Source organism: Electrophorus electricus, chromosome 2 (genome assembly GCF_041902795.1).
Source record: "Electrophorus electricus isolate QZ-2024a chromosome 2, ASM4190279v1, whole genome shotgun sequence".
Taxonomy (NCBI): domain Eukaryota; kingdom Metazoa; phylum Chordata; class Actinopteri; order Gymnotiformes; family Gymnotidae; genus Electrophorus; species Electrophorus electricus.
The window spans coordinates 5287197-5403999 of record NC_137498.1 but is presented as its reverse complement, the minus strand read 5'-3'; the positions used below and the strand labels follow the sequence as shown (position 1 = coordinate 5403999).

The 116803-nt window shown below is 40.1% G+C and overlaps 34 non-coding genes across 34 annotated transcripts; all 34 read left to right on the top strand.

Moving 5' to 3' along the window:
- Positions 1-3743: 3743 nt before the first annotated feature.
- Positions 3744-3816, top strand: trnav-cac (transfer RNA valine (anticodon CAC)). Its single transcript has one exon. It is a non-coding gene; the product is annotated as a tRNA-Val (tRNA).
- A 10213-nt stretch (positions 3817-14029) lies between these two features.
- On the top strand, positions 14030-14102 carry trnav-cac (transfer RNA valine (anticodon CAC)). The gene has a single exon. It is a non-coding gene; the product is annotated as a tRNA-Val (tRNA).
- A 7640-nt stretch (positions 14103-21742) lies between these two features.
- trnav-cac (transfer RNA valine (anticodon CAC)) lies at positions 21743-21815 on the top strand. Its single transcript has one exon. It is a non-coding gene; the product is annotated as a tRNA-Val (tRNA).
- Positions 21816-24313: 2498 nt separating this feature from the next.
- Positions 24314-24386, top strand: trnav-cac (transfer RNA valine (anticodon CAC)). The gene has a single exon. It is a non-coding gene; the product is annotated as a tRNA-Val (tRNA).
- A 2498-nt stretch (positions 24387-26884) lies between these two features.
- On the top strand, positions 26885-26957 carry trnav-cac (transfer RNA valine (anticodon CAC)). The gene has a single exon. It is a non-coding gene; the product is annotated as a tRNA-Val (tRNA).
- A 2498-nt stretch (positions 26958-29455) lies between these two features.
- On the top strand, positions 29456-29528 carry trnav-cac (transfer RNA valine (anticodon CAC)). Its single transcript has one exon. It is a non-coding gene; the product is annotated as a tRNA-Val (tRNA).
- A 5069-nt stretch (positions 29529-34597) lies between these two features.
- Positions 34598-34670, top strand: trnav-cac (transfer RNA valine (anticodon CAC)). Its single transcript has one exon. It is a non-coding gene; the product is annotated as a tRNA-Val (tRNA).
- A 2498-nt stretch (positions 34671-37168) lies between these two features.
- trnav-cac (transfer RNA valine (anticodon CAC)) lies at positions 37169-37241 on the top strand. The gene has a single exon. It is a non-coding gene; the product is annotated as a tRNA-Val (tRNA).
- A 2498-nt stretch (positions 37242-39739) lies between these two features.
- Positions 39740-39812, top strand: trnav-cac (transfer RNA valine (anticodon CAC)). The gene has a single exon. It is a non-coding gene; the product is annotated as a tRNA-Val (tRNA).
- Positions 39813-44870: 5058 nt separating this feature from the next.
- trnav-cac (transfer RNA valine (anticodon CAC)) lies at positions 44871-44943 on the top strand. Its single transcript has one exon. It is a non-coding gene; the product is annotated as a tRNA-Val (tRNA).
- Positions 44944-47441: 2498 nt separating this feature from the next.
- On the top strand, positions 47442-47514 carry trnav-cac (transfer RNA valine (anticodon CAC)). Its single transcript has one exon. It is a non-coding gene; the product is annotated as a tRNA-Val (tRNA).
- A 2498-nt stretch (positions 47515-50012) lies between these two features.
- Positions 50013-50085, top strand: trnav-cac (transfer RNA valine (anticodon CAC)). Its single transcript has one exon. It is a non-coding gene; the product is annotated as a tRNA-Val (tRNA).
- A 2498-nt stretch (positions 50086-52583) lies between these two features.
- On the top strand, positions 52584-52656 carry trnav-cac (transfer RNA valine (anticodon CAC)). Its single transcript has one exon. It is a non-coding gene; the product is annotated as a tRNA-Val (tRNA).
- Positions 52657-55154: 2498 nt separating this feature from the next.
- trnav-cac (transfer RNA valine (anticodon CAC)) lies at positions 55155-55227 on the top strand. Its single transcript has one exon. It is a non-coding gene; the product is annotated as a tRNA-Val (tRNA).
- A 2498-nt stretch (positions 55228-57725) lies between these two features.
- trnav-cac (transfer RNA valine (anticodon CAC)) lies at positions 57726-57798 on the top strand. The gene has a single exon. It is a non-coding gene; the product is annotated as a tRNA-Val (tRNA).
- A 3539-nt stretch (positions 57799-61337) lies between these two features.
- trnav-cac (transfer RNA valine (anticodon CAC)) lies at positions 61338-61410 on the top strand. Its single transcript has one exon. It is a non-coding gene; the product is annotated as a tRNA-Val (tRNA).
- A 2498-nt stretch (positions 61411-63908) lies between these two features.
- trnav-cac (transfer RNA valine (anticodon CAC)) lies at positions 63909-63981 on the top strand. Its single transcript has one exon. It is a non-coding gene; the product is annotated as a tRNA-Val (tRNA).
- A 2498-nt stretch (positions 63982-66479) lies between these two features.
- Positions 66480-66552, top strand: trnav-cac (transfer RNA valine (anticodon CAC)). Its single transcript has one exon. It is a non-coding gene; the product is annotated as a tRNA-Val (tRNA).
- Positions 66553-69050: 2498 nt separating this feature from the next.
- trnav-cac (transfer RNA valine (anticodon CAC)) lies at positions 69051-69123 on the top strand. Its single transcript has one exon. It is a non-coding gene; the product is annotated as a tRNA-Val (tRNA).
- Positions 69124-71621: 2498 nt separating this feature from the next.
- trnav-cac (transfer RNA valine (anticodon CAC)) lies at positions 71622-71694 on the top strand. The gene has a single exon. It is a non-coding gene; the product is annotated as a tRNA-Val (tRNA).
- A 2498-nt stretch (positions 71695-74192) lies between these two features.
- trnav-cac (transfer RNA valine (anticodon CAC)) lies at positions 74193-74265 on the top strand. Its single transcript has one exon. It is a non-coding gene; the product is annotated as a tRNA-Val (tRNA).
- Positions 74266-76763: 2498 nt separating this feature from the next.
- trnav-cac (transfer RNA valine (anticodon CAC)) lies at positions 76764-76836 on the top strand. Its single transcript has one exon. It is a non-coding gene; the product is annotated as a tRNA-Val (tRNA).
- Positions 76837-79334: 2498 nt separating this feature from the next.
- On the top strand, positions 79335-79407 carry trnav-cac (transfer RNA valine (anticodon CAC)). The gene has a single exon. It is a non-coding gene; the product is annotated as a tRNA-Val (tRNA).
- Positions 79408-81905: 2498 nt separating this feature from the next.
- Positions 81906-81978, top strand: trnav-cac (transfer RNA valine (anticodon CAC)). The gene has a single exon. It is a non-coding gene; the product is annotated as a tRNA-Val (tRNA).
- A 2498-nt stretch (positions 81979-84476) lies between these two features.
- On the top strand, positions 84477-84549 carry trnav-cac (transfer RNA valine (anticodon CAC)). Its single transcript has one exon. It is a non-coding gene; the product is annotated as a tRNA-Val (tRNA).
- A 2498-nt stretch (positions 84550-87047) lies between these two features.
- trnav-cac (transfer RNA valine (anticodon CAC)) lies at positions 87048-87120 on the top strand. Its single transcript has one exon. It is a non-coding gene; the product is annotated as a tRNA-Val (tRNA).
- Positions 87121-89618: 2498 nt separating this feature from the next.
- trnav-cac (transfer RNA valine (anticodon CAC)) lies at positions 89619-89691 on the top strand. The gene has a single exon. It is a non-coding gene; the product is annotated as a tRNA-Val (tRNA).
- A 2498-nt stretch (positions 89692-92189) lies between these two features.
- trnav-cac (transfer RNA valine (anticodon CAC)) lies at positions 92190-92262 on the top strand. Its single transcript has one exon. It is a non-coding gene; the product is annotated as a tRNA-Val (tRNA).
- A 2498-nt stretch (positions 92263-94760) lies between these two features.
- Positions 94761-94833, top strand: trnav-cac (transfer RNA valine (anticodon CAC)). The gene has a single exon. It is a non-coding gene; the product is annotated as a tRNA-Val (tRNA).
- Positions 94834-97331: 2498 nt separating this feature from the next.
- trnav-cac (transfer RNA valine (anticodon CAC)) lies at positions 97332-97404 on the top strand. Its single transcript has one exon. It is a non-coding gene; the product is annotated as a tRNA-Val (tRNA).
- A 2498-nt stretch (positions 97405-99902) lies between these two features.
- On the top strand, positions 99903-99975 carry trnav-cac (transfer RNA valine (anticodon CAC)). The gene has a single exon. It is a non-coding gene; the product is annotated as a tRNA-Val (tRNA).
- A 2498-nt stretch (positions 99976-102473) lies between these two features.
- trnav-cac (transfer RNA valine (anticodon CAC)) lies at positions 102474-102546 on the top strand. The gene has a single exon. It is a non-coding gene; the product is annotated as a tRNA-Val (tRNA).
- Positions 102547-105044: 2498 nt separating this feature from the next.
- Positions 105045-105117, top strand: trnav-cac (transfer RNA valine (anticodon CAC)). Its single transcript has one exon. It is a non-coding gene; the product is annotated as a tRNA-Val (tRNA).
- Positions 105118-107933: 2816 nt separating this feature from the next.
- Positions 107934-108006, top strand: trnav-aac (transfer RNA valine (anticodon AAC)). The gene has a single exon. It is a non-coding gene; the product is annotated as a tRNA-Val (tRNA).
- Positions 108007-116803: the final 8797 nt, after the last annotated feature.

Sequence of the window (116803 nt, the reverse complement as noted above, 5' to 3'; positions counted from 1 at the left end):
AACCATTTGAATTTTAGTTACGTCTGCTCATGAAACGCATTTTAGGCCATCCAACATACCCACGAAATTTGCATAAAATGGCAGCTATTTGTGAACTTCCAAATATGAAAGGTTTTGGCATAAATGATGTTCATTCTTTCTCCTAAATAATTTGCACACATTTTCAGTTTTGGGGATGAGCTGGTGAAAAAATTGTTCTGAAATTGCAGTGATACCATACTGCATCAAGGCATTTTTGCATGGTGTCTGTAGTGAATTGGTCATCACGTTTGCATTATGTGTGAAAGGACCTTGAATTGAAGCTGAGCAGAAACATTAGCTGGTTCTTTGGTTTCTGTGTCTTCTATTTGAAGTAGACACCAGGGAATCGAATGGCCTTCTTGCAGCAGAGGGAAATGATTTTCTGAACTCCCTAGTTACTCCAATTGAGTTCTCCAAGTCCTGTACTCCAAACTCCGGCACTATAACGCATGTGAAATCCCTAACCTCTTCGTCTGCAACTTGGTTCTACATTGTGCAAAATGGAAATTTCAAGATCAGAAGATTACTAGCATCTTAGTATGGACATAAAGAGTAGCTTCTCTGTTGGAAAAAAATATCCCATCACTGTCTCCATTTGCAAACCGAGAAAGTCAATATATGCAGCAGGCTTGTCCTCCGGTGATGCAAGGACTGTGCTTTAGGAGCTGTGTTTAAGGCTGATTTCAATTGTCACAGGGATGATGTAAAACTCATTGTAGCATGATGGGTGTGCTAATCCATGTATTTCAAACAAAATTAAACAAAACAGAAACTCCACGAGTGCATCTGCATTTGATCTCCTAACAGAGATAAGTTATGCTACTTAGCAAATTCTTAAAAGTAACATCCTTATAGTCTCCTGACAATTAAAATCTATGCAAAGCAATGTTAATGATGCAGAATTTGTGCACTAGGGACTGCTTTCCATGCCAATGAATAAGCCTACAGTGATCCGGTAAAGCTCTTCATATTATTCCTAGGGAGTAACATTCTGTCTCTCAAAGGCAATGAAACAAGAAAACATTGCTTGGTGGGATTGAATTTTGCGTCCTAACGGGGAGAAGACAATTCAAGCCAGTTTTTAAACTATGCCTTGCAGGCACCAAAAAGGAGGAAATGCTGGGCTGATCCTGAACGGCCGGTGCTGTAGGGTTTCTGTAGTGTAGTGGTTATCACGTTTGCCTCACATGCGAAAGGTCCCTGGCTCGATACCAGGCAGGCACACAGCTCTTGGTAGATGTGTAACTGCTGTCCTTTCACTTGAATGGAGAGCAGTTCTTCACAGAGAAATGTCAGGCTCCTTAATTAATGGGCAAGCTGATTAATTAAAATTCTTAGCATAATGGCTGTGCTAATTCAAGTCTTTCAAGCATAAACTTCAGTGAGTGTGTTCTCATTTTGTTTCCTAACAGAGGTTATGCTAATTAGCTGAAATTTAAAAGTTACTTTCATCAAGTCTATGGCAAAGAACAAATCCTTGCAAGGCAATATCAAGCATACACAATTTGTGCAATAGGTTATGCTCTAAATGCCAATGAGAGAACTACAGAGATAAAGTAAAACTCTTCATATTATGCCTAGTTAGCAACAGTCTGTTTCTCGAAGGGTAGGAAACAAGAGAACTTTGGTGGGGTTGTCTGAATTTTCATCCTAATGCTTGAGAAGTCATACTGCTTAGCCAGATTTAAAGCTATGATTTTCAAGCCCCAAAAATGAGCAAAAGCTGGAGAGGCAAAGAAGCATTTTAAAGTGGTTTCTGTAGTGTAGTGCTCAGCATGTTCGCCTAACACGAGAAAGGTCCTCTGTTCCATACCTGGCAGAAACATCCCTCTTGATAGCACAGTAGTTGGGCACGTGCTTTTTGTAAGCAGTGTATCAACTGGGAGACTCTTTGTGCGGTTTGCCCTTTAGGTCCTCAGACTGAGGCACCAAGCTCCTTGTCTAATCGCAACATCATTTTGTCATAAATCCTGTTGACTAAAAGACCTTTTTGGGGGATCATTATTGATTGATATAGATCTTGAACTCTCTTGATTTGTCTAGAGAAGTGGTCATTGCATTTGCTTTCCAGGTCACATGTCCCAGCTTCCATACTGTGCAGAAGCATTTCTCTTTCATCCATTTTTGGTGTTTACTGTATAAAATGGTTGGAACAAAGGGAAGCATGGGCAGGCGAGGCTAAAGAACTGCACAGGGAAATCAACTTAAACTCAGCATCATGGAACTGCAGCTGAGCTGCTATTTAACTGCACTCAAAATGGTAAAAAAAGGAAATACTGTTCATGACTTCAAGGTAGAATTGAGAGGAGTGAGGTTCTGAGGACAACTATTGGGACTGCAATGAAAGAGATCTTCGGTTTTTATGGCCTTAAGCAGTGAAGAGCTCACACGGCCCTGCTACATAGGTTTAGAAAGCAAGAACAGAACCTACAATTTTCCAGGACCACCAGTTTGGACTGATGTGTAGGTCGGACTAGAGGGTTCCCTTTCAGCTAAACAGCATTTTTTTCTGACAGTTTGAATCAGATATTTCTGAAAATTACAATTGTGAACCATTTGAATTTTAGTTACGTCTGCTCATGAAACGCATTTTAGGCCATCCAACATACCCATGAAATTTGCATAAAATGGCAGCTATTTGTGAACTTCCAAATATGAAAGGTTTTGGCATAAATGATGTTCATTCTTTCTCCTAAATAATTTGCACACATTTTCAGTTTTGGGGATGAGCTGGTGAAAAAATTGTTCTGAAATTGCAGTGATACCATACTGCATCAAGGCATTTTTGCATGGTGTCTGTAGTGAATTGGTCATCACGTTTGCATTATGTGTGAAAGGACCTTGAATTGAAGCTGAGCAGAAACATTAGCTGGTTCTTTGGTTTCTGTGTCTTCTATTTGAAGTAGACACCAGGGAATCGAATGGCCTTCTTGCAGCAGAGGGAAATGATTTTCTGAACTCCCTAGTTACTCCAATTGAGTTCTCCAAGTCCTGTACTCCAAACTCCGGCACTATAACGCATGTGAAATCCCTAACCTCTTCGTCTGCAACTTGGTTCTACATTGTGCAAAATGGAAATTTCAAGATCAGAAGATTACTAGCATCTTAGTATGGACATAAAGTGTAGCTTCTCTGTTGGAAAAAAATATCCCATCACTGTCTCCATTTGCAAACCGAGAAAGTCAATATATGCAGCAGGCTTGTCCTCCGGTGATGCAAGGACTGTGCTTTAGGAGCTGTGTTTAAGGCTGATTTCAATTGTCACAGGGATGATGTAAAACTCATTGTAGCATGATGGGTGTGCTAATCCATGTATTTCAAACAAAATTAAACAAAACAGAAACTCCACGAGTGCATCTGTATTTGATCTCCTAACAGAGATAAGTTATGCTACTTAGCTAATTCTTAAAAGTAACATCCTTATAGTCTCCTGACAATTAAAATCTATGCAAAGCAATGTTAATGATGCAGAATTTGTGCACTAGGGACTGCTTTCCATGCCAATGAATAAGCCTACAGTGATCCGGTAGAGCTCTTCATATTATTCCTAGGGAGTAACATTCTGTCTCTCAAAGGCAATGAAACAAGAAAACATTGCTTGGTGGGATTGAATTTTGCGTCCTAACGGGGAGAAGACAATTCAAGCCAGTTTTTAAACTATGCCTTGCAGGCACCAAAAAGGAGGAAATGCTGGGCTGATCCTGAACGGCCGGTGCTGTAGGGTTTCTGTAGTGTAGTGGTTATCACGTTCGCCTCACACGCGAAAGGTCCCTGGCTCGATACCAGGCAGAAACACAACTCTTGGTAGATGTGTAACTGCTGTCCTTTCAATTGAATGGAGAGCTGTTCTTCACAGAAAAAAGTCAGGCTCCTTAATTAATGGCCAAGCTGATTAATTAAAACTCATAGCATAATGGCTATGCTAATTCAAGTCTTTCAAGCATAAACTTCAGTGAGTGTGTTCTCATTTTGTTTCCTAACAGAGGTTATGCTAATTAGCTGAAATTTAAAAGTTTCTTTCATCAAGTCTATGGCAAAGAACAAATCCTTGCAAGGCAATATCAAGCATACACAATTTGTGCAATAGGTTATGCTCTATATGCCAATGAGAGAACTACAGAGATAAAGTAAAACTCTTCATATTATGCCTAGTTAGCAACAGTCTGTTTCTAAAAGGGTAGGAAACAAGAGAACTTTGGTGGGGTTGTCTGAATTTTCATCCTAATGCTTGAGAAGTCATACTGCTTAGCCAGATTTAAAGCTATGATTTTCAAGCCCCAAAAATGAGCAAAAGCTGGAGAGGCAAAGAAGCATTTTAAAGTGGTTTCTGTAGTGTAGTGCTCAGCATGTTCGCCTAACACGAGAAAGGTCCTCTGTTCCATACCTAGCAGAAACATCCCTCTTGATAGCACAGTAGTTGGGCACGTGCTTTTTCTAAGCAGTGTATCAAGTGGGAGACTCTTTGTGCGGTTCGCCCTTTAGGTCCTCAGACTGAGGCACCAAGCTCCTTGTCTAATCGCAACATCATTTTGTCATATATCCTGTTGACTAAAAGACCTTTTTGGGGGATCATTATTGATTGATATAGATCTTGAACTCTCTTGATTTGTCTAGAGTAGTGGTCATTGCATTTGCTTTCCAGGTCACATGTCCCAGCTTCCATACTGTGCAGAAGCATTTCTCTTTCATCCATTTTTGGTGTTTACTGTATAAAATGGTTGGAACAAAGGGAAGCATGGGCAGGCGAGGCTAAAGAACTGCACAGGGAAATCAACTTAAACTCAGCATCATGGAACTGCAGCTGAGCTGCTTTTTAACTGCACTCAAAATGGTAAAAGAAGGAAATACTGTTCATGACTTCAAGGTAGAATTGAGAGGAGTGAGGTTCTGAGGACAACTATTGGGACTGCAATGAAAGAGATCTTCGGTTTTTATGGCCTTAAGCAGTGAAGAGCTCACACGGCCCTGCTACATAGGTTTAGAAAGCAAGAACAGAACCTACAATTTTCCAGGACCACCAGTTTCGACTGATGTGTAGGTCGGACTAGAGGGTTCCCTTTCAGCTAAACAGCATTTTTTTTCTGACAGTTTGAATCAGATATTTCTGAAAATTACAATTGTGAACCATTTGAATTTTAGTTACGTCTGCTCATGAAACGCATTTTAGGCCATCCAACATACCCACGAAATTTGCATAAAATGGCAGCTATTTGTGAACTTCCAAATATGAAAGGTTTTGGCATAAATGATGTTCATTCTTTCTCCTAAATAATTTGCACACATTTTCAGTTTTGGGGATGAGCTGGTGAAAAAATTGTTCTGAAATTGCAGTGATACCATACCGCATCAAGGCATTTTTGCATGGTGTCTGTAGTGAATTGGTCATCACGTTTGCATTATGTGTGAAAGGACCTTGAATTGAAGCTGAGCAGAAACATTAGCTGGTTCTTTGGTTTCTGTGTCTTCTATTTGAAGTAGACACCAGGGAATCGAATGGCCTTCTTGCAGCAGAGGGAAATGATTTTCTGAACTCCCTAGTTACTCCAATTGAGTTCTCCAAGTCCTGTACTCCAAACTCCGGCACTATAACGCATGTGAAATCCCTAACCTCTTCGTCTGCAACTTGGTTCTACATTGTGCAAAATGGAAATTTCAAGATCAGAAGATTACTAGCATCTTAGTATGGACATAAAGAGTAGCTTCTCTGTTGGAAAAAAATATCCCATCACTGTCTCCATTTGCAAACCGAGAAAGTCAATATATGCAGCAGGCTTGTCCTCCGGTGATGCAAGGACTGTGCTTTAGGAGCTGTGTTTAAGGCTGATTTCAATTGTCACAGGGATGATGTAAAACTCATTGTAGCATGATGGGTGTGCTAATCCATGTATTTCAAACAAAATTAAACAAAACAGAAACTCCACGAGTGCATCTGTATTTGATCTCCTAACAGAGATAAGTTATGCTACTTAGCAAATTCTTAAAAGTAACATCCTTATAGTCTCCTGACAATTAAAATCTATGCAAAGCAATGTTAATGATGCAGAATTTGTGCACTAGGGACTGCTTTCCATGCCAATGAATAAGCCTACAGTGATCCGGTAAAGCTCTTCATATTATTCCTAGGGAGTAACATTCTGTCTCTCAAAGGCAATGAAACAAGAAAACATTGCTTGGTGGGATTGAATTTTGCGTCCTAACGGGGAGAAGACAATTCAAGCCAGTTTTTAAACTATGCCTTGCAGGCACCAAAAAGGAGGAAATGCTGGGCTGATCCTGAACGGCCAGTGCTGTAGGGTTTCTGTAGTGTAGTGGTTATCACGTTAGCCTCACACGCGAAAGGTCCCTGGCTCGATACCAGGCAGGAACACAACTCTTGGAAAATGTGTAACTGCTGTCCTTTCAATTGAATGGAGAGCAGTTCTTCACAGAGAAAAGTCAGGCTCCTTAATTAATGGGCAAGCTGATTAATTAAAATTCTTAGCATAATGGCTGTGCTAATTCAAGTCTTTCAAGCATAAACTTCAGTGAGTGTGTTCTCATTTTGTTTCCTAACAGAGGTTATGCTAATTAGCTGAAATTTAAAAGTTACTTTCATCAAGTCTATGGCAAAGAACAAATCCTTGCAAGGCAATATCAAGCATACACAATTTGTGCAATAGGTTATGCTCTAAATGCCAATGATAGAACTACAGAGATAAAGTAAAACTCTTCATATTATGCCTAGTTAGCAACAGTCTGTTTCTCGAAGGGTAGGAAACAAGAGAACTTTGGTGGGATTGTCTGAATTTTCATCCTAATGCTTGAGAAGTCATACTGCTTAGCCAGATTTAAAGCTATGATTTTCAAGCCCCAAAAATGAGCAAAAGCTGGAGAGGCAAAGAAGCATTTTAAAGTGGTTTCTGTAGTGTAGTGCTCAGCATGTTCGCCTAACACGAGAAAGGTCCTCTGTTCCATACCTGGCAGAAACATCCCTCTTGATAGCACAGTAGTTGGGCACGTGCTTTTTCTAAGCAGTGTATCAACTGGGAGACTCTTTGTGCGGTTTGCCCTTTAGGTCCTCAGACTGAGGCACCAAGCTCCTTGTCTAATCGCAACATCATTTTGTCATAAATCCTGTTGACTAAAAGACCTTTTTGGGGGATCATTATTGATTGATATAGATCTTGAACTCTCTTGATTTGTCTAGAGTAGTGGTCATTGCATTTGCTTTCCAGGTCACATGTCCCAGCTTCCATACTGTGCAGAAGCATTTCTCTTTCATCCATTTTTGGTGTTTACTGTATAAAATGGTTGGAACAAAGGGAAGCATGGGCAGGCGAGGCTAAAGAACTGCACAGGGAAATCAACTTAAACTCAGCATCATGGAACTGCAGCTGAGCTGCTATTTAACTGCACTCAAAATGGTAAAAAAAGGAAATACTGTTCATAACTTCAAGGTAGAATTGAGAGGAGTGAGGTTCTGAGGACAACTATTGGGACTGCAATGAAAGAGATCTTCGGTTTTTATGGCCTTAAGCAGTGAAGAGCTCACACGGCCCTGCTACATAGGTTTAGAAAGCAAGAACAGAACCTACAATTTTCCAGGACCACCAGTTTGGACTGATGTGTAGGTCGGACTAGAGGGTTCCCTTTCAGCTAAACAGCATTTTTTTCTGACAGTTTGAATCAGATATTTCTGAAAATTACAATTGTGAACCATTTGAATTTTAGTTACGTCTGCTCATGAAACGCATTTTAGGCCATCCAACATACCCACGAAATTTGCATAAAATGGCAGCTATTTGTGAACTTCCAAATATGAAAGGTTTTGGCATAAATGATGTTCATTCTTTCTCCTAAATAATTTGCACACATTTTCAGTTTTGGGGATGAGCTGGTGAAAAAATTGTTCTGAAATTGCAGTGATACCATACCGCATCAAGGCATTTTTGCATGGTGTCTGTAGTGAATTGGTCATCACGTTTGCATTATGTGTGAAAGGACCTTGAATTGAAGCTGAGCAGAAACATTAGCTGGTTCTTTGGTTTCTGTGTCTTCTATTTGAAGTAGACACCAGGGAATCGAATGGCCTTCTTGCAGCAGAGGGAAATGATTTTCTGAACTCCCTAGTTACTCCAATTGAGTTCTCCAAGTCCTGTACTCCAAACTCCGGCACTATAACGCATGTGAAATCCCTAACCTCTTCGTCTGCAACTTGGTTCTACATTGTGCAAAATGGAAATTTCAAGATCAGAAGATTACTAGCATCTTAGTATGGACATAAAGTGTAGCTTCTCTGTTGGAAAAAAATATCCCATCACTGTCTCCATTTGCAAACCGAGAAAGTCAATATATGCAGCAGGCTTGTCCTCCGGTGATGCAAGGACTGTGCTTTAGGAGCTGTGTTTAAGGCTGATTTCAATTGTCACAGGGATGATGTAAAACTCATTGTAGCATGATGGGTGTGCTAATCCATGTATTTCAAACAAAATTAAACAAAACAGAAACTCCACGAGTGCATCTGTATTTGATCTCCTAACAGAGATAAGTTATGCTACTTAGCTAATTCTTAAAAGTAACATCCTTATAGTCTCCTGACAATTAAAATCTATGCAAAGCAATGTTAATGATGCAGAATTTGTGCACTAGGGACTGCTTTCCATGCCAATGAATAAGCCTACAGTGATCCGGTAGAGCTCTTCATATTATTCCTAGGGAGTAACATTCTGTCTCTCAAAGGCAATGAAACAAGAAAACATTGCTTGGTGGGATTGAATTTTGCGTCCTAACGGGGAGAAGACAATTCAAGCCAGTTTTTAAACTATGCCTTGCAGGCACCAAAAAGGAGGAAATGCTGGGCTGATCCTGAACGGCCGGTGCTGTAGGGTTTCTGTAGTGTAGTGGTTATCACGTTTGGCTCACACGCGAAAGGTCCCTGGCTCGATTCCAGGCAGAAACACAACTCTTGGTAGATGTGTAACTGCTGTCCTTTCAATTGAATGGAGAGCTGTTCTTCACAGAAAAAAGTCAGGCTCCTTAATTAATGGCCAAGCTGATTAATTAAAACTCATAGCATAATGGCTATGCTAATTCAAGTCTTTCAAGCATAAACTTCAGTGAGTGTGTTCTCATTTTGTTTCCTAACAGAGGTTATGCTAATTAGCTGAAATTTAAAAGTTACTTTCATCAAGTCTATGGCAAAGAACAAATCCTTGCAAGGCAATATCAAGCATACACAATTTGTGCAATAGGTTATGCTCTAAATGCCAATGAGAGAACTACAGAGATAAAGTAAAACTCTTCATATTATGCCTAGTTAGCAACAGTCTGTTTCTCGAAGGGTAGGAAACAAGAGAACTTTGGTGGGATTGTCTGAATTTTCATCCTAATGCTTGAGAAGTCATACTGCTTAGCCAGATTTAAAGCTATGATTTTCAAGCCCCAAAAATGAGCAAAAGCTGGAGAGGCAAAGAAGCATTTTAAAGTGGTTTCTGTAGTGTAGTGCTCAGCATGTTCGCCTAACACGAGAAAGGTCCTCTGTTCCATACCTGGCAGAAACATCCCTCTTGATAGCACAGTAGTTGGGCACGTGCTTTTTCTAAGCAGTGTATCAACTGGGAGACTCTTTGTGCGGTTTGCCCTTTAGGTCCTCAGACTGAGGCACCAAGCTCCTTGTCTAATCGCAACATCATTTTGTCATAAATCCTGTTGACTAAAAGACCTTTTTGGGGGATCATTATTGATTGATATAGATCTTGAACTCTCTTGATTTGTCTAGAGTAGTGGTCATTGCATTTGCTTTCCAGGTCACATGTCCCAGCTTCCATACTGTGCAGAAGCATTTCTCTTTCATCCATTTTTGGTGTTTACTGTATAAAATGGTTGGAACAAAGGGAAGCATGGGCAGGCGAGGCTAAAGAACTGCACAGGGAAATCAACTTAAACTCAGCATCATGGAACTGCAGCTGAGCTGCTATTTAACTGCACTCAAAATGGTAAAAAAAGGAAATACTGTTCATAACTTCAAGGTAGAATTGAGAGGAGTGAGGTTCTGAGGACAACTATTGGGACTGCAATGAAAGAGATCTTCGGTTTTTATGGCCTTAAGCAGTGAAGAGCTCACACGGCCCTGCTACATAGGTTTAGAAAGCAAGAACAGAACCTACAATTTTCCAGGACCACCAGTTTGGACTGATGTGTAGGTCGGACTAGAGGGTTCCCTTTCAGCTAAACAGCATTTTTTTCTGACAGTTTGAATCAGATATTTCTGAAAATTACAATTGTGAACCATTTGAATTTTAGTTACGTCTGCTCATGAAACGCATTTTAGGCCATCCAACATACCCACGAAATTTGCATAAAATGGCAGCTATTTGTGAACTTCCAAATATGAAAGGTTTTGGCATAAATGATGTTCATTCTTTCTCCTAAATAATTTGCACACATTTTCAGTTTTGGGGATGAGCTGGTGAAAAAATTGTTCTGAAATTGCAGTGATACCATACCGCATCAAGGCATTTTTGCATGGTGTCTGTAGTGAATTGGTCATCACGTTTGCATTATGTGTGAAAGGACCTTGAATTGAAGCTGAGCAGAAACATTAGCTGGTTCTTTGGTTTCTGTGTCTTCTATTTGAAGTAGACACCAGGGAATCGAATGGCCTTCTTGCAGCAGAGGGAAATGATTTTCTGAACTCCCTAGTTACTCCAATTGAGTTCTCCAAGTCCTGTACTCCAAACTCCGGCACTATAACGCATGTGAAATCCCTAACCTCTTCGTCTGCAACTTGGTTCTACATTGTGCAAAATGGAAATTTCAAGATCAGAAGATTACTAGCATCTTAGTATGGACATAAAGTGTAGCTTCTCTGTTGGAAAAAAATATCCCATCACTGTCTCCATTTGCAAACCGAGAAAGTCAATATATGCAGCAGGCTTGTCCTCCGGTGATGCAAGGACTGTGCTTTAGGAGCTGTGTTTAAGGCTGATTTCAATTGTCACAGGGATGATGTAAAACTCATTGTAGCATGATGGGTGTGCTAATCCATGTATTTCAAACAAAATTAAACAAAACAGAAACTCCACGAGTGCATCTGTATTTGATCTCCTAACAGAGATAAGTTATGCTACTTAGCTAATTCTTAAAAGTAACATCCTTATAGTCTCCTGACAATTAAAATCTATGCAAAGCAATGTTAATGATGCAGAATTTGTGCACTAGGGACTGCTTTCCATGCCAATGAATAAGCCTACAGTGATCCGGTAGAGCTCTTCATATTATTCCTAGGGAGTAACATTCTGTCTCTCAAAGGCAATGAAACAAGAAAACATTGCTTGGTGGGATTGAATTTTGCGTCCTAACGGGGAGAAGACAATTCAAGCCAGTTTTTAAACTATGCCTTGCAGGCACCAAAAAGGAGGAAATGCTGGGCTGATCCTGAACGGCCGGTGCTGTAGGGTTTCTGTAGTGTAGTGGTTATCACGTTTGGCTCACACGCGAAAGGTCCCTGGCTCGATACCAGGCAGAAACACAACTCTTGGTAGATGTGTAACTGCTGTCCTTTCAATTGAATGGAGAGCTGTTCTTCACAGAAAAAAGTCAGGCTCCTTAATTAATGGCCAAGCTGATTAATTAAAACTCATAGCATAATGGCTATGCTAATTCAAGTCTTTCAAGCATAAACTTCAGTGAGTGTGTTCTCGCTTTGTTTCCTAACAGAGGTTATGCTAATTAGCTGAAATTTAAAAGTTTCTTTCATCAAGTCTATGGCAAAGAACAAATCCTTGCAAGGCAATATCAAGCATACACAATTTGTGCAATAGGTTATGCTCTATATGCCAATGAGAGAACTACAGAGATAAAGTAAAACTCTTCATATTATGCCTAGTTAGCAACAGTCTGTTTCTAAAAGGGTAGGAAACAAGAGAACTTTGGTGGGGTTGTCTGAATTTTCATCCTAATGCTTGAGAAGTCATACTGCTTAGCCAGATTTAAAGCTATGATTTTCAAGCCCCAAAAATGAGCAAAAGCTGGAGAGGCAAAGAAGCATTTTAAAGTGGTTTCTGTAGTGTAGTGCTCAGCATGTTCGCCTAACACGAGAAAGGTCCTCTGTTCCATACCTGGCAGAAACATCCCTCTTGATAGCACAGTAGTTGGGCACGTGCTTTTTCTAAGCAGTGTATCAAGTGGGAGACTCTTTGTGCGGTTCGCCCTTTAGGTCCTCAGACTGAGGCACCAAGCTCCTTGTCTAATCACAACATCATTTTGTCATATATCCTGTTGACTAAAAGACCTTTTTGGGGGATCATTATTGATTGATATAGATCTTGAACTCTCTTGATTTGTCTAGAGTAGTGGTCATTGCATTTGCTTTCCAGGTCACATGTCCCAGCTTCCATACTGTGCAGAAGCATTTCTCTTTCATCCATTTTTGGTGTTTACTGTATAAAATGGTTGGAACAAAGGGAAGCATGGGCAGGCGAGGCTAAAGAACTGCACAGGGAAATCAACTTAAACTCAGCATCATGGAACTGCAGCTGAGCTGCTTTTTAACTGCACTCAAAATGGTAAAAGAAGGAAATACTGTTCATGACTTCAAGGTAGAATTGAGAGGAGTGAGGTTCTGAGGACAACTATTGGGACTGCAATGAAAGAGATCTTCGGTTTTTATGGCCTTAAGCAGTGAAGAGCTCACACGGCCCTGCTACATAGGTTTAGAAAGCAAGAACAGAACCTACAATTTTCCAGGACCACCAGTTTCGACTGATGTGTAGGTCGGACTAGAGGGTTCCCTTTCAGCTAAACAGCATTTTTTTTCTGACAGTTTGAATCAGATATTTCTGAAAATTACAATTGTGAACCATTTGAATTTTAGTTACGTCTGCTCATGAAACGCATTTTAGGCCATCCAACATACCCACGAAATTTGCATAAAATGGCAGCTATTTGTGAACTTCCAAATATGAAAGGTTTTGGCATAAATGATGTTCATTCTTTCTCCTAAATAATTTGCACACATTTTCAGTTTTGGGGATGAGCTGGTGAAAAAATTGTTCTGAAATTGCAGTGATACCATACCGCATCAAGGCATTTTTGCATGGTGTCTGTAGTGAATTGGTCATCACGTTTGCATTATGTGTGAAAGGACCTTGAATTGAAGCTGAGCAGAAACATTAGCTGGTTCTTTGGTTTCTGTGTCTTCTATTTGAAGTAGACACCAGGGAATCGAATGGCCTTCTTGCAGCAGAGGGAAATGATTTTCTGAACTCCCTAGTTACTCCAATTGAGTTCTCCAAGTCCTGTACTCCAAACTCCGGCACTATAACGCATGTGAAATCCCTAACCTCTTCGTCTGCAACTTGGTTCTACATTGTGCAAAATGGAAATTTCAAGATCAGAAGATTACTAGCATCTTAGTATGGACATAAAGTGTAGCTTCTCTGTTGGAAAAAAATATCCCATCACTGTCTCCATTTGCAAACCGAGAAAGTCAATATATGCAGCAGGCTTGTCCTCCGGTGATGCAAGGACTGTGCTTTAGGAGCTGTGTTTAAGGCTGATTTCAATTGTCACAGGGATGATGTAAAACTCATTGTAGCATGATGGGTGTGCTAATCCATGTATTTCAAACAAAATTAAACAAAACAGAAACTCCACGAGTGCATCTGTATTTGATCTCCTAACAGAGATAAGTTATGCTACTTAGCTAATTCTTAAAAGTAACATCCTTATAGTCTCCTGACAATTAAAATCTATGCAAAGCAATGTTAATGATGCAGAATTTGTGCACTAGGGACTGCTTTCCATGCCAATGAATAAGCCTACAGTGATCCGGTAGAGCTCTTCATATTATTCCTAGGGAGTAACATTCTGTCTCTCAAAGGCAATGAAACAAGAAAACATTGCTTGGTGGGATTGAATTTTGCGTCCTAACGGGGAGAAGACAATTCAAGCCAGTTTTTAAACTATGCCTTGCAGGCACCAAAAAGGAGGAAATGCTGGGCTGATCCTGAACGGCCGGTGCTGTAGGGTTTCTGTAGTGTAGTGGTTATCACGTTCGCCTCACACGCGAAAGGTCCCTGGCTCGATACCAGGCAGAAACACAACTCTTGGTAGATGTGTAACTGCTGTCCTTTCAATTGAATGGAGAGCTGTTCTTCACAGAAAAAAGTCAGGCTCCTTAATTAATGGCCAAGCTGATTAATTAAAACTCATAGCATAATGGCTATGCTAATTCAATTCTTTCAAGCATAAACTTCAGTGAGTGTGTTCTCGTTTTGTTTCCTAACAGAGGTTATGCTAATTAGCTGAAATTTAAAAGTTTCTTTCATCAAGTCTATGGCAAAGAACAAATCCTTGCAAGGCAATATCAAGCATACACAATTTGTGCAATAGGTTATGCTCTATATGCCAATGAGAGAACTACAGAGATAAAGTAAAACTCTTCATATTATGCCTAGTTAGCAACAGTCTGTTTCTAAAAGGGTAGGAAACAAGAGAACTTTGGTGGGGTTGTCTGAATTTTCATCCTAATGCTTGAGAAGTCATACTGCTTAGCCAGATTTAAAGCTATGATTTTCAAGCCCCAAAAATGAGCAAAAGCTGGAGAGGCAAAGAAGCATTTTAAAGTGGTTTCTGTAGTGTAGTGCTCAGCATGTTCGCCTAACACGAGAAAGGTCCTCTGTTCCATACCTGGCAGAAACATCCCTCTTGATAGCACAGTAGTTGGGCACATGCTTTTTCTAAGCAGTGTATCAAGTGGGAGACTCTTTGTGCGGTTCGCCCTTTAGGTCCTCAGACTGAGGCACCAAGCTCCTTGTCTAATCGCAACATCATTTTGTCATATATCCTGTTGACTAAAAGACCTTTTTGGGGGATCATTATTGATTGATATAGATCTTGAACTCTCTTGATTTGTCTAGAGTAGTGGTCATTGCATTTGCTTTCCAGGTCACATGTCCCAGCTTCCATACTGTGCAGAAGCATTTCTCTTTCATCCATTTTTGGTGTTTACTGTATAAAATGGTTGGAACAAAGGGAAGCATGGGCAGGCGAGGCTAAAGAACTGCACAGGGAAATCAACTTAAACTCAGCATCATGGAACTGCAGCTGAGCTGCTTTTTAACTGCACTCAAAATGGTAAAAGAAGGAAATACTGTTCATGACTTCAAGGTAGAATTGAGAGGAGTGAGGTTCTGAGGACAACTATTGGGACTGCAATGAAAGAGATCTTCGGTTTTTATGGCCTTAAGCAGTGAAGAGCTCACACGGCCCTGCTACATAGGTTTAGAAAGCAAGAACAGAACCTACAATTTTCCAGGACCACCAGTTTGGACTGATGTGTAGGTCGGACTAGAGGGTTCCCTTTCAGCTAAACAGCATTTTTTTCTGACAGTTTGAATCAGATATTTCTGAAAATTACAATTGTGAACCATTTGAATTTTAGTTACGTCTGCTCATGAAACGCATTTTAGGCCATCCAACATACCCACGAAATTTGCATAAAATGGCAGCTATTTGTGAACTTCCAAATATGAAAGGTTTTGGCATAAATGATGTTCATTCTTTCTCCTAAATAATTTGCACACATTTTCAGTTTTGGGGATGAGCTGGTGAAAAAATTGTTCTGAAATTGCAGTGATACCATACCGCATCAAGGCATTTTTGCATGGTGTCTGTAGTGAATTGGTCATCACGTTTGCATTATGTGTGAAAGGACCTTGAATTGAAGCTGAGCAGAAACATTAGCTGGTTCTTTGGTTTCTGTGTCTTCTATTTGAAGTAGACACCAGGGAATCGAATAGCCTTCTTGCAGCAGAGGGAAATGATTTTCTGAACTCCCTAGTTACTCCAATTGAGTTCTCCAAGTCCTGTACTCCAAACTCCGGCACTATAACGCATGTGAAATCCCTAACCTCTTCGTCTGCAACTTGGTTCTACATTGTGCAAAATGGAAATTTCAAGATCAGAAGATTACTAGCATCTTAGTATGGACATAAAGTGTAGCTTCTCTGTTGGAAAAAAATATCCCATCACTGTCTCCATTTGCAAACCGAGAAAGTCAATATATGCAGCAGGCTTGTCCTCCGGTGATGCAAGGACTGTGCTTTAGGAGCTGTGTTTAAGGCTGATTTCAATTGTCACAGGGATGATGTAAAACTCATTGTAGCATGATGGGTGTGCTAATCCATGTATTTCAAACAAAATTAAACAAAACAGAAACTCCACGAGTGCATCTGTATTTGATCTCCTAACAGAGATAAGTTATGCTACTTAGCTAATTCTTAAAAGTAACATCCTTATAGTCTCCTGACAATTAAAATCTATGCAAAGCAATGTTAATGATGCAGAATTTGTGCACTAGGGACTGCTTTCCATGCCAATGAATAAGCCTACAGTGATCCGGTAGAGCTCTTCATATTATTCCTAGGGAGTAACATTCTGTCTCTCAAAGGCAATGAAACAAGAAAACATTGCTTGGTGGGATTGAATTTTGCGTCCTAACGGGGAGAAGACAATTCAAGCCAGTTTTTAAACTATGCCTTGCAGGCACCAAAAAGGAGGAAATGCTGGGCTGATCCTGAACGGCTGGTGCTGTAGGGTTTCTGTAGTGTAGTGGTTATCACGTTCGCCTCACACGCGAAAGGTACCTGACTCGATACCAGGCAGAAACACAACTCTTGGTAGATGTGTAACTGCTGTCCTTTCAATTGAATGGAGAGCTGTTCTTCACAGAAAAAAGTCAGGCTCCTTAATTAATGGCCAAGCTGATTAATTAAAACTCATAGCATAATGGCTATGCTAATTCAAGTCTTTCAAGCATAAACTTCAATGAGTGTGTTCTCGTTTTGTTTCCTAACAGAGGTTATGCTAATTAGCTGAAATTTAAAAGTTTCTTTCATCAAGTCTATGGCAAAGAACAAATCCTTGCAAGGCAATATCAAGCATACACAATTTGTGCAATAGGTTATGCTCTATATGCCAATGAGAGAACTACAGAGAGAAAGTAAAACTCTTCATATTATGCCTAGTTAGCAACAGTCTGTTTCTAAAAGGGTAGGAAACAAGAGAACTTTGGTGGGGTTGTCTGAATTTTCATCCTAATGCTTGAGAAGTCATACTGCTTAGCCAGATTTAAAGCTATGATTTTCAAGCCCCAAAAATGAGCAAAAGCTGGAGAGGCAAAGAAGCATTTTAAAGTGGTTTCTGTAGTGTAGTGCTCAGCATGTTCGCCTAACACGAGAAAGGTCCTCTGTTCCATACCTGGCAGAAACATCCCTCTTGATAGCACAGTAGTTGGGCACGTGCTTTTTCTAAGCAGTGTATCAAGTGGGAGACTCTTTGTGCGGTTTGCCCTTTAGGTCCTCAGACTGAGGCACCAAGCTCCTTGTCTAATCGCAACATCATTTTGTCATAAATCCTGTTGACTAAAAGACCTTTTTGGGGGATCATTATTGATTGATATAGATCTTTAACTCTCTTGATTTGTCTAGAGTAGTGGTCATTGCATTTGCTTTCCAGGTCACATGTCCCAGCTTCCATACTGTGCAGAAGCATTTCTCTTTCATCCATTTTTGGTGTTTACTGTATAAAATGGTTGGAACAAAGGGAAGCATGGGCAGGCGAGGCTAAAGAACTGCACAGGGAAATCAACTTAAACTCAGCATCATGGAACTGCAGCTGAGCTGCTATTTAACTGCACTCAAAATGGTAAAAAAAGGAAATACTGTTCATGACTTCAAGGTAGAATTGAGAGGAGTGAGGTTCTGAGGACAACTATTGGGACTGCAATGAAAGAGATCTTCGGTTTTTATGGCCTTAAGCAGTGAAGAGCTCACACGGCCCTGCTACATAGGTTTAGAAAGCAAGAACAGAACCTACAATTTTCCAGGACCACCAGTTTGGACTGATGTGTAGGTCGGACTAGAGGGTTCCCTTTCAGCTAAACAGCATTTTTTTCTGACAGTTTGAATCAGATATTTCTGAAAATTACAATTGTGAACCATTTGAATTTTAGTTACGTCTGCTCATGAAACGCATTTTAGGCCATCCAACATACCCACGAAATTTGCATAAAATGGCAGCTATTTGTGAACTTCCAAATATGAAAGGTTTTGGCATAAATGATGTTCATTCTTTCTCCTAAATAATTTGCACACATTTTCAGTTTTGGGGATGAGCTGGTGAAAAAATTGTTCTGAAATTGCAGTGATACCATACCGCATCAAGGCATTTTTGCATGGTGTCTGTAGTGAATTGGTCATCACGTTTGCATTATGTGTGAAAGGACCTTGAATTGAAGCTGAGCAGAAACATTAGCTGGTTCTTTGGTTTCTGTGTCTTCTATTTGAAGTAGACACCAGGGAATCGAATGGCCTTCTTGCAGCAGAGGGAAATGATTTTCTGAACTCCCTAGTTACTCCAATTGAGTTCTCCAAGTCCTGTACTCCAAACTCCGGCACTATAACGCATGTGAAATCCCTAACCTCTTCGTCTGCAACTTGGTTCTACATTGTGCAAAATGGAAATTTCAAGATCAGAAGATTACTAGCATCTTAGTATGGACATAAAGTGTAGCTTCTCTGTTCGAAAAAAATATCCCATCACTGTCTCCATTTGCAAACCGAGAAAGTCAATATATGCAGCAGGCTTGTCCTCCGGTGATGCAAGGACTGTGCTTTAGGAGCTGTGTTTAAGGCTGATTTCAATTGTCACAGGGATGATGTAAAACTCATTGTAGCATGATGGGTGTGCTAATCCATGTATTTCAAACAAAATTAAACAAAACAGAAACTCCACGAGTGCATCTGTATTTGATCTCCTAACAGAGATAAGTTATGCTACTTAGCTAATTCTTAAAAGTAACATCCTTATAGTCTCCTGACAATTAAAATCTATGCAAAGCAATGTTAATGATGCAGAATTTGTGCACTAGGGACTGCTTTCCATGCCAATGAATAAGCCTACAGTGATCCGGTAGAGCTCTTCATATTATTCCTAGGGAGTAACATTCTGTCTCTCAAAGGCAATGAAACAAGAAAACATTGCTTGGTGGGATTGAATTTTGCGTCCTAACGGGGAGAAGACAATTCAAGCCAGTTTTTAAACTATGCCTTGCAGGCACCAAAAAGGAGGAAATGCTGGGCTGATCCTGAACGGCCGGTGCTGTAGGGTTTCTGTAGTGTAGTGGTTATCACGTTTGGCTCACACGCGAAAGGTCCCTGGCTCGATACCAGGCAGAAACACAACTCTTGGTAGATGTGTAACTGCTGTCCTTTCAATTGAATGGAGAGCTGTTCTTCACAGAAAAAAGTCAGGCTCCTTAATTAATGGCCAAGCTGATTAATTAAAACTCATAGCATAATGGCTATGCTAATTCAAGTCTTTCAAGCATAAACTTCAGTGAGTGTGTTCTCGCTTTGTTTCCTAACAGAGGTTATGCTAATTAGCTGAAATTTAAAAGTTTCTTTCATCAAGTCTATGGCAAAGAACAAATCCTTGCAAGGCAATATCAAGCATACACAATTTGTGCAATAGGTTATGCTCTATATGCCAATGAGAGAACTACAGAGAGAAAGTAAAACTCTTCATATTATGCCTAGTTAGCAACAGTCTGTTTCTAAAAGGGTAGGAAACAAGAGAACTTTGGTGGGGTTGTCTGAATTTTCATCCTAATGCTTGAGAAGTCATACTGCTTAGCCAGATTTAAAGCTATGATTTTCAAGCCCCAAAAATGAGCAAAAGCTGGAGAGGCAAAGAAGCATTTTAAAGTGGTTTCTGTAGTGTAGTGCTCAGCATGTTCGCCTAACACGAGAAAGGTCCTCTGTTCCATACCTGGCAGAAACATCCCTCTTGATAGCACAGTAGTTGGGCACGTGCTTTTTCTAAGCAGTGTATCAAGTGGGAGACTCTTTGTGCGGTTCGCCCTTTAGGTCCTCAGACTGAGGCACCAAGCTCCTTGTCTAATCACAACATCATTTTGTCATATATCCTGTTGACTAAAAGACCTTTTTGGGGGATCATTATTGATTGATATAGATCTTGAACTCTCTTGATTTGTCTAGAGTAGTGGTCATTGCATTTGCTTTCCAGGTCACATGTCCCAGCTTCCATACTGTGCAGAAGCATTTCTCTTTCATCCATTTTTGGTGTTTACTGTATAAAATGGTTGGAACAAAGGGAAGCATGGGCAGGCGAGGCTAAAGAACTGCACAGGGAAATCAACTTAAACTCAGCATCATGGAACTGCAGCTGAGCTGCTTTTTAACTGCACTCAAAATGGTAAAAGAAGGAAATACTGTTCATGACTTCAAGGTAGAATTGAGAGGAGTGAGGTTCTGAGGACAACTATTGGGACTGCAATGAAAGAGATCTTCGGTTTTTATGGCCTTAAGCAGTGAAGAGCTCACACGGCCCTGCTACATAGGTTTAGAAAGCAAGAACAGAACCTACAATTTTCCAGGACCACCAGTTTCGACTGATGTGTAGGTCGGACTAGAGGGTTCCCTTTCAGCTAAACAGCATTTTTTTCTGACAGTTTGAATCAGATATTTCTGAAAATTACAATTGTGAACCATTTGAATTTTAGTTACGTCTGCTCATGAAACGCATTTTAGGCCATCCAACATACCCACGAAATTTGCATAAAATGGCAGCTATTTGTGAACTTCCAAATATGAAAGGTTTTGGCATAAATGATGTTCATTCTTTCTCCTAAATAATTTGCACACATTTTCAGTTTTGGGGATGAGCTGGTGAAAAAATTGTTCTGAAATTGCAGTGATACCATACCGCATCAAGGCATTTTTGCATGGTGTCTGTAGTGAATTGGTCATCACGTTTGCATTATGTGTGAAAGGACCTTGAATTGAAGCTGAGCAGAAACATTAGCTGGTTCTTTGGTTTCTGTGTCTTCTATTTGAAGTAGACACCAGGGAATCGAATGGCCTTCTTGCAGCAGAGGGAAATGATTTTCTGAACTCCCTAGTTACTCCAATTGAGTTCTCCAAGTCCTGTACTCCAAACTCCGGCACTATAACGCATGTGAAATCCCTAACCTCTTCGTCTGCAACTTGGTTCTACATTGTGCAAAATGGAAATTTCAAGATCAGAAGATTACTAGCATCTTAGTATGGACATAAAGTGTAGCTTCTCTGTTGGAAAAAAATATCCCATCACTGTCTCCATTTGCAAACCGAGAAAGTCAATATATGCAGCAGGCTTGTCCTCCGGTGATGCAAGGACTGTGCTTTAGGAGCTGTGTTTAAGGCTGATTTCAATTGTCACAGGGATGATGTAAAACTCATTGTAGCATGATGGGTGTGCTAATCCATGTATTTCAAACAAAATTAAACAAAACAGAAACTCCACGAGTGCATCTGTATTTGATCTCCTAACAGAGATAAGTTATGCTACTTAGCTAATTCTTAAAAGTAACATCCTTATAGTCTCCTGACAATTAAAATCTATGCAAAGCAATGTTAATGATGCAGAATTTGTGCACTAGGGACTGCTTTCCATGCCAATGAATAAGCCTACAGTGATCCGGTAGAGCTCTTCATATTATTCCTAGGGAGTAACATTCTGTCTCTCAAAGGCAATGAAACAAGAAAACATTGCTTGGTGGGATTGAATTTTGCGTCCTAACGGGGAGAAGACAATTCAAGCCAGTTTTTAAACTATGCCTTGCAGGCACCAAAAAGGAGGAAATGCTGGGCTGATCCTGAACGGCCGGTGCTGTAGGGTTTCTGTAGTGTAGTGGTTATCACGTTCGCCTCACACGCGAAAGGTCCCTGGCTCGATACCAGGCAGAAACACAACTCTTGGTAGATGTGTAACTGCTGTCCTTTCAATTGAATGGAGAGCTGTTCTTCACAGAAAAAAGTCAGGCTCCTTAATTAATGGCCAAGCTGATTAATTAAAACTCATAGCATAATGGCTATGCTAATTCAATTCTTTCAAGCATAAACTTCAGTGAGTGTGTTCTCGTTTTGTTTCCTAACAGAGGTTATGCTAATTAGCTGAAATTTAAAAGTTTCTTTCATCAAGTCTATGGCAAAGAACAAATCCTTGCAAGGCAATATCAAGCATACACAATTTGTGCAATAGGTTATGCTCTATATGCCAATGAGAGAACTACAGAGATAAAGTAAAACTCTTCATATTATGCCTAGTTAGCAACAGTCTGTTTCTAAAAGGGTAGGAAACAAGAGAACTTTGGTGGGGTTGTCTGAATTTTCATCCTAATGCTTGAGAAGTCATACTGCTTAGCCAGATTTAAAGCTATGATTTTCAAGCCCCAAAAATGAGCAAAAGCTGGAGAGGCAAAGAAGCATTTTAAAGTGGTTTCTGTAGTGTAGTGCTCAGCATGTTCGCCTAACACGAGAAAGGTCCTCTGTTCCATACCTGGCAGAAACATCCCTCTTGATAGCACAGTAGTTGGGCACATGCTTTTTCTAAGCAGTGTATCAAGTGGGAGACTCTTTGTGCGGTTCGCCCTTTAGGTCCTCAGACTGAGGCACCAAGCTCCTTGTCTAATCGCAACATCATTTTGTCATATATCCTGTTGACTAAAAGACCTTTTTGGGGGATCATTATTGATTGATATAGATCTTGAACTCTCTTGATTTGTCTAGAGTAGTGGTCATTGCATTTGCTTTCCAGGTCACATGTCCCAGCTTCCATACTGTGCAGAAGCATTTCTCTTTCATCCATTTTTGGTGTTTACTGTATAAAATGGTTGGAACAAAGGGAAGCATGGGCAGGCGAGGCTAAAGAACTGCACAGGGAAATCAACTTAAACTCAGCATCATGGAACTGCAGCTGAGCTGCTTTTTAACTGCACTCAAAATGGTAAAAGAAGGAAATACTGTTCATGACTTCAAGGTAGAATTGAGAGGAGTGAGGTTCTGAGGACAACTATTGGGACTGCAATGAAAGAGATCTTCGGTTTTTATGGCCTTAAGCAGTGAAGAGCTCACACGGCCCTGCTACATAGGTTTAGAAAGCAAGAACAGAACCTACAATTTTCCAGGACCACCAGTTTGGACTGATGTGTAGGTCGGACTAGAGGGTTCCCTTTCAGCTAAACAGCATTTTTTTCTGACAGTTTGAATCAGATATTTCTGAAAATTACAATTGTGAACCATTTGAATTTTAGTTACGTCTGCTCATGAAACGCATTTTAGGCCATCCAACATACCCACGAAATTTGCATAAAATGGCAGCTATTTGTGAACTTCCAAATATGAAAGGTTTTGGCATAAATGATGTTCATTCTTTCTCCTAAATAATTTGCACACATTTTCAGTTTTGGGGATGAGCTGGTGAAAAAATTGTTCTGAAATTGCAGTGATACCATACCGCATCAAGGCATTTTTGCATGGTGTCTGTAGTGAATTGGTCATCACGTTTGCATTATGTGTGAAAGGACCTTGAATTGAAGCTGAGCAGAAACATTAGCTGGTTCTTTGGTTTCTGTGTCTTCTATTTGAAGTAGACACCAGGGAATCGAATAGCCTTCTTGCAGCAGAGGGAAATGATTTTCTGAACTCCCTAGTTACTCCAATTGAGTTCTCCAAGTCCTGTACTCCAAACTCCGGCACTATAACGCATGTGAAATCCCTAACCTCTTCGTCTGCAACTTGGTTCTACATTGTGCAAAATGGAAATTTCAAGATCAGAAGATTACTAGCATCTTAGTATGGACATAAAGTGTAGCTTCTCTGTTGGAAAAAAATATCCCATCACTGTCTCCATTTGCAAACCGAGAAAGTCAATATATGCAGCAGGCTTGTCCTCCGGTGATGCAAGGACTGTGCTTTAGGAGCTGTGTTTAAGGCTGATTTCAATTGTCACAGGGATGATGTAAAACTCATTGTAGCATGATGGGTGTGCTAATCCATGTATTTCAAACAAAATTAAACAAAACAGAAACTCCACGAGTGCATCTGTATTTGATCTCCTAACAGAGATAAGTTATGCTACTTAGCTAATTCTTAAAAGTAACATCCTTATAGTCTCCTGACAATTAAAATCTATGCAAAGCAATGTTAATGATGCAGAATTTGTGCACTAGGGACTGCTTTCCATGCCAATGAATAAGCCTACAGTGATCCGGTAGAGCTCTTCATATTATTCCTAGGGAGTAACATTCTGTCTCTCAAAGGCAATGAAACAAGAAAACATTGCTTGGTGGGATTGAATTTTGCGTCCTAACGGGGAGAAGACAATTCAAGCCAGTTTTTAAACTATGCCTTGCAGGCACCAAAAAGGAGGAAATGCTGGGCTGATCCTGAACGTCCGGTGCTGTAGGGTTTCTGTAGTGTAGTGGTTATCACGTTCGCCTCACACGCGAAAGGTCCCTGGCTCGATACCAGGCAGAAACACAACTCTTGGTAGATGTGTAACTGCTGTCCTTTCAATTGAATGGAGAGCTGTTCTTCACAGAAAAAAGTCAGGCTCCTTAATTAATGGCAAAGCTGATTAATTAAAACTCATAGCATAATGGCTATGCTAATTCAAGTCTTTCAAGCATAAACTTCAGTGAGCGTGTTCTTGTTTTGTTTCCTAACAGAGGTTATGCTAATTAGCTGAAATTTAAAAGTTACTTTCATCAAGTCTATGTCAAAGAACAAATCCTTGCAAGGCAATATCAAGCATACACAATTTGTGCAATAGGTTATGCTCTATATGCCAATGAGAGAACTACAGAGATAAAGTAAAACTCTTCATATTATGCCTAGTTAGCAACAGTCTGTTTCTAAAAGGGTAGGAAACAAGAGAACTTTGGTGGGGTTGTCTGAATTTTCATCCTAATGCTTGAGAAGTCATACTGCTTAGCCAGATTTAAAGCTATGATTTTCAAGCCCCAAAAATGAGCAAAAGCTGGAGAGGCAAAGAAGCATTTTAAAGTGGTTTCTGTAGTGTAGTGCTCAGCATGTTCGCCTAACACGAGAAAGGTCCTCTGTTCCATACCTGGCAGAAACATCCCTCTTGATAGCACAGTAGTTGGGCACGTGCTTTTTCTAAGCAGTGTATCAAGTGGGAGACTCTTTGTGTGGTTTGCCCTTTAGGTCCTCAGACTGAGGCACCAAGCTCCTTGTTTAATCGCAACATCATTTTGTCATATATCCTGTTGACTAAAAGACCTTTTTGGGGGATCATTATTGATTGATATAGATCTTGAACTCTCTTGATTTGTCTAGAGTAGTGGTCATTGCATTTGCTTTCCAGGTCACATGTCCCAGCTTCCATACTGTGCAGAAGCATTTCTCTTTCATCCATTTTTGGTGTTTACTGTATAAAATGGTTGGAACAAAGGGAAGCATGGGCAGGCGAGGCTAAAGAACTGCACAGGGAAATCAACTTAAACTCAGCATCATGGAACTGCAGCTGAGCTGCTTTTTAACTGCACTCAAAATGGTAAAAGAAGGAAATACTGTTCATGACTTCAAGGTAGAATTGAGAGGAGTGAGGTTCTGAGGACAACTATTGGGACTGCAATGAAAGAGATCTTCGGTTTTTATGGCCTTAAGCAGTGAAGAGCTCACACGGCCCTGCTACATAGGTTTAGAAAGCAAGAACAGAACCTACAATTTTCCAGGACCACCAGTTTGGACTGATGTGTAGGTCGGACTAGAGGGTTCCCTTTCAGCTAAACAGCATTTTTTTCTGACAGTTTGAATCAGATATTTCTGAAAATTACAATTGTGAACCATTTGAATTTTAGTTACGTCTGCTCATGAAACGCATTTTAGGCCATCCAACATACCCACGAAATTTGCATAAAATGGCAGCTATTTGTGAACTTCCAAATATGAAAGGTTTTGGCATAAATGATGTTCATTCTTTCTCCTAAATAATTTGCACACATTTTCAGTTTTGGGGATGAGCTGGTGAAAAAATTGTTCTGAAATTGCAGTGATACCATACTGCATCAAGGCATTTTTGCATGGTGTCTGTAGTGAATTGGTCATCACGTTTGCATTATGTGTGAAAGGACCTTGAATTGAAGCTGAGCAGAAACATTAGCTGGTTCTTTGGTTTCTGTGTCTTCTATTTGAAGTAGACACCAGGGAATCGAATGGCCTTCTTGCAGCAGAGGGAAATGATTTTCTGAACTCCCTAGTTACTCCAATTGAGTTCTCCAAGTCCTGTACTCCAAACTCCGGCACTATAACGCATGTGAAATCCCTAACCTCTTCGTCTGCAACTTGGTTCTACATTGTGCAAAATGGAAATTTCAAGATCAGAAGATTACTAGCATCTTAGTATGGACATAAAGTGTAGCTTCTCTGTTGGAAAAAAATATCCCATCACTGTCTCCATTTGCAAACCGAGAAAGTCAATATATGCAGCAGGCTTGTCCTCCGGTGATGCAAGGACTGTGCTTTAGGAGCTGTGTTTAAGGCTGATTTCAATTGTCACAGGGATGATGTAAAACTCATTGTAGCATGATGGGTGTGCTAATCCATGTATTTCAAACAAAATTAAACAAAACAGAAACTCCACGAGTGCATCTGTATTTGATCTCCTAACAGAGATAAGTTATGCTACTTAGCTAATTCTTAAAAGTAACATCCTTATAGTCTCCTGACAATTAAAATCTATGCAAAGCAATGTTAATGATGCAGAATTTGTGCACTAGGGACTGCTTTCCATGCCAATGAATAAGCCTACAGTGATCCGGTAGAGCTCTTCATATTATTCCTAGGGAGTAACATTCTGTCTCTCAAAGGCAATGAAACAAGAAAACATTGCTTGGTGGGATTGAATTTTGCGTCCTAACGGGGAGAAGACAATTCAAGCCAGTTTTTAAACTATGCCTTGCAGGCACCAAAAAGGAGGAAATGCTGGGCTGATCCTGAACGGCCGGTGCTGTAGGGTTTCTGTAGTGTAGTGGTTATCACGTTCGCCTCACACGCGAAAGGTCCCTGGCTCGATACCAGGCAGAAACACAACTCTTGTTAGATGTGTAACTGCTGTCCTTTCAATTAAATGGAGAGCTGTTCTTCACAGAAAAAAGTCAGGCTCCTTAATTAATGGCCAAGCTGATTAATTAAAACTCATAGCATAATGGCTATGCTAATTCAAGTCTTTCAAGCATAAACTTCAGTGAGTGTGTTCTCGTTTTGTTTCCTAACAGAGGTTATGCTAATTAGCTGAAATTTAAAAGTTTCTTTCATCAAGTCTATGGCAAAGAACAAATCCTTGCAAGGCAATATCAAGCATACACAATTTGTGCAATAGGTTATGCTCTATATGCCAATGAGAGAACTACAGCGATAAAGTAAAACTCTTCATATTATGCCTAGTTAGCAACAGTCTGTTTCTAAAAGGGTAGGAAACAAGAGAACTTTGGTGGGGTTGTCTGAATTTTCATCCTAATGCTTGAGAAGTCATACTGCTTAGCCAGATTTAAAGCTATGATTTTCAAGCCCCAAAAATGAGCAAAAGCTGGAGAGGCAAAGAAGCATTTTAAAGTGGTTTCTGTAGTGTAGTGCTCAGCATGTTCGCCTAACACGAGAAAGGTCCTCTGTTCCATACCTGGCAGAAACATCCCTCTTGATAGCACAGTAGTTGGGCACGTGCTTTTTCTAAGCAGTGTATCAAGTGGGAGACTCTTTGTGCGGTTCGCCCTTTAGGTCCTCAGACTGAGGCACCAAGCTCCTTGTCTAATCGCAACATCATTTTGTCATATATCCTGTTGACTAAAAGACCTTTTTGGGGGATCATTATTGATTGATATAGATCTTGAACTCTCTTGATTTGTCTAGAGTAGTGGTCATTGCATTTGCTTTCCAAGTCACATGTCCCAGCTTCCATACTGTGCAGAAGCATTTCTCTTTCATCCATTTTTGGTGTTTACTGTATAAAATGGTTGGAACAAAGGGAAGCATGGGCAGGCGAGGCTAAAGAACTGCACAGGGAAATCAACTTAAACTCAGCATCATGGAACTGCAGCTGAGCTGCTTTTTAACTGCACTCAAAATGGTAAAAGAAGGAAATACTGTTCATGACTTCAAGGTAGAATTGAGAGGAGTGAGGTTCTGAGGACAACTATTGGGACTGCAATGAAAGAGATCTTCGGTTTTTATGGCCTTAAGCAGTGAAGAGCTCACACGGCCCTGCTACATAGGTTTAGAAAGCAAGAACAGAACCTACAATTTTCCAGGACCACCAGTTTCGACTGATGTGTAGGTCGGACTAGAGGGTTCCCTTTCAGCTAAACAGCATTTTTTTCTGACAGTTTGAATCAGATATTTCTGAAAATTACAATTGTGAACCATTTGAATTTTAGTTACGTCTGCTCATGAAACGCATTTTAGGCCATCCAACATACCCACGAAATTTGCATAAAATGGCAGCTATTTGTGAACTTCCAAATATGAAAGGTTTTGGCATAAATGATGTTCATTCTTTCTCCTAAATAATTTGCACACATTTTCAGTTTTGGGGATGAGCTGGTGAAAAAATTGTTCTGAAATTGCAGTGATACCATACCGCATCAAGGCATTTTTGCATGGTGTCTGTAGTGAATTGGTCATCACGTTTGCATTATGTGTGAAAGGACCTTGAATTGAAGCTGAGCAGAAACATTAGCTGGTTCTTTGGTTTCTGTGTCTTCTATTTGAAGTAGACACCAGGGAATCGAATGGCCTTCTTGCAGCAGAGGGAAATGATTTTCTGAACTCCCTAGTTACTCCAATTGAGTTCTCCAAGTCCTGTACTCCAAACTCCGGCACTATAACGCATGTGAAATCCCTAACCTCTTCGTCTGCAACTTGGTTCTACATTGTGCAAAATGGAAATTTCAAGATCAGAAGATTACTAGCATCTTAGTATGGACATAAAGTGTAGCTTCTCTGTTGGAAAAAAATATCCCATCACTGTCTCCATTTGCAAACCGAGAAAGTCAATATATGCAGCAGGCTTGTCCTCCGGTGATGCAAGGACTGTGCTTTAGGAGCTGTGTTTAAGGCTGATTTCAATTGTCACAGGGATGATGTAAAACTCATTGTAGCATGATGGGTGTGCTAATCCATGTATTTCAAACAAAATTAAACAAAACAGAAACTCCACGAGTGCATCTGTATTTGATCTCCTAACAGAGATAAGTTATGCTACTTAGCTAATTCTTAAAAGTAACATCCTTATAGTCTCCTGACAATTAAAATCTATGCAAAGCAATGTTAATGATGCAGAATTTGTGCACTAGGGACTGCTTTCCATGCCAATGAATAAGCCTACAGTGATCCGCTAGAGCTCTTCATATTATTCCTAGGGAGTAACATTCTGTCTCTCAAAGGCAATGAAACAAGAAAACATTGCTTGGTGGGATTGAATTTTGCGTCCTAACGGGGAGAAGACAATTCAAGCCAGTTTTTAAACTATGCCTTGCAGGCACCAAAAAGGAGGAAATGCTGGGCTGATCCTGAACGGCCGGTGCTGTAGGGTTTCTGTAGTGTAGTGGTTATCACGTTTGCCTCACACGCGAAAGGTCCCTGGCTCGATACCAGGCAGAAACACAACTCTTGGTAGATGTGTAACTGCTGTCCTTTCAATTGAATGGAGAGCTGTTCTTCACAGAAAAAAGTCAGGCTCCTTAATTAATGGCCAAGCTGATTAATTAAAACTCATAGCATAATGGCTATGCTAATTCAAGTCTTTCAAGCATAAACTTCAGTGAGTGTGTTCTCATTTTGTTTCCTAACAGAGGTTATGCTAATTAGCTGAAATTTAAAAGTTTCTTTCATCAAGTCTATGGCAAAGAACAAATCCTTGCAAGGCAATATCAAGCATACACAATTTGTGCAATAGGTTATGCTCTATATGCCAATGAGAGAACTACAGAGATAAAGTAAAACTCTTCATATTATGCCTAGTTAGCAACAGTCTGTTTCTAAAAGGGTAGGAAACAAGAGAACTTTGGTGGGGTTGTCTGAATTTTCATCCTAATGCTTGAGAAGTCATACTGCTTAGCCAGATTTAAAGCTATGATTTTCAAGCCCCAAAAATGAGCAAAAGCTGGAGAGGCAAAGAAGCATTTTAAAGTGGTTTCTGTAGTGTAGTGCTCAGCATGTTCGCCTAACACGAGAAAGGTCCTCTGTTCCATACCTGGCAGAAACATCCCTCTTGATAGCACAGTAGTTGGGCACGTGCTTTTTCTAAGCAGTGTATCAAGTGGGAGACTCTTTGTGCGGTTCGCCCTTTAGGTCCTCAGACTGAGGCACCAAGCTCCTTGTCTAATCGCAACATCATTTTGTCATATATCCTGTTGACTAAAAGACCTTTTTGGGGGATCATTATTGATTGATATAGATCTTGAACTCTCTTGATTTGTCTAGAGTAGTGGTCATTGCATTTGCTTTCCAAGTCACATGTCCCAGCTTCCATACTGTGCAGAAGCATTTCTCTTTCATCCATTTTTGGTGTTTACTGTATAAAATGGTTGGAACAAAGGGAAGCATGGGCAGGCGAGGCTAAAGAACTGCACAGGGAAATCAACTTAAACTCAGCATCATGGAACTGCAGCTGAGCTGCTTTTTAACTGCACTCAAAATGGTAAAAGAAGGAAATACTGTTCATGACTTCAAGGTAGAATTGAGAGGAGTGAGGTTCTGAGGACAACTATTGGGACTGCAATGAAAGAGATCTTCGGTTTTTATGGCCTTAAGCAGTGAAGAGCTCACACGGCCCTGCTACATAGGTTTAGAAAGCAAGAACAGAACCTACAATTTTCCAGGACCACCAGTTTGGACTGATGTGTAGGTTGGACTAGAGGGTTCCCTTTCAGCTAAACAGCATTTTTTTCTGACAGTTTGAATCAGATATTTCTGAAAATTACAATTGTGAACCATTTGAATTTTAGTTACGTCTGCTCATGAAACGCATTTTAGGCCATCCAACATACCCACGAAATTTGCATAAAATGGCAGCTATTTGTGAACTTCCAAATATGAAAGGTTTTGGCATAAATGATGTTCATTCTTTCTCCTAAATAATTTGCACACATTTTCAGTTTTGGGGATGAGCTGGTGAAAAAATTGTTCTGAAATTGCAGTGATACCATACTGCATCAAGGCATTTTTGCATGGTGTCTGTAGTGAATTGGTCATCACGTTTGCATTATGTGTGAAAGGACCTTGAATTGAAGCTGAGCAGAAACATTAGCTGGTTCTTTGGTTTCTGTGTCTTCTATTTGAAGTAGACACCAGGGAATCGAATGGCCTTCTTGCAGCAGAGGGAAATGATTTTCTGAACTCCCTAGTTACTCCAATTGAGTTCTCCAAGTCCTGTACTCCAAACTCCGGCACTATAACGCATGTGAAATCCCTAACCTCTTCGTCTGCAACTTGGTTCTACATTGTGCAAAATGGAAATTTCAAGATCAGAAGATTACTAGCATCTTAGTATGGACATAAAGTGTAGCTTCTCTGTTGGAAAAAAATATCCCATCACTGTCTCCATTTGCAAACCGAGAAAGTCAATATATGCAGCAGGCTTGTCCTCCGGTGATGCAAGGACTGTGCTTTAGGAGCTGTGTTTAAGGCTGATTTCAATTGTCACAGGGATGATGTAAAACTCATTGTAGCATGATGGGTGTGCTAATCCATGTATTTCAAACAAAATTAAACAAAACAGAAACTCCACGAGTGCATCTGTATTTGATCTCCTAACAGAGATAAGTTATGCTACTTAGCTAATTCTTAAAAGTAACATCCTTATAGTCTCCTGACAATTAAAATCTATGCAAAGCAATGTTAATGATGCAGAATTTGTGCACTAGGGACTGCTTTCCATGCCAATGAATAAGCCTACAGTGATCCGGTAGAGCTCTTCATATTATTCCTAGGGAGTAACATTCTGTCTCTCAAAGGCAATGAAACAAGAAAACATTGCTTGGTGGGATTGAATTTTGCGTCCTAACGGGGAGAAGACAATTCAAGCCAGTTTTTAAACTATGCCTTGCAGGCACCAAAAAGGAGGAAATGCTGGGCTGATCCTGAACGGCCGGTGCTGTAGGGTTTCTGTAGTGTAGTGGTTATCAAGTTAGCCTCACACGCGAAAGGTCCCTGGCTCGATACCAGGCAGAAACACAACTCTTGGTAGATGTGTAACTGCTGTCCTTTCAATTGAATGGAGAGCTGTTCTTCACACAAAAAAGTCAGGCTCCTTAATTAATGGCCAAGCTGATTAATTAAAACTCATAGCATAATGGCTATGCTAATTCAAGTCTTTCAAGCATAAACTTCAGTGAGTGTGTTCTCGTTTTGTTTCCTAACAGAGGTTATGCTAATTAGCTGAAATTTAAAAGTTTCTTTCATCAAGTCTATGGCAAAGAACAAATCCTTGCAAGGCAATATCAAGCATACACAATTTGTGCAATAGGTTATGCTCTATATGCCAATGAGAGAACTACAGAGATAAAGTAAAACTCTTCATATTATGCCTAGTTAGCAACAGTCTGTTTCTAAAAGGGTAGGAAACAAGAGAACTTTGGTGGGGTTGTCTGAATTTTCATCCTAATGCTTGAGAAGTCATACTGCTTAGCCAGATTTAAAGCTATGATTTTCAAGCCCCAAAAATGAGCAAAAGCTGGAGAGGCAAAGAAGCATTTTAAAGTGGTTTCTGTAGTGTAGTGCTCAGCATGTTCGCCTAACACGAGAAAGGTCCTCTGTTCCATACCTGGCAGAAACATCCCTCTTGATAGCACAGTAGTTGGGCACGTGCTTTTTCTAAGCAGTGTATCAAGTGGGAGACTCTTTGTGCGGTTTGCCCTTTAGGTCCTCAGACTGAGGCACCAAGCTCCTTGTCTAATCGCAACATCATTTTGTCATATATCCTGTTGACTAAAAGACCTTTTTGGGGGATCATTATTGATTGATATAGATCTTGAACTCTCTTGATTTGTCTAGAGTAGTGGTCATTGCATTTGCTTTCCAAGTCACATGTCCCAGCTTCCATACTGTGCAGAAGCATTTCTCTTTCATCCATTTTTGGTGTTTACTGTATAAAATGGTTGGAACAAAGGGAAGCATGGGCAGGCGAGGCTAAAGAACTGCACAGGGAAATCAACTTAAACTCAGCATCATGGAACTGCAGCTGAGCTGCTTTTTAACTGCACTCAAAATGGTAAAAGAAGGAAATACTGTTCATGACTTCAAGGTAGAATTGAGAGGAGTGAGGTTCTGAGGACAACTATTGGGACTGCAATGAAAGAGATCTTCGGTTTTTATGGCCTTAAGCAGTGAAGAGCTCACACGGCCCTGCTACATAGGTTTAGAAAGCAAGAACAGAACCTACAATTTTCCAGGACCACCAGTTTGGACTGATGTGTAGGTCGGACTAGAGGGTTCCCTTTCAGCTAAACAGCATTTTTTTCTGACAGTTTGAATCAGATATTTCTGAAAATTACAATTGTGAACCATTTGAATTTTAGTTACGTCTGCTCATGAAACGCATTTTAGGCCATCCAACATACCCACGAAATTTGCATAAAATGGCAGCTATTTGTGAACTTCCAAATATGAAAGGTTTTGGCATAAATGATGTTCATTCTTTCTCCTAAATAATTTGCACACATTTTCAGTTTTGGGGATGAGCTGGTGAAAAAATTGTTCTGAAATTGCAGTGATACCATACTGCATCAAGGCATTTTTGCATGGTGTCTGTAGTGAATTGGTCATCACGTTTGCATTATGTGTGAAAGGACCTTGAATTGAAGCTGAGCAGAAACATTAGCTGGTTCTTTGGTTTCTGTGTCTTCTATTTGAAGTAGACACCAGGGAATCGAATGGCCTTCTTGCAGCAGAGGGAAATGATTTTCTGAACTCCCTAGTTACTCCAATTGAGTTCTCCAAGTCCTGTACTCCAAACTCCGGCACTATAACGCATGTGAAATCCCTAACCTCTTCGTCTGCAACTTGGTTCTACATTGTGCAAAATGGAAATTTCAAGATCAGAAGATTACTAACATCTTAGTATGGACATAAAGTGTAGCTTCTCTGTTGGAAAAAAATATCCCATCACTGTCTCCATTTGCAAACCGAGAAAGTCAATATATGCAGCAGGCTTGTCCTCCGGTGATGCAAGGACTGTGCTTTAGGAGCTGTGTTTAAGGCTGATTTCAATTGTCACAGGGATGATGTAAAACTCATTGTAGCATGATGGGTGTGCTAATCCATGTATTTCAAACAAAATTAAACAAAACAGAAACTCCACGAGTGCATCTGTATTTGATCTCCTAACAGAGATAAGTTATGCTACTTAGCTAATTCTTAAAAGTAACATCCTTATAGTCTCCTGACAATTAAAATCTATGCAAAGCAATGTTAATGATGCAGAATTTGTGCACTAGGGACTGCTTTCCATGCCAATGAATAAGCCTACAGTGATCCGCTAGAGCTCTTCATATTATTCCTAGGGAGTAACATTCTGTCTCTCAAAGGCAATGAAACAAGAAAACATTGCTTGGTGGGATTGAATTTTGCGTCCTAACGGGGAGAAGACAATTCAAGCCAGTTTTTAAACTATGCCTTGCAGGCACCAAAAAGGAGGAAATGCTGGGCTGATCCTGAACGGCCGGTGCTGTAGGGTTTCTGTAGTGTAGTGGTTATCATGTTCGCCTCACACGCGAAAGGTCCCTGGCTCGATACCAGGCAGAAACACAACTCTTGGTAGATGTGTAACTGCTGTCCTTTCAATTGAATGGAGAGCTGTTCTTCACAGAAAAAAGTCAGGCTCCTTAATTAATGGCCAAGCTGATTAATTAAAACTCATAGCATAATGGCTATGCTAATTCAAGTCTTTCAAGCATAAACTTCAGTGAGTGTGTTCTCGTTTTGTTTCCTAACAGAGGTTATGCTAATTAGCTGAAATTTAAAAGTTTCTTTCATCAAGTCTATGGCAAAGAACAAATCCTTGCAAGGCAATATCAAGCATACACAATTTGTGCAATAGGTTATGCTCTATATGCCAATGAGAGAACTACAGAGATAAAGTAAAACTCTTCATATTATGCCTAGTTAGCAACAGTCTGTTTCTAAAAGGGTAGGAAACAAGAGAACTTTGGTGGGGTTGTCTGAATTTTCATCCTAATGCTTGAGAAGTCATACTGCTTAGCCAGATTTAAAGCTATGATTTTCAAGCCCCAAAAATGAGCAAAAGCTGGAGAGGCAAAGAAGCATTTTAAAGTGGTTTCTGTAGTGTAGTGCTCAGCATGTTCGCCTAACACGAGAAAGGTCCTCTGTTCCATACCTGGCAGAAACATCCCTCTTGATAGCACAGTAGTTGGGCACGTGCTTTTTCTAAGCAGTGTATCAAGTGGGAGACTCTTTGTGCGGTTCGCCCTTTAGGTCCTCAGACTGAGGCACCAAGCTCCTTGTCTAATCGCAACATCATTTTGTCATATATCCTGTTGACTAAAAGACCTTTTTGGGGGATCATTATTGATTGATATAGATCTTGAACTCTCTTGATTTGTCTAGAGTAGTGGTCATTGCATTTGCTTTCCAAGTCACATGTCCCAGCTTCCATACTGTGCAGAAGCATTTCTCTTTCATCCATTTTTGGTGTTTACTGTATAAAATGGTTGGAACAAAGGGAAGCATGGGCAGGCGAGGCTAAAGAACTGCACAGGGAAATCAACTTAAACTCAGCATCATGGAACTGCAGCTGAGCTGCTTTTTAACTGCACTCAAAATGGTAAAAGAAGGAAATACTGTTCATGACTTCAAGGTAGAATTGAGAGGAGTGAGGTTCTGAGGACAACTATTGGGACTGCAATGAAAGAGATCTTCGGTTTTTATGGCCTTAAGCAGTGAAGAGCTCACACGGCCCTGCTACATAGGTTTAGAAAGCAAGAACAGAACCTACAATTTTCCAGGACCACCAGTTTGGACTGATGTGTAGGTCGGACTAGAGGGTTCCCTTTCAGCTAAACAGCATTTTTTTCTGACAGTTTGAATCAGATATTTCTGAAAATTACAATTGTGAACCATTTGAATTTTAGTTACGTCTGCTCATGAAACGCATTTTAGGCCATCCAACATACCCACGAAATTTGCATAAAATGGCAGCTATTTGTGAACTTCCAAATATGAAAGGTTTTGGCATAAATGATGTTCATTCTTTCTCCTAAATAATTTGCACACATTTTCAGTTTTGGGGATGAGCTGGTGAAAAAATTGTTCTGAAATTGCAGTGATACCATACTGCATCAAGGCATTTTTGCATGGTGTCTGTAGTGAATTGGTCATCACGTTTGCATTATGTGTGAAAGGACCTTGAATTGAAGCTGAGCAGAAACATTAGCTGGTTCTTTGGTTTCTGTGTCTTCTATTTGAAGTAGACACCAGGGAATCGAATGGCCTTCTTGCAGCAGAGGGAAATGATTTTCTGAACTCCCTAGTTACTCCAATTGAGTTCTCCAAGTCCTGTACTCCAAACTCCGGCACTATAACGCATGTGAAATCCCTAACCTCTTCGTCTGCAACTTGGTTCTACATTGTGCAAAATGGAAATTTCAAGATCAGAAGATTACTAACATCTTAGTATGGACATAAAGTGTAGCTTCTCTGTTGGAAAAAAATATCCCATCACTGTCTCCATTTGCAAACCGAGAAAGTCAATATATGCAGCAGGCTTGTCCTCCGGTGATGCAAGGACTGTGCTTTAGGAGCTGTGTTTAAGGCTGATTTCAATTGTCACAGGGATGATGTAAAACTCATTGTAGCATGATGGGTGTGCTAATCCATGTATTTCAAACAAAATTAAACAAAACAGAAACTCCACGAGTGCATCTGTATTTGATCTCCTAACAGAGATAAGTTATGCTACTTAGCTAATTCTTAAAAGTAACATCCTTATAGTCTCCTGACAATTAAAATCTATGCAAAGCAATGTTAATGATGCAGAATTTGTGCACTAGGGACTGCTTTCCATGCCAATGAATAAGCCTACAGTGATCCGCTAGAGCTCTTCATATTATTCCTAGGGAGTAACATTCTGTCTCTCAAAGGCAATGAAACAAGAAAACATTGCTTGGTGGGATTGAATTTTGCGTCCTAACGGGGAGAAGACAATTCAAGCCAGTTTTTAAACTATGCCTTGCAGGCACCAAAAAGGAGGAAATGCTGGGCTGATCCTGAACGGCCGGTGCTGTAGGGTTTCTGTAGTGTAGTGGTTATCACGTTCGCCTCACACGCGAAAGGTCCCTGGCTCGATACCAGGCAGAAACACAACTCTTGGTAGATGTGTAACTGCTGTCCTTTCAATTGAATGGAGAGCTGTTCTTCACAGAAAAAAGTCAGGCTCCTTAATTAATGGCCAAGCTGATTAATTAAAACTCATAGCATAATGGCTATGCTAATTCAAGTCTTTCAAGCATAAACTTCAGTGAGTGTGTTCTCGTTTTGTTTCCTAACAGAGGTTATGCTAATTAGCTGAAATTTAAAAGTTTCTTTCATCAAGTCTATGGCAAAGAACAAATCCTTGCAAGGCAATATCAAGCATACACAATTTGTGCAATAGGTTATGCTCTATATGCCAATGAGAGAACTACAGAGATAAAGTAAAACTCTTCATATTATGCCTAGTTAGCAACAGTCTGTTTCTAAAAGGGTAGGAAACAAGAGAACTTTGGTGGGGTTGTCTGAATTTTCATCCTAATGCTTGAGAAGTCATACTGCTTAGCCAGATTTAAAGCTATGATTTTCAAGCCCCAAAAATGAGCAAAAGCTGGAGAGGCAAAGAAGCATTTTAAAGTGGTTTCTGTAGTGTAGTGCTCAGCATGTTCGCCTAACACGAGAAAGGTCCTCTGTTCCATACCTGGCAGAAACATCCCTCTTGATAGCACAGTAGTTGGGCACGTGCTTTTTCTAAGCAGTGTATCAAGTGGGAGACTCTTTGTGCGGTTCGCCCTTTAGGTCCTCAGACTGAGGCACCAAGCTCCTTGTCTAATCGCAACATCATTTTGTCATATATCCTGTTGACTAAAAGACCTTTTTGGGGGATCATTATTGATTGATATAGATCTTGAACTCTCTTGATTTGTCTAGAGTAGTGGTCATTGCATTTGCTTTCCAAGTCACATGTCCCAGCTTCCATACTGTGCAGAAGCATTTCTCTTTCATCCATTTTTGGTGTTTACTGTATAAAATGGTTGGAACAAAGGGAAGCATGGGCAGGCGAGGCTAAAGAACTGCACAGGGAAATCAACTTAAACTCAGCATCATGGAACTGCAGCTGAGCTGCTTTTTAACTGCACTCAAAATGGTAAAAGAAGGAAATACTGTTCATGACTTCAAGGTAGAATTGAGAGGAGTGAGGTTCTGAGGACAACTATTGGGACTGCAATGAAAGAGATCTTCGGTTTTTATGGCCTTAAGCAGTGAAGAGCTCACACGGCCCTGCTACATAGGTTTAGAAAGCAAGAACAGAACCTACAATTTTCCAGGACCACCAGTTTGGACTGATGTGTAGGTCGGACTAGAGGGTTCCCTTTCAGCTAAACAGCATTTTTTTCTGACAGTTTGAATCAGATATTTCTGAAAATTACAATTGTGAACCATTTGAATTTTAGTTACGTCTGCTCATGAAACGCATTTTAGGCCATCCAACATACCCACGAAATTTGCATAAAATGGCAGCTATTTGTGAACTTCCAAATATGAAAGGTTTTGGCATAAATGATGTTCATTCTTTCTCCTAAATAATTTGCACACATTTTCAGTTTTGGGGATGAGCTGGTGAAAAAATTGTTCTGAAATTGCAGTGATACCATACTGCATCAAGGCATTTTTGCATGGTGTCTGTAGTGAATTGGTCATCACGTTTGCATTATGTGTGAAAGGACCTTGAATTGAAGCTGAGCAGAAACATTAGCTGGTTCTTTGGTTTCTGTGTCTTCTATTTGAAGTAGACACCAGGGAATCGAATGGCCTTCTTGCTGCAGAGGGAAATGATTTTCTGAACTCCCTAGTTACTCCAATTGAGTTCTCCAAGTCCTGTACTCCAAACTCCGGCACTATAACGCATGTGAAATCCCTAACCTCTTCGTCTGCAACTTGGTTCTACATTGTGCAAAATGGAAATTTCAAGATCAGAAGATTACTAGCATCTTAGTATGGACATAAAGTGTAGCTTCTCTGTTGGAAAAAAATATCCCATCACTGTCTCCATTTGCAAACCGAGAAAGTCAATATATGCAGCAGGCTTGTCCTCCGGTGATGCAAGGACTGTGCTTTAGGAGCTGTGTTTAAGGCTGATTTCAATTGTCACAGGGATGATGTAAAACTCATTGTAGCATGATGGGTGTGCTAATCCATGTATTTCAAACAAAATTAAACAAAACAGAAACTCCACGAGTGCATCTGTATTTGATCTCCTAACAGAGATAAGTTATGCTACTTAGCTAATTCTTAAAAGTAACATCCTTATAGTCTCCTGACAATTAAAATCTATGCAAAGCAATGTTAATGATGCAGAATTTGTGCACTAGGGACTGCTTTCCATGCCAATGAATAAGCCTACAGTGATCCGGTAGAGCTCTTCATATTATTCCTAGGGAGTAACATTCTGTCTCTCAAAGGCAATGAAACAAGAAAACATTGCTTGGTGGGATTGAACTTTGCGTCCTAACGGGGAGAAGACAATTCAAGCCAGTTTTTAAACTATGCCTTGCAGGCACCAAAAAGGAGGAAATGCTGGGCTGATCCTGAACGGCCGGTGCTGTAGGGTTTCTGTAGTGTAGTGGTTATCACGTTCGCCTCACACGCGAAAGGTCCCTGGCTCGATACCAGGCAGAAACACAACTCTTGGTAGATGTGTAACTGCTGTCCTTTCAATTGAATGGAGAGCTGTTCTTCACAGAAAAAAGTCAGGCTCCTTAATTAATGGCCAAGCTGATTAATTAAAACTCATAGCATAATGGCTATGCTAATTCAAGTCTTTCAAGCATAAACTTCAGTGAGTGTGTTCTCGTTTTGTTTCCTAACAGAGGTTATGCTAATTAGCTGAAATTTAAAAGTTTCTTTCATCAAGTCTATGGCAAAGAACAAATCCTTGCAAGGCAATATCAAGCATACACAATTTGTGCAATAGGTTATGCTCTATATGCCAATGAGAGAACTACAGAGATAAAGTAAAACTCTTCATATTATGCCTAGTTAGCAACAGTCTGTTTCTAAAAGGGTAGGAAACAAGAGAACTTTGGTGGGGTTGTCTGAATTTTCATCCTAATGCTTGAGAAGTCATACTGCTTAGCCAGATTTAAAGCTATGATTTTCAAGCCCCAAAAATGAGCAAAAGCTGGAGAGGCAAAGAAGCATTTTAAAGTGGTTTCTGTAGTGTAGTGCTCAGCATGTTCGCCTAACACGAGAAAGGTCCTCTGTTCCATACCTGGCAGAAACATCCCTCTTGATAGCACAGTAGTTGGGCACGTGCTTTTTCTAAGCAGTGTATCAAGTGGGAGACTCTTTGTGCGGTTCGCCCTTTAGGTCCTCAGACTGAGGCACCAAGCTCCTTGTCTAATCGCAACATCATTTTGTCATATATCCTGTTGACTAAAAGACCTTTTTGGGGGATCATTATTGATTGATATAGATCTTGAACTCTCTTGATTTGTCTAGAGTAGTGGTCATTGCATTTGCTTTCCAAGTCACATGTCCCAGCTTCCATACTGTGCAGAAGCATTTCTCTTTCATCCATTTTTGGTGTTTACTGTATAAAATGGTTGGAACAAAGGGAAGCATGGGCAGGCGAGGCTAAAGAACTGCACAGGGAAATCAACTTAAACTCAGCATCATGGAACTGCAGCTGAGCTGCTTTTTAACTGCACTCAAAATGGTAAAAGAAGGAAATACTGTTCATGACTTCAAGGTAGAATTGAGAGGAGTGAGGTTCTGAGGACAACTATTGGGACTGCAATGAAAGAGATCTTCGGTTTTTATGGCCTTAAGCAGTGAAGAGCTCACACGGCCCTGCTACATAGGTTTAGAAAGCAAGAACAGAACCTACAATTTTCCAGGACCACCAGTTTGGACTGATGTGTAGGTCGGACTAGAGGGTTCCCTTTCAGCTAAACAGCATTTTTTTCTGACAGTTTGAATCAGATATTTCTGAAAATTACAATTGTGAACCATTTGAATTTTAGTTACGTCTGCTCATGAAACGCATTTTAGGCCATCCAACATACCCACGAAATTTGCATAAAATGGCAGCTATTTGTGAACTTCCAAATATGAAAGGTTTTGGCATAAATGATGTTCATTCTTTCTCCTAAATAATTTGCACACATTTTCAGTTTTGGGGATGAGCTGGTGAAAAAATTGTTCTGAAATTGCAGTGATACCATACTGCATCAAGGCATTTTTGCATGGTGTCTGTAGTGAATTGGTCATCACGTTTGCATTATGTGTGAAAGGACCTTGAATTGAAGCTGAGCAGAAACATTAGCTGGTTCTTTGGTTTCTGTGTCTTCTATTTGAAGTAGACACCAGGGAATCGAATGGCCTTCTTGCAGCAGAGGGAAATGATTTTCTGAACTCCCTAGTTACTCCAATTGAGTTCTCCAAGTCCTGTACTCCAAACTCCGGCACTATAACGCATGTGAAATCCCTAACCTCTTCGTCTGCAACTTGGTTCTACATTGTGCAAAATGGAAATTTCAAGATCAGAAGATTACTAGCATCTTAGTATGGACATAAAGTGTAGTTTCTCTGTTGGAAAAAAATATCCCATCACTGTCTCCATTTGCAAACCGAGAAAGTCAATATATGCAGCAGGCTTGTCCTCCGGTGATGCAAGGACTGTGCTTTAGGAGCTGTGTTTAAGGCTGATTTCAATTGTCACAGGGATGATGTAAAACTCATTGTAGCATGATGGGTGTGCTAATCCATGTATTTCAAACAAAATTAAACAAAACAGAAACTCCACGAGTGCATCTGTATTTGATCTCCTAACAGAGATAAGTTATGCTACTTAGCTAATTCTTAAAAGTAACATCCTTATAGTCTCCTGACAATTAAAATCTATGCAAAGCAATGTTAATGATGCAGAATTTGTGCACTAGGGACTGCTTTCCATGCCAATGAATAAGCCTACAGTGATCCGGTAGAGCTCTTCATATTATTCCTAGGGAGTAACATTCTGTCTCTCAAAGGCAATGAAACAAGAAAACATTGCTTGGTGGGATTGAATTTTGCGTCCTAACGGGGAGAAGACAATTCAAGCCAGTTTTTAAACTATGCCTTGCAGGCACCAAAAAGGAGGAAATGCTGGGCTGATCCTGAATGGCCGGTTCTGTAGTGTAGTGGTTATCACGTTAGCCTCACACGCGAAAGGTCCCTGGCTCGATACCAGGCAGAAACACAACTCTTGGTAGATGTGTAACTGCTGTCCTTTCAATTGAATGGAGAGCTGTTCTTCACAGAAAAAAGTCAGGCTCCTTAATTAATGGCCAAGCTGGTTAATTAAAACTCATAGCATAATGGCTATGCTAATTCAAGTCTTTCAAGCATAAACTTCAGTGAGTGTGTTCTCGTTTTGTTTCCTAACAGAGGTTATGCTAATTAGCTGAAATTTAAAAGTTTCTTTCATCAAGTCTATGGCAAAGAACAAATCCTCGCAAGGCAATATCAAGCATACACAATTTGTGCAATAGGTTATGCTCTATATGCCAATGAGAGAACTACAGAGATAAAGTAAAACTCTTCATATTATGCCTAGTTAGCAACAGTCTGTTTCTAAAAGGGTAGGAAACAAGAGAACTTTGGTGGGGTTGTCTGAATTTTCATCCTAATGCTTGAGAAGTCATACTGCTTAGCCAGATTTAAAGCTATGATTTTCAAGCCCCAAAAATGAGCAAAAGCTGGAGAGGCAAAGAAGCATTTTAAAGTGGTTTCTGTAGTGTAGTGCTCAGCATGTTCGCCTAACACGAGAAAGGTCCTCTGTTCCATACCTGGCAGAAACATCCCTCTTGATAGCACAGTAGTTGGGCACGTGCTTTTTCTAAGCAGTGTATCAAGTGGGAGACTCTTTGTGCGGTTTGCCCTTTAGGTCCTCAGACTGAGGCACCAAGCTCCTTGTCTAATCGCAACATCATTTTGTCATAAATCCTGTTGACTAAAAGACCTTTTTGGGGGATCATTATTGATTGATATAGATCTTGAACTCTCTTGATTTGTCTAGAGTAGTGGTCATTGCATTTGCTTTCCAGGTCACATGTCCCAGCTTCCATACTGTGCAGAAGCATTTCTCTTTCATCCATTTTTGGTGTTTACTGTATAAAATGGTTGGAACAAAGGGAAGCATGGGCAGGCGAGGCTAAAGAACTGCACAGGGAAATCAACTTAAACTCAGCATCATGGAACTGCAGCTGAGCTGCTTTTTAACTGCACTCAAAATGGTAAAAGAAGGAAATACTGTTCATGACTTCAAGGTAGAATTGAGAGGAGTGAGGTTCTGAGGACAACTATTGGGACTGCAATGAAAGAGATCTTCGGTTTTTATGGCCTTAAGCAGTGAAGAGCTCACACGGCCCTGCTACATAGGTTTAGAAAGCAAGAACAGAACCTACAATTTTCCAGGACCACCAGTTTCGACTGATGTGTAGGTCGGACTAGAGGGTTCCCTTTCAGCTAAACAGCATTTTTTTCTGACAGTTTGAATCAGATATTTCTGAAAATTACAATTGTGAACCATTTGAATTTTAGTTACGTCTGCTCATGAAACGCATTTTAGGCCATCCAACATACCCACGAAATTTGCATAAAATGGCAGCTATTTGTGAACTTCCAAATATGAAAGGTTTTGGCATAAATGATGTTCATTCTTTCTCCTAAATAATTTGCACACATTTTCAGTTTTGGGGATGAGCTGGTGAAAAAATTGTTCTGAAATTGCAGTGATACCATACTGCATCAAGGCATTTTTGCATGGTGTCTGTAGTGAATTGGTCATCACGTTTGCATTATGTGTGAAAGGACCTTGAATTGAAGCTGAGCAGAAACATTAGCTGGTTCTTTGGTTTCTGTGTCTTCTATTTGAAGTAGACACCAGGGAATCGAATGGCCTTCTTGCAGCAGAGGGAAATGATTTTCTGAACTCCCTAGTTACTCCAATTGAGTTCTCCAAGTCCTGTACTCCAAACTCCGGCACTATAACGCATGTGAAATCCCTAACCTCTTCGTCTGCAACTTGGTTCTACATTGTGCAAAATGGAAATTTCAAGATCAGAAGATTACTAGCATCTTAGTATGGACATAAAGTGTAGCTTCTCTGTTGGAAAAAAATATCCCATCACTGTCTCCATTTGCAAACCGAGAAAGTCAATATATGCAGCAGGCTTGTCCTCCGGTGATGCAAGGACTGTGTTTTAGGAGCTGTGTTTAAGGCTGATTTCAATTGTCACAGGGATGATGTAAAACTCATTGTAGCATGATGGGTGTGCTAATCCATGTATTTCAAACAAAATTAAACAAAACAGAAACTCCACGAGTGCATCTGTATTTGATCTCCTAACAGAGATAAGTTATGCTACTTAGCTAATTCTTAAAAGTAACATCCTTATAGTCTCCTGACAATTAAAATCTATGCAAAGCAATGTTAATGATGCAGAATTTGTGCACTAGGGACTGCTTTCCATGCCAATGAATAAGCCTACAGTGATCCGCTAGAGCTCTTCATATTATTCCTAGGGAGTAACATTCTGTCTCTCAAAGGCAATGAAACAAGAAAACATTGCTTGGTGGGATTGAATTTTGCGTCCTAACGGGGAGAAGACAATTCAAGCCAGTTTTTAAACTATGCCTTGCAGGCACCAAAAAGGAGGAAATGCTGGGCTGATCCTGAACGGCCGGTGCTGTAGGGTTTCTGTAGTGTAGTGGTTATCACGTTCGCCTCACACGCGAAAGGTCCCTGGCTCGATACCAGGCAGAAACACAGCTCTTGGTAGATGTGTAACTGCTGTCCTTTCAATTGAATGGAGAGCTGTTCTTCACAGAAAAAAGTCAGGCTCCTTAATTAATGGCCAAGCTGATTAATTAAAACTCATAGCATAATGGCTATGCTAATTCAAGTCTTTCAAGCATAAACTTCAGTGAGTGTGTTCTCGTTTTGTTTCCTAACAGAGGTTATGCTAATTAGCTGAAATTTAAAAGTTTCTTTCATCAAGTCTATGGCAAAGAACAAATCCTTGCAAGGCAATATCAAGCATACACAATTTGTGCAATAGGTTATGCTCTATATGCCAATGAGAGAACTACAGAGATAAAGTAAAACTCTTCATATTATGCCTAGTTAGCAACAGTCTGTTTCTAAAAGGGTAGGAAACAAGAGAACTTTGGTGGGGTTGTCTGAATTTTCATCCTAATGCTTGAGAAGTCATACTGCTTAGCCAGATTTAAAGCTATGATTTTCAAGCCCCAAAAATGAGCAAAAGCTGGAGAGGCAAAGAAGCATTTTAAAGTGGTTTCTGTAGTGTAGTGCTCAGCATGTTCGCCTAACACGAGAAAGGTCCTCTGTTCCATACCTGGCAGAAACATCCCTCTTGATAGCACAGTAGTTGGGCACGTGCTTTTTCTAAGCAGTGTATCAAGTGGGAGACTCTTTGTGCGGTTCGCCCTTTAGGTCCTCAGACTGAGGCACCAAGCTCCTTGTCTAATCGCAACATCATTTTGTCATATATCCTGTTGACTAAAAGACCTTTTTGGGGGATCATTATTGATTGATATAGATCTTGAACTCTCTTGATTTGTCTAGAGTAGTGGTCATTGCATTTGCTTTCCAAGTCACATGTCCCAGCTTCCATACTGTGCAGAAGCATTTCTCTTTCATCCATTTTTGGTGTTTACTGTATAAAATGGTTGGAACAAAGGGAAGCATGGGCAGGCGAGGCTAAAGAACTGCACAGGGAAATCAACTTAAACTCAGCATCATGGAACTGCAGCTGAGCTGCTTTTTAACTGCACTCAAAATGGTAAAAGAAGGAAATACTGTTCATGACTTCAAGGTAGAATTGAGAGGAGTGAGGTTCTGAGGACAACTATTGGGACTGCAATGAAAGAGATCTTCGGTTTTTACGGCCTTAAGCAGTGAAGAGCTCACACGGCCCTGCTACATAGGTTTAGAAAGCAAGAACAGAACCTACAATTTTCCAGGACCACCAGTTTGGACTGATGTGTAGGTCGGACTAGAGGGTTCCCTTTCAGCTAAACAGCATTTTTTTCTGACAGTTTGAATCAGATATTTCTGAAAATTACAATTGTGAACCATTTGAATTTTAGTTACGTCTGCTCATGAAACGCATTTTAGGCCATCCAACATACCCACGAAATTTGCATAAAATGGCAGCTATTTGTGAACTTCCAAATATGAAAGGTTTTGGCATAAATGATGTTCATTCTTTCTCCTAAATAATTTGCACACATTTTCAGTTTTGGGGATGAGCTGGTGAAAAAATTGTTCTGAAATTGCAGTGATACCATACTGCATCAAGGCATTTTTGCATGGTGTCTGTAGTGAATTGGTCATCACGTTTGCATTATGTGTGAAAGGACCTTGAATTGAAGCTGAGCAGAAACATTAGCTGGTTCTTTGGTTTCTGTGTCTTCTATTTGAAGTAGACACCAGGGAATCGAATGGCCTTCTTGCAGCAGAGGGAAATGATTTTCTGAACTCCCTAGTTACTCCAATTGAGTTCTCCAAGTCCTGTACTCCAAACTCCGGCACTATAACGCATGTGAAATCCCTAACCTCTTCGTCTGCAACTTGGTTCTACATTGTGCAAAATGGAAATTTCAAGATCAGAAGATTACTAGCATCTTAGTATGGACATAAAGTGTAGCTTCTCTGTTGGAAAAAAATATCCCATCACTGTCTCCATTTGCAAACCGAGAAAGTCAATATATGCAGCAGGCTTGTCCTCCGGTGATGCAAGGACTGTGTTTTAGGAGCTGTGTTTAAGGCTGATTTCAATTGTCACAGGGATGATGTAAAACTCATTGTAGCATGATGGGTGTGCTAATCCATGTATTTCAAACAAAATTAAACAAAACAGAAACTCCACGAGTGCATCTGTATTTGATCTCCTAACAGAGATAAGTTATGCTACTTAGCTAATTCTTAAAAGTAACATCCTTATAGTCTCCTGACAATTAAAATCTATGCAAAGCAATGTTAATGATGCAGAATTTGTGCACTAGGGACTGCTTTCCATGCCAATGAATAAGCCTACAGTGATCCGGTAGAGCTCTTCATATTATTCCTAGGGAGTAACATTCTGTCTCTCAAAGGCAATGAAACAAGAAAACATTGCTTGGTGGGATTGAATTTTGCGTCCTAACGGGGAGAAGACAATTCAAGCCAGTTTTTAAACTATGCCTTGCAGGCACCAAAAAGGAGGAAATGCTGGGCTGATCCTGAACGGCCGGTGCTGTAGGGTTTCTGTAGTGTAGTGGTTATCACGTTCGCCTCACACGCGAAAGGTCCCTGGCTCGATACCAGGCAGAAACACAGCTCTTGGTAGATGTGTAACTGCTGTCCTTTCAATTGAATGGAGAGCTGTTCTTCACAGAAAAAAGTCAGGCTCCTTAATTAATGGCCAAGCTGATTAATTAAAACTCATAGCATAATGGCTATGCTAATTCAAGTCTTTCAAGCATAAACTTCAGTGAGTGTGTTCTCGTTTTGTTTCCTAACAGAGGTTATGCTAATTAGCTGAAATTTAAAAGTTTCTTTCATCAAGTCTATGGCAAAGAACAAATCCTTGCAAGGCAATATCAAGCATACACAATTTGTGCAATAGGTTATGCTCTATATGCCAATGAGAGAACTACAGAGATAAAGTAAAACTCTTCATATTATGCCTAGTTAGCAACAGTCTGTTTCTAAAAGGGTAGGAAACAAGAGAACTTTGGTGGGGTTGTCTGAATTTTCATCCTAATGCTTGAGAAGTCATACTGCTTAGCCAGATTTAAAGCTATGATTTTCAAGCCCCAAAAATGAGCAAAAGCTGGAGAGGCAAAGAAGCATTTTAAAGTGGTTTCTGTAGTGTAGTGCTCAGCATGTTCGCCTAACACGAGAAAGGTCCTCTGTTCCATACCTGGCAGAAACATCCCTCTTGATAGCACAGTAGTTGGGCACGTGCTTTTTCTAAGCAGTGTATCAAGTGGGAGACTCTTTGTGCGGTTCGCCCTTTAGGTCCTCAGACTGAGGCACCAAGCTCCTTGTCTAATCGCAACATCATTTTGTCATATATCCTGTTGACTAAAAGACCTTTTTGGGGGATCATTATTGATTGATATAGATCTTGAACTCTCTTGATTTGTCTAGAGTAGTGGTCATTGCATTTGCTTTCCAAGTCACATGTCCCAGCTTCCATACTGTGCAGAAGCATTTCTCTTTCATCCATTTTTGGTGTTTACTGTATAAAATGGTTGGAACAAAGGGAAGCATGGGCAGGCGAGGCTAAAGAACTGCACAGGGAAATCAACTTAAACTCAGCATCATGGAACTGCAGCTGAGCTGCTTTTTAACTGCACTCAAAATGGTAAAAGAAGGAAATACTGTTCATGACTTCAAGGTAGAATTGAGAGGAGTGAGGTTCTGAGGACAACTATTGGGACTGCAATGAAAGAGATCTTCGGTTTTTACGGCCTTAAGCAGTGAAGAGCTCACACGGCCCTGCTACATAGGTTTAGAAAGCAAGAACAGAACCTACAATTTTCCAGGACCACCAGTTTGGACTGATGTGTAGGTCGGACTAGAGGGTTCCCTTTCAGCTAAACAGCATTTTTTTCTGACAGTTTGAATCAGATATTTCTGAAAATTACAATTGTGAACCATTTGAATTTTAGTTACGTCTGCTCATGAAACGCATTTTAGGCCATCCAACATACCCACGAAATTTGCATAAAATGGCAGCTATTTGTGAACTTCCAAATATGAAAGGTTTTGGCATAAATGATGTTCATTCTTTCTCCTAAATAATTTGCACACATTTTCAGTTTTGGGGATGAGCTGGTGAAAAAATTGTTCTGAAATTGCAGTGATACCATACTGCATCAAGGCATTTTTGCATGGTGTCTGTAGTGAATTGGTCATCACGTTTGCATTATGTGTGAAAGGACCTTGAATTGAAGCTGAGCAGAAACATTAGCTGGTTCTTTGGTTTCTGTGTCTTCTATTTGAAGTAGACACCAGGGAATCGAATGGCCTTCTTGCAGCAGAGGGAAATGATTTTCTGAACTCCCTAGTTACTCCAATTGAGTTCTCCAAGTCCTGTACTCCAAACTCCGGCACTATAACGCATGTGAAATCCCTAACCTCTTCGTCTGCAACTTGGTTCTACATTGTGCAAAATGGAAATTTCAAGATCAGAAGATTACTAGCATCTTAGTATGGACATAAAGTGTAGCTTCTCTGTTGGAAAAAAATATCCCATCACTGTCTCCATTTGCAAACCGAGAAAGTCAATATATGCAGCAGGCTTGTCCTCCGGTGATGCAAGGACTGTGCTTTAGGAGCTGTGTTTAAGGCTGATTTCAATTGTCACAGGGATGATGTAAAACTCATTGTAGCATGATGGGTGTGCTAATCCATGTATTTCAAACAAAATTAAACAAAACAGAAACTCCACGAGTGCATCTGTATTTGATCTCCTAACAGAGATAAGTTATGCTACTTAGCTAATTCTTAAAAGTAACATCCTTATAGTCTCCTGACAATTAAAATCTATGCAAAGCAATGTTAATGATGCAGAATTTGTGCACTAGGGACTGCTTTCCATGCCAATGAATAAGCCTACAGTGATCCGGTAGAGCTCTTCATATTATTCCTAGGGAGTAACATTCTGTCTCTCAAAGGCAATGAAACAAGAAAACATTGCTTGGTGGGATTGAATTTTGCGTCCTAACGGGGAGAAGACAATTCAAGCCAGTTTTTAAACTATGCCTTGCAGGCACCAAAAAGGAGGAAATGCTGGGCTGATCCTGAACGGCCGGTGCTGTAGGGTTTCTGTAGTGTAGTGGTTATCACGTTCGCCTCACACGCGAAAGGTCCCTGGCTCGATACCAGGCAGAAACACAACTCTTGGTAGATGTGTAACTGCTGTCCTTTCAATTGAATGGAGAGCTGTTCTTCACAGAAAAAAGTCAGGCTCCTTAATTAATGGCCAAGCTGATTAATTAAAACTCATAGCATAATGGCTATGCTAATTCAAGTCTTTCAAGCATAAACTTCAGTGAGTGTGTTCTCGTTTTGTTTCCTAACAGAGGTTATGCTAATTAGCTGAAATTTAAAAGTTTCTTTCATCAAGTCTATGGCAAAGAACAAATCCTTGCAAGGCAATATCAAGCATACACAATTTGTGCAATAGGTTATGCTCTATATGCCAATGAGAGAACTACAGAGATAAAGTAAAACTCTTCATATTATGCCTAGTTAGCAACAGTCTGTTTCTAAAAGGGTAGGAAACAAGAGAACTTTGGTGGGGTTGTCTGAATTTTCATCCTAATGCTTGAGAAGTCATACTGCTTAGCCAGATTTAAAGCTATGATTTTCAAGCCCCAAAAATGAGCAAAAGCTGGAGAGGCAAAGAAGCATTTTAAAGTGGTTTCTGTAGTGTAGTGCTCAGCATGTTCGCCTAACACGAGAAAGGTCCTCTGTTCCATACCTGGCAGAAACATCCCTCTTGATAGCACAGTAGTTGGGCACGTGCTTTTTCTAAGCAGTGTATCAAGTGGGAGACTCTTTGTGCGGTTTGCCCTTTAGGTCCTCAGACTGAGGCACCAAGCTCCTTGTCTAATCGCAACATCATTTTGTCATAAATCCTGTTGACTAAAAGACCTTTTTGGGGGATCATTATTGATTGATATAGATCTTGAACTCTCTTGATTTGTCTAGAGTAGTGGTCATTGCATTTGCTTTCCAGGTCACATGTCCCAGCTTCCATACTGTGCAGAAGCATTTCTCTTTCATCCATTTTTGGTGTTTACTGTATAAAATGGTTGGAACAAAGGGAAGCATGGGCAGGCGAGGCTAAAGAACTGCACAGGGAAATCAACTTAAACTCAGCATCATGGAACTGCAGCTGAGCTGCTTTTTAACTGCACTCAAAATGGTAAAAGAAGGAAATACTGTTCATGACTTCAAGGTAGAATTGAGAGGAGTGAGGTTCTGAGGACAACTATTGGGACTGCAATGAAAGAGATCTTCGGTTTTTATGGCCTTAAGCAGTGAAGAGCTCACACGGCCCTGCTACATAGGTTTAGAAAGCAAGAACAGAACCTACAATTTTCCAGGACCACCAGTTTCGACTGATGTGTAGGTCGGACTAGAGGGTTCCCTTTCAGCTAAACAGCATTTTTTTCTGACAGTTTGAATCAGATATTTCTGAAAATTACAATTGTGAACCATTTGAATTTTAGTTACGTCTGCTCATGAAACGCATTTTAGGCCATCCAACATACCCACGAAATTTGCATAAAATGGCAGCTATTTGTGAACTTCCAAATATGAAAGGTTTTGGCATAAATGATGTTCATTCTTTCTCCTAAATAATTTGCACACATTTTCAGTTTTGGGGATGAGCTGGTGAAAAAATTGTTCTGAAATTGCAGTGATACCATACTGCATCAAGGCATTTTTGCATGGTGTCTGTAGTGAATTGGTCATCACGTTTGCATTATGTGTGAAAGGACCTTGAATTGAAGCTGAGCAGAAACATTAGCTGGTTCTTTGGTTTCTGTGTCTTCTATTTGAAGTAGACACCAGGGAATCGAATGGCCTTCTTGCAGCAGAGGGAAATGATTTTCTGAACTCCCTAGTTACTCCAATTGAGTTCTCCAAGTCCTGTACTCCAAACTCCGGCACTATAACGCATGTGAAATCCCTAACCTCTTCGTCTGCAACTTGGTTCTACATTGTGCAAAATGGAAATTTCAAGATCAGAAGATTACTAGCATCTTAGTATGGACATAAAGTGTAGCTTCTCTGTTGGAAAAAAATATCCCATCACTGTCTCCATTTGCAAACCGAGAAAGTCAATATATGCAGCAGGCTTGTCCTCCGGTGATGCAAGGACTGTGCTTTAGGAGCTGTGTTTAAGGCTGATTTCAATTGTCACAGGGATGATGTAAAACTCATTGTAGCATGATGGGTGTGCTAATCCATGTATTTCAAACAAAATTAAACAAAACAGAAACTCCACGAGTGCATCTGTATTTGATCTCCTAACAGAGATAAGTTATGCTACTTAGCTAATTCTTAAAAGTAACATCCTTATAGTCTCCTGACAATTAAAATCTATGCAAAGCAATGTTAATGATGCAGAATTTGTGCACTAGGGACTGCTTTCCATGCCAATGAATAAGCCTACAGTGATCCGGTAGAGCTCTTCATATTATTCCTAGGGAGTAACATTCTGTCTCTCAAAGGCAATGAAACAAGAAAACATTGCTTGGTGGGATTGAATTTTGCGTCCTAACGGGTAGAAGACAATTCAAGCCAGTTTTTAAACTATGCCTTGCAGGCACCAAAAAGGAGGAAATGCTGGGCTGATCCTGAACGGCCGGTGCTGTAGGGTTTCTGTAGTGTAGTGGTTATCACGTTCGCCTCACACGCGAAAGGTCCCTGGCTCGATACCAGGCAGAAACACAACTCTTGGTAGATGTGTAACTGCTGTCCTTTCAATTGAATGGAGAGCTGTTCTTCACAGAAAAAAGTCAGGCTCCTTAATTAATGGCCAAGCTGATTAATTAAAACTCATAGCATAATGGCTATGCTAATTCAAGTCTTTCAAGCATAAACTTCAGTGAGTGTGTTCTCATTTTGTTTCCTAACAGAGGTTATGCTAATTAGCTGAAATTTAAAAGTTTCTTTCATCAAGTCTATGGCAAAGAACAAATCCTTGCAAGGCAATATCAAGCATACACAATTTGTGCAATAGGTTATGCTCTATATGCCAATGAGAGAACTACAGAGATAAAGTAAAACTCTTCATATTATGCCTAGTTAGCAACAGTCTGTTTCTAAAAGGGTAGGAAACAAGAGAACTTTGGTGGGGTTGTCTGAATTTTCATCCTAATGCTTGAGAAGTCATACTGCTTAGCCAGATTTAAAGCTATGATTTTCAAGCCCCAAAAATGAGCAAAAGCTGGAGAGGCAAAGAAGCATTTTAAAGTGGTTTCTGTAGTGTAGTGCTCAGCATGTTCGCCTAACACGAGAAAGGTCCTCTGTTCCATACCTGGCAGAAACATCCCTCTTGATAGCACAGTAGTTGGGCACGTGCTTTTTCTAAGCAGTGTATCAAGTGGGAGACTCTTTGTGCGGTTCGCCCTTTAGGTCCTCAGACTGAGGCACCAAGCTCCTTGTCTAATCGCAACATCATTTTGTCATATATCCTGTTGACTAAAAGACCTTTTTGGGGGATCATTATTGATTGATATAGATCTTGAACTCTCTTGATTTGTCTAGAGTAGTGGTCATTGCATTTGCTTTCCAAGTCACATGTCCCAGCTTCCATACTGTGCAGAAGCATTTCTCTTTCATCCATTTTTGGTGTTTACTGTATAAAATGGTTGGAACAAAGGGAAGCATGGGCAGGCGAGGCTAAAGAACTGCACAGGGAAATCAACTTAAACTCAGCATCATGGAACTGCAGCTGAGCTGCTTTTTAACTGCACTCAAAATGGTAAAAGAAGGAAATACTGTTCATGACTTCAAGGTAGAATTGAGAGGAGTGAGGTTCTGAGGACAACTATTGGGACTGCAATGAAAGAGATCTTCGGTTTTTATGGCCTTAAGCAGTGAAGAGCTCACACGGCCCTGCTACATAGGTTTAGAAAGCAAGAACAGAACCTACAATTTTCCAGGACCACCAGTTTGGACTGATGTGTAGGTCGGACTAGAGGGTTCCCTTTCAGCTAAACAGCATTTTTTTCTGACAGTTTGAATCAGATATTTCTGAAAATTACAATTGTGAACCATTTGAATTTTAGTTACGTCTGCTCATGAAACGCATTTTAGGCCATCCAACATACCCACGAAATTTGCATAAAATGGCAGCTATTTGTGAACTTCCAAATATGAAAGGTTTTGGCATAAATGATGTTCATTCTTTCTCCTAAATAATTTGCACACATTTTCAGTTTTGGGGATTAGCTGGTGAAAAAATTGTTCTGAAATTGCAGTGATACCATACTGCATCAAGGCATTTTTGCATGGTGTCTGTAGTGAATTGGTCATCACGTTTGCATTATGTGTGAAAGGACCTTGAATTGAAGCTGAGCAGAAACATTAGCTGGTTCTTTGGTTTCTGTGTCTTCTATTTGAAGTAGACACCAGGGAATCGAATGGCCTTCTTGCAGCAGAGGGAAATGATTTTCTGAACTCCCTAGTTACTCCAATTGAGTTCTCCAAGTCCTGTACTCCAAACTCCGGCACTATAACGCATGTGAAATCCCTAACCTCTTCGTCTGCAACTTGGTTCTACATTGTGCAAAATGGAAATTTCAAGATCAGAAGATTACTAGCATCTTAGTATGGACATAAAGTGTAGCTTCTCTGTTGGAAAAAAATATCCCATCACTGTCTCCATTTGCAAACCGAGAAAGTCAATATATGCAGCAGGCTTGTCCTCCGGTGATGCAAGGACTGTGCTTTAGGAGCTGTGTTTAAGGCTGATTTCAATTGTCACAGGGATGATGTAAAACTCATTGTAGCATGATGGGTGTGCTAATCCATGTATTTCAAACAAAATTAAACAAAACAGAAACTCCACGAGTGCATCTGTATTTGATCTCCTAACAGAGATAAGTTATGCTACTTAGCTAATTCTTAAAAGTAACATCCTTATAGTCTCCTGACAATTAAAATCTATGCAAAGCAATGTTAATGATGCAGAATTTGTGCACTAGGGACTGCTTTCCATGCCAATGAATAAGCCTACAGTGATCCGGTAGAGCTCTTCATATTATTCCTAGGGAGTAACATTCTGTCTCTCAAAGGCAATGAAACAAGAAAACATTGCTTGGTGGGATTGAATTTTGCGTCCTAACGGGGAGAAGACAATTCAAGCCAGTTTTTAAACTATGCCTTGCAGGCACCAAAAAGGAGGAAATGCTGGGCTGATCCTGAACGGCCGGTGCTGTAGGGTTTCTGTAGTGTAGTGGTTATCACGTTCGCCTCACACGCGAAAGGTCCCTGGCTCGATACCAGGCAGAAACACAACTCTTGGTAGATGTGTAACTGCTGTCCTTTCAATTGAATGGAGAGCTGTTCTTCACAGAAAAAAGTCAGGCTCCTTAATTAATGGCCAAGCTGATTAATTAAAACTCATAGCATAATGGCTATGCTAATTCAAGTCTTTCAAGCATAAACTTCAGTGAGTGTGTTCTCGTTTTGTTTCCTAACAGAGGTTATGCTAATTAGCTGAAATTTAAAAGTTTCTTTCATCAAGTCTATGGCAAAGAACAAATCCTTGCAAGGCAATATCAAGCATACACAATTTGTGCAATAGGTTATGCTCTATATGCCAATGAGAGAACTACAGAGATAAAGTAAAACTCTTCATATTATGCCTAGTTAGCAACAGTCTGTTTCTAAAAGGGTAGGAAACAAGAGAACTTTGGTGGGGTTGTCTGAATTTTCATCCTAATGCTTGAGAAGTCATACTGCTTAGCCAGATTTAAAGCTATGATTTTCAAGCCCCAAAAATGAGCAAAAGCTGGAGAGGCAAAGAAGCATTTTAAAGTGGTTTCTGTAGTGTAGTGCTCAGCATGTTCGCCTAACACGAGAAAGGTCCTCTGTTCCATACCTGGCAGAAACATCCCTCTTGATAGCACAGTAGTTGGGCACGTGCTTTTTCTAAGCAGTGTATCAAGTGGGAGACTCTTTGTGCGGTTCGCCCTTTAGGTCCTCAGACTGAGGCACCAAGCTCCTTGTCTAATCGCAACATCATTTTGTCATATATCCTGTTGACTAAAAGACCTTTTTGGGGGATCATTATTGATTGATATAGATCTTGAACTCTCTTGATTTGTCTAGAGTAGTGGTCATTGCATTTGCTTTCCAAGTCACATGTCCCAGCTTCCATACTGTGCAGAAGCATTTCTCTTTCATCCATTTTTGGTGTTTACTGTATAAAATGGTTGGAACAAAGGGAAGCATGGGCAGGCGAGGCTAAAGAACTGCACAGGGAAATCAACTTAAACTCAGCATCATGGAACTGCAGCTGAGCTGCTTTTTAAGTGTATTCAAAACGTTAAAAGAAGGCAATACTGTTCATGACTTCAAGGTAGAATTGAGAGGAGTGAGGTTCTGAGGACAACTATTGGGACTGCAATGAAAGAGATCTTCGGTTTTTATGGCCTTAAGCAGTGAAGAGCTCACACGGCCCTGCTACATAGGTTTAGAAAGCAAGAACAGAACCTACAATTTTCCAGGACCACCAGTTTCGACTGATGTGTAGGTCAGACTAGAGGGTTCCCTTTCAGCTAAACAGCATTTTTTTCTGACAGTTTGAATCAGATATTTCTGAAAATTACAATTGTGAACCATTTGAATTTTAGTTACGTCTGCTCATGAAACGCATTTTAGGCCATCCAACATACCCACGAAATTTGCATAAAATGGCAGCTATTTGTGAACTTCCAAATATGAAAGGTTTTGGCATAAATGATGTTCATTCTTTCTCCTAAATAATTTGCACACATTTTCAGTTTTGGGGATGAGCTGGTGAAAAAATTGTTCTGAAATTGCAGTGATACCATACTGCATCAAGGCATTTTTGCATGGTGTCTGTAGTGAATTGGTCATCACGTTTGCATTATGTGTGAAAGGACCTTGAATTGAAGCTGAGCAGAAACATTAGCTGGTTCTTTGGTTTCTGTGTCTTCTATTTGAAGTAGACACCAGGGAATCGAATGGCCTTCTTGCAGCAGAGGGAAATGATTTTCTGAACTCCCTAGTTACTCCAATTGAGTTCTCCAAGTCCTGTACTCCAAACTCCGGCACTATAACGCATGTGAAATCCCTAACCTCTTCGTCTGCAACTTGGTTCTACATTGTGCAAAATGGAAATTTCAAGATCAGAAGATTACTAGCATCTTAGTATGGACATAAAGTGTAGCTTCTCTGTTGGAAAAAAATATCCCATCACTGTCTCCATTTGCAAACCGAGAAAGTCAATATATGCAGCAGGCTTGTCCTCCGGTGATGCAAGGACTGTGCTTTAGGAGCTGTGTTTAAGGCTGATTTCAATTGTCACAGGGATGATGTAAAACTCATTGTAGCATGATGGGTGTGCTAATCCATGTATTTCAAACAAAATTAAACAAAACAGAAACTCCACGAGTGCATCTGTATTTGATCTCCTAACAGAGATAAGTTATGCTACTTAGCTAATTCTTAAAAGTAACATCCTTATAGTCTCCTGACAATTAAAATCTATGCAAAGCAATGTTAATGATGCAGAATTTGTGCACTAGGGACTGCTTTCCATGCCAATGAATAAGCCTACAGTGATCCGGTAGAGCTCTTCATATTATTCCTAGGGAGTAACATTCTGTCTCTCAAAGGCAATGAAACAAGAAAACATTGCTTGGTGGGATTGAATTTTGCGTCCTAACGGGGAGAAGACAATTCAAGCCAGTTTTTAAACTATGCCTTGCAGGCACCAAAAAGGAGGAAATGCTGGGCTGATCCTGAACGGCCGGTGCTGTAGGGTTTCTGTAGTGTAGTGGTTATCACGTTCGCCTCACACGCGAAAGGTCCCTGGCTCGATACCAGGCAGAAACACAACTCTTGGTAGATGTGTAACTGCTGTCCTTTCAATTGAATGGAGAGCTGTTCTTCACAGAAAAAAGTCAGGCTCCTTAATTAATGGCCAAGCTGATTAATTAAAACTCATAGCATAATGGCTATGCTAATTCAAGTCTTTCAAGCATAAACTTCAGTGAGTGTGTTCTCGTTTTGTTTCCTAACAGAGGTTATGCTAATTAGCTGAAATTTAAAAGTTTCTTTCATCAAGTCTATGGCAAAGAACAAATCCTTGCAAGGCAATATCAAGCATACACAATTTGTGCAATAGGTTATGCTCTATATGCCAATGAGAGAACTACAGAGATAAAGTAAAACTCTTCATATTATGCCTAGTTAGCAACAGTCTGTTTCTAAAAGGGTAGGAAACAAGAGAACTTTGGTGGGGTTGTCTGAATTTTCATCCTAATGCTTGAGAAGTCATACTGCTTAGCCAGATTTAAAGCTATGATTTTCAAGCCCCAAAAATGAGCAAAAGCTGGAGAGGCAAAGAAGCATTTTAAAGTGGTTTCTGTAGTGTAGTGCTCAGCATGTTCGCCTAACACGAGAAAGGTCCTCTGTTCCATACCTGGCAGAAACATCCCTCTTGATAGCACAGTAGTTGGGCACGTGCTTTTTCTAAGCAGTGTATCAAGTGGGAGACTCTTTGTGCGGTTCGCCCTTTAGGTCCTCAGACTGAGGCACCAAGCTCCTTGTCTAATCGCAACATCATTTTGTCATATATCCTGTTGACTAAAAGACCTTTTTGGGGGATCATTATTGATTGATATAGATCTTGAACTCTCTTGATTTGTCTAGAGTAGTGGTCATTGCATTTGCTTTCCAAGTCACATGTCCCAGCTTCCATACTGTGCAGAAGCATTTCTCTTTCATCCATTTTTGGTGTTTACTGTATAAAATGGTTGGAACAAAGGGAAGCATGGGCAGGCGAGGCTAAAGAACTGCACAGGGAAATCAACTTAAACTCAGCATCATGGAACTGCAGCTGAGCTGCTTTTTAACTGCACTCAAAATGGTAAAAGAAGGAAATACTGTTCATGACTTCAAGGTAGAATTGAGAGGAGTGAGGTTCTGAGGACAACTATTGGGACTGCAATGAAAGAGATCTTCGGTTTTTATGGCCTTAAGCAGTGAAGAGCTCACACGGCCCTGCTACATAGGTTTAGAAAGCAAGAACAGAACCTACAATTTTCCAGGACCACCAGTTTGGACTGATGTGTAGGTCGGACTAGAGGGTTCCCTTTCAGCTAAACAGCATTTTTTTCTGACAGGTCCCTGGCTCGATACCAGGCAGAAACACAACTCTTGGTAGATGCATCTCTATATGCCAATGAGAGAACTACAGAGATAAAGTAAAACTCTTCATATTATGCATAGTTAGCAACAGTCTGTTTCTTAAAGGGTAGGAAACAAGAGAACTTTGGTGGGGTTGTCTGAATTTTCATCCTAATGCTTGAGAAGTCATACTGCTTAGCCAGATTTAAAGCTATGATTTTCAAGCCCCAAAAATGAGCAAAAGCTGGAGAGGCAAAGAAGCATTTTAAAGTGGTTTCTGTAGTGTAGTGCTCAGCATGTTCGCCTAACACGAGAAAGGTCCTCTGTTCCATACCTGGCAGAAACATCCCTCTTGATAGCACAGTAGTTGGGCACGTGCTTTTTCTAAGCAGTGTATCAAGTGGGAGACTCTTTGTGCGGTTCGCCCTTTAGGTCCTCAGACTGAGGCACCAAGCTCCTTGTCTAATCGCAACATCATTTTGTCATATATCCTGTTGACTAAAAGACCTTTTTGGGGGATCATTATTGATTGATATAGATCTTGAACTCTCTTGATTTGTCTAGAGTAGTGGTCATTGCATTTGCTTTCCAAGTCACATGTCCCAGCTTCCATACTGTGCAGAAGCATTTCTCTTTCATCCATTTTTGGTGTTTACTGTATAAAATGGTTGGAACAAAGGGAAGCATGGGCAGGCGAGGCTAAAGAACTGCACAGGGAAATCAACTTAAACTCAGCATCATGGAACTGCAGCTGAGCTGCTTTTTAACTGCACTCAAAATGGTAAAAGAAGGAAATACTGTTCATGACTTCAAGGTAGAATTGAGAGGAGTGAGGTTCTGAGGACAACTATTGGGACTGCAATGAAAGAGATCTTCGGTTTTTATGGCCTTAAGCAGTGAAGAGCTCACACGGCCCTGCTACATAGGTTTAGAAAGCAAGAACAGAACCTACAATTTTCCAGGACCACCAGTTTGGACTGATGTGTAGGTCGGACTAGAGGGTTCCCTTTCAGCTAAACAGCATTTTTTTCTGACAGTTTGAATCAGATATTTCTGAAAATTACAATTGTGAACCATTTGAATTTTAGTTACGTCTGCTCATGAAACGCATTTTAGGCCATCCAACATACCCACGAAATTTGCATAAAATGGCAGCTATTTGTGAACTTCCAAATATGAAAGGTTTTGGCATAAATGATGTTCATTCTTTCTCCTAAATAATTTGCACACATTTTCAGTTTTGGGGATGAGCTGGTGAAAAAATTGTTCTGAAATTGCAGTGATACCATACTGCATCAAGGCATTTTTGCATGGTGTCTGTAGTGAATTGGTCATCACGTTTGCATTATGTGTGAAAGGACCTTGAATTGAAGCTGAGCAGAAACATTAGCTGGTTCTTTGGTTTCTGTGTCTTCTATTTGAAGTAGACACCAGGGAATCGAATGGCCTTCTTGCAGCAGAGGGAAATGATTTTCTGAACTCCCTAGTTACTCCAATTGAGTTCTCCAAGTCCTGTACTCCAAACTCCGGCACTATAACGCATGTGAAATCCCTAACCTCTTCGTCTGCAACTTGGTTCTACATTGTGCAAAATGGAAATTTCAAGATCAGAAGATTACTAGCATCTTAGTATGGACATAAAGTGTAGCTTCTCTGTTGGAAAAAAATATCCCATCACTGTCTCCATTTGCAAACCGAGAAAGTCAATATATGCAGCAGGCTTGTCCTCCGGTGATGCAAGGACTGTGCTTTAGGAGCTGTGTTTAAGGCTGATTTCAATTGTCACAGGGATGATGTAAAACTCATTGTAGCATGATGGGTGTGCTAATCCATGTATTTCAAACAAAATTAAACAAAACAGAAACTCCACGAGTGCATCTGTATTTGATCTCCTAACAGAGATAAGTTATGCTACTTAGCTAATTCTTAAAAGTAACATCCTTATAGTCTCCTGACAATTAAAATCTATGCAAAGCAATGTTAATGATGCAGAATTTGTGCACTAGGGACTGCTTTCCATGCCAATGAATAAGCCTACAGTGATCCGGTAGAGCTCTTCATATTATTCCTAGGGAGTAACATTCTGTCTCTCAAAGGCAATGAAACAAGAAAACATTGCTTGGTGGGATTGAATTTTGCGTCCTAACGGGGAGAAGACAATTCAAGCCAGTTTTTAAACTATGCCTTGCAGGCACCAAAAAGGAGGAAATGCTGGGCTGATCCTGAACGGCCGGTGCTGTAGGGTTTCTGTAGTGTAGTGGTTATCACGTTCGCCTCACACGCGAAAGGTCCCTGGCTCGATACCAGGCAGAAACACAACTCTTGGTAGATGTGTAACTGCTGTCCTTTCAATTGAATGGAGAGCTGTTCTTCACAGAAAAAAGTCAGGCTCCTTAATTAATGGCCAAGCTGATTAATTAAAACTCATAGCATAATGGCTATGCTAATTCAAGTCTTTCAAGCATAAACTTCAGTGAGTGTGTTCTCGTTTTGTTTCCTAACAGAGGTTATGCTAATTAGCTGAAATTTAAAAGTTTCTTTCATCAAGTCTATGGCAAAGAACAAATCCTTGCAAGGCAATATCAAGCATACACAATTTGTGCAATAGGTTATGCTCTATATGCCAATGAGAGAACTACAGAGATAAAGTAAAACTCTTCATATTATGCCTAGTTAGCAACAGTCTGTTTCTAAAAGGGTAGGAAACAAGAGAACTTTGGTGGGGTTGTCTGAATTTTCATCCTAATGCTTGAGAAGTCATACTGCTTAGCCAGATTTAAAGCTATGATTTTCAAGCCCCAAAAATGAGCAAAAGCTGGAGAGGCAAAGAAGCATTTTAAAGTGGTTTCTGTAGTGTAGTGCTCAGCATGTTCGCCTAACACGAGAAAGGTCCTCTGTTCCATACCTGGCAGAAACATCCCTCTTGATAGCACAGTAGTTGGGCACGTGCTTTTTCTAAGCAGTGTATCAAGTGGGAGACTCTTTGTGCGGTTCGCCCTTTAGGTCCTCAGACTGAGGCACCAAGCTCCTTGTCTAATCGCAACATCATTTTGTCATATATCCTGTTGACTAAAAGACCTTTTTGGGGGATCATTATTGATTGATATAGATCTTGAACTCTCTTGATTTGTCTAGAGTAGTGGTCATTGCATTTGCTTTCCAAGTCACATGTCCCAGCTTCCATACTGTGCAGAAGCATTTCTCTTTCATCCATTTTTGGTGTTTACTGTATAAAATGGTTGGAACAAAGGGAAGCATGGGCAGGCGAGGCTAAAGAACTGCACAGGGAAATCAACTTAAACTCAGCATCATGGAACTGCAGCTGAGCTGCTTTTTAACTGCACTCAAAATGGTAAAAGAAGGAAATACTGTTCATGACTTCAAGGTAGAATTGAGAGGAGTGAGGTTCTGAGGACAACTATTGGGACTGCAATGAAAGAGATCTTCGGTTTTTATGGCCTTAAGCAGTGAAGAGCTCACACGGCCCTGCTACATAGGTTTAGAAAGCAAGAACAGAACCTACAATTTTCCAGGACCACCAGTTTGGACTGATGTGTAGGTCGGACTAGAGGGTTCCCTTTCAGCTAAACAGCATTTTTTTCTGACAGTTTGAATCAGATATTTCTGAAAATTACAATTGTGAACCATTTGAATTTTAGTTACGTCTGCTCATGAAACGCATTTTAGGCCATCCAACATACCCACGAAATTTGCATAAAATGGCAGCTATTTGTGAACTTCCAAATATGAAAGGTTTTGGCATAAATGATGTTCATTCTTTCTCCTAAATAATTTGCACACATTTTCAGTTTTGGGGATGAGCTGGTGAAAAAATTGTTCTGAAATTGCAGTGATACCATACTGCATCAAGGCATTTTTGCATGGTGTCTGTAGTGAATTGGTCATCACGTTTGCATTAAGTGTGAAAGGACCTTGAATTGAAGCTGAGCAGAAACATTAGCTGGTTCTTTGGTTTCTGTGTCTTCTATTTGAAGTAGACACCAGGGAATCGAATGGCCTTCTTGCAGCAGAGGGAAATGATTTTCTGAACTCCCTAGTTACTCCAATTGAGTTCTCCAAGTCCTGTACTCCAAACTCCGGCACTATAACGCATGTGAAATCCCTAACCTCTTCGTCTGCAACTTGGTTCTACATTGTGCAAAATGGAAATTTCAAGATCAGAAGATTACTAGCATCTTAGTATGGACATAAAGTGTAGCTTCTCTGTTGGAAAAAAATATCCCATCACTGTCTCCATTTGCAAACCGAGAAAGTCAATATATGCAGCAGGCTTGTCCTCCGGTGATGCAAGGACTGTGCTTTAGGAGCTGTGTTTAAGGCTGATTTCAATTGTCACAGGGATGATGTAAAACTCATTGTAGCATGATGGGTGTGCTAATCCATGTATTTCAAACAAAATTAAACAAAACAGAAACTCCACGAGTGCATCTGTATTTGATCTCCTAACAGAGATAAGTTATGCTACTTAGCTAATTCTTAAAAGTAACATCCTTATAGTCTCCTGACAATTAAAATCTATGCAAAGCAATGTTAATGATGCAGAATTTGTGCACTAGGGACTGCTTTCCATGCCAATGAATAAGCCTACAGTGATCCGGTAGAGCTCTTCATATTATTCCTAGGGAGTAACATTCTGTCTCTCAAAGGCAATGAAACAAGAAAACATTGCTTGGTGGGATTGAATTTTGCGTCCTAACGGGGAGAAGACAATTCAAGCCAGTTTTTAAACTATGCCTTGCAGGCACCAAAAAGGAGGAAATGCTGGGCTGATCCTGAACGGCCGGTGCTGTAGGGTTTCTGTAGTGTAGTGGTTATCACGTTCACCTCACACGCGAAAGGTCCCTGGCTCGATACCAGGCAGAAACACAACTCTTGGTAGATGTGTAACTGCTGTCCTTTCAATTGAATGGAGAGCTGTTCTTCACAGAAAAAAGTCAGGCTCCTTAATTAATGGCCAAGCTGATTAATTAAAACTCATAGCATAATGGCTATGCTAATTCAAGTCTTTCAAGCATAAACTTCAGTGAGTGTGTTCTCGTTTTGTTTCCTAACAGAGGTTATGCTAATTAGCTGAAATTTAAAAGTTTCTTTCATCAAGTCTATGGCAAAGAACAAATCCTTGCAAGGCAATATCAAGCATACACAATTTGTGCAATAGGTTATGCTCTATATGCCAATGAGAGAACTACAGAGATAAAGTAAAACTCTTCATATTATGCCTAGTTAGCAACAGTCTGTTTCTAAAAGGGTAGGAAACAAGAGAACTTTGGTGGGGTTGTCTGAATTTTCATCCTAATGCTTGAGAAGTCATACTGCTTAGCCAGATTTAAAGCTATGATTTTCAAGCCCCAAAAATGAGCAAAAGCTGGAGAGGCAAAGAAGCATTTTAAAGTGGTTTCTGTAGTGTAGTGCTCAGCATGTTCGCCTAACACGAGAAAGGTCCTCTGTTCCATACCTGGCAGAAACATCCCTCTTGATAGCACAGTAGTTGGGCACGTGCTTTTTCTAAGCAGTGTATCAAGTGGGAGACTCTTTGTGCGGTTCGCCCTTTAGGTCCTCAGACTGAGGCACCAAGCTCCTTGTCTAATCGCAACATCATTTTGTCATATATCCTGTTGACTAAAAGACCTTTTTGGGGGATCATTATTGATTGATATAGATCTTGAACTCTCTTGATTTGTCTAGAGTAGTGGTCATTGCATTTGCTTTCCAAGTCACATGTCCCAGCTTCCATACTGTGCAGAAGCATTTCTCTTTCATCCATTTTTGGTGTTTACTGTATAAAATGGTTGGAACAAAGGGAAGCATGGGCAGGCGAGGCTAAAGAACTGCACAGGGAAATCAACTTAAACTCAGCATCATGGAACTGCAGCTGAGCTGCTTTTTAACTGCACTCAAAATGGTAAAAGAAGGAAATACTGTTCATGACTTCAAGGTAGAATTGAGAGGAGTGAGGTTCTGAGGACAACTATTGGGACTGCAATGAAAGAGATCTTCGGTTTTTATGGCCTTAAGCAGTGAAGAGCTCACACGGCCCTGCTACATAGGTTTAGAAAGCAAGAACAGAACCTACAATTTTCCAGGACCACCAGTTTGGACTGATGTGTAGGTCGGACTAGAGGGTTCCCTTTCAGCTAAACAGCATTTTTTTCTGACAGTTTGAATCAGATATTTCTGAAAATTACAATTGTGAACCATTTGAATTTTAGTTACGTCTGCTCATGAAACGCATTTTAGGCCATCCAACATACCCACGAAATTTGCATAAAATGGCAGCTATTTGTGAACTTCCAAATATGAAAGGTTTTGGCATAAATGATGTTCATTCTTTCTCCTAAATAATTTGCACACATTTTCAGTTTTGGGGATGAGCTGGTGAAAAAATTGTTCTGAAATTGCAGTGATACCATACTGCATCAAGGCATTTTTGCATGGTGTCTGTAGTGAATTGGTCATCACGTTTGCATTATGTGTGAAAGGACCTTGAATTGAAGCTGAGCAGAAACATTAGCTGGTTCTTTGGTTTCTGTGTCTTCTATTTGAAGTAGACACCAGGGAATCGAATGGCCTTCTTGCAGCAGAGGGAAATGATTTTCTGAACTCCCTAGTTACTCCAATTGAGTTCTCCAAGTCCTGTACTCCAAACTCCGGCACTATAACGCATGTGAAATCCCTAACCTCTTCGTCTGCAACTTGGTTCTACATTGTGCAAAATGGAAATTTCAAGATCAGAAGATTACTAGCATCTTAGTATGGACATAAAGTGTAGCTTCTCTGTTGGAAAAAAATATCCCATCACTGTCTCCATTTGCAAACCGAGAAAGTCAATATATGCAGCAGGCTTGTCCTCCGGTGATGCAAGGACTGTGCTTTAGGAGCTGTGTTTAAGGCTGATTTCAATTGTCACAGGGATGATGTAAAACTCATTGTAGCATGATGGGTGTGCTAATCCATGTATTTCAAACAAAATTAAACAAAACAGAAACTCCACGAGTGCATCTGTATTTGATCTCCTAACAGAGATAAGTTATGCTACTTAGCTAATTCTTAAAAGTAACATCCTTATAGTCTCCTGACAATTAAAATCTATGCAAAGCAATGTTAATGATGCAGAATTTGTGCACTAGGGACTGCTTTCCATGCCAATGAATAAGCCTACAGTGATCCGGTAGAGCTCTTCATATTATTCCTAGGGAGTAACATTCTGTCTCTCAAAGGCAATGAAACAAGAAAACATTGCTTGGTGGGATTGAATTTTGCGTCCTAACGGGGAGAAGACAATTCAAGCCAGTTTTTAAACTATGCCTTGCAGGCACCAAAAAGGAGGAAATGCTGGGCTGATCCTGAACGGCCGGTGCTGTAGGGTTTCTGTAGTGTAGTGGTTATCACGTTCGCCTCACACGCGAAAGGTCCCTGGCTCGATACCAGGCAGAAACACAACTCTTGGTAGATGTGTAACTGCTGTCCTTTCAATTGAATGGAGAGCTGTTCTTCACAGAAAAAAGTCAGGCTCCTTAATTAATGGCCAAGCTGATTAATTAAAGCTCATAGCATAATGGCTATGCTAATTCAAGTCTTTCAAGCATAAACTTCAGTGAGTGTGTTCTCGTTTTGTTTCCTAACAGAGGTTATGCTAATTAGCTGAAATTTAAAAGTTTCTTTCATCAAGTCTATGGCAAAGAACAAATCCTTGCAAGGCAATATCAAGCATACACAATTTGTGCAATAGGTTATGCTCTATATGCCAATGAGAGAACTACAGAGATAAAGTAAAACTCTTCATATTATGCCTAGTTAGCAACAGTCTGTTTCTAAAAGGGTAGGAAACAAGAGAACTTTGGTGGGGTTGTCTGAATTTTCATCCTAATGCTTGAGAAGTCATACTGCTTAGCCAGATTTAAAGCTATGATTTTCAAGCCCCAAAAATGAGCAAAAGCTGGAGAGGCAAAGAAGCATTTTAAAGTGGTTTCTGTAGTGTAGTGCTCAGCATGTTCGCCTAACACGAGAAAGGTCCTCTGTTCCATACCTGGCAGAAACATCCCTCTTGATAGCACAGTAGTTGGGCACGTGCTTTTTCTAAGCAGTGTATCAAGTGGGAGACTCTTTGTGCGGTTCGCCCTTTAGGTCCTCAGACTGAGGCACCAAGCTCCTTGTCTAATCGCAACATCATTTTGTCATATATCCTGTTGACTAAAAGACCTTTTTGGGGGATCATTATTGATTGATATAGATCTTGAACTCTCTTGATTTGTCTAGAGTAGTGGTCATTGCATTTGCTTTCCAAGTCACATGTCCCAGCTTCCATACTGTGCAGAAGCATTTCTCTTTCATCCATTTTTGGTGTTTACTGTATAAAATGGTTGGAACAAAGGGAAGCATGGGCAGGCGAGGCTAAAGAACTGCACAGGGAAATCAACTTAAACTCAGCATCATGGAACTGCAGCTGAGCTGCTTTTTAACTGCACTCAAAATGGTAAAAGAAGGAAATACTGTTCATGACTTCAAGGTAGAATTGAGAGGAGTGAGGTTCTGAGGACAACTATTGGGACTGCAATGAAAGAGATCTTCGGTTTTTATGGCCTTAAGCAGTGAAGAGCTCACACGGCCCTGCTACATAGGTTTAGAAAGCAAGAACAGAACCTACAATTTTCCAGGACCACCAGTTTGGACTGATGTGTAGGTCGGACTAGAGGGTTCCCTTTCAGCTAAACAGCATTTTTTTCTGACAGTTTGAATCAGATATTTCTGAAAATTACAATTGTGAACCATTTGAATTTTAGTTACGTCTGCTCATGAAACGCATTTTAGGCCATCCAACATACCCACGAAATTTGCATAAAATGGCAGCTATTTGTGAACTTCCAAATATGAAAGGTTTTGGCATAAATGATGTTCATTCTTTCTCCTAAATAATTTGCACACATTTTCAGTTTTGGGGATGAGCTGGTGAAAAAATTGTTCTGAAATTGCAGTGATACCATACTGCATCAAGGCATTTTTGCATGGTGTCTGTAGTGAATTGGTCATCACGTTTGCATTATGTGTGAAAGGACCTTGAATTGAAGCTGAGCAGAAACATTAGCTGGTTCTTTGGTTTCTGTGTCTTCTATTTGAAGTAGACACCAGGGAATCGAATGGCCTTCTTGCAGCAGAGGGAAATGATTTTCTGAACTCCCTAGTTACTCCAATTGAGTTCTCCAAGTCCTGTACTCCAAACTCCGGCACTATAACGCATGTGAAATCCCTAACCTCTTCGTCTGCAACTTGGTTCTACATTGTGCAAAATGGAAATTTCAAGATCAGAAGATTACTAGCATCTTAGTATGGACATAAAGTGTAGCTTCTCTGTTGGAAAAAAATATCCCATCACTGTCTCCATTTGCAAACCGAGAAAGTCAATATATGCAGCAGGCTTGTCCTCCGGTGATGCAAGGACTGTGCTTTAGGAGCTGTGTTTAAGGCTGATTTCAATTGTCACAGGGATGATGTAAAACTCATTGTAGCATGATGGGTGTGCTAATCCATGTATTTCAAACAAAATTAAACAAAACAGAAACTCCACGAGTGCATCTGTATTTGATCTCCTAACAGAGATAAGTTATGCTACTTAGCTAATTCTTAAAAGTAACATCCTTATAGTCTCCTGACAATTAAAATCTATGCAAAGCAATGTTAATGATGCAGAATTTGTGCACTAGGGACTGCTTTCCATGCCAATGAATAAGCCTACAGTGATCCGGTAGAGCTCTTCATATTATTCCTAGGGAGTAACATTCTGTCTCTCAAAGGCAATGAAACAAGAAAACATTGCTTGGTGGGATTGAATTTTGCGTCCTAACGGGGAGAAGACAATTCAAGCCAGTTTTTAAACTATGCCTTGCAGGCACCAAAAAGGAGGAAATGCTGGGCTGATCCTGAACGGCCGGTGCTGTAGGGTTTCTGTAGTGTAGTGGTTATCACGTTCGCCTCACACGCGAAAGGTCCCTGGCTCGATACCAGGCAGAAACACAACTCTTGGTAGATGTGTAACTGCTGTCCTTTCAATTGAATGGAGAGCTGTTCTTCACAGAAAAAAGTCAGGCTCCTTAATTAATGGCCAAGCTGATTAATTAAAGCTCATAGCATAATGGCTATGCTAATTCAAGTCTTTCAAGCATAAACTTCAGTGAGTGTGTTCTCGTTTTGTTTCCTAACAGAGGTTATGCTAATTAGCTGAAATTTAAAAGTTTCTTTCATCAAGTCTATGGCAAAGAACAAATCCTTGCAAGGCAATATCAAGCATACACAATTTGTGCAATAGGTTATGCTCTATATGCCAATGAGAGAACTACAGAGATAAAGTAAAACTCTTCATATTATGCCTAGTTAGCAACAGTCTGTTTCTAAAAGGGTAGGAAACAAGAGAACTTTGGTGGGGTTGTCTGAATTTTCATCCTAATGCTTGAGAAGTCATACTGCTTAGCCAGATTTAAAGCTATGATTTTCAAGCCCCAAAAATGAGCAAAAGCTGGAGAGGCAAAGAAGCATTTTAAAGTGGTTTCTGTAGTGTAGTGCTCAGCATGTTCGCCTAACACGAGAAAGGTCCTCTGTTCCATACCTGGCAGAAACATCCCTCTTGATAGCACAGTAGTTGGGCACGTGCTTTTTCTAAGCAGTGTATCAAGTGGGAGACTCTTTGTGCGGTTCGCCCTTTAGGTCCTCAGACTGAGGCACCAAGCTCCTTGTCTAATCGCAACATCATTTTGTCATATATCCTGTTGACTAAAAGACCTTTTTGGGGGATCATTATTGATTGATATAGATCTTGAACTCTCTTGATTTGTCTAGAGTAGTGGTCATTGCATTTGCTTTCCAAGTCACATGTCCCAGCTTCCATACTGTGCAGAAGCATTTCTCTTTCATCCATTTTTGGTGTTTACTGTATAAAATGGTTGGAACAAAGGGAAGCATGGGCAGGCGAGGCTAAAGAACTGCACAGGGAAATCAACTTAAACTCAGCATCATGGAACTGCAGCTGAGCTGCTTTTTAACTGCACTCAAAATGGTAAAAGAAGGAAATACTGTTCATGACTTCAAGGTAGAATTGAGAGGAGTGAGGTTCTGAGGACAACTATTGGGACTGCAATGAAAGAGATCTTCGGTTTTTATGGCCTTAAGCAGTGAAGAGCTCACACGGCCCTGCTACATAGGTTTAGAAAGCAAGAACAGAACCTACAATTTTCCAGGACCACCAGTTTGGACTGATGTGTAGGTCGGACTAGAGGGTTCCCTTTCAGCTAAACAGCATTTTTTTCTGACAGTTTGAATCAGATATTTCTGAAAATTACAATTGTGAACCATTTGAATTTTAGTTACGTCTGCTCATGAAACGCATTTTAGGCCATCCAACATACCCACGAAATTTGCATAAAATGGCAGCTATTTGTGAACTTCCAAATATGAAAGGTGTTGGCATAAATGATGTTCATTCTTTCTCCTAAATAATTTGCACACATTTTCAGTTTTGGGGATGAGCTGGTGAAAAAATTGTTCTGAAATTGCAGTGATACCATACTGCATCAAGGCATTTTTGCATGGTGTCTGTAGTGAATTGGTCATCACGTTTGCATTATGTGTGAAAGGACCTTGAATTGAAGCTGAGCAGAAACATTAGCTGGTTCTTTGGTTTCTGTGTCTTCTATTTGAAGTAGACACCAGGGAATCGAATGGCCTTCTTGCAGCAGAGGGAAATGATTTTCTGAACTCCCTAGTTACTCCAATTGAGTTCTCCAAGTCCTGTACTCCAAACTCCGGCACTATAACGCATGTGAAATCCCTAACCTCTTCGTCTGCAACTTGGTTCTACATTGTGCAAAATGGAAATTTCAAGATCAGAAGATTACTAGCATCTTAGTATGGACATAAAGTGTAGCTTCTCTGTTGGAAAAAAATATCCCATCACTGTCTCCATTTGCAAACCGAGAAAGTCAATATATGCAGCAGGCTTGTCCTCCGGTGATGCAAGGACTGTGCTTTAGGAGCTGTGTTTAAGGCTGATTTCAATTGTCACAGGGATGATGTAAAACTCATTGTAGCATGATGGGTGTGCTAATCCATGTATTTCAAACAAAATTAAACAAAACAGAAACTCCACGAGTGCATCTGTATTTGATCTCCTAACAGAGATAAGTTATGCTACTTAGCTAATTCTTAAAAGTAACATCCTTATAGTCTCCTGACAATTAAAATCTATGCAAAGCAATGTTAATGATGCAGAATTTGTGCACTAGGGACTGCTTTCCATGCCAATGAATAAGCCTACAGTGATCCGGTAGAGCTCTTCATATTATTCCTAGGGAGTAACATTCTGTCTCTCAAAGGCAATGAAACAAGAAAACATTGCTTGGTGGGATTGAATTTTGCGTCCTAACGGGGAGAAGACAATTCAAGCCAGTTTTTAAACTATGCCTTGCAGGCACCAAAAAGGAGGAAATGCTGGGCTGATCCTGAACGGCCGGTGCTGTAGGGTTTCTGTAGTGTAGTGGTTATCACGTTCGCCTCACACGCGAAAGGTCCCTGGCTCGATACCAGGCAGAAACACAACTCTTGGTAGATGTGTAACTGCTGTCCTTTCAATTGAATGGAGAGCTGTTCTTCACAGAAAAAAGTCAGGCTCCTTAATTAATGGCCAAGCTGATTAATTAAAACTCATAGCATAATGGCTATGCTAATTCAAGTCTTTCAAGCATAAACTTCAGTGAGTGTGTTCTCGTTTTGTTTCCTAACAGAGGTTATGCTAATTAGCTGAAATTTAAAAGTTTCTTTCATCAAGTCTATGGCAAAGAACAAATCCTTGCAAGGCAATATCAAGCATACACAATTTGTGCAATAGGTTATGCTCTATATGCCAATGAGAGAACTACAGAGATAAAGTAAAACTCTTCATATTATGCCTAGTTAGCAACAGTCTGTTTCTAAAAGGGTAGGAAACAAGAGAACTTTGGTGGGGTTGTCTGAATTTTCATCCTAATGCTTGAGAAGTCATACTGCTTAGCCAGATTTAAAGCTATGATTTTCAAGCCCCAAAAATGAGCAAAAGCTGGAGAGGCAAAGAAGCATTTTAAAGTGGTTTCTGTAGTGTAGTGCTCAGCATGTTCGCCTAACACGAGAAAGGTCCTCTGTTCCATACCTGGCAGAAACATCCCTCTTGATAGCACAGTAGTTGGGCACGTGCTTTTTCTAAGCAGTGTATCAAGTGGGAGACTCTTTGTGCGGTTCGCCCTTTAGGTCCTCAGACTGAGGCACCAAGCTCCTTGTCTAATCGCAACATCATTTTGTCATATATCCTGTTGACTAAAAGACCTTTTTGGGGGATCATTATTGATTGATATAGATCTTGAACTCTCTTGATTTGTCTAGAGTAGTGGTCATTGCATTTGCTTTCCAAGTCACATGTCCCAGCTTCCATACTGTGCAGAAGCATTTCTCTTTCATCCATTTTTGGTGTTTACTGTATAAAATGGTTGGAACAAAGGGAAGCATGGGCAGGCGAGGCTAAAGAACTGCACAGGGAAATCAACTTAAACTCAGCATCATGGAACTGCAGCTGAGCTGCTTTTTAACTGCACTCAAAATGGTAAAAGAAGGAAATACTGTTCATGACTTCAAGGTAGAATTGAGAGGAGTGAGGTTCTGAGGACAACTATTGGGACTGCAATGAAAGAGATCTTCGGTTTTTATGGCCTTAAGCAGTGAAGAGCTCACACGGCCCTGCTACATAGGTTTAGAAAGCAAGAACAGAACCTACAATTTTCCAGGACCACCAGTTTGGACTGATGTGTAGGTCGGACTAGAGGGTTCCCTTTCAGCTAAACAGCATTTTTTTCTGACAGTTTGAATCAGATATTTCTGAAAATTACAATTGTGAACCATTTGAATTTTAGTTACGTCTGCTCATGAAACGCATTTTAGGCCATCCAACATACCCACGAAATTTGCATAAAATGGCAGCTATTTGTGAACTTCCAAATATGAAAGGTGTTGGCATAAATGATGTTCATTCTTTCTCCTAAATAATTTGCACACATTTTCAGTTTTGGGGATGAGCTGGTGAAAAAATTGTTCTGAAATTGCAGTGATACCATACTGCATCAAGGCATTTTTGCATGGTGTCTGTAGTGAATTGGTCATCACGTTTGCATTATGTGTGAAAGGACCTTGAATTGAAGCTGAGCAGAAACATTAGCTGGTTCTTTGGTTTCTGTGTCTTCTATTTGAAGTAGACACCAGGGAATCGAATGGCCTTCTTGCAGCAGAGGGAAATGATTTTCTGAACTCCCTAGTTACTCCAATTGAGTTCTCCAAGTCCTGTACTCCAAACTCCGGCACTATAACGCATGTGAAATCCCTAACCTCTTCGTCTGCAACTTGGTTCTACATTGTGCAAAATGGAAATTTCAAGATCAGAAGATTACTAGCATCTTAGTATGGACATAAAGTGTAGCTTCTCTGTTGGAAAAAAATATCCCATCACTGTCTCCATTTGCAAACCGAGAAAGTCAATATATGCAGCAGGCTTGTCCTCCGGTGATGCAAGGACTGTGCTTTAGGAGCTGTGTTTAAGGCTGATTTCAATTGTCACAGGGATGATGTAAAACTCATTGTAGCATGATGGGTGTGCTAATCCATGTATTTCAAACAAAATTAAACAAAACAGAAACTCCACGAGTGCATCTGTATTTGATCTCCTAACAGAGATAAGTTATGCTACTTAGCTAATTCTTAAAAGTAACATCCTTATAGTCTCCTGACAATTAAAATCTATGCAAAGCAATGTTAATGATGCAGAATTTGTGCACTAGGGACTGCTTTCCATGCCAATGAATAAGCCTACAGTGATCCGGTAGAGCTCTTCATATTATTCCTAGGGAGTAACATTCTGTCTCTCAAAGGCAATGAAACAAGAAAACATTGCTTGGTGGGATTGAATTTTGCGTCCTAACGGGGAGAAGACAATTCAAGCCAGTTTTTAAACTATGCCTTGCAGGCACCAAAAAGGAGGAAATGCTGGGCTGATCCTGAACGGCCGGTGCTGTAGGGTTTCTGTAGTGTAGTGGTTATCACGTTCGCCTCACACGCGAAAGGTCCCTGGCTCGATACCAGGCAGAAACACAACTCTTGGTAGATGTGTAACTGCTGTCCTTTCAATTGAATGGAGAGCTGTTCTTCACAGAAAAAAGTCAGGCTCCTTAATTAATGGCCAAGCTGATTAATTAAAACTCATAGCATAATGGCTATGCTAATTCAAGTCTTTCAAGCATAAACTTCAGTGAGTGTGTTCTCGTTTTGTTTCCTAACAGAGGTTATGCTAATTAGCTGAAATTTAAAAGTTTCTTTCATCAAGTCTATGGCAAAGAACAAATCCTTGCAAGGCAATATCAAGCATACACAATTTGTGCAATAGGTTATGCTCTATATGCCAATGAGAGAACTACAGAGATAAAGTAAAACTCTTCATATTATGCCTAGTTAGCAACAGTCTGTTTCTAAAAGGGTAGGAAACAAGAGAACTTTGGTGGGGTTGTCTGAATTTTCATCCTAATGCTTGAGAAGTCATACTGCTTAGCCAGATTTAAAGCTATGATTTTCAAGCCCCAAAAATGAGCAAAAGCTGGAGAGGCAAAGAAGCATTTTAAAGTGGTTTCTGTAGTGTAGTGCTCAGCATGTTCGCCTAACACGAGAAAGGTCCTCTGTTCCATACCTGGCAGAAACATCCCTCTTGATAGCACAGTAGTTGGGCACGTGCTTTTTCTAAGCAGTGTATCAAGTGGGAGACTCTTTGTGCGGTTCGCCCTTTAGGTCCTCAGACTGAGGCACCAAGCTCCTTGTCTAATCGCAACATCATTTTGTCATATATCCTGTTGACTAAAAGACCTTTTTGGGGGATCATTATTGATTGATATAGATCTTGAACTCTCTTGATTTGTCTAGAGTAGTGGTCATTGCATTTGCTTTCCAAGTCACATGTCCCAGCTTCCATACTGTGCAGAAGCATTTCTCTTTCATCCATTTTTGGTGTTTACTGTATAAAATGGTTGGAACAAAGGGAAGCATGGGCAGGCGAGGCTAAAGAACTGCACAGGGAAATCAACTTAAACTCAGCATCATGGAACTGCAGCTGAGCTGCTTTTTAACTGCACTCAAAATGGTAAAAGAAGGAAATACTGTTCATGACTTCAAGGTAGAATTGAGAGGAGTGAGGTTCTGAGGACAACTATTGGGACTGCAATGAAAGAGATCTTCGGTTTTTATGGCCTTAAGCAGTGAAGAGCTCACACGGCCCTGCTACATAGGTTTAGAAAGCAAGAACAGAACCTACAATTTTCCAGGACCACCAGTTTGGACTGATGTGTAGGTCGGACTAGAGGGTTCCCTTTCAGCTAAACAGCATTTTTTTCTGACAGTTTGAATCAGATATTTCTGAAAATTACAATTGTGAACCATTTGAATTTTAGTTACGTCTGCTCATGAAACGCATTTTAGGCCATCCAACATACCCACGAAATTTGCATAAAATGGCAGCTATTTGTGAACTTCCAAATATGAAAGGTTTTGGCATAAATGATGTTCATTCTTTCTCCTAAATAATTTGCACACATTTTCAGTTTTGGGGATGAGCTGGTGAAAAAATTGTTCTGAAATTGCAGTGATACCATACTGCATCAAGGCATTTTTGCATGGTGTCTGTAGTGAATTGGTCATCACGTTTGCATTATGTGTGAAAGGACCTTGAATTGAAGCTGAGCAGAAACATTAGCTGGTTCTTTGGTTTCTGTGTCTTCTATTTGAAGTAGACACCAGGGAATCGAATGGCCTTCTTGCAGCAGAGGGAAATGATTTTCTGAACTCCCTAGTTACTCCAATTGAGTTCTCCAAGTCCTGTACTCCAAACTCCGGCACTATAACGCATGTGAAATCCCTAACCTCTTCGTCTGCAACTTGGTTCTACATTGTGCAAAATGGAAATTTCAAGATCAGAAGATTACTAGCATCTTAGTATGGACATAAAGTGTAGCTTCTCTGTTGGAAAAAAATATCCCATCACTGTCTCCATTTGCAAACCGAGAAAGTCAATATATGCAGCAGGCTTGTCCTCCGGTGATGCAAGGACTGTGCTTTAGGAGCTGTGTTTAAGGCTGATTTCAATTGTCACAGGGATGATGTAAAACTCATTGTAGCATGATGGGTGTGCTAATCCATGTATTTCAAACAAAATTAAACAAAACAGAAACTCCACGAGTGCATCTGTATTTGATCTCCTAACAGAGATAAGTTATGCTACTTAGCTAATTCTTAAAAGTAACATCCTTATAGTCTCCTGACAATTAAAATCTATGCAAAGCAATGTTAATGATGCAGAATTTGTGCACTAGGGACTGCTTTCCATGCCAATGAATAAGCCTACAGTGATCCGGTAGAGCTCTTCATATTATTCCTAGGGAGTAACATTCTGTCTCTCAAAGGCAATGAAACAAGAAAACATTGCTTGGTGGGATTGAATTTTGCGTCCTAACGGGGAGAAGACAATTCAAGCCAGTTTTTAAACTATGCCTTGCAGGCACCAAAAAGGAGGAAATGCTGGGCTGATCCTGAACGGCCGGTGCTGTAGGGTTTCTGTAGTGTAGTGGTTATCACGTTCGCCTCACACGCGAAAGGTCCCTGGCTCGATACCAGGCAGAAACACAACTCTTGGTAGATGTGTAACTGCTGTCCTTTCAATTGAATGGAGAGCTGTTCTTCACAGAAAAAAGTCAGGCTCCTTAATTAATGGCCAAGCTGATTAATTAAAACTCATAGCATAATGGCTATGCTAATTCAAGTCTTTCAAGCATAAACTTCAGTGAGTGTGTTCTCGTTTTGTTTCCTAACAGAGGTTATGCTAATTAGCTGAAATTTAAAAGTTTCTTTCATCAAGTCTATGGCAAAGAACAAATCCTTGCAAGGCAATATCAAGCATACACAATTTGTGCAATAGGTTATGCTCTATATGCCAATGAGAGAACTACAGAGATAAAGTAAAACTCTTCATATTATGCCTAGTTAGCAACAGTCTGTTTCTAAAAGGGTAGGAAACAAGAGAACTTTGGTGGGGTTGTCTGAATTTTCATCCTAATGCTTGAGAAGTCATACTGCTTAGCCAGATTTAAAGCTATGATTTTCAAGCCCCAAAAATGAGCAAAAGCTGGAGAGGCAAAGAAGCATTTTAAAGTGGTTTCTGTAGTGTAGTGCTCAGCATGTTCGCCTAACACGAGAAAGGTCCTCTGTTCCATACCTGGCAGAAACATCCCTCTTGATAGCACAGTAGTTGGGCACGTGCTTTTTCTAAGCAGTGTATCAAGTGGGAGACTCTTTGTGCGGTTCGCCCTTTAGGTCCTCAGACTGAGGCACCAAGCTCCTTGTCTAATCGCAACATCATTTTGTCATATATCCTGTTGACTAAAAGACCTTTTTGGGGGATCATTATTGATTGATATAGATCTTGAACTCTCTTGATTTGTCTAGAGTAGTGGTCATTGCATTTGCTTTCCAAGTCACATGTCCCAGCTTCCATACTGTGCAGAAGCATTTCTCTTTCATCCATTTTTGGTGTTTACTGTATAAAATGGTTGGAACAAAGGGAAGCATGGGCAGGCGAGGCTAAAGAACTGCACAGGGAAATCAACTTAAACTCAGCATCATGGAACTGCAGCTGAGCTGCTTTTTAACTGCACTCAAAATGGTAAAAGAAGGAAATACTGTTCATGACTTCAAGGTAGAATTGAGAGGAGTGAGGTTCTGAGGACAACTATTGGGACTGCAATGAAAGAGATCTTCGGTTTTTATGGCCTTAAGCAGTGAAGAGCTCACACGGCCCTGCTACATAGGTTTAGAAAGCAAGAACAGAACCTACAATTTTCCAGGACCACCAGTTTGGACTGATGTGTAGGTCGGACTAGAGGGTTCCCTTTCAGCTAAACAGCATTTTTTTCTGACAGTTTGAATCAGATATTTCTGAAAATTACAATTGTGAACCATTTGAATTTTAGTTACGTCTGCTCATGAAACGCATTTTAGGCCATCCAACATACCCACGAAATTTGCATAAAATGGCAGCTATTTGTGAACTTCCAAATATGAAAGGTTTTGGCATAAATGATGTTCATTCTTTCTCCTAAATAATTTGCACACATTTTCAGTTTTGGGGATGAGCTGGTGAAAAAATTGTTCTGAAATTGCAGTGATACCATACTGCATCAAGGCATTTTTGCATGGTGTCTGTAGTGAATTGGTCATCACGTTTGCATTATGTGTGAAAGGACCTTGAATTGAAGCTGAGCAGAAACATTAGCTGGTTCTTTGGTTTCTGTGTCTTCTATTTGAAGTAGACACCAGGGAATCGAATGGCCTTCTTGCAGCAGAGGGAAATGATTTTCTGAACTCCCTAGTTACTCCAATTGAGTTCTCCAAGTCCTGTACTCCAAACTCCGGCACTATAACGCATGTGAAATCCCTAACCTCTTCGTCTGCAACTTGGTTCTACATTGTGCAAAATGGAAATTTCAAGATCAGAAGATTACTAGCATCTTAGTATGGACATAAAGTGTAGCTTCTCTGTTGGAAAAAAATATCCCATCACTGTCTCCATTTGCAAACCGAGAAAGTCAATATATGCAGCAGGCTTGTCCTCCGGTGATGCAAGGACTGTGCTTTAGGAGCTGTGTTTAAGGCTGATTTCAATTGTCACAGGGATGATGTAAAACTCATTGTAGCATGATGGGTGTGCTAATCCATGTATTTCAAACAAAATTAAACAAAACAGAAACTCCACGAGTGCATCTGTATTTGATCTCCTAACAGAGATAAGTTATGCTACTTAGCTAATTCTTAAAAGTAACATCCTTATAGTCTCCTGACAATTAAAATCTATGCAAAGCAATGTTAATGATGCAGAATTTGTGCACTAGGGACTGCTTTCCATGCCAATGAATAAGCCTACAGTGATCCGGTAGAGCTCTTCATATTATTCCTAGGGAGTAACATTCTGTCTCTCAAAGGCAATGAAACAAGAAAACATTGCTTGGTGGGATTGAATTTTGCGTCCTAACGGGGAGAAGACAATTCAAGCCAGTTTTTAAACTATGCCTTGCAGGCACCAAAAAGGAGGAAATGCTGGGCTGATCCTGAACGGCCGGTGCTGTAGGGTTTCTGTAGTGTAGTGGTTATCACGTTCGCCTCACACGCGAAAGGTCCCTGGCTCGATACCAGGCAGAAACACAACTCTTGGTAGATGTGTAACTGCTGTCCTTTCAATTGAATGGAGAGCTGTTCTTCACAGAAAAAAGTCAGGCTCCTTAATTAATGGCCAAGCTGATTAATTAAAACTCATAGCATAATGGCTATGCTAATTCAAGTCTTTCAAGCATAAACTTCAGTGAGTGTGTTCTCGTTTTGTTTCCTAACAGAGGTTATGCTAATTAGCTGAAATTTAAAAGTTTCTTTCATCAAGTCTATGGCAAAGAACAAATCCTTGCAAGGCAATATCAAGCATACACAATTTGTGCAATAGGTTATGCTCTATATGCCAATGAGAGAACTACAGAGATAAAGTAAAACTCTTCATATTATGCCTAGTTAGCAACAGTCTGTTTCTAAAAGGGTAGGAAACAAGAGAACTTTGGTGGGGTTGTCTGAATTTTCATCCTAATGCTTGAGAAGTCATACTGCTTAGCCAGATTTAAAGCTATGATTTTCAAGCCCCAAAAATGAGCAAAAGCTGGAGAGGCAAAGAAGCATTTTAAAGTGGTTTCTGTAGTGTAGTGCTCAGCATGTTCGCCTAACACGAGAAAGGTCCTCTGTTCCATACCTGGCAGAAACATCCCTCTTGATAGCACAGTAGTTGGGCACGTGCTTTTTCTAAGCAGTGTATCAAGTGGGAGACTCTTTGTGCGGTTCGCCCTTTAGGTCCTCAGACTGAGGCACCAAGCTCCTTGTCTAATCGCAACATCATTTTGTCATATATCCTGTTGACTAAAAGACCTTTTTGGGGGATCATTATTGATTGATATAGATCTTGAACTCTCTTGATTTGTCTAGAGTAGTGGTCATTGCATTTGCTTTCCAAGTCACATGTCCCAGCTTCCATACTGTGCAGAAGCATTTCTCTTTCATCCATTTTTGGTGTTTACTGTATAAAATGGTTGGAACAAAGGGAAGCATGGGCAGGCGAGGCTAAAGAACTGCACAGGGAAATCAACTTAAACTCAGCATCATGGAACTGCAGCTGAGCTGCTTTTTAACTGCACTCAAAATGGTAAAAGAAGGAAATACTGTTCATGACTTCAAGGTAGAATTGAGAGGAGTGAGGTTCTGAGGACAACTATTGGGACTGCAATGAAAGAGATCTTCGGTTTTTATGGCCTTAAGCAGTGAAGAGCTCACACGGCCCTGCTACATAGGTTTAGAAAGCAAGAACAGAACCTACAATTTTCCAGGACCACCAGTTTGGACTGATGTGTAGGTCGGACTAGAGGGTTCCCTTTCAGCTAAACAGCATTTTTTTCTGACAGTTTGAATCAGATATTTCTGAAAATTACAATTGTGAACCATTTGAATTTTAGTTACGTCTGCTCATGAAACGCATTTTAGGCCATCCAACATACCCACGAAATTTGCATAAAATGGCAGCTATTTGTGAACTTCCAAATATGAAAGGTGTTGGCATAAATGATGTTCATTCTTTCTCCTAAATAATTTGCACACATTTTCAGTTTTGGGGATGAGCTGGTGAAAAAATTGTTCTGAAATTGCAGTGATACCATACTGCATCAAGGCATTTTTGCATGGTGTCTGTAGTGAATTGGTCATCACGTTTGCATTATGTGTGAAAGGACCTTGAATTGAAGCTGAGCAGAAACATTAGCTGGTTCTTTGGTTTCTGTGTCTTCTATTTGAAGTAGACACCAGGGAATCGAATGGCCTTCTTGCAGCAGAGGGAAATGATTTTCTGAACTCCCTAGTTACTCCAATTGAGTTCTCCAAGTCCTGTACTCCAAACTCCGGCACTATAACGCATGTGAAATCCCTAACCTCTTCGTCTGCAACTTGGTTCTACATTGTGCAAAATGGAAATTTCAAGATCAGAAGATTACTAGCATCTTAGTATGGACATAAAGTGTAGCTTCTCTGTTGGAAAAAAATATCCCATCACTGTCTCCATTTGCAAACCGAGAAAGTCAATATATGCAGCAGGCTTGTCCTCCGGTGATGCAAGGACTGTGCTTTAGGAGCTGTGTTTAAGGCTGATTTCAATTGTCACAGGGATGATGTAAAACTCATTGTAGCATGATGGGTGTGCTAATCCATGTATTTCAAACAAAATTAAACAAAACAGAAACTCCACGAGTGCATCTGTATTTGATCTCCTAACAGAGATAAGTTATGCTACTTAGCTAATTCTTAAAAGTAACATCCTTATAGTCTCCTGACAATTAAAATCTATGCAAAGCAATGTTAATGATGCAGAATTTGTGCACTAGGGACTGCTTTCCATGCCAATGAATAAGCCTACAGTGATCCGGTAGAGCTCTTCATATTATTCCTAGGGAGTAACATTCTGTCTCTCAAAGGCAATGAAACAAGAAAACATTGCTTGGTGGGATTGAATTTTGCGTCCTAACGGGGAGAAGACAATTCAAGCCAGTTTTTAAACTATGCCTTGCAGGCACCAAAAAGGAGGAAATGCTGGGCTGATCCTGAACGGCCGGTGCTGTAGGGTTTCTGTAGTGTAGTGGTTATCACGTTCGCCTCACACGCGAAAGGTCCCTGGCTCGATACCAGGCAGAAACACAACTCTTGGTAGATGTGTAACTGCTGTCCTTTCAATTGAATGGAGAGCTGTTCTTCACAGAAAAAAGTCAGGCTCCTTAATTAATGGCCAAGCTGATTAATTAAAACTCATAGCATAATGGCTATGCTAATTCAAGTCTTTCAAGCATAAACTTCAGTGAGTGTGTTCTCGTTTTGTTTCCTAACAGAGGTTATGCTAATTAGCTGAAATTTAAAAGTTTCTTTCATCAAGTCTATGGCAAAGAACAAATCCTTGCAAGGCAATATCAAGCATACACAATTTGTGCAATAGGTTATGCTCTATATGCCAATGAGAGAACTACAGAGATAAAGTAAAACTCTTCATATTATGCCTAGTTAGCAACAGTCTGTTTCTAAAAGGGTAGGAAACAAGAGAACTTTGGTGGGGTTGTCTGAATTTTCATCCTAATGCTTGAGAAGTCATACTGCTTAGCCAGATTTAAAGCTATGATTTTCAAGCCCCAAAAATGAGCAAAAGCTGGAGAGGCAAAGAAGCATTTTAAAGTGGTTTCTGTAGTGTAGTGCTCAGCATGTTCGCCTAACACGAGAAAGGTCCTCTGTTCCATACCTGGCAGAAACATCCCTCTTGATAGCACAGTAGTTGGGCACGTGCTTTTTCTAAGCAGTGTATCAAGTGGGAGACTCTTTGTGCGGTTCGCCCTTTAGGTCCTCAGACTGAGGCACCAAGCTCCTTGTCTAATCGCAACATCATTTTGTCATATATCCTGTTGACTAAAAGACCTTTTTGGGGGATCATTATTGATTGATATAGATCTTGAACTCTCTTGATTTGTCTAGAGTAGTGGTCATTGCATTTGCTTTCCAAGTCACATGTCCCAGCTTCCATACTGTGCAGAAGCATTTCTCTTTCATCCATTTTTGGTGTTTACTGTATAAAATGGTTGGAACAAAGGGAAGCATGGGCAGGCGAGGCTAAAGAACTGCACAGGGAAATCAACTTAAACTCAGCATCATGGAACTGCAGCTGAGCTGCTTTTTAACTGCACTCAAAATGGTAAAAGAAGGAAATACTGTTCATGACTTCAAGGTAGAATTGAGAGGAGTGAGGTTCTGAGGACAACTATTGGGACTGCAATGAAAGAGATCTTCGGTTTTTATGGCCTTAAGCAGTGAAGAGCTCACACGGCCCTGCTACATAGGTTTAGAAAGCAAGAACAGAACCTACAATTTTCCAGGACCACCAGTTTGGACTGATGTGTAGGTCGGACTAGAGGGTTCCCTTTCAGCTAAACAGCATTTTTTTCTGACAGTTTGAATCAGATATTTCTGAAAATTACAATTGTGAACCATTTGAATTTTAGTTACGTCTGCTCATGAAACGCATTTTAGGCCATCCAACATACCCACGAAATTTGCATAAAATGGCAGCTATTTGTGAACTTCCAAATATGAAAGGTGTTGGCATAAATGATGTTCATTCTTTCTCCTAAATAATTTGCACACATTTTCAGTTTTGGGGATGAGCTGGTGAAAAAATTGTTCTGAAATTGCAGTGATACCATACTGCATCAAGGCATTTTTGCATGGTGTCTGTAGTGAATTGGTCATCACGTTTGCATTATGTGTGAAAGGACCTTGAATTGAAGCTGAGCAGAAACATTAGCTGGTTCTTTGGTTTCTGTGTCTTCTATTTGAAGTAGACACCAGGGAATCGAATGGCCTTCTTGCAGCAGAGGGAAATGATTTTCTGAACTCCCTAGTTACTCCAATTGAGTTCTCCAAGTCCTGTACTCCAAACTCCGGCACTATAACGCATGTGAAATCCCTAACCTCTTCGTCTGCAACTTGGTTCTACATTGTGCAAAATGGAAATTTCAAGATCAGAAGATTACTAGCATCTTAGTATGGACATAAAGTGTAGCTTCTCTGTTGGAAAAAAATATCCCATCACTGTCTCCATTTGCAAACCGAGAAAGTCAATATATGCAGCAGGCTTGTCCTCCGGTGATGCAAGGACTGTGCTTTAGGAGCTGTGTTTAAGGCTGATTTCAATTGTCACAGGGATGATGTAAAACTCATTGTAGCATGATGGGTGTGCTAATCCATGTATTTCAAACAAAATTAAACAAAACAGAAACTCCACGAGTGCATCTGTATTTGATCTCCTAACAGAGATAAGTTATGCTACTTAGCTAATTCTTAAAAGTAACATCCTTATAGTCTCCTGACAATTAAAATCTATGCAAAGCAATGTTAATGATGCAGAATTTGTGCACTAGGGACTGCTTTCCATGCCAATGAATAAGCCTACAGTGATCCGGTAGAGCTCTTCATATTATTCCTAGGGAGTAACATTCTGTCTCTCAAAGGCAATGAAACAAGAAAACATTGCTTGGTGGGATTGAATTTTGCGTCCTAACGGGGAGAAGACAATTCAAGCCAGTTTTTAAACTATGCCTTGCAGGCACCAAAAAGGAGGAAATGCTGGGCTGATCCTGAACGGCCGGTGCTGTAGGGTTTCTGTAGTGTAGTGGTTATCACGTTCGCCTCACACGCGAAAGGTCCCTGGCTCGATACCAGGCAGAAACACAACTCTTGGTAGATGTGTAACTGCTGTCCTTTCAATTGAATGGAGAGCTGTTCTTCACAGAAAAAAGTCAGGCTCCTTAATTAATGGCCAAGCTGATTAATTAAAACTCATAGCATAATGGCTATGCTAATTCAAGTCTTTCAAGCATAAACTTCAGTGAGTGTGTTCTCGTTTTGTTTCCTAACAGAGGTTATGCTAATTAGCTGAAATTTAAAAGTTTCTTTCATCAAGTCTATGGCAAAGAACAAATCCTTGCAAGGCAATATCAAGCATACACAATTTGTGCAATAGGTTATGCTCTATATGCCAATGAGAGAACTACAGAGATAAAGTAAAACTCTTCATATTATGCCTAGTTAGCAACAGTCTGTTTCTAAAAGGGTAGGAAACAAGAGAACTTTGGTGGGGTTGTCTGAATTTTCATCCTAATGCTTGAGAAGTCATACTGCTTAGCCAGATTTAAAGCTATGATTTTCAAGCCCCAAAAATGAGCAAAAGCTGGAGAGGCAAAGAAGCATTTTAAAGTGGTTTCTGTAGTGTAGTGCTCAGCATGTTCGCCTAACACGAGAAAGGTCCTCTGTTCCATACCTGGCAGAAACATCCCTCTTGATAGCACAGTAGTTGGGCACGTGCTTTTTCTAAGCAGTGTATCAAGTGGGAGACTCTTTGTGCGGTTCGCCCTTTAGGTCCTCAGACTGAGGCACCAAGCTCCTTGTCTAATCGCAACATCATTTTGTCATATATCCTGTTGACTAAAAGACCTTTTTGGGGGATCATTATTGATTGATATAGATCTTGAACTCTCTTGATTTGTCTAGAGTAGTGGTCATTGCATTTGCTTTCCAAGTCACATGTCCCAGCTTCCATACTGTGCAGAAGCATTTCTCTTTCATCCATTTTTGGTGTTTACTGTATAAAATGGTTGGAACAAAGGGAAGCATGGGCAGGCGAGGCTAAAGAACTGCACAGGGAAATCAACTTAAACTCAGCATCATGGAACTGCAGCTGAGCTGCTTTTTAACTGCACTCAAAATGGTAAAAGAAGGAAATACTGTTCATGACTTCAAGGTAGAATTGAGAGGAGTGAGGTTCTGAGGACAACTATTGGGACTGCAATGAAAGAGATCTTCGGTTTTTATGGCCTTAAGCAGTGAAGAGCTCACACGGCCCTGCTACATAGGTTTAGAAAGCAAGAACAGAACCTACAATTTTCCAGGACCACCAGTTTGGACTGATGTGTAGGTCGGACTAGAGGGTTCCCTTTCAGCTAAACAGCATTTTTTTCTGACAGTTTGAATCAGATATTTCTGAAAATTACAATTGTGAACCATTTGAATTTTAGTTACGTCTGCTCATGAAACGCATTTTAGGCCATCCAACATACCCACGAAATTTGCATAAAATGGCAGCTATTTGTGAACTTCCAAATATGAAAGGTGTTGGCATAAATGATGTTCATTCTTTCTCCTAAATAATTTGCACACATTTTCAGTTTTGGGGATGAGCTGGTGAAAAAATTGTTCTGAAATTGCAGTGATACCATACTGCATCAAGGCATTTTTGCATGGTGTCTGTAGTGAATTGGTCATCACGTTTGCATTATGTGTGAAAGGACCTTGAATTGAAGCTGAGCAGAAACATTAGCTGGTTCTTTGGTTTCTGTGTCTTCTATTTGAAGTAGACACCAGGGAATCGAATGGCCTTCTTGCAGCAGAGGGAAATGATTTTCTGAACTCCCTAGTTACTCCAATTGAGTTCTCCAAGTCCTGTACTCCAAACTCCGGCACTATAACGCATGTGAAATCCCTAACCTCTTCGTCTGCAACTTGGTTCTACATTGTGCAAAATGGAAATTTCAAGATCAGAAGATTACTAGCATCTTAGTATGGACATAAAGTGTAGCTTCTCTGTTGGAAAAAAATATCCCATCACTGTCTCCATTTGCAAACCGAGAAAGTCAATATATGCAGCAGGCTTGTCCTCCGGTGATGCAAGGACTGTGCTTTAGGAGCTGTGTTTAAGGCTGATTTCAATTGTCACAGGGATGATGTAAAACTCATTGTAGCATGATGGGTGTGCTAATCCATGTATTTCAAACAAAATTAAACAAAACAGAAACTCCACGAGTGCATCTGTATTTGATCTCCTAACAGAGATAAGTTATGCTACTTAGCTAATTCTTAAAAGTAACATCCTTATAGTCTCCTGACAATTAAAATCTATGCAAAGCAATGTTAATGATGCAGAATTTGTGCACTAGGGACTGCTTTCCATGCCAATGAATAAGCCTACAGTGATCCGGTAGAGCTCTTCATATTATTCCTAGGGAGTAACATTCTGTCTCTCAAAGGCAATGAAACAAGAAAACATTGCTTGGTGGGATTGAATTTTGCGTCCTAACGGGGAGAAGACAATTCAAGCCAGTTTTTAAACTATGCCTTGCAGGCACCAAAAAGGAGGAAATGCTGGGCTGATCCTGAACGGCCGGTGCTGTAGGGTTTCTGTAGTGTAGTGGTTATCACGTTCGCCTCACACGCGAAAGGTCCCTGGCTCGATACCAGGCAGAAACACAACTCTTGGTAGATGTGTAACTGCTGTCCTTTCAATTGAATGGAGAGCTGTTCTTCACAGAAAAAAGTCAGGCTCCTTAATTAATGGCCAAGCTGATTAATTAAAACTCATAGCATAATGGCTATGCTAATTCAAGTCTTTCAAGCATAAACTTCAGTGAGTGTGTTCTCGTTTTGTTTCCTAACAGAGGTTATGCTAATTAGCTGAAATTTAAAAGTTTCTTTCATCAAGTCTATGGCAAAGAACAAATCCTTGCAAGGCAATATCAAGCATACACAATTTGTGCAATAGGTTATGCTCTATATGCCAATGAGAGAACTACAGAGATAAAGTAAAACTCTTCATATTATGCCTAGTTAGCAACAGTCTGTTTCTAAAAGGGTAGGAAACAAGAGAACTTTGGTGGGGTTGTCTGAATTTTCATCCTAATGCTTGAGAAGTCATACTGCTTAGCCAGATTTAAAGCTATGATTTTCAAGCCCCAAAAATGAGCAAAAGCTGGAGAGGCAAAGAAGCATTTTAAAGTGGTTTCTGTAGTGTAGTGCTCAGCATGTTCGCCTAACACGAGAAAGGTCCTCTGTTCCATACCTGGCAGAAACATCCCTCTTGATAGCACAGTAGTTGGGCACGTGCTTTTTCTAAGCAGTGTATCAAGTGGGAGACTCTTTGTGCGGTTCGCCCTTTAGGTCCTCAGACTGAGGCACCAAGCTCCTTGTCTAATCGCAACATCATTTTGTCATATATCCTGTTGACTAAAAGACCTTTTTGGGGGATCATTATTGATTGATATAGATCTTGAACTCTCTTGATTTGTCTAGAGTAGTGGTCATTGCATTTGCTTTCCAAGTCACATGTCCCAGCTTCCATACTGTGCAGAAGCATTTCTCTTTCATCCATTTTTGGTGTTTACTGTATAAAATGGTTGGAACAAAGGGAAGCATGGGCAGGCGAGGCTAAAGAACTGCACAGGGAAATCAACTTAAACTCAGCATCATGGAACTGCAGCTGAGCTGCTTTTTAACTGCACTCAAAATGGTAAAAGAAGGAAATACTGTTCATGACTTCAAGGTAGAATTGAGAGGAGTGAGGTTCTGAGGACAACTATTGGGACTGCAATGAAAGAGATCTTCGGTTTTTATGGCCTTAAGCAGTGAAGAGCTCACACGGCCCTGCTACATAGGTTTAGAAAGCAAGAACAGAACCTACAATTTTCCAGGACCACCAGTTTGGACTGATGTGTAGGTCGGACTAGAGGGTTCCCTTTCAGCTAAACAGCATTTTTTTCTGACAGTTTGAATCAGATATTTCTGAAAATTACAATTGTGAACCATTTGAATTTTAGTTACGTCTGCTCATGAAACGCATTTTAGGCCATCCAACATACCCACGAAATTTGCATAAAATGGCAGCTATTTGTGAACTTCCAAATATGAAAGGTGTTGGCATAAATGATGTTCATTCTTTCTCCTAAATAATTTGCACACATTTTCAGTTTTGGGGATGAGCTGGTGAAAAAATTGTTCTGAAATTGCAGTGATACCATACTGCATCAAGGCATTTTTGCATGGTGTCTGTAGTGAATTGGTCATCACGTTTGCATTATGTGTGAAAGGACCTTGAATTGAAGCTGAGCAGAAACATTAGCTGGTTCTTTGGTTTCTGTGTCTTCTATTTGAAGTAGACACCAGGGAATCGAATGGCCTTCTTGCAGCAGAGGGAAATGATTTTCTGAACTCCCTAGTTACTCCAATTGAGTTCTCCAAGTCCTGTACTCCAAACTCCGGCACTATAACGCATGTGAAATCCCTAACCTCTTCGTCTGCAACTTGGTTCTACATTGTGCAAAATGGAAATTTCAAGATCAGAAGATTACTAGCATCTTAGTATGGACATAAAGTGTAGCTTCTCTGTTGGAAAAAAATATCCCATCACTGTCTCCATTTGCAAACCGAGAAAGTCAATATATGCAGCAGGCTTGTCCTCCGGTGATGCAAGGACTGTGCTTTAGGAGCTGTGTTTAAGGCTGATTTCAATTGTCACAGGGATGATGTAAAACTCATTGTAGCATGATGGGTGTGCTAATCCATGTATTTCAAACAAAATTAAACAAAACAGAAACTCCACGAGTGCATCTGTATTTGATCTCCTAACAGAGATAAGTTATGCTACTTAGCTAATTCTTAAAAGTAACATCCTTATAGTCTCCTGACAATTAAAATCTATGCAAAGCAATGTTAATGATGCAGAATTTGTGCACTAGGGACTGCTTTCCATGCCAATGAATAAGCCTACAGTGATCCGGTAGAGCTCTTCATATTATTCCTAGGGAGTAACATTCTGTCTCTCAAAGGCAATGAAACAAGAAAACATTGCTTGGTGGGATTGAATTTTGCGTCCTAACGGGGAGAAGACAATTCAAGCCAGTTTTTAAACTATGCCTTGCAGGCACCAAAAAGGAGGAAATGCTGGGCTGATCCTGAACGGCCGGTGCTGTAGGGTTTCTGTAGTGTAGTGGTTATCACGTTCGCCTCACACGCGAAAGGTCCCTGGCTCGATACCAGGCAGAAACACAACTCTTGGTAGATGTGTAACTGCTGTCCTTTCAATTGGATGGAGAGCTGTTCTTCACAGAAAAAAGTCAGGCTCCTTAATTAATGGCCAAGCTGATTAATTAAAACTCATAGCATAATGGCTATGCTAATTCAAGTCTTTCAAGCATAAACTTCAGTGAGTGTGTTCTCGTTTTGTTTCCTAACAGAGGTTATGCTAATTAGCTGAAATTTAAAAGTTTCTTTCATCAAGTCTATGGCAAAGAACAAATCCTTGCAAGGCAATATCAAGCATACACAATTTGTGCAATAGGTTATGCTCTATATGCCAATGAGAGAACTACAGAGATAAAGTAAAACTCTTCATATTATGCCTAGTTAGCAACAGTCTGTTTCTAAAAGGGTAGGAAACAAGAGAACTTTGGTGGGGTTGTCTGAATTTTCATCCTAATGCTTGAGAAGTCATACTGCTTAGCCAGATTTAAAGCTATGATTTTCAAGCCCCAAAAATGAGCAAAAGCTGGAGAGGCAAAGAAGCATTTTAAAGTGGTTTCTGTAGTGTAGTGCTCAGCATGTTCGCCTAACACGAGAAAGGTCCTCTGTTCCATACCTGGCAGAAACATCCCTCTTGATAGCACAGTAGTTGGGCACGTGCTTTTTCTAAGCAGTGTATCAAGTGGGAGACTCTTTGTGCGGTTCGCCCTTTAGGTCCTCAGACTGAGGCACCAAGCTCCTTGTCTAATCGCAACATCATTTTGTCATATATCCTGTTGACTAAAAGACCTTTTTGGGGGATCATTATTGATTGATATAGATCTTGAACTCTCTTGATTTGTCTAGAGTAGTGGTCATTGCATTTGCTTTCCAAGTCACATGTCCCAGCTTCCATACTGTGCAGAAGCATTTCTCTTTCATCCATTTTTGGTGTTTACTGTATAAAATGGTTGGAACAAAGGGAAGCATGGGCAGGCGAGGCTAAAGAACTGCACAGGGAAATCAACTTAAACTCAGCATCATGGAACTGCAGCTGAGCTGCTTTTTAACTGCACTCAAAATGGTAAAAGAAGGAAATACTGTTCATGACTTCAAGGTAGAATTGAGAGGAGTGAGGTTCTGAGGACAACTATTGGGACTGCAATGAAAGAGATCTTCGGTTTTTATGGCCTTAAGCAGTGAAGAGCTCACACGGCCCTGCTACATAGGTTTAGAAAGCAAGAACAGAACCTACAATTTTCCAGGACCACCAGTTTGGACTGATGTGTAGGTCGGACTAGAGGGTTCCCTTTCAGCTAAACAGCATTTTTTTCTGACAGTTTGAATCAGATATTTCTGAAAATTACAATTGTGAACCATTTGAATTTTAGTTACGTCTGCTCATGAAACGCATTTTAGGCCATCCAACATACCCACGAAATTTGCATAAAATGGCAGCTATTTGTGAACTTCCAAATATGAAAGGTGTTGGCATAAATGATGTTCATTCTTTCTCCTAAATAATTTGCACACATTTTCAGTTTTGGGGATGAGCTGGTGAAAAAATTGTTCTGAAATTGCAGTGATACCATACTGCATCAAGGCATTTTTGCATGGTGTCTGTAGTGAATTGGTCATCACGTTTGCATTATGTGTGAAAGGACCTTGAATTGAAGCTGAGCAGAAACATTAGCTGGTTCTTTGGTTTCTGTGTCTTCTATTTGAAGTAGACACCAGGGAATCGAATGGCCTTCTTGCAGCAGAGGGAAATGATTTTCTGAACTCCCTAGTTACTCCAATTGAGTTCTCCAAGTCCTGTACTCCAAACTCCGGCACTATAACGCATGTGAAATCCCTAACCTCTTCGTCTGCAACTTGGTTCTACATTGTGCAAAATGGAAATTTCAAGATCAGAAGATTACTAGCATCTTAGTATGGACATAAAGTGTAGCTTCTCTGTTGGAAAAAAATATCCCATCACTGTCTCCATTTGCAAACCGAGAAAGTCAATATATGCAGCAGGCTTGTCCTCCGGTGATGCAAGGACTGTGCTTTAGGAGCTGTGTTTAAGGCTGATTTCAATTGTCACAGGGATGATGTAAAACTCATTGTAGCATGATGGGTGTGCTAATCCATGTATTTCAAACAAAATTAAACAAAACAGAAACTCCACGAGTGCATCTGTATTTGATCTCCTAACAGAGATAAGTTATGCTACTTAGCTAATTCTTAAAAGTAACATCCTTATAGTCTCCTGACAATTAAAATCTATGCAAAGCAATGTTAATGATGCAGAATTTGTGCACTAGGGACTGCTTTCCATGCCAATGAATAAGCCTACAGTGATCCGGTAGAGCTCTTCATATTATTCCTAGGGAGTAACATTCTGTCTCTCAAAGGCAATGAAACAAGAAAACATTGCTTGGTGGGATTGAATTTTGCGTCCTAACGGGGAGAAGACAATTCAAGCCAGTTTTTAAACTATGCCTTGCAGGCACCAAAAAGGAGGAAATGCTGGGCTGATCCTGAACGGCCGGTGCTGTAGGGTTTCTGTAGTGTAGTGGTTATCACGTTCGCCTCACACGCGAAAGGTCCCTGGCTCGATACCAGGCAGAAACACAACTCTTGGTAGATGTGTAACTGCTGTCCTTTCAATTGGATGGAGAGCTGTTCTTCACAGAAAAAAGTCAGGCTCCTTAATTAATGGCCAAGCTGATTAATTAAAACTCATAGCATAATGGCTATGCTAATTCAAGTCTTTCAAGCATAAACTTCAGTGAGTGTGTTCTCGTTTTGTTTCCTAACAGAGGTTATGCTAATTAGCTGAAATTTAAAAGTTTCTTTCATCAAGTCTATGGCAAAGAACAAATCCTTGCAAGGCAATATCAAGCATACACAATTTGTGCAATAGGTTATGCTCTATATGCCAATGAGAGAACTACAGAGATAAAGTAAAACTCTTCATATTATGCCTAGTTAGCAACAGTCTGTTTCTAAAAGGGTAGGAAACAAGAGAACTTTGGTGGGGTTGTCTGAATTTTCATCCTAATGCTTGAGAAGTCATACTGCTTAGCCAGATTTAAAGCTATGATTTTCAAGCCCCAAAAATGAGCAAAAGCTGGAGAGGCAAAGAAGCATTTTAAAGTGGTTTCTGTAGTGTAGTGCTCAGCATGTTCGCCTAACACGAGAAAGGTCCTCTGTTCCATACCTGGCAGAAACATCCCTCTTGATAGCACAGTAGTTGGGCACGTGCTTTTTCTAAGCAGTGTATCAAGTGGGAGACTCTTTGTGCGGTTCGCCCTTTAGGTCCTCAGACTGAGGCACCAAGCTCCTTGTCTAATCGCAACATCATTTTGTCATATATCCTGTTGACTAAAAGACCTTTTTGGGGGATCATTATTGATTGATATAGATCTTGAACTCTCTTGATTTGTCTAGAGTAGTGGTCATTGCATTTGCTTTCCAAGTCACATGTCCCAGCTTCCATACTGTGCAGAAGCATTTCTCTTTCATCCATTTTTGGTGTTTACTGTATAAAATGGTTGGAACAAAGGGAAGCATGGGCAGGCGAGGCTAAAGAACTGCACAGGGAAATCAACTTAAACTCAGCATCATGGAACTGCAGCTGAGCTGCTTTTTAACTGCACTCAAAATGGTAAAAGAAGGAAATACTGTTCATGACTTCAAGGTAGAATTGAGAGGAGTGAGGTTCTGAGGACAACTATTGGGACTGCAATGAAAGAGATCTTCGGTTTTTATGGCCTTAAGCAGTGAAGAGCTCACACGGCCCTGCTACATAGGTTTAGAAAGCAAGAACAGAACCTACAATTTTCCAGGACCACCAGTTTCGACTGATGTGTAGGTCGGACTAGAGGGTTCCCTTTCAGCTAAACAGCATTTTTTTCTGACAGTTTGAATCAGATATTTCTGAAAATTACAATTGTGAACCATTTGAATTTTAGTTACGTCTGCTCATGAAACGCATTTTAGGCCATCCAACATACCCACGAAATTTGCATAAAATGGCAGCTATTTGTGAACTTCCAAATATGAAAGGTGTTGGCATAAATGATGTTCATTCTTTCTCCTAAATAATTTGCACACATTTTCAGTTTTGGGGATGAGCTGGTGAAAAAATTGTTCTGAAATTGCAGTGATACCATACTGCATCAAGGCATTTTTGCATGGTGTCTGTAGTGAATTGGTCATCACGTTTGCATTATGTGTGAAAGGACCTTGAATTGAAGCTGAGCAGAAACATTAGCTGGTTCTTTGGTTTCTGTGTCTTCTATTTGAAGTAGACACCAGGGAATCGAATGGCCTTCTTGCAGCAGAGGGAAATGATTTTCTGAACTCCCTAGTTACTCCAATTGAGTTCTCCAAGTCCTGTACTCCAAACTCCGGCACTATAACGCATGTGAAATCCCTAACCTCTTCGTCTGCAACTTGGTTCTACATTGTGCAAAATGGAAATTTCAAGATCAGAAGATTACTAGCATCTTAGTATGGACATAAAGTGTAGCTTCTCTGTTGGAAAAAAATATCCCATCACTGTCTCCATTTGCAAACCGAGAAAGTCAATATATGCAGCAGGCTTGTCCTCCGGTGATGCAAGGACTGTGCTTTAGGAGCTGTGTTTAAGGCTGATTTCAATTGTCACAGGGATGATGTAAAACTCATTGTAGCATGATGGGTGTGCTAATCCATGTATTTCAAACAAAATTAAACAAAACAGAAACTCCACGAGTGCATCTGTATTTGATCTCCTAACAGAGATAAGTTATGCTACTTAGCTAATTCTTAAAAGTAACATCCTTATAGTCTCCTGACAATTAAAATCTATGCAAAGCAATGTTAATGATGCAGAATTTGTGCACTAGGGACTGCTTTCCATGCCAATGAATAAGCCTACAGTGATCCGGTAGAGCTCTTCATATTATTCCTAGGGAGTAACATTCTGTCTCTCAAAGGCAATGAAACAAGAAAACATTGCTTGGTGGGATTGAATTTTGCGTCCTAACGGGGAGAAGACAATTCAAGCCAGTTTTTAAACTATGCCTTGCAGGCACCAAAAAGGAGGAAATGCTGGGCTGATCCTGAACGGCCGGTGCTGTAGGGTTTCTGTAGTGTAGTGGTTATCACGTTCGCCTCACACGCGAAAGGTCCCTGGCTCGATACCAGGCAGAAACACAACTCTTGGTAGATGTGTAACTGCTGTCCTTTCAATTGGATGGAGAGCTGTTCTTCACAGAAAAAAGTCAGGCTCCTTAATTAATGGCCAAGCTGATTAATTAAAACTCATAGCATAATGGCTATGCTAATTCAAGTCTTTCAAGCATAAACTTCAGTGAGTGTGTTCTCGTTTTGTTTCCTAACAGAGGTTATGCTAATTAGCTGAAATTTAAAAGTTTCTTTCATCAAGTCTATGGCAAAGAACAAATCCTTGCAAGGCAATATCAAGCATACACAATTTGTGCAATAGGTTATGCTCTATATGCCAATGAGAGAACTACAGAGATAAAGTAAAACTCTTCATATTATGCCTAGTTAGCAACAGTCTGTTTCTAAAAGGGTAGGAAACAAGAGAACTTTGGTGGGGTTGTCTGAATTTTCATCCTAATGCTTGAGAAGTCATACTGCTTAGCCAGATTTAAAGCTATGATTTTCAAGCCCCAAAAATGAGCAAAAGCTGGAGAGGCAAAGAAGCATTTTAAAGTGGTTTCTGTAGTGTAGTGCTCAGCATGTTCGCCTAACACGAGAAAGGTCCTCTGTTCCATACCTGGCAGAAACATCCCTCTTGATAGCACAGTAGTTGGGCACGTGCTTTTTCTAAGCAGTGTATCAAGTGGGAGACTCTTTGTGCGGTTCGCCCTTTAGGTCCTCAGACTGAGGCACCAAGCTCCTTGTCTAATCGCAACATCATTTTGTCATATATCCTGTTGACTAAAAGACCTTTTTGGGGGATCATTATTGATTGATATAGATCTTGAACTCTCTTGATTTGTCTAGAGTAGTGGTCATTGCATTTGCTTTCCAAGTCACATGTCCCAGCTTCCATACTGTGCAGAAGCATTTCTCTTTCATCCATTTTTGGTGTTTACTGTATAAAATGGTTGGAACAAAGGGAAGCATGGGCAGGCGAGGCTAAAGAACTGCACAGGGAAATCAACTTAAACTCAGCATCATGGAACTGCAGCTGAGCTGCTTTTTAACTGCACTCAAAATGGTAAAAGAAGGAAATACTGTTCATGACTTCAAGGTAGAATTGAGAGGAGTGAGGTTCTGAGGACAACTATTGGGACTGCAATGAAAGAGATCTTCGGTTTTTATGGCCTTAAGCAGTGAAGAGCTCACACGGCCCTGCTACATAGGTTTAGAAAGCAAGAACAGAACCTACAATTTTCCAGGACCACCAGTTTCGACTGATGTGTAGGTCGGACTAGAGGGTTCCCTTTCAGCTAAACAGCATTTTTTTCTGACAGTTTGAATCAGATATTTCTGAAAATTACAATTGTGAACCATTTGAATTTTAGTTACGTCTGCTCATGAAACGCATTTTAGGCCATCCAACATACCCACGAAATTTGCATAAAATGGCAGCTATTTGTGAACTTCCAAATATGAAAGGTGTTGGCATAAATGATGTTCATTCTTTCTCCTAAATAATTTGCACACATTTTCAGTTTTGGGGATGAGCTGGTGAAAAAATTGTTCTGAAATTGCAGTGATACCATACTGCATCAAGGCATTTTTGCATGGTGTCTGTAGTGAATTGGTCATCACGTTTGCATTATGTGTGAAAGGACCTTGAATTGAAGCTGAGCAGAAACATTAGCTGGTTCTTTGGTTTCTGTGTCTTCTATTTGAAGTAGACACCAGGGAATCGAATGGCCTTCTTGCAGCAGAGGGAAATGATTTTCTGAACTCCCTAGTTACTCCAATTGAGTTCTCCAAGTCCTGTACTCCAAACTCCGGCACTATAACGCATGTGAAATCCCTAACCTCTTCGTCTGCAACTTGGTTCTACATTGTGCAAAATGGAAATTTCAAGATCAGAAGATTACTAGCATCTTAGTATGGACATAAAGTGTAGCTTCTCTGTTGGAAAAAAATATCCCATCACTGTCTCCATTTGCAAACCGAGAAAGTCAATATATGCAGCAGGCTTGTCCTCCGGTGATGCAAGGACTGTGCTTTAGGAGCTGTGTTTAAGGCTGATTTCAATTGTCACAGGGATGATGTAAAACTCATTGTAGCATGATGGGTGTGCTAATCCATGTATTTCAAACAAAATTAAACAAAACAGAAACTCCACGAGTGCATCTGTATTTGATCTCCTAACAGAGATAAGTTATGCTACTTAGCTAATTCTTAAAAGTAACATCCTTATAGTCTCCTGACAATTAAAATCTATGCAAAGCAATGTTAATGATGCAGAATTTGTGCACTAGGGACTGCTTTCCATGCCAATGAATAAGCCTACAGTGATCCGGTAGAGCTCTTCATATTATTCCTAGGGAGTAACATTCTGTCTCTCAAAGGCAATGAAACAAGAAAACATTGCTTGGTGGGATTGAATTTTGCGTCCTAACGGGGAGAAGACAATTCAAGCCAGTTTTTAAACTATGCCTTGCAGGCACCAAAAAGGAGGAAATGCTGGGCTGATCCTGAACGGCCGGTGCTGTAGGGTTTCTGTAGTGTAGTGGTTATCACGTTCGCCTCACACGCGAAAGGTCCCTGGCTCGATACCAGGCAGAAACACAACTCTTGGTAGATGTGTAACTGCTGTCCTTTCAATTGGATGGAGAGCTGTTCTTCACAGAAAAAAGTCAGGCTCCTTAATTAATGGCCAAGCTGATTAATTAAAACTCATAGCATAATGGCTATGCTAATTCAAGTCTTTCAAGCATAAACTTCAGTGAGTGTGTTCTCGTTTTGTTTCCTAACAGAGGTTATGCTAATTAGCTGAAATTTAAAAGTTTCTTTCATCAAGTCTATGGCAAAGAACAAATCCTTGCAAGGCAATATCAAGCATACACAATTTGTGCAATAGGTTATGCTCTATATGCCAATGAGAGAACTACAGAGATAAAGTAAAACTCTTCATATTATGCCTAGTTAGCAACAGTCTGTTTCTAAAAGGGTAGGAAACAAGAGAACTTTGGTGGGGTTGTCTGAATTTTCATCCTAATGCTTGAGAAGTCATACTGCTTAGCCAGATTTAAAGCTATGATTTTCAAGCCCCAAAAATGAGCAAAAGCTGGAGAGGCAAAGAAGCATTTTAAAGTGGTTTCTGTAGTGTAGTGCTCAGCATGTTCGCCTAACACGAGAAAGGTCCTCTGTTCCATACCTGGCAGAAACATCCCTCTTGATAGCACAGTAGTTGGGCACGTGCTTTTTCTAAGCAGTGTATCAAGTGGGAGACTCTTTGTGCGGTTCGCCCTTTAGGTCCTCAGACTGAGGCACCAAGCTCCTTGTCTAATCGCAACATCATTTTGTCATATATCCTGTTGACTAAAAGACCTTTTTGGGGGATCATTATTGATTGATATAGATCTTGAACTCTCTTGATTTGTCTAGAGTAGTGGTCATTGCATTTGCTTTCCAAGTCACATGTCCCAGCTTCCATACTGTGCAGAAGCATTTCTCTTTCATCCATTTTTGGTGTTTACTGTATAAAATGGTTGGAACAAAGGGAAGCATGGGCAGGCGAGGCTAAAGAACTGCACAGGGAAATCAACTTAAACTCAGCATCATGGAACTGCAGCTGAGCTGCTTTTTAACTGCACTCAAAATGGTAAAAGAAGGAAATACTGTTCATGACTTCAAGGTAGAATTGAGAGGAGTGAGGTTCTGAGGACAACTATTGGGACTGCAATGAAAGAGATCTTCGGTTTTTATGGCCTTAAGCAGTGAAGAGCTCACACGGCCCTGCTACATAGGTTTAGAAAGCAAGAACAGAACCTACAATTTTCCAGGACCACCAGTTTCGACTGATGTGTAGGTCGGACTAGAGGGTTCCCTTTCAGCTAAACAGCATTTTTTTCTGACAGTTTGAATCAGATATTTCTGAAAATTACAATTGTGAACCATTTGAATTTTAGTTACGTCTGCTCATGAAACGCATTTTAGGCCATCCAACATACCCACGAAATTTGCATAAAATGGCAGCTATTTGTGAACTTCCAAATATGAAAGGTGTTGGCATAAATGATGTTCATTCTTTCTCCTAAATAATTTGCACACATTTTCAGTTTTGGGGATGAGCTGGTGAAAAAATTGTTCTGAAATTGCAGTGATACCATACTGCATCAAGGCATTTTTGCATGGTGTCTGTAGTGAATTGGTCATCACGTTTGCATTATGTGTGAAAGGACCTTGAATTGAAGCTGAGCAGAAACATTAGCTGGTTCTTTGGTTTCTGTGTCTTCTATTTGAAGTAGACACCAGGGAATCGAATGGCCTTCTTGCAGCAGAGGGAAATGATTTTCTGAACTCCCTAGTTACTCCAATTGAGTTCTCCAAGTCCTGTACTCCAAACTCCGGCACTATAACGCATGTGAAATCCCTAACCTCTTCGTCTGCAACTTGGTTCTACATTGTGCAAAATGGAAATTTCAAGATCAGAAGATTACTAGCATCTTAGTATGGACATAAAGTGTAGCTTCTCTGTTGGAAAAAAATATCCCATCACTGTCTCCATTTGCAAACCGAGAAAGTCAATATATGCAGCAGGCTTGTCCTCCGGTGATGCAAGGACTGTGCTTTAGGAGCTGTGTTTAAGGCTGATTTCAATTGTCACAGGGATGATGTAAAACTCATTGTAGCATGATGGGTGTGCTAATCCATGTATTTCAAACAAAATTAAACAAAACAGAAACTCCACGAGTGCATCTGTATTTGATCTCCTAACAGAGATAAGTTATGCTACTTAGCTAATTCTTAAAAGTAACATCCTTATAGTCTCCTGACAATTAAAATCTATGCAAAGCAATGTTAATGATGCAGAATTTGTGCACTAGGGACTGCTTTCCATGCCAATGAATAAGCCTACAGTGATCCGGTAGAGCTCTTCATATTATTCCTAGGGAGTAACATTCTGTCTCTCAAAGGCAATGAAACAAGAAAACATTGCTTGGTGGGATTGAATTTTGCGTCCTAACGGGGAGAAGACAATTCAAGCCAGTTTTTAAACTATGCCTTGCAGGCACCAAAAAGGAGGAAATGCTGGGCTGATCCTGAACGGCCGGTGCTGTAGGGTTTCTGTAGTGTAGTGGTTATCACGTTCGCCTCACACGCGAAAGGTCCCTGGCTCGATACCAGGCAGAAACACAACTCTTGGTAGATGTGTAACTGCTGTCCTTTCAATTGGATGGAGAGCTGTTCTTCACAGAAAAAAGTCAGGCTCCTTAATTAATGGCCAAGCTGATTAATTAAAACTCATAGCATAATGGCTATGCTAATTCAAGTCTTTCAAGCATAAACTTCAGTGAGTGTGTTCTCGTTTTGTTTCCTAACAGAGGTTATGCTAATTAGCTGAAATTTAAAAGTTTCTTTCATCAAGTCTATGGCAAAGAACAAATCCTTGCAAGGCAATATCAAGCATACACAATTTGTGCAATAGGTTATGCTCTATATGCCAATGAGAGAACTACAGAGATAAAGTAAAACTCTTCATATTATGCCTAGTTAGCAACAGTCTGTTTCTAAAAGGGTAGGAAACAAGAGAACTTTGGTGGGGTTGTCTGAATTTTCATCCTAATGCTTGAGAAGTCATACTGCTTAGCCAGATTTAAAGCTATGATTTTCAAGCCCCAAAAATGAGCAAAAGCTGGAGAGGCAAAGAAGCATTTTAAAGTGGTTTCTGTAGTGTAGTGCTCAGCATGTTCGCCTAACACGAGAAAGGTCCTCTGTTCCATACCTGGCAGAAACATCCCTCTTGATAGCACAGTAGTTGGGCACGTGCTTTTTCTAAGCAGTGTATCAAGTGGGAGACTCTTTGTGCGGTTCGCCCTTTAGGTCCTCAGACTGAGGCACCAAGCTCCTTGTCTAATCGCAACATCATTTTGTCATATATCCTGTTGACTAAAAGACCTTTTTGGGGGATCATTATTGATTGATATAGATCTTGAACTCTCTTGATTTGTCTAGAGTAGTGGTCATTGCATTTGCTTTCCAAGTCACATGTCCCAGCTTCCATACTGTGCAGAAGCATTTCTCTTTCATCCATTTTTGGTGTTTACTGTATAAAATGGTTGGAACAAAGGGAAGCATGGGCAGGCGAGGCTAAAGAACTGCACAGGGAAATCAACTTAAACTCAGCATCATGGAACTGCAGCTGAGCTGCTTTTTAACTGCACTCAAAATGGTAAAAGAAGGAAATACTGTTCATGACTTCAAGGTAGAATTGAGAGGAGTGAGGTTCTGAGGACAACTATTGGGACTGCAATGAAAGAGATCTTCGGTTTTTATGGCCTTAAGCAGTGAAGAGCTCACACGGCCCTGCTACATAGGTTTAGAAAGCAAGAACAGAACCTACAATTTTCCAGGACCACCAGTTTCGACTGATGTGTAGGTCGGACTAGAGGGTTCCCTTTCAGCTAAACAGCATTTTTTTCTGACAGTTTGAATCAGATATTTCTGAAAATTACAATTGTGAACCATTTGAATTTTAGTTACGTCTGCTCATGAAACGCATTTTAGGCCATCCAACATACCCACGAAATTTGCATAAAATGGCAGCTATTTGTGAACTTCCAAATATGAAAGGTTTTGGCATAAATGATGTTCATTCTTTCTCCTAAATAATTTGCACACATTTTCAGTTTTGGGGATGAGCTGGTGAAAAAATTGTTCTGAAATTGCAGTGATACCATACTGCATCAAGGCATTTTTGCATGGTGTCTGTAGTGAATTGGTCATCACGTTTGCATTATGTGTGAAAGGACCTTGAATTGAAGCTGAGCAGAAACATTAGCTGGTTCTTTGGTTTCTGTGTCTTCTATTTGAAGTAGACACCAGGGAATCGAATGGCCTTCTTGCAGCAGAGGGAAATGATTTTCTGAACTCCCTAGTTACTCCAATTGAGTTCTCCAAGTCCTGTACTCCAAACTCCGGCACTATAACGCATGTGAAATCCCTAACCTCTTCGTCTGCAACTTGGTTCTACATTGTGCAAAATGGAAATTTCAAGATCAGAAGATTACTAGCATCTTAGTATGGACATAAAGTGTAGCTTCTCTGTTGGAAAAAAATATCCCATCACTGTCTCCATTTGCAAACCGAGAAAGTCAATATATGCAGCAGGCTTGTCCTCCGGTGATGCAAGGACTGTGCTTTAGGAGCTGTGTTTAAGGCTGATTTCAATTGTCACAGGGATGATGTAAAACTCATTGTAGCATGATGGGTGTGCTAATCCATGTATTTCAAACAAAATTAAACAAAACAGAAACTCCACGAGTGCATCTGTATTTGATCTCCTAACAGAGATAAGTTATGCTACTTAGCTAATTCTTAAAAGTAACATCCTTATAGTCTCCTGACAATTAAAATCTATGCAAAGCAATGTTAATGATGCAGAATTTGTGCACTAGGGACTGCTTTCCATGCCAATGAATAAGCCTACAGTGATCCGGTAGAGCTCTTCATATTATTCCTAGGGAGTAACATTCTGTCTCTCAAAGGCAATGAAACAAGAAAACATTGCTTGGTGGGATTGAATTTTGCGTCCTAACGGGGAGAAGACAATTCAAGCCAGTTTTTAAACTATGCCTTGCAGGCACCAAAAAGGAGGAAATGCTGGGCTGATCCTGAACGACCGGTGCTGTAGGGTTTCTGTAGTGTAGTGGTTATCACGTTTGCCTCACACGCGAAAGGTCCCTGGCTCGATACCAGGCAGAAACACAACTCTTGGTAGATGTGTAACTGCTGTCCTTTCAATTGAATGGAGAGCTGTTCTTCACAGAAAAAAGTCAGGCTCCTTAATTAATGGCCAAGCTGATTAATTAAAACTCATAGCATAATGGCTATGCTAATTCAAGTCTTTCAAGCATAAACTTCAGTGAGTGTGTTCTCATTTTGTTTCCTAACAGAGGTTATGCTAATTAGCTGAAATTTAAAAGTTTCTTTCATCAAGTCTATGGCAAAGAACAAATCCTTGCAAGGCAATATCAAGCATACACAATTTGTGCAATAGGTTATGCTCTATATGCCAATGAGAGAACTACAGAGATAAAGTAAAACTCTTCATATTATGCCTAGTTAGCAACAGTCTGTTTCTAAAAGGGTAGGAAACAAGAGAACTTTGGTGGGGTTGTCTGAATTTTCATCCTAATGCTTGAGAAGTCATACTGCTTAGCCAGATTTAAAGCTATGATTTTCAAGCCCCAAAAATGAGCAAAAGCTGGAGAGGCAAAGAAGCATTTTAAAGTGGTTTCTGTAGTGTAGTGCTCAGCATGTTCGCCTAACACGAGAAAGGTCCTCTGTTCCATACCTGGCAGAAACATCCCTCTTGATAGCACAGTAGTTGGGCACGTGCTTTTTGTAAGCAGTGTATCAAGTGGGAGACTCTTTGTGCGGTTCGCCCTTTAGGTCCTCAGACTGAGGCACCAAGCTCCTTGTCTAATCGCAACATCATTTTGTCATATATCCTGTTGACTAAAAGACCTTTTTGGGGGATCATTATTGATTGATATAGATCTTGAACTCTCTTGATTTGTCTAGAGTAGTGGTCATTGCATTTGCTTTCCAGGTCACATGTCCCAGCTTCCATACTGTGCAGAAGCATTTCTCTTTCATCCATTTTTGGTGTTTACTGTATAAAATGGTTGGAACAAAGGGAAGCATGGGCAGGCGAGGCTAAAGAACTGCACAGGGAAATCAACTTAAACTCAGCATCATGGAACTGCAGCTGAGCTGCTTTTTAACTGCACTCAAAATGGTAAAAGAAGGAAATACTGTTCATGACTTCAAGGTAGAATTGAGAGGAGTGAGGTTCTGAGGACAACTATTGGGACTGCAATGAAAGAGATCTTCGGTTTTTATGGCCTTAAGCAGTGAAGAGCTCACACGGCCCTGCTACATAGGTTTAGAAAGCAAGAACAGAACCTACAATTTTCCAGGACCACCAGTTTGGACTGATGTGTAGGTCGGACTAGAGGGTTCCCTTTCAGCTAAACAGCATTTTTTTCTGACAGTTTGAATCAGATATTTCTGAAAATTACAATTGTGAACCATTTGAATTTTAGTTACGTCTGCTCATGAAACGCATTTTAGGCCATCCAACATACCCACGAAATTTGCATAAAATGGCAGCTATTTGTGAACTTCCAAATATGAAAGGTTTTGGCATAAATGATGTTCATTCTTTCTCCTAAATAATTTGCACACATTTTCAGTTTTGGGGATGAGCTGGTGAAAAAATTGTTCTGAAATTGCAGTGATACCATACTGCATCAAGGCATTTTTGCATGGTGTCTGTAGTGAATTGGTCATCACATTTGCATTATGTGTGAAAGGACCTTGAATTGAAGCTGAGCAGAAACATTAGCTGGTTCTTTGGTTTCTGTGTCTTCTATTTGAAGTAGACACCAGGGAATCGAATGGCCTTCTTGCAGCAGAGGGAAATGATTTTCTGAACTCCCTAGTTACTCCAATTGAGTTCTCCAAGTCCTGTACTCCAAACTCCGGCACTATAACGCATGTGAAATCCCTAACCTCTTCGTCTGCAACTTGGTTCTACATTGTGCAAAATGGAAATTTCAAGATCAGAAGATTACTAGCATCTTAGTATGGACATAAAGTGTAGCTTCTCTGTTGGAAAAAAATATCCCATCACTGTCTCCATTTGCAAACCGAGAAAGTCAATATATGCAGCAGGCTTGTCCTCCGGTGATGCAAGGACTGTGCTTTAGGAGCTGTGTTTAAGGCTGATTTCAATTGTCACAGGGATGATGTAAAACTCATTGTAGCATGATGGGTGTGCTAATCCATGTATTTCAAACAAAATTAAACAAAACAGAAACTCCACGAGTGCATCTGTATTTGATCTCCTAACAGAGATAAGTTATGCTACTTAGCTAATTCTTAAAAGTAACATCCTTATAGTCTCCTGACAATTAAAATCTATGCAAAGCAATGTTAATGATGCAGAATTTGTGCACTAGGGACTGCTTTCCATGCCAATGAATAAGCCTACAGTGATCCGGTAAAGCTCTTCATATTATTCCTAGGGAGTAACATTCTGTCTCTCAAAGGCAATGAAACAAGAAAACATTGCTTGGTGGGATTGAATTTTGCGTCCTAACGGGGAGAAGACAATTCAAGCCAGTTTTTAAACTATGCCTTGCAGGCACCAAAAAGGAGGAAATGCTGGGCTGATCCTGAATGGCCGGTGCTGTAGGGTTTCTGTAGTGTAGTGGTTATCACGTTTGCCTCACACGCGAAAGGTCCCTGGCTCGATACCAGGCAGAAACACAACTCATGGTAGATGTGTAACTGCTGTCCTTTCAATTGAATGGAGAGCTGTTCTTCACAGAAAAAAGTCAGGCTCCTTAATTAATGGCAAAGCTGATTAATTAAAACTCATAGCATAATGGCTATGCTAATTCAAGTCTTTCAAGCATAAACTTCAGTGAGTGTGTTCTCGTTTTGTTTCCTAACAGAGGTTATGCTAATTAGCTGAAATTTAAAAGTTACTTTCATCAAGTCTATGGCAAAGAACAAATCCTTGCAAGGCAATATCAAGCATACACAATTTGTGCAATAGGTTATGCTCTATATGCCAATGAGAGAACTACAGAGATAAAGTAAAACTCTTCATATTATGCCTAGTTAGCAACAGTCTGTTTCTAAAAGGGTAGGAAACAAGAGAACTTTGGTGGGGTTGTCTGAATTTTCATCCTAATGCTTGAGAAGTCATACTGCTTAGCCAGATTTAAAGCTATGATTTTCAAGCCCCAAAAATGAGCAAAAGCTGGAGAGGCAAAGAAGCATTTTAAAGTGGTTTCTGTAGTGTAGTGCTCAGCATGTTCGCCTAACACGAGAAAGGTCCTCTGTTCCATACCTGGCAGAAACATCCCTCTTGATAGCACAGTAGTTGGGCACGTGCTTTTTCTAAGCAGTGTATCAATTGGGAGACTCTTTGTGCGGTTCGCCCTTTAGGTCCTCAGACTGAGGCACCAAGCTCCTTGTCTAATCGCAACATCATTTTGTCATATATCCTGTTGACTAAAAGACCTTTTTGGGGGATCATTATTGATTGATATAGATCTTGAACTCTCTTGATTTGTCTAGAGTAGTGGTCATTGCATTTGCTTTCCAGGTCACATGTCCCAGCTTCCATACTGTGCAGAAGCATTTCTCTTTCATCCATTTTTGGTGTTTACTGTATAAAATGGTTGGAACAAAGGGAAGCATGGGCAGGCGAGGCTAAAGAACTGCACAGGGAAATCAACTTAAACTCAGCATCATGGAACTGCAGCTGAGCTGCTTTTTAACTGCACTCAAAATGGTAAAAGAAGGAAATACTGTTCATGACTTCAAGGTAGAATTGAGAGGAGTGAGGTTCTGAGGACAACTATTGGGACTGCAATGAAAGAGATCTTCGGTTTTTATGGCCTTAAGCAGTGAAGAGCTCACACGGCCCTGCTACATAGGTTTAGAAAGCAAGAACAGAACCTACAATTTTCCAGGACCACCAGTTTGGACTGAAGTGTCGCTCGGACTAGAGGGTTCCCTGTCAGCTAAACAATATTTTTTCTGCATGTTTGAATCAGATATTTCTGAAAAATTAGAATTGTGAACCTTTTGAATTTTAGGTACATCTGCTCATTATTAGCATTTTAGGCCATCCAACATACCCACTAAATTTGCGTAAAATGGCAGCTATTTGTGAACTTGCAAATATGAAAGGTTTTGGCATAAATGATATTCATTCTTTTACTCAATAACTTGCACTCATTATCAGTTTTGGGGATGAGTTGGTGAAAAGATTGTTCTGAAAGTGCAGTAATACCATACTGCATCAAGGAGTCTTTGCACGATTTCTGTAATGAAGTGGTCATCACGTTTGCATTATATGTAAAAGGTGTTGAATTGAAGCTGAGCAGCAACAGTAGTTGGTTCTTTGGTTTCTGTCTATTGTATTTGAAGTAGACATCAGGGAATCGAATGGCCTTCTTGCAGCAGAGTGAAAAGATTTTTTGAACTCCCTAGTTACTGCGATTGAGTTCTCCAATTCCTGTACTCCAAACTCTGGCACTATAACTCATGTGAAATCCCCAACGTCTTCTTCTGCAACTTGGTTCCACATTGTGCAAAATAAAAATTTCAAGATCAGAAGATTACTATCATCTTAGTATGGACATAAAGAGTAGTTTCTCTGTTGGGTCTCTATTTGCAAACTGAGAAAGTCAATATATGCAGCACACTTGTGCTCCGGTGATGCAAGGACTGTGCTTTAGGAGCTGTGCTTAAGGCTGATTTCAATTGTCACAGGCATGATGTAAAACTCATTGTAGCATGATGGGTGTGCTAATCCATGTATTTCAAACAAAAGTAAACAAAACAAAAACACCACGAGTGCATCTGTATTTGATCTACTAACAGAGATAAGTTATGCTACTTAGCTAATTCTTAAAAGAAAAATTCCTTCTAGTCTCCTGACAATTAAAATCCATGCAAAGCAATGTTTATGATGCAGAATCTGTGCACTAGGGATTGCTTTCCATGCCAATGAATAAGCCTACAGTGAACAGGTAAAGTTCTTCATATTATTCCTAGAGAGTAACATTCTGTCTCTCAAAGGCAATGAAACAAGTAAACATTGGTTGCTGGGATTGAATTTTGCATCCTAATGGGGTGAAGACAATTCAAGCCAGTTTCTTAAACATTACTACAGGAAGCATAAACTTTGGTGAGTGTGTTCTCATTTTGTTTCCCAACAGAGGTTATGCTAATTAGCTGAATTTCAAAAGTTAATTTCATCAATTCTATAGCAAAGAAAAAATCCTTGCAAGGCAATGTCAAGCATACAGAATTTGCGCAATAGGTTATGCTCTATATGCCAATGAGAGAACTACAGAGATAAAGTAAAACTCTTCATATTATGCCTAGTTAGCAACAGTCTGTTCCTCAAATGGTAAGAAACAAGAGAACTTTGGTGGGGTTGTGAGAATTTCCATCCTAATGATTGAGAAGTCAGACTCCTTAGCCAGATTTAAAGCTATGATTTTCAAGTGCCAAAAATGAGCAAAAGCTGGAGAGTGAGCCCAAAGAATCTTTTAACAGTGGTTTCTGTAGTGTAGTGGTCATCACATTCGCCTAACACGCGAAAGGTCCTCAGTTCGAAACTGGGCAGAAACATCCCTCTTGATAGCACACTAGTGTGGCAATTGTTGTTTGTAAACAGTGTATGAAGTGGGTGTCTCTTTTTGCAGTTTGCTCTTTAGGTCCTGAGACTGAGACACCAAGCTCCTTCTCTAATTGCAGCATCATTTTGTCATAAATCCTGTTAACTACCAGACCTTTTGTAGGGATAATTAATGATTGATATAGATGTTGAACTCTCTTGATTTTTCTAGAGTAGTGGTCAATGCATTTGCTTTCCAGGTCACTGGTCCCAGCTTATATACTGTGCAGAAGCATTTCACATCCATTTTTGCTGTTTGAAATAGTTGGAACAAAGGGAAGCATGGGCAGGCGAGGCTAAACAACTGCACAGGGAAATCAACTTAAACTCACCATCATGGAACTGCAGCTGAGCTGCTTTTTAACTGTATTCAAAACGTTAAAAGAAGGCAATACTGTTCATGACTTCAAGGTAGAATTGAGAGGAGTGAGGTTCTGAGGACAACTATTGGGACTGCAATGAAAAAGATCTTCGGTTTTCATGGCCTTAAGCAGTGAAGAGCTCACACGGCCCTGCTACATATGTTTAGAAAGCAAGAACAGAACCTACCATTTTCCAGGACCACCAGTTTGGACTGAAGTGTCGCTCGGACTAGAGGGTTCCCTGTCAGCTAAACAATATTTTTTCTGCATGTTTGAATCAGATATTTCTGAAAAATTAGAATTGTGAACCTTTTGAATTTTAGGTACATCTGCTCATTATTAGCATTTTAGGCCATCCAACATACCCACTAAATTTGCGTAAAATGGCAGCTATTTGTGAACTTGCAAATATGAAAGGTTTTGGCATAAATGATATTCATTCTTTTACTCAATAACTTGCACTCATTATCAGTTTTGGGGATGAGTTGGTGAAAAGATTGTTCTGAAAGTGCAGTAATACCATACTGCATCAAGGAGTCTTTGCACGATTTCTGTAATGAAGTGGTCATCACGTTTGCATTATATGTAAAAGGTGTTGAATTGAAGCTGAGCAGCAACAGTAGTTGGTTCTTTGGTTTCTGTCTATTGTATTTGAAGTAGACATCAGGGAATCGAATGGCCTTCTTGCAGCAGAGTGAAAAGATTTTTTGAACTCCCTAGTTACTGCGATTGAGTTCTCCAATTCCTGTACTCCAAACTCTGGCACTATAACTCATGTGAAATCCCCAACGTCTTCTTCTGCAACTTGGTTCCACATTGTGCAAAATAAAAATTTCAAGATCAGAAGATTACTATCATCTTAGTATGGACATAAAGAGTAGTTTCTCTGTTGGGTCTCTATTTGCAAACTGAGAAAGTCAATATATGCAGCACACTTGTGCTCCGGTGATGCAAGGACTGTGCTTTAGGAGCTGTGCTTAAGGCTGATTTCAATTGTCACAGGCATGATGTAAAACTCATTGTAGCATGATGGGTGTGCTAATCCATGTATTTCAAACAAAAGTAAACAAAACAAAAACACCACGAGTGCATCTGTATTTGATCTACTAACAGAGATAAGTTATGCTACTTAGCTAATTCTTAAAAGTAAATTCTTTCTAGTCTCCTGACAATTAAAATCCATGCAAAGCAATGTTTATGATGCAGAATCTGTGCAATAGGGACTGCTTTCCATGCCAATGAAACAGCTTCCAGTGATCAGGTAAAGTTCTTCATATTATTCCTAGAGAGTAACATTCTGTCTCTCAAAGGCAAGGAAACAAGTAAACATTGGTTGCTGGGATTGAATTTTGCATCCTAATAGGGTGAAGACAATTCAAGCCAGTTTCTTAAACATTACTACAGGAAGCATAAACTTTGGTGAGTGTGTTCTCATTTTGTTTCCTAACAGAGGTTATGCTAATTAGCTGAATTTCAAAAGTTAATTTCATCAATTCTATGGCAAAGAAAAAATCCTTGCAAGGCAATGTCAAGCATACAGAATTTGCGCAATAGGTTATGCTCTATATGCCAATGAGAGAACTACAGAGATAAAGTAAAACTCTTCATATTATGCCTAGTTAGCAACAGTCTGTTCCTCAAATGGTAAGAAACAAGAGAACTTTGGTGGGGTTGTGAGAATTTTCATCCTAATGATTGAGAAGTCAGACTCCTTAGCCAGATTTAAAGCTATGATTTTCAAGTGCCAAAAATGAGCAAAAGCTGGAGAGTGAGCCCAAAGAATCTTTTAGCAATGGTTTCTGTAGTGTAGTGGTCATCACATTCGCCTAACCAGCGAAAGGTCTTCAGTTCGAAACTGGGCAGAAACATCCCTCTTGATAACACACTAGTGGGGCAATTGTTGTTTGTAAACAGTGTATGAAGTGGGTGTCTCTTTTTGCAGTTTGCCCTTTAGGTCCTGAAACTGAGACACCAAGCTGCTTGTCTAATCGCAGCATCATTTTGTCATAAATCCTGTTAACTACCAGACCTTTTGGGGGATCATTATTGATTGATATAGATGTTGAACTCTCTTGATTTTTCTAGAGTAGTGGTCAATGCATTTGCTTTCCAGGTCACTGGTCCCAGCTTATGTACTGTGCAGAAGCATTTCTCATCCATTTTTGCTGTTTGAAATAGTTGGAACAAAGGGAAGCATGGGCAGGCGAGGCTAAAGAACTGCACAGGGAAATCAACTTAAACTCACCATCATGGAACTGCAGCTGAGCTGCTTTTTAACTGTATTCAAAACGTTAAAAGAAGGCAATACTGTTCATGACTTCAAGGTAGAATTGAGAGGAGTGAGGTTCTGAGGACAACTATTGGGACTGCAATGAAAAAGATCTTCGGTTTTCATGGCCTTAAGCAGTGAAGAGCTCACACGGCCCTGCTACATATGTTTAGAAAGCAAGAACAGAACCTACCATTTTCCAGGACCACCAGTTTGGACTGAAGTGTCGCTCGGACTAGAGGGTTCCCTGTCAGCTAAACAATATTTTTTCTGCATGTTTGAATCAGATATTTCTGAAAAATTAGAATTGTGAACCTTTTGAATTTTAGGTACATCTGCTCATTATTAGCATTTTAGGCCATCCAACATACCCACTAAATTTGCGTAAAATGGCAGCTATTTGTGAACTTGCAAATATGAAAGGTTTTGGCATAAATGATATTCATTCTTTTACTCAATAACTTGCACTCATTATCAGTTTTGGGGATGAGTTGGTGAAAAGATTGTTCTGAAAGCGCAGTAATACCATACTGCATCAAGGAGTCTTTGCACAATTTCTGTAATGAAGTGGTCATCACGTTTGCATTATATGTAAAAGGTGTTGAATTGAAGCTGAGCAGCAACAGTAGTTGGTTCTTTGGTTTCTGTCTATTGTATTTGAATTAGACATCAGGGAATCGAATGGCCTTCTTGCAGCAGAGTGAAAAGATTTTTTGAACTCCCTAGTTACTGCGATTGAGTTCTCCAATTCCTGTACTCCAAACTCTGGCACTATAACTCATGTGAAATCCCCAACGTCTTCTTCTGCAACTTGGTTCCACATTGTGCAAAATAAAAATTTCAAGATCAGAAGATTACTATCATCTTAGTATGGACATAAAGAGTAGTTTCTCTGTTGGGTCTCTATTTGCAAACTGAGAAAGTCAATATATGCAGCACACTTGTGTGCTTTAGGAGCTGTGCTTAAGGCTGATTTCAATTGTCACAGGCATGATGTAAAACTCATTGTAGCATGATGGGTGTGCTAATCCATGTATTTCAAACAAAAGTAAACAAAACAGAAACACCACGAGTGCATCTGTATTTGATCTACTAACAGAGATAAGTTATGCTACTTAGCTAATTCTTAAAAGTAAATTCCTTCTAGTCTCCTGACAATTAAAATCCATGCAAAGCAATGTTTATGATGCAGAATCTGTGCACTAGGGATTGCTTTCCATGCCAATGAAACAGCTTCCAGTGATCAGGTAAAGTTCTTCATATTATTCCTAGAGAGTAACATTCTGTCTCTCAAAGGCAATGAAACAAGTAAACATTGGTTGCTGGGATTGAATTTTGCGTCCTAATGGGGTGAAGACAGTTCAAGCCAGTTTCTTAAACATTACTACAGGAAGCATAAACTTTGGTGAGTGTGTTCTCATTATGTTTCCTAACAGAGGTTATGCTAATTAGCTGAATTTCAAAAGTTAATTTCATCAATTCTATGGCAAAGAAAAAATCCTTGCAAGGCAATGTCAAGCATACAGAATTTACGCAATAGGTTATGCTCTACATGCCAATGAGAGAACTACAGAGATAAAGTAAAGCTCTTCATATTATGCCTAGTTAGCAACAGTCTGTTCCTCAAATGGTAAGAAACAAGAGAACTTTGGTGGGGTTGTGAGAATTTTCATCCTAATGATTGAGAAGTCAGACTCCTTAGCCAAATTTAAAGCTATGATTTTCAAGTGCCAAAAATGAGCAAAAGTTGGAGAGTGAGCCCAAAGAATCTTTTAGCAGTGGTTTCTGTAGTGTAGTGGTCATCACATTTGCCTAACACGCGAAAGGTCCTCAGTTTGAAACTGGGCAGAAACATCCCTCTTGATAGCACACTAGTGGGGCAATTGTTTTTTGTAAACAGTGTATGAAGTGGGTGTCTCTTTTTGCAGTTTGCTCTTTAGGTCCTGAGACTGAGACACCAAGCTCCTTGTCTAATCGCAGCATCATTTTATCATAAATCCTTTTAACTACCAGACCTTTTGGGGGGATAATTATTGATTGATATAGATGTTGAACTCTCTTGATTTTTCTAGAGTAGTGGTCAATGCATTTGCTTTCCAGTTCACAGGTCCCAGCTTATATACTGTGCAGAAGCATTTCTCATCCATTTTTGCTGTTTGAAATAGTTGGAACAAAGGGAAGCATGGGCAGGCGAGGCTAAAGAACTGCACAGGGAAATCAACTTAAACTCAGCATCATGGAACTGCAGCTGAGCTGCTTTTTAAGTGTATTCAAAACGTTAAAAGAAGGCAATACTGTTCATGACTTCAAGGTAGAATTGAGAGGAGTGAGGTTCTGAGGACAACTATTGGGACTGCAATGAAAGAGATCTTCGGTTTTCATGGCCTTAAGCAGTGAAGAGCTCACACGGCCCTGCTACATAGGTTTAGAAAGCAAGAACAGAACCTACAATTTTCCAGGACCACCAGTTTGGACTGATGTGTAGGTCGGACTAGAGGGTTCCCTGTCAGCTAAACAGCATTTTTTTCTGACAGTTTGAATCAGATATTTCTGAAAATTAGAATTGTGAACCTTTTGAATTTTAGGTACATCTGCTCATTATTAGCATTTTAGGCCATCCAACATACCCACTAAATTTGCGTAAAATGGCAGCTATTTGTGAACTTGCAAATATGAAAGGTTTTGGCATAAATGATATTCATTCTTTTACTCAATAACTTGCACTCATTATCAGTTTTGGGGATGAGTTGGTGAAAAGATTGTTCTGAAAGTGCAGTAATACCATACTGCATCAAGGAGTCTTTGCACAATTTCTGTAATGAAGTGGTCATCACGTTTGCATTATATGTAAAAGGTGTTGAATTGAAGCTGAGCAGCAACAGTAGTTGGTTCTTTGGTTTCTGTCTATTGTATTTGAATTAGACATCAGGGAATCGAATGGCCTTCTTGCAGCAGAGTGAAAAGATTTTTTGAACTCCCTAGTTACTGCGATTGAGTTCTCCAATTCCTGTACTCCAAACTCTGGCACTATAACTCATGTGAAATCCCCAACGTCTTCTTCTGCAACTTGGTTCCACATTGTGCAAAATAAAAATTTCAAGATCAGAAGATTACTATCATCTTAGTATGGACATAAAGAGTAGTTTCTCTGTTGGGTCTCTATTTGCAAACTGAGAAAGTCAATATATGCAGCACACTTGTGCTCCGGTGATGCAAGGACTGTGCTTTAGGAGCTGTGCTTAAGGCTGATTTCAATTGTCACAGGCATGATGTAAAACTCATTGTAGCATGATGGGTGTGCTAATCCATGTATTTCAAACAAAAGTAAACAAAACAAAAACACCACGAGTGCATCTGTATTTGATCTACTAACAGAGATAAGTTATGCTACTTAGCTAATTCTTAAAAGTAAATTCTTTCTAGTCTCCTGACAATTAAAATCCATGCAAAGCAATGTTTATGATGCAGAATCTGTGCAATAGGGACTGCTTTCCATGCCAATGAAACAGCTTCCAGTGATCAGGTAAAGTTCTTCATATTATTCCTAGAGAGTAACATTCTGTCTCTCAAAGGCAAGGAAACAAGTAAACATTGGTTGCTGGGATTGAATTTTGCATCCTAATAGGGTGAAGACAATTCAAGCCAGTTTCTTAAACATTACTACAGGAAGCATAAACTTTGGTGAGTGTGTTCTCATTTTGTTTCCTAACAGAGGTTATGCTAATTAGCTGAATTTCAAAAGTTAATTTCATCAATTCTATGGCAAAGAAAAAATCCTTGCAAGGCAATGTCAAGCATACAGAATTTGCGCAATAGGTTATGCTCTATATGCCAATGAGAGAACTACAGAGATAAAGTAAAACTCTTCATATTATGCCTAGTTAGCAACAGTCTGTTCCTCAAATGGTAAGAAACAAGAGAACTTTGGTGGGGTTGTGAGAATTTTCATCCTAATGATTGAGAAGTCAGACTCCTTAGCCAGATTTAAAGCTATGATTTTCAAGTGCCAAAAATGAGCAAAAGCTGGAGAGTGAGCCCAAAGAATCTTTTAGCAGTGGTTTCTGTAGTGTAGTGGTCATCACATTCGCCTAACCAGCGAAAGGTCTTCAGTTCGAAACTGGGCAGAAACATCCCTCTTGATAACACACTAGTGGGGCAATTGTTGTTTGTAAACAGTGTATGAAGTGGGTGTCTCTTTTTGCAGTTTGCCCTTTAGGTCCTGAGACTGAGACACCAAGCTGCTTGTCTAATCGCAGCATCATTTTGTCATAAATCCTGTTAACTACCAGACCTTTTGGGGGATCATTATTGATTGATATAGATGTTGAACTCTCTTGATTTTTCTAGAGTAGTGGTCAATGCATTTGCTTTCCAGGTCACTGGTCCCAGCTTATGTACTGTGCAGAAGCATTTCTCATCCATTTTTGCTGTTTGAAATAGTTGGAACAAAGGGAAGCATGGGCAGGCGAGGCTAAAGAACTGCACAGGGAAATCAACTTAAACTCACCATCATGGAACTGCAGCTGAGCTGCTTTTTAACTGTATTCAAAACGTTAAAAGAAGGCAATACTGTTCATGACTTCAAGGTAGAATTGAGAGGAGTGAGGTTCTGAGGACAACTATTGGGACTGCAATGAAAAAGATCTTCGGTTTTCATGGCCTTAAGCAGTGAAGAGCTCACACGGCCCTGCTACATATGTTTAGAAAGCAAGAACAGAACCTACCATTTTCCAGGACCACCAGTTTGGACTGAAGTGTCGCTCGGACTAGAGGGTTCCCTGTCAGCTAAACAATATTTTTTCTGCATGTTTGAATCAGATATTTCTGAAAAATTAGAATTGTGAACCTTTTGAATTTTAGGTACATCTGCTCATTATTAGCATTTTAGGCCATCCAACATACCCACTAAATTTGCGTAAAATGGCAGCTATTTGTGAACTTGCAAATATGAAAGGTTTTGGCATAAATGATATTCATTCTTTTACTCAATAACTTGCACTCATTATCAGTTTTGGGGATGAGTTGGTGAAAAGATTGTTCTGAAAGTGCAGTAATACCATACTGCATCAAGGAGTCTTTGCACAATTTCTGTAATGAAGTGGTCATCACGTTTGCATTATATGTAAAAGGTGTTGAATTGAAGCTGAGCAGCAACAGTAGTTGGTTCTTTGGTTTCTGTCTATTGTATTTGAATTAGACATCAGGGAATCGAATGGCCTTCTTGCAGCAGAGTGAAAAGATTTTTTGAACTCCCTAGTTACTGCGATTGAGTTCTCCAATTCCTGTACTCCAAACTCTGGCACTATAACTCATGTGAAATCCCCAACGTCTTCTTCTGCAACTTGGTTCCACATTGTGCAAAATAAAAATTTCAAGATCAGAAGATTACTATCATCTTAGTATGGACATAAAGAGTAGTTTCTCTGTTGGGTCTCTATTTGCAAACTGAGAAAGTCAATATATGCAGCACACTTGTGTGCTTTAGGAGCTGTGCTTAAGGCTGATTTCAATTGTCACAGGCATGATGTAAAACTCATTGTAGCATGATGGGTGTGCTAATCCATGTATTTCAAACAAAAGTAAACAAAACAGAAACACCACGAGTGCATCTGTATTTGATCTACTAACAGAGATAAGTTATGCTACTTAGCTAATTCTTAAAAGTAAATTCCTTCTAGTCTCCTGACAATTAAAATCCATGCAAAGCAATGTTTATGATGCAGAATCTGTGCACTAGGGATTGCTTTCCATGCCAATGAAACAGCTTCCAGTGATCAGGTAAAGTTCTTCATATTATTCCTAGAGAGTAACATTCTGTCTCTCAAAGGCAATGAAACAAGTAAACATTGGTTGCTGGGATTGAATTTTGCGTCCTAATGGGGTGAAGACAGTTCAAGCCAGTTTCTTAAACATTACTACAGGAAGCATAAACTTTGGTGAGTGTGTTCTCATTATGTTTCCTAACAGAGGTTATGCTAATTAGCTGAATTTCAAAAGTTAATTTCATCAATTCTATGGCAAAGAAAAAATCCTTGCAAGGCAATGTCAAGCATACAGAATTTACGCAATAGGTTATGCTCTACATGCCAATGAGAGAACTACAGAGATAAAGTAAAGCTC